Source organism: Stomoxys calcitrans, chromosome 1 (assembly GCF_963082655.1).
Source record: "Stomoxys calcitrans chromosome 1, idStoCalc2.1, whole genome shotgun sequence".
NCBI classification, from domain to species: Eukaryota; Metazoa; Arthropoda; class Insecta; order Diptera; family Muscidae; genus Stomoxys; species Stomoxys calcitrans.
In genome coordinates, this window is record NC_081552.1 from 208,837,341 (window position 1) to 208,981,519 (window position 144,179).

The following is a 144,179-nucleotide window of genomic DNA, read 5'->3' on the forward strand; positions in this document are numbered from 1 at the left end:
TATAGACCGATTTCCAGATTTAAAGTCTTGAGACAATAAATTGGTAATTTTTCATCCGATTTCGATGAAATTTGGCACAGTGTTGTTCCTGTCAACTGTGATCCAGATCGGGCCATATCCCGAAATAGTGTAATGGTCATATAAAAGGAGCCGTTTTATACTCTCCACCAAAGGATGGGGGTATACTAATTTCGTCATTTTGTTTGTAACTCCTCGAAATATTCGTCTCAGACCCCATAAAGTATACAAATTCTTGATCGTGACAAGACATTTTATGTCAATCTAGCCACGTCCGTCCGTCTGTCTGTCGAAAACACGCTAAATTTCGAAGTAGTAAAGCTAGCCGCTTGAAATTTTGCACAAATACTTCTTATAGGTGTAGGTCGGTCGGGATTGTAAATGGACCATATCGGTAAATGTTTTGCTATAGCTGCCATATAAACCGATCTTGGCTCTTGACTTCTTCAGCCACTAGAGGACGCAATTCTTATCCCATTTGGCTGAAATTTTGCGTGAGGCGTTTTTTTACGATTTCCAACAATTGTGCTAAGTATGGTTGAAATCGATGTATAATCTGATATAGCTGCCATATAAACCGATCTTGAATCTTGACTTCTTGAGCCACTAGAGGACGCAATTCTTATCCGATTTGGCTGAAATTTTGCATGAGGTGTTTTGGTATGATTTCCAATAACTGCTCCAAGTACGGGTGAAATCGATGCATAACCTGATATAGCTGTGATATAAACCGATCTGGGGTCTTGACTTCTTGAGCCGTTCGGGCGCGCAAATCTTATCCGATTTTGCTAAAATTCTGAACGACTTGTTTTGTTATGACTTTCAACACCTGTGCAAAGTGTGGTTTAAATCGGTCCTTAACCTAATATAGGTGCCATATAAACCCATCTGGGATCTTGATTTCTTGAGCCTTCAGAGGGCGCAATTATTATCTAATTTGGGTGAAATTTTGTACAACGGCTTCCCCATGTCCTTCACATGGTCTAAATCGGTGTATAACCTAATACAGCTCCTCCTATAAAACGATCTCCCTATTTTACTTGTTGAGCCCCTAAAGGGCGAAAACCTTATTCGATTGGGGTGAAATTTTACACAATTACTTCTACTGTGGTCTCCAACATTTATGCCATTACGGTCCGAATCGGACACATAACTTGATATGGCTGCAATATCATAGCAATTCTCTTCTTTTATCCTTTCCTTTCCTTTGTTTGCATAAAAAGAGACACCGGGAAAAGAACTCGACAAATGCGATCCATGTTGGAGGGTATATAAGATTCGGCCCGGCCGAACTTAGCACGAGTTTACTTGTCCCCTCTAAACCTTTTTGTTAAAACGGATCATATTTGGATATAGCTGCGATATAGACCGATCTCCCGATATAGAGTATTGAGCCCATACAAGGAGCATTTCACCCGGTTTTGATGAAATTTGAAACAGTGAGTTTTGATAGACCTCTACACCTTTGTGTCGAACTTCGGCCAGATCGGACCATATTTGGATAAAGCTGCCATATAGACCGATCTCCCGATTAAGAGTATTGAGCCCACGAAAAGAGCATTTTTCATCCTCTACAAATGCCTGATGTATTTTTTGCCACTCACTTCAACAGATAAAAGGTTGGGGATTTATTTCCAATTTTTTCGCCGTTTTTTTGCATCATTATATAGGTCATTATATAAGTTGGAACTGGACAACTTAAATACCCTTTGTTATTATCTTATATATAAAATTCGATTTGTGTTTGTTTGTCGGCTTGTTTGTTTGTTCCGTATAGACTCAAAACCGGCTAAACCGATTACCTTGAAATTTTCACAGATTGTGTAGGTCGGTCTGAAATGCAACATAGGCTATATTTGTCGGTAGCGGAAGGGGGACGGACCCTCCCCCTTATGCCAAAAACACAACCCAAAATCAAAAGTGGAACGATCGAGACAATATAGGTATAAAATGAAAGGTATTGGAGAGTAGAACACGAATATTTTATTAAAATGTTAGTCTAAGTACCCATCGGGCCGCCCCAACCCCAAAACTCCCCCAAACAGACATATTGGCCGTTTATTTCAATATGGGGCTCAAATGGAAGGTATTAGGGAAAAAAAGAATTTTGATATTCAATTTTGGAACCAAGTGTTTTGGGGTACGCCCCAAAACTGAACTTCATTTCCGTTGGGAATAAAGAACGAATTTGATATCTATTTTCAGTGCAAAGTGCCGGTGGCCGCCCCAGCCCCAAAACACCCTCCAAACGGTTCATATTTACCGACCATGGCAATATGGGGCTCAAATTAAAAGGATTTGGAAGTGCAACAAGAATTTGATATCCATATTTGAGTCGAAATGTCTGAGGTGCCATCTCTCCCCTAAAGAGAACATTACCCTAAGGAGGAGGATTACCACCAAGAACCGAGAAGGGACCGAGAATTCTCACACATCAATGAGTGCTTTCCAATTCAAGTTTAAACACAATGATAAGGGACCTTTTTTATAGCCGAGTACGAAGGGCGTTCCGCAGGGCGACACCTCTTTGGGGACAATTTTTGAAATTACCATACATGGCATTGTACCTCGCAAATGTCGCCAACCTTAAAAGGGCGACACCGCTTTGTCGGATGTTTTCGCCAGGATTCGAACGCGTTCAGCGTCATAGGCTACAATGGCACGAAGCGGAGCGGGCCCGGTTCGGCTAGTTTTATATATATTTCAAAAAATATTGTTCGTATATTTGTTCGACCCTCCCTAATGTATTTACATGCATGTTTCAACCAATAACTTAATCTATAATATTAACACTAAAACTAATGCGTGTGCACGGTTGTGTATCTATATACAATACACATACATATCTTCTATAGCTGAGAGACTTCAAAAAGATTCGATAGCCAATAAAGAATTGTCAGATAGATATGTGATAGCATTTTAATTTTTGGGGTTATTTTTTTTTTTCATAAAAAAATGTGTTTTTCTATAAAAATTATTTTTTTTTTTTGATTTTTGAAAAGTTTTGAATTTTGTTTATTAGATGCATTTTTTGTATATTTACAAAAAATGTCATTATTTTGTTTTGGATTTTTTTTGTTGGTTTCAGTCTTAAATTTAGTTTTTTGATTGGAGAGATCATTATGTGTTTTTGTAGTGTAATTTGGAAGGAGACTTTTCGAAAGACTTTCTGTTTATTGTCAACTAAATGTTAATTGTTAATGTTATACTTGTTTGTGGATAGTGTATGATAAGCAATAATATTTCGAAGCTAAGCATCTACAATTTGGAGTTCAGGTCTTATTAGGGGTAAAGAAATTAAACAAGTAAAAACGTGCTAAATCTTAGGATTTAGTACGGGCCGAATCTTCTGCATAATTTTATTCTACATACTAGAATTCTGTCAAACCAGCAAAAATTAAAGCTTCTAGGAACTGAACAAGGATGATCCAGAGACCGGTCTACATGGAAGCTATATCAGGTAATAGACCGATTTGGACCGTACTTGCCACAGTTGTTGTAAATCAAAAAAAAAACTCCACATGCTAAATTTTAGCCAAATCGAACAAAAATTGAGGCTTGTAAAAGCTCAAGAAGTCAAATCGGGAGATCGGTTTATGTGGGAGCTATATCAGGTTATGGACCGATTTGGACCGTACTTTGCACAGTTGTTGGAAGTCATAACGGAACACTACATGCTAAATTTCAGCCAACTCGGACAAAAATTGCGGCTTGTAAGAGCTCAAGAAGTCAAATCGGGAGATCGGTTTATGTGGGAGCTATATCAGGCTAAAGACCGATTTGGACCGTAGTTGACACAGTTGTTGGAAGTCATAACGGAACACTACTTGCAAAATTTCAGCCAAATCGGACAAAAATTGCGCCTTGTAAGGGCTCAAGAAGTCAAATCGGTCGATCGGTTGATATGGGAGCTATATCAGGCTATAGACCGATTTGGACCGTAGTTGACACAGTTGTTGGAAGTCATAACGGAACACTACTTGCAAAATTTCAGCCTAATCGGACGTAAATTGCGGCTTTCAGGGGCTCAAGAAGTCAAATCGGGAGATCGGTTTATGTGGGAGCTATATCAGGCTATAGACCGATTTGGACCGTAGTTGACACAGTTGTTGAAAGTCATAACGGAACACTACTTGCAAAATTTCAGCCAAATCGGACAAAAATTGTGGCTTGTAAGGGCTCAAGAAGTCAAATCGGGAGATCGGTTTATATAGGAGCTATACCAAGTTATAGACCGATTTGGACTGGACTTAGCGCAGTTGTTGGAGGTCATAACAGAATAATACATGCAAAATTTCAGCCTAATCGGACAAAAAATGCGGCTTTCAGGGGCTGAGGAAGTCAAATCGGGATATGATTTTATATGGAAGCTATATCTAAATCTGAACCGATCTGGTCCATTTGCAATCCCCAACGATCTACATCGATGTTAAGTATTTGTGCAAAATTTCAAGTGGCTAGCTTGAAGCGTTCGACCTCTATCGTGATTTCGACGGACGGACGGACGGACATGGCTAGATCGATTCAGAAAGACGAGACGATCAAGAATATATATACTTAGAGTAATATTTCGAGGTGTTATAAACGGAATGACTAGATTAGTATACCCCATCCTATTCTATGTACTTATCACCTTGGGTAATCTTGGTCAAAAATCCTCAGCGATCAGAGAGTTCTACGCGTAATAAACCACGATCGGCTGCGAAAATAAATCTCAGAATCTCAGAACTCCAGAAGGTCGACCTATCAGAAAAAAGACAATACGTGTTATGATTTCATCTCTCTCACCGTCTAGCCTTTTGAAACGGCGTTCCCAGACGGAATAATTTTCACCACTTTTGCATAAGTCCTTTAAAAATATACTGCCATGGCTGCAGCGAATTTCCAAGGCAAGCCTCGGTGATCCTACCTACCATGAAGCGTGTAGGGAGATCACAGTGATCTTCATCCCAAAACGTTCAAAATAACAAGACGAAGGAATATTGATCTGGGACCCTACAAGGTATATATATTATTGATCGTCTGGACATTCTTAGTCGATTTGACCATGTCCCTCCGTCTGTCTAAAGCATGATAACTTTCAAAGAACTAAAGCTAGGAACTTGAAATTTTGCACAAATACTGCGTATAGGGGTAGGTCAGTTGAGATTGTAAATGAGCCATAACGGCTCATGTTTTGATACAGCTGCCATATAAACCGATCTCATATCTTGACTACCTGAGCGGGGGAGCCGCCTCAGATACCAAGGAATAAATTTGTATGGCAAATTTGTACTCTACTTTTAAATAGTTTTCATTTGATACCCATATTGCCCAAAGCGGTGATAGGGTCCTTATGGGGGGTTTTTTGGGGATGAGGGAGACCCCCCCCCAACACTTTGGGCGAAATTTGTATGCCAAGTACGTACTCTACTCTTAAATATCTTTCATTTGAGTCCCATATTGTCTCAATCGGTAAAAATTTCCGTCCGACTGGGTTTTGGGATGGGACCTTCCTCCCTCCACATAATTTTATATCAATTTTATGTTTTTTGTGTACCATAAGTAACACACAAAATTTCGCTCTAACCGGTGCACCCATCTCCGAGGTCTGGCATTTTTGAAAACAGTGTGAAGGGAAGGGTCCGAGGTTCCATAAAAAATTGCTGATTTTTCCATTAAGGAACCGCTGGGATGTGGACTCCAATAATTTTTTTCCTACACCACTATTGTGGTACGGGGTATTTTTAATTAGGTGAGGTTTATAAGAGGGTGCGGAATCTCATTCGCCTCAACTGGACATACACCTTAGCCAGTAATCAGCTTGTCATGCACTCTTGCTACAAAAAGCACCCCCGAAGAGATATATGCTAGAAAATCCGTGACGCTCAGAAAATCCCCCATTCTACCCCCCCAAGCTGCTTCAAGTCGGGAATCGTATCCGCACTCATGTGCCAGAGTCTATTAGCCGCGAAAGCCGAACTTAAATAGAAAATGTTCCATTATCTCGTCATCTATCCCATATTCCCTACACTCTCACTTGACGAACCTTTTATGTAAAAGGGCGGCCGTAGTCCGTATGTGACTTGTAATGACACTGAAAACAATGCTTACCTCCTTCCTACTTCCTTGCAATAACAGCCTCGTCTTCTCATGAGGATTTTTTTCGTCCTGACGACTGTTTCAATGTTCCGCAGTGCTGCATGCGCCTTCGTCGCACACGCCCTCCACATCAGTGTACGTGTTCGTCCTTTTGTCGTCATGGCAGAGGCAGTGCAATGAAATGAGGGCAGTGCGATTTAAGCTCAATGATAAGGGGCCGCCTTTTCTATAGCCGAGTCCGAAGGGCGTGCCGCAGTGCGACACCTCTTTGGAGAGAAGTTTTTACATGGCATAGTACCTCACAAATGTTGCCAGCATTAGGAGGGGGAAAACCACCGCTGAAAAATGTTTTTTTTTTTTTTTTTTGGTGATGGTCCCGCCAGGATTCGAACCCGGACGTTTATCGTCATAGGCGTACATGCTTACCTCTGCTCTACGGTGGCCTTCTCAGAGTAAATCCTTTAATTTTCCGGGGCGGGTTACTGGCCCAGACCGCAAAGCACATGGGTTATGTGAGATCGCATATGAAGCCTTCGACACTTGCTTTCAGTCGCTCCTAACCTGAAGCCGACGTTGATGTTGGCCGTTGATAATTTAAAGGCACCTATAATTCGTCTTGTCATTTAGGGAGTCACTGGTACTCAGCACCTGAGTGCCGCCATGACGTTGACCATATCCGTTCGTTTGTCTGTTGAAATCAATCAAACTTTTGAAGTAGTAAAGCTACGCTCTTAAAATTTGGCAAAATTACTTTCTATTAGTGTAGGTCGGTTGGGATTGTAAATGGGCCAGATCGGTCCACGTTTTGATATAGCTGCCGTATAAACCAATCTTGAGTCTTGACTTCTTGAGCTTCTAGAGGGCGCAATTCTAATCCGATTTGGCAGAAATTTCGTACTTGGTGTTTTGGTATGACTTCCAATAACTTTGCCAAATATGGTCAGAATCGGTCTAAAACCTGATATAGCTCACATATAAACCAATCTTCTGATTTTTCTTCTTCTCGAGCCTCTAGATGGCGTAATTCTTATCAGATTTGGCTGAATTTTTCCAGTTACTTTTTCTATGACCCCTAACATAAGTGGAAAATGACTTTTATCAAGGCCTCCAACCTCCACGCCGGGTATGGTCCGAATTAGTTCACAACCTGATACAGTTCCAATAACATAGCAAACCACGGCTCAGATTTTTATATCCACCCCCATAGGATGGGGGTATACTAATTTAGTCATTCCGTTTGTAACACCTCGAAATATTGATCTGCGATCCCATAAAGAACATTCTGTATCGTCTCGACATTGATTCAATCTAGCCATGTCCGTCCGTCTATCGAAATCACGATAGCGGTCGAACGCGTAAGATACTTCTAATTAATGTAGGTCGTTGGGGATTGTTAATGGGCCATATCGGTTCAGATTTGGATATAGCTCCCATGTAAACCGATTTCCTGATTTGACTTCTTAAGCCCCCTGAAGGCACAAATCTTGTCCGATTTGGATGAAATTTTGCATATAGTGTTCAGTTATGTTTTTCAACAACTGTGCCAAGTACCGTCCAAATCGGTCGATTACCTGATATAGCTCCCATATAAACCTATCTCCCGATTTGACTTCTTGAGCCCCTGAAAGACGCAGTTTTTCTACCATTTAGCTGAAATTTTGCATGTAGTGTTTTGTTATGATTTCCAACAACTGTGACAAGTACCGTCTAAATCGGTTTATAACCTGATGTAGCTCCCATATAAACCGATCTTCCGATTTGACTTCTTGAGCCCCTGGAAGACGCAGTTTTTCTACCATTTAGCTGAAATTTTGCATGTAGTGTTTTGTTATGATTTCCAACAACTGTGTCAAGTACCGTACAAATCGGTTTATTACCCGATATAGCTTCCATATAAACCGATCTCCCGATTTGACTTCTTGAGCCCCTGAAAGGCACAAATTTCGACCGATTTGTCTGAAACTTTGCACATGGTGTTCCCTAATGACTTCCAATAACTGTGTCAAGTACGGTCCAAGTCGGTCCATAACATGATATAGCTCCCACATAAACCGATTTCCCGATTTAACTTCTTGAGCCCCTGGAATCCACAATTTACGTCCGATTTGTCTGAAACTTTGCACATGGTGTTCTCTAATGACTTCTAATAACTGTGTCAAGTACCGTCCAAATCGGTTTATTACCCGATATAGCTTCCATATAAACCGATCTCCCGATTTGACTTCTTGAGCCACCGGAAGCCGCAATTTTTGTCCGATCTGACTAAAATTTTCCACATAGTTTTTTGTTATGACTCTCAATAACTCCCCCAAATACGGTCCAAATCGGTCTATAACCTGATATAGCACCCTTTTAAACCGATCTCCCGATTTGACTTTTTGAGACCCTGGAAGGCACAAATTTCTCTGATGACTACCAACAACCGTGCTAAGTATCTTCCAATTCGGTTTATAACCTGATATAGCTTCCATATAAACCGATCTCCCGATTAGACTTTAGCCCCTGAAATCTGCAATTTTTGTCCGATTTACCTAAAGTTTTGATGCGGTGTTCTGTTACGACTTTCAACAACTGTGCCAAATACGGTCCAAATCAGTCTATATCCTGAAATAGCTCCCATGTAAACCGGTATCTCGAACATTCTTGTTCGGTTCCTAGAAGCTTTAATTTTGGCTGGTTCGACAGAAGTTTGGTATGTAGAACAAAAATATGCCCTTCATCTTAATTTACTTCGTATAAATAAATTTTAAGCAAAATCCATGGTGGTGGGTTCCCGAGATTCGGCCCGACCGAACTTAGCACGCTTTCACTTGTTTCTGATATTATCGTAAGGTTACGAAACCGGACGTTCAGCGTTATAGGCGGACATTCAACCTCTGTGCTACAATTCTTATCCATTGTCCTTTATTTGTCTTGAATTTAGCAAATACGACCCTTGATGGAGTGTATCTTGGATTCAGCCCAACCGAACATAGCAAATAAAGGCCAAGTGTCAAATGGTCATGTAAGGCGACCGGAACAAATTATAGGTCTATAAGAGTAGATAATGAATCTGATATCGATATTAAGGACAAATAAAAACATACCCCATATCCAGATGATTGGAGACTAAGTAGCACTCCAAATTTCAAAAAGAAATTCAAGAGTTAAGCAAAGCGCACCGGGCTTTTTAGGTAAGAATAAAATCTTTTCCCTGCTTGGTTCCACCTACGCACCGGGCTGGCTAGGTATGAATAAAATCTCTTCCCTGCATAGTTCCTGCTAAAGTTCTGTAAGCCTTTCATTACCACACTGATATTGAAAAAGCATGAAAGACTCTTTTTTTTAATGTCGGTGGCTGAATTTAAATTTTTTTTTAAATGTTTCAATTAAATTAAAAATAGTTAGGTTTGTGAGTTTGTATGAAGTATTGCAACTTTGAAAAATATGTTAAAATTTTTTTAGTGTTTTTTTTGTGATAATTTTTGGCAACAGAAACTGTTTGAATCCATAATAAATCTTATCTGTTTAGTGTGTGCGTAAGAGTAAGTGTGTGTGTGTGTGTGTGTTTGTAACAGTGTAGGTGTGGCTTAGTTTGTGTGCCTAGGAGTAATACATCTTTAAATCTATTGTAGTTTCTTTAAATACACTTAGAACACTTACCTAAAATAACATTTTTCATTGATTCAACGATTTCTCTAAACAGGAATTCTTAACTATAACCCCCTTGGTGGGTGGGTAGTTCACTCGAAAGTTGATGAGTGAATTTAGGTGTGGCTGTAATGGAGGTCGTGGTGTTGCTAGTAGCGGTTGTGGTGATGGGTTTTGAAATGAAAATTGTATGTCACTTAGGTTGTCTACACAACTTTAAGTTGTAAAGTAATTCGATTGTTTCTTTTCGAAAGAAATCTCCTTTATTGCATTTTGTGCCTATCGACCATTGCAAGCTATGAGTTTACACATTTTCCATTGCACCGTCGCAGGGATGGTGTTCGGCTTCCGTTTCCATGGCTTCATTTGTTTCCTCCTCAATTTGTAGCACAGTGTCATCCGGGGTTTTCGCCTCATCCTCATCCTCACCCTCCTGCTTCCCCTCTTCCTCGTCCTCTGCTGACTCCGCTGTCAGGGAATTGCTTTGCTCCAGAATTCTTTCGGGTATTGAGAGTGAACTGTGCTTACGCTCAGCCAGGGCGGTCTCACTATCCGCCTTCAGCAATGTTGAACGACGCTCATTGATGACTTTTTCGGAATCGAAAAAATCATTGTTGTGATGATCCGAACGTATATAGAATATCGAATCATCATGATCTCGGGGTTTTTGTGCCCGCGGGCGATCATGTGTACGTGAGGATAGGCTGCGCTGGAGGTTCTTGAGGCGTTCATGATGGGCAGGCGGCTTGGTAAGTTCCAGCAGAGCCGCATTGCCCATTAGGGGTAAAGAGTCGGGTCGGGGCTTTTTTAGAATTCCAGGCCGGCTGGGTGATTTCATGCCAAAGGCTGTTATAGGTGGGGGTGGATCGACCGGATTAATGGTCGTCGGTGTTGCCGTTAAGGAGGTAATAGATTCGGTTTGTGTCATTTGCAGGCTTTCATCGAAATGTTCGATACCCTCTTCGGGTAAACATGGCTCCAAACTGGACTGACCCGATAGTTGACGTATGGGGGCAGGAGGTTCGGAGCACACAGAAAGTTGACTTCTGGGGGAAAAAAGAAACAAAAGCAAAGAGAAACAGAATATTTAGCATGCAAATCAAATTTTGGTGAAATTGGATTTGGAAGGGGGGAAGGGCCTACCTCAAAAACCCTCCAATTGGATATATCTATCGATTAGGACAATATTGGACTCAACTAAAAAATCATCTTAGATTAAAATTATGATTCAAGTATCATGGCTTCCAGTCCACCCAAATTCAAGGGCTAAGCAATTGAGGATACGTGGGACTCAAATGAAAGTTATTTGAAAACAGATAAATAATCTGATATAAAAATTATGGTTTAATTGCAAGGAGTCCGATCCATCCATTTTTGGAGGCAAGCAACTGGGGGAATACCCTACTTTAAATCTCTCCAAACGAATTTGTGGACCTATTATGACAATGTGGAAAAAAATTAAAGATATTTGGAAGTAGAAAAAGAATCTCATATTAAAATTGAGCTCCAATATACAAGGTGTCCGTCATATCCAAATTCGTGGTCAAATTAAAGGGGGGGAACGTCCTACCCCAAAAACTGCAAACGGGTATGTGGACCGATTACTACAATGTGTGATATTTTGGGATATTATCCTTACGTTGCACTTTTTCTTCTTCGCGGTCCGCCTATTGAGGCATAAGTTAGTATCGGTCGAATTACGCTCCTGTAGAGCCGGTGGACTATACTCGGTTTCAGGTCCCATTTCGAGCCAACGGCCCATCTACATACGCGGCCATCTCGGTACGCTCCTGAATATGGCACTTCTAATGCAGTTTCCTGTCCAAGATCGCACCTTTTTGACCTTGTCAGATATCGAAATTGTTCTATTGAAGAAACGTGGTGCATGAAATTGGCTCACCTACGTCTTCCTCGTGAAAAGGCAGATTTCAGTCTTCTCTGGGTTAACCAGGTCTAGCCCAGTGGTGTGCCATCTCCAAGACCCTTTCGGTCCTTCTGCATGAAGGGATTCATCGGGTCCATCCGGTACATACTACTGGCTGCCATGGGATTGGTGGTCACCCATAGGGGTAACGATAAAATGCCCCACGGTCTTTTAAGGTCTAAGATCCAAGGGATCAACTCCATCCAAATTCTTGCCCTATTAACTTGGGAGATTTCCCACCCCAAAACTCTCCAAACTGGGCTGTGGGCGATTATGACATTATGGGACTTAATCGAAAGATATTCAAGAGTAGAAAAAGAATCTGATACTTAAATGAATGTCCAAGTGTCGAGGTGTCCGTCCCATCTAAATTTGGGTTCACATAACCGGGGAAAACCCCTTACCATAAAACTCTCCAAATAATATGTGATCCGATTATAATAATATGAGACTCGAATACAAGATATTTGGTACTAGAAATAGGTTATGGTATTAGAATTAAGGTCCAATAACCAAGAAGTCCGTCCCGTTTAAATTCGAGGTCATATAAATGGGTGAAACTTTCCACCCAAAAACTCTCCAAACGAATTTGTGGACCGATTGCGACAATGTGGAACTAAAATGAATGATAAATGGGAGTAGAACAAGAATCTGATATTAAAATTAAGATCTGACAACCAAGGAGTCCGCCTTATCCCGAATCGGGATCAAATAACTGGGGAAACACCCTACGCTAAAATTCTCCAAACGAATTTTCGGGCCGATTATGACAATATGGGACACAAGTGAAGGGTGTTTGTGAGTAGAATAAGAGTCTGGTAATAAAATAAAGGTCCAAGATCCAAGGAAAACGCCCCGTCCAAATAACTTGTGGTGACTCCCTACCTGAAATCTCTCCAAACAGAGAAGTGGGGGATTTTGACAATATGGGAATCAAGTGAAGGATATTTGTGAGTGGAATAAAAATATGGTATTTTAATTAAGGTAATTTTAAGGAAATAAGACGACCGCTTTACTCAAATTCGGGGTCAAATAACTTGGGGGAATATCCTACGGCCAAATAGACTGATCTCACGATTTAAGGTTTTGCGCCTATAGAAGGCGCATGTTTTTTCCGATTTTGCCAAAATTTGGGACAGTGAGTTGTGTTAGGCCCTTCGATATACTTCTTCAATTTGGCTCAGGTCGGTCCAGATTTGGATATAGCTGTCATGTAAACCGATCTCTCGATTTCGCCGAGTGATCGGTGAGTGAGTTTTGTTAGGTCCTTCGACATTTTTCTTCAATTTGGCCCATGTCGGTCCAGATTTGGATATAGCTGCCATAAAAACCGATCTCTCGATTTAAGGCTTTGGGCCCATAAAAGGCGCATTTATTGTCCGATGACGTCAAAATTTGGGTCAGCGAGTTAAGTTAAGCCCAACGACATATTTCTGCAATATGGCACAGATCGGTCCAAATTTTGATATAGCTGTCATATAGACCAATCTCATGACGTGAGGTTTTGGGCCCATAAAAGGCGCATTTATTGTCCTTTGACGTCAAAATTTGGGACAGCGAGTTAAGTTAAGCCCCTCAACATATTTCTGCAATATAGCCTAGATCGGTTCAGATTTGAATATAAGTGCCATATAGACCGATCTCTCGATTTAAGGTTTTGGTCCCATAAAAGACGCATTTATTGTCCGATGTTGACGAAATTTGGGACAGTGAGTTGTGTTAGGGCCTTCGACATCCTTCTTCAATTTGGTTTAGTTCGGTTTAGATTTTAATAGAGCTGCCATATAGACCGATCTCTCGATTTAAGGTTTTGGGCCCATAAAAGGCGCATTTATTGTCCGATTTTGCTAAAATTTGGGGCAGTGAGTTGTGTTAGGCCCTTCAATGTACTTCTTCAATTTGGCCCAGATCGGTCCAGATTTGAATATAGCTGCCATATAAACCGATCTCTCGATTTAAGGATTTGGGCCAATAAAAGGCGCATTTATTGTCCGATGACGTCGAAATTTGGGACAGCGAGTTAAGTTAAGCCCCTCAACATATTTCTGCAATATAGCCTAGATCGGTTCAGATTTTAATATAAGTGCCATATAGACCGATCTCTCGATTTAAGGTTTTGGTCCCATAAAAGACGCATTTATTGTCCGATGTTGACGAAATTTGGGACAGTGAGTTTTGTTGGGTTTTAATGAAATTTTGAATGTTTTGATGAAGTCACGAATTAAGGCCCATTTCACTCTAGGACGCATAGTTAAGGAGTTACAGTCATTTTAAGTTTTCTATATGAAATTTAGATTTTTAATGGATTTTCATTGAGTTTTTGAAATTTTTGATGGAGTCACGAATTAAGGCCCATTTCCCTCTAGGACGCATAGTAAAGAGATACGGCCATTTTAAGTTTCCATTTGAAGTTTATTTTTAATGGACTTTCAATGGACTTTTGAGTTTTTTGGTGGAGTCACGAATTAAGGCCCATTTCCCTCTAGGACGCATAGTTAAGGAGTACAACCATTTTCCAAGTGAAATTTCGATTTTCAGCGGGTTTTTATGAAATTTTGAATTTTTTGGTGGAGTCATTCCCTCTAGGGCGCATAGATTCCCATTTCCATCTAGGACGCATAGTTAAGGAGATACAGCCATTTTAAGTTTTGCAAGTGAAATTTAGATTTTAAATCGGTTTTAATGAAATTTTGAATTTTTTGTGGAGTCACGAATTAAGGCCCATTTCCATCTAGGACGCATAGTAAAGGAGATACAAATCGGCCCACATTTGGATATATACACCGATATCTCGATTTATAGTGGGCCCCATAAAATGCGCACTTATAATCCGATTTCACTGAAATTTGACACAGTCAATGTTAGGCTTTTCGACGTCCGTGTCGTATATGGTTCAGATTTGTTTATTTTTAGATATAGCTACTGAAAAGATCAATATTTTGTTATACACAATTGAACAATGACTTTTACTTATTAGTATTTGGTCCAAATGGGAACATATTTCGGTGCTGCCATGGGGCATTGGGTATGCATTTTTCACCGGGTTTTGACGAAAGGTGGTTTACATATATACCCGAGGCGGTGGGTATCCAAAGTTCGGTCGGGCTGAACTTATCGACTTTTTCATTTTTTTTCACTTACCGAAATTCTTTTTCCACTGATGGCGTTGTTGATGGCCCTGAGCTGTAGCGCTTTGGTGAGCGCAAAATGGATTTTGGTATTACTTCGGGACTATGTAAATCTACTTGTATACGTCTAGAATCTATACTGGAAGCTCGACTCACTATGGATGTTCGGCTGGCTATCGAAGCACAACGGACCGTCCAGCGGCCACTGTATGATGAATCAGACATAGTGGAACATCTGCAAGTTAAAGTAAATGGAACAGAAGCAGAAGCAAAGAAACACATACACTTTAGAAACTATATAGTATAAAGATACATATACACAAACACACACACACACACACACTTATATATAAACAATAATATTGCGTGTGTTACAGGAAGTTTTGTTTGCCTTGATTACCTGCGATTACCCAGTGGGCTGGTAGAGGGCTTATCCTCCTCATGCTCAATGGGCTTCTGACGCGCCAGCACATGACGCTTTGCTGTATCCGAACGCTTGGTACGTTCTGCCACACGTTCCCTCTGCTTGTCATTGGCTGCCCGGCAAGTCTCATCGAAGGAGGCCGCATGATGCCAGTGCAATTTGTTATTGGGCGGCTGGAGCAGGGCACACTGCATTGAGGATGTACTTTCCCGCGTGGCTCTTTGAATTAAACTATTACTAATACGTGTTCCACGATTTTTGATCTGACGCCCACTATTGAGGGGCGTCGAGGACGATGTCGTGCAGGTGAAATTGTTGTTGTTGATGGCGGTGGCGGAAGCAGAGGTTTTGGTGGGAGTGGTGGTATTGGAAATGTTGTTGTTGGCATTTGCCGGTCGTTGGTTATGGTGGTGATGATGATGGTTGTGATGATGGTGGTGGTGGTGATGGCGATGCGTTCGATGCCGTTTGTGTTCCAGCCACAGCAGGGGTTTGTGATTCGGCGAAAGTAAATGTGATATATTAGTGGAATAGGCGAGGGGTTGTGAGGCATGATGAGTGGAGAGGTTTGGCACAGAACCAGTGTAGGTGAGACGTCTCAGTTTTGGTGAGAAGCGAGCAGATGCACTAAGTTGTAGCGCAATTGATTGATTGTTTGATTGATTGATTGATTTTGGTTCATATGTCATAATTTAGCAAACAAAATAGATGATTGGTTAGATAGTTTGAAGAGAGATGAGGGAAGTTTCATATTTTTGATTCACTAGTTGTTGTTTGTATAGTCTTAGGAGTAATATCCAGATATTTTTTTAAATAAAGTTTTTTTTTTTAATATTTACATTGAATTCACAATTTTTAAAAGTTTATGTTTGGTTTAAAACAAAGCGGGTTTGAAATTTTTTGTTTTTTTTTTAGTTTTTACAAAAGTTTAAGCAACAAAATCATAACAAGCATGTGATATATAGCCAATTGTTGTTATTGATGCTTACATACCTGAGAGTTTTGGAAAATTTGATTAGTTCCGCTGTTAGAGCCTCCCGATCAAATGGCGCTGGTGTTGTTTGCGGCTGTTCAGTGGCAGGTGAGGATCGAAAAACTCCAAATTGTTGATCCCATCGAGAGCTTTGGTATTGTAAGCCTGCACGGAAAATAGAAATGTATGGAGATTTCGACATAATAGAATTAAGGATGTAAATCAACTTTGAAATTTGACGAATTACCATAGTCCTAAGTTTTCATTTTATTATACCCATCACCGAAGCGCAGAGGTTAGCATGTCCGCCTATGATGCTGAACGCCTGGGTTCGAATCCTGGCGAAGCCATCAGAAAAAATTTTCAGCTGTAGTTTTCCCCTCCTAATGCTGGTAGCATTTGTGAGGTACTATGTCATGTAAAACTTCTCTCCAGAGAGGTGTCGCACGCATCGAAAAATCTTGGAAATTATTGTAGAGTTTTTGAGCGGATAGAGAATATATAAACGAAACTCTTCAAAGCCAATGATAAGTTGTTTTCCAATAAACATTCAAACCCTTATGGGTCCAAAGGCTTATCCATTGGGCTTGAGAGTTGGTCACTTCGAGTATGTCAAATTTTGAATTGCTTGTCAAACAGTCATCTATGGGCCAACTGACTTGATTATCTTTTTAAAACAAAGCTCATTTTTTTTTAAAAATTTGAGGCAATGTATCGTCGGTAGTTTTGAAATTGTATGGGAACGTCGGCCCATATGGCAGCTTTATCCAAATATGGTCCGATCTGGATCACATCTCACTGGAATGGGTAGGGGTCTACGAAAACTCACTGCTAAATTTCATCGAAATCGAAAAAAAGTGCTTATTTCATGGGCTCAATACTCTATATCGGGAGATCGGTCTATAAGGCAGTTATATCGAAATATGGTACCATCTGGACAACATTTGACAGGAATGGGTAAGGTCTTCCAGAACTCACCGTGCCGAATTTCATTGAAATCGGATAATAAAACGATCTTTTATGGCCTTAATACCCTATATGGAGAGATCGGGCGGTTCGTCTATATGGCAGCCATTAGCGTGGAAAGTTTTTCAAAGGTCTGCGGTAATCACGCTATCGTTCGTAAAAATTAAGATATTGAACTGAAACTTGGCACAGTTTCTTTTTTTACCATAGGTAGGCTAATACTAATAAACAAGAACAAAAACTCACCGTCGAGAGTATAATCCAATCGGTCAGTTCAGGCTACTACAGAGCTCAAGAATAAGAAGAGGGCCAGGAGTCTGTAGAGAATCTAGGCTCGAAAAAGGTGTGCACCCATTATCCTGTGTTTATTCCCCGCAATTGGGGGGCAGAGACACAATAGGTGCTAGACCGCTTCCTACTCGTAGTCGCATATCCTGCAGAAGTCGTGTGCCTCTACCAGCACCCAGCGCGACGTCAAATTCCTGATGTTTCAATGAGCAGTCAGGACTCCTATTAGAAGTCCTTAGTCTCAGCCCCACGATGAGCGACGTCCTGTTTCGCAAAATACTCGGCCACAGGGCTTTTGACATCTTATAACCTACAGCACTAGCCCACACATTATTCGCCCAGTCATCGTAGAAGGCGTCCACGCTGCCGAGAATCTTGCACAGTGAAGGTATCACTGATTCCATAGCACGATATGCGGCAATCAGCGAACCAATCGTGGCCAGCTCGTCTGCCGCTACGTTACCCGCCCCACATTGATGGCCTGGGATCCAGCAGATCCTGACAGATTTTCCCATGGTTCGAACAAGCTCTTTGCATCTTCCAACCAGTTTCGACATTACACGGTCCGACGCCAGAGCCTACACCACCGCCTGCCTGTCCATGTATATCGTTACAGTCTGATTGAGCCGCAGCTCCCGCATCAAAATCGCCTCCAGTGCCTTCAGGATCGCGAAGACTTCCTCCTGAAAGACGCTGTACTCATCCAGAAGTCTTTAAGATTTCCCGATTCCAAAGAAGTCAATGAAGACTCGTGCTTCAGTGACCCCATCCAATTTAGACCCATCCATGTATAAAGGAAAGGGCGGGATACCCCAACCCAGAGATTCCCTTTCGGTAAAACGACTTGCAAGATCATCAACAAGGAAGGACTCCGGTATAAGGACGTATATAGTATGGCGCCATGTGCCATCCCCCGCAGAAAAGAAGAATGACCTGATTTAGATGGGCTAAAACGGACTTTGTCTTGATATAGCCCCCCGTATAGACCGATCTACCGATTTAAGATCTAAGGTCCATAAATACCGCATTTATTACCCGATTTCACTGAAACAGTGCGTTGTTTTGGAACTCTCGACATTCGTATCAGATATGGCTCGAACTTGACAATGTTTTCATATAGCCTCCATATAGACCTATCTACCAATTTAGGACCTAACGCCCATTTTTTAGTTTATTTCGCTGAAATTTGGCACAGTGCGTTTTCTTGGAACTCTCGTCATCCGTATCAGATATGGCCCAATTCAGACAATGTTTTGATATAGCCTCCATATAGACCGATCTCCCGATTTAAAGTCTGAGATCAGCATTTATGGCCTGATTTCACTGAAATTTAACACTGTGCGTTATTTTGGAACTCTCGACATACGTATCGGATATGGTTCAGATCAAAGAATATCTTGTTATAGCCCCCCTGTATAGGCCATCGTAGCGCAGAGGTTAGCATGTCCGCCTATGACGCTGAACGCCTGGGTTCAAATCCTGGCGAGACTATCCGAAAAAATTTTCAGCGGTGGTTGTCCCCTCCTAATGCTGGCTAAATTTATGAAGTCGCACTGCGTTACGCCGTTCGGACTCGGCTATAGAAAGGCCTCCTTATCATTGAGCTTAAACTAGAATCGGACAGCACTCATTGATATGTGAGAAGTTTGCTCCTGTTCCTTAGTGGAATGTTCATGGGCAAAATTTGCAATGGACCGATCTATCAATTTAGGACCTAAAACCCATAGAAGCCGCATTTTGCATGCGGTGCGTTATCTTGGAACCCTCAACATCTGAACAAGTTACGGCCCAAAACGGACAATGTCTTGATATAAACCCCATATAGACCGATCTCCCGATTTAAGGTCTAAGACCCACAGGAACCGCATTTATTAGCTGATTTCGCAAAGTGCGTTATCTTGGAACTCTCGTGCGTTTTCCTAAACGCTTGGTCGTCCCTGCGGAGCATGGTTCAGATCGGACCATATTTGGATATAGCTGCCATATATACCGATCTGCCCATTTATAGGCGCTCACCCACAGGTTAGGTTAGGTTGAAAAAAAGAGTGTGGATATTTATCTGCCGCATGCAACTCTGGACATATAACTAAGCCAGTAATCGGCTAGTTTTGCGCTAAAATGCTCCAACGTCTCATCATCTTCCCCACATGCTATCACCTGCCGTGCCGATTTTGCATAGGTGAGCTCGTAGTCCTATGTGTCCTGTATGATACCGAAAGCTATACCGACCTCCTTCTTACTTTTTTTCAGTAATAGCCTATTCTGCACACGATACGGATCACCCCATAGAAATTTCGTCGTCCTAACGACCGTTTCGGTGTTCCACAGTGTTACATGCTCACGCCTTTTACTCGGACTGTGTAGACCCGAATTATTGGCGGCAGTCCTTTGGCCTCCACTGGCACATTGTCTGCTCTTTCATTCCCCTTTACGCCGCTAAGGCACGGCACCCAATCGATACGGATCGTGGCATTCTCAGAGAAGGCTTTAATCTCCTTCTTACACACCAAGACTATTAGAGACTTTACGGTCCTGGTTCTGTCTGCCCCTATGGACGGGTTGCTGTCCGTAGAGATGTTCACAATCAACGTTCTCTCCTTACGTTCTCTCATACCAGTAATCGGCTTGTTAGGAATTTCGTGCTACTTACAAAATCCTTAATTGTTTTCAATACCACTCCCCTATGTTGGTTCATGTCTGGTATTGCGTCACCACCTAAGTGCCGGTATCTGTTAGACGCGAAAGCCGGGCAATGACAAAGGAAATGCTCCAACGTCTCATCGTCTCAGTAATAGCCTCGTCTTCTCACGATCTGGATCCCCCATAGGATTTTAGCCATCCTACCGACCATTTCGCTGTTCCACAATGTTGCATGCGCATTCGTCGCCCACTCCCTTAACTCCGGTTGCGTCGACCCGAAAGGCTTCGGGTTAACCAAGTTTATTGACGTCAGTCCTCTGGCCTTCACCGCCAAATCGTCTGCCCATTCATTTCCCCTTACTCCGTTATGGCCCGGCACCCAAACGATGCGGATTTTGCTATCCTCAGAGAAGGCGTTTATCTCCTTCTTACACTGCAAGACCGTTCGTGACCTTACCGTCCTGGTTGTTATTGCCCTTATGGCAATTTTGTTGTCGGTAAAGATGTTCACACTCGACATCCTCCCGAATTCCATGATCGCCCAGATCTCTGCAGGACCGTATTATGGCAGGCAGCCTAAAACAGATCTTAGTCCATTCGTTATAAATGAAGACTCTCTGGCCAATCTTGACCCTTAATTTGATCCATCCGTGTAACATAAACTTCTACATGACAATACTAGGGTTCCGACAATCCAAGGCTGTGCCGATGGAAGCAGTGCCTCCCCCTCGACTTCAAGGTTTATCTTAGGTATACGGATATAACTGCCATATATAACGATCTCCCCATCTACGATCTTTCACCCATGAATGTCTTATTTATTACCCGATTTTTGGAAGAGTGAGCTGCGGTAGACCCCCCACGTCCATACTGTGTGTGGCCTACATCGAACCATATTGCCCTACAGCTGCTGTAGGTTCATAAATGCTTAATTTTTAGGAGATTTCGAGGTGGAGGGTATTCTAAGTTCGGCCCGGCCAAACTTAATGCCTCCTTACTTCTAAATAGCGACGTAGTTCTACATAAGTGACAGCTTTCGAATATGGGTTCTTCCTAGGTAACACCTCTTGTTGATAAAATTCTTTATATAGATTTACGATTTGACATCTTGAAATCCTAAAAGCCGCATTTGTAATCCGATTTGGCTAAAATTTGGTAAGTAGTGTTCTGTTTAGACTTTCCAAGTGCCAAGTTCAAACCTAATCGGATATAACCGCATGTATAGCTATCACATAAACCGATTTATCGATTAATCTTCTACGGCCCCTAGAAGCTTAAATTTTTGCCAGATTTGGCAATTTTTTAAGTACACATATGACCTTTAACTAAGTTAATTTAGGACAGTTTTTAGCATTATCCATGTTGGTAGGTTCCAAACATACGTGGCGCCCAAACTTTGCAGGGCTTAACTTGTTATACCCAACACCATAGGATATTCATTTAGTCATTCCGTTTGCAACACATCGAAATATCAATTTCCGACCCTACAAGGTATATATATTTCGGATCGTGGTAAAATTCTAAGACGATTTAACGATGTCCGCGTGTCTGTTCGTCTATCCGCCATATAGACCGATCTGCCGATAAAGGGTCTGAGGACCATAAAAGCTTTGGGGCGTACCCCAAAACACCTGGCTCCAAAATTGGATATGAAATTCGTTTTTTGCTCTTAAATATCTTTCATTTGAGTCCCATATTGTCGTTATGAGTTAAATAACCCATTTGACGTATCTTTAGGAGGAAAAGCGCCACCTAATCTACTGCCTAATACTTTTCACTTGAGTCCCATATTGACATGAACTTCATGACATGAAGTTTTTGGGGTTGGGGGGGTGATCCCGCAGGTTACTTGGACCCAAATTTTAATACCATATTCGTATACTACTCTCCAATACCTTTCATTCATATAGGCAATATTGTCCCGATCGGCCCACTTTTGATTTTGGGTTGTGTTTTTGGCATAAGGGGGAGGGTCCGTCCCCCTTCCGATACTGAAAAATTATATAGCTCATGTTTCCTTCCGGACCAACCTACACAATATGCGAAAATTTCGAGAAAATCGGTTCTACCGTTTTTCAGTCTATACGAAACAAATAAACCGAGTCCCATATATCGTGATTGGCTAATGTGCCCATTTTGGGCGTTTTTGTGGGCGTTGGGTTACCCCCCATACTTCGACATGAATTTGTATGCCAGATTCGTTATCTACTCCTGCATACTTGTCATTTAATTCCCATATTGTCCTGATCGGTCCACTTGTGATTTTTGGTGGTGTTTTTGGGGTAACGGTTATCAATAAATTATAAAGACTCTACTTTCTGACCATATTTGTAAACTACTCCCTAATACCTTTTATTTGAGTCCCATATTGTCATGGTCGGCAAATAAACCTATTTAAAGGGGTTTTGGGGCTAGTGCGGCCCCCTAGGTACTTGGACCCAACTTTAATTATGAAATTCGTACTCTACTCTTGAATACCTTTCATTTTAATCCCATATTGTCACGATGGGTCCACTTTTATTTTTGGGTAGTACTTTTGGGGTGAGGGGGAGGGTCCGCCCCCCACCCGATATCAAAAAATTTATGTTTACTTCCAGACCAACCTACACAATCTGTGAAAATTTCAAGGTAATCGGTTCAGCCGTTTTTGAGTCTATACGGAACAAACAAACCGACAAACAAACAAACACAAATTGAATTTTATATATTGGTTGCCCAAACAGTAATTGCGGATTTTTTAAAAGAAAGTAAATGCATTTTTAATAAAACTTTTTTTACACTTTTTTTCTAAAGCAAGCTAAAAGTAACAGCTGATAACTGACAGAAGAAAGAATGCAATTACAGAGTCACAAGCTGTGAAAAAATTTGTCAACGCCGACTATATGAAAAATCCGCAATTATTTTTTGAGCAACCCAATATATAAGATGTGCCGATTAAGGGTCTGAAGCTCATAAAGGCTTTATTTATTTCCCGATTTTGTTGAAATTTGAAATACAAAATTCAACAGTGACTTATATTTATTAGCCCACTCAATATCCGTGTCGAATTTGAGTGCATAAGTTAATAAAATTTTCACCGGATTGTGCCAAAAGGGGGCTTCCATATATACCCGAGGTGGTGGGTATCCAAAGTTCTGCCCGGCCGAACTTAAAGCCTTTTTACTTTTTTTTTTTAACTTAAGCTTTCAATTACTAAAAAATTTTTACTGAAGAAACGAACTGCATAGACATACGTTATCTCTGTTGCAAAAATTCCCATTTTTGTGAATACTCGCCTTAGGATTCATCATAATCCTTGCTTTTTAGATACGTAGTTTTTCAGTCATAATACCGATACCATTTTTGAAGGACATTTTAAGCGCCTCCACAACTCACATACATAAACATTGCAATTATCTCATTGGTATCAGCATTATATTAAAATTTTTAAAAACTTTTTTTTTTCACATTGTTGCAACTGACTTACCTATGGCTCTTCTCTGTGATGCCGAACTGCTTTGATTACTACGTACTGTGATTTTACTGCCATTAACACCGGCTCGAAATCGTGCTGGCACCACCTTTGCCGCTGAATCGCGGGCCTCAAAGGTCATTACACAAGAGGCGACTACGATGAAGCCGCCAAAACCCATAACGATCGGCCCCACATAAGAGAAATTATTAAGATGGAAACCTTTGAGGTCGTTTTTTACACGCACCGTAGCATTGCCTCGCAATTCGGAACCTATGGATAAGTGATCCGCATAGTAGCCTAGAAAAAAAAATACAAATTTTAATCAATAATAAATGTTAGATGGACATCCAATGCTTGCTCTAAATGACAATATAAATTTTAACACATCACCTCTAATTGCTTATCTTAATTAACCAAAACACAACTTTATTGGAAAAAATGCAAATAAATTGTCAAAAAGTGTCTTATCATATGCCAACCAACTAGTATGGTTCCCTTAATGGCATTGACAACTAGGTGGCAACGTTATTTTTTCTCCTTCCCACTCCATTTACCACCTGTTGCTCAGCCAGCCCTCTTCACAGTTTCTTTTTAACACTTCAATCGGTCGCAGTGGCTTTCATATGCCAACCAACTAGTATGGTTCCCTTAATGGCATTGACAACAAGGTGGCAACGTTATTTTTTCTCCTTCCCACTCCATTTACCACCTGTTGCTCAGCCAGCCCTCTTCACAGTTTCTTTTTAACACTTCAATCGGTCACATGCATAATTAACTCCTCGCGAAATGTGTAGTTAAAAAGTAATAAAGATCAGTGAAACCCATTCAAAAAAAGTTAAAGATCAAAAGAAAAGTGAAGTTCGGTTAATTTATTGTTTGATTAATGCGAAAACTTATTCAAAATGTATTAAAATTTGCAAAGTAACAATCGAAAAGCAATGAAATCGAGAAAAAAACAAATAAAGTGTTTCTCTGCGGTTTTCGTGTTAGTGCATCGCCGTGTGTGTATCCATAGCCATTGTTGTTGTTGTATTTTTTGTGCATAGAGGGTGCTAGAGAGAGTGAGTGAGTTGAAAATGTCATGTTCGCAGATTGATTAAGTGTTTTGCTTTGTTGTTTGTCCAAGATGAAGAAGAAATTATAAAGCTCCTCACCAAAGAAAAAGAAAAATAGAGATTACAAGTACTAGCACAAAAGTGTTTTAATGAACTATTAAAAAAGGTAATGAAATCAACTTTTGGATATTATGAACAAAATCCTTTCTATCTTAGGATCACCAATCAACAAATTTGCAGCCCTACATTTTGCAGGTAAGTTTATGCAAACAAAGCCATATTTTTATGTATTTTATGAATAGTTTTTTATAGATTTGCATGAAATTTGTTATGGGTTGTTTGTTTATCCATCTAAACATATATGTATTATTAAATGGCCATGGGGTTTACAAAGGCAATTTTGTGGTACATATTACGGTCATTCGACGGAATGGATTTTAATGAAATTGCCATCAATCGAAAGATTTTTTTCCAGAGAAGTGACAAGAAGAAGCTTGAACATAGCAAATTGTTGTTGTTTTTTTTTCTAGAGCATTCGTTATGGGTGTGAATGCAAAGCCAAAAAAACAATATAAGAAGACGAAGCATAAACGCAGCAAATTGTTGTTGGTTTTTTCTAAAGCATTCATTATAGGTGTGAATGAAAAGCCATATGTGGGAGTATTAGTGGTGCGAGTAGGAGAAACAACTGCAGATGCAGGGTTGCCAGTATTTTTTCGTCCCTTGCCACCAAATTTCTTTCAAATCCTATGTTCCCAAAAAACCCCCAGTTATCCACAACAATATCCACATATCCTCAAACAATTTTAAAGGGCTTTATGAAAAAAAAAAATATATATATATATAATTCATTTCTTAGACAGAAATAGTTTTTGCTGAAGGCCATACGGCTTAAGGATCTGTGCCACTTTAAGGCACAGATATGCAATTTTTGAAGTTATAGAAAATGGACAGCGATATAGGGTACGTTTTTTTTAGCATTATACATTCAATGCAAGTGAGGTGTATGGGAAAGATAACCATTGCCAAGTTGGACTGGATTATCGTTATCATGGAATAGAAGAATCCTTCGATGCCAAGACGTACACATTGACGGTTTGCATTTACATTGAGGGGGCGTTTAATAATGTGCGGACCGACACCTTCATCCAATTCTTAGACCATTAGCGGTTGGACCGGGTCCTTAGAGAATAGATAAACCATATGCTAAGGAACAGGTGGATACATTGCGGGTCCCATGACATAAATATAAGGGAGAAAGTGGCACAGAGCACGCCACAGGGGGGCATTTTATCACCACTCCTTTGGGTGACCACCATAAATGACCTATTACGGATGCTATCTGAGGAGGGATTTGAAACCATCTGCTATGCAGACGATGTTATAATACTTCTTAGGGGTAAGGATCCGAACCAGCTTTGCACAAGGGCCGAAAGGGTCTCGGGCCCCGGGGTCTCAATGTTAACCCAGAGAAGACAGAAATATGCCTGTTCACAAGGAAGACGAAGGTGGAGCAATTTAACGCATCACGATCCTCAATAGAACGATTTCGATGTCTAACAAGGTGAAATACTTGGGTGCGATCTTGGACAGGAAACTGAATTGGAAGTGTCACATTCAGGAGCGTACTGAGAAGGATCACAGATGTTGGGCACTATGTAGACGGGGCCTGAATGCGAGGATAGTCCACTGGCTCAACAGAAGCCCTAAAAGACCAATACTTACTTACGCCTCAGTGGTTGGCTGGACTGCTATGGAGAAAATGTGCAACACAAGGACCATACAACAAGTTTAGAGACAATGTTTTCTTGGCATAGGCGGTGCGATGAGGACAACGCCCACTAGGGCACTGGAGACTATTCTGGATATCCGACCCATTGACATACAGATTAAGTGTGAGACAGCCACTGCGGCTATGAGACTTAAGGCGATGGGAGAATGGGGGCAGCTCATACCATGGCGGTATAATCGAGACGCCGATTGGAAACCTGGAAGGAAGGGAAGAGGTTTCCGATCGGATATCTGAGATGATACTTGCGGTCGAGTGCGAGGCACTGCTGCCAGCGGTACAGTCTTGGACTAACGGAATACTTTTTAGTATTGCCGTCTGGAACATCATGTTACCCGGATGGATCAAAGCTAGGGTAAAGAGCGGCCCTGGGAGTCTACATTGAGAACCCAGGGACTGAGATCGGTTTTAGACTGTCTGGCCATAATACAGTTCTGCAAGCAGAGATCCGGGCGATCACGGAATGCGTGAGATGGTGTGGTACTAACGAGAGGACGTCGAGTGTGAACATCGTTACCGACAGTAAAATGGCCATAAAGGCAATAACAAACAGGACGTTAAGGTCACGAACAGTCTTGCAGTTTAAGAAGGATACACTTTCTCAAAGGATGGCACAATCCGCATTGTTTGGATGATGGATGGATGGATAAATAAGAGAAAATGAAAGGGCAGACGATTTGGCGGTGAAGGCCAGAGGACTGCCGTCAATAAACTAGGTAAACCCGAAGCATTTCGGGTCGACGCAGACCGAGTTAAGGAAGTGGGCGACGAATGCGCATGCAACATTGTGGAACAGCGAAACGGTCGGTAGGGCGGCGAAAATCCTATGGGGGATCCAGATCGTGAGAAGACGAGGCTATTACTAAAAGGAAGCAAGAAGGAGGTCAGTATAGCTATTGGTTTCATAACGGGACACATAGGACTACGAGCTCACTTGTGTAAAATCGTTGCGGCATGTGATAGCATGTGCAGGGCATGCGGGGAAGATGATGAGACGTTGGAGCATTTTCTTTGTCATTGCCTGGCTTTCTTGTCCAACATATACCGGTACTTAGGTATGGACACGATACCAGACATGAACCAACTTAGGGGAGTGGTATGGAAAACAATTAAGAATTTTGTAAGTAGCAAGGAATTCGTAACTTAAATTTCTTTTTCGAGGTAACTTTTTAGTTTTTAGAGCGCACAAAAAGCCGATTACTGGCTTCGGAGTATGTCTACAGTGGCATGGGGCGAATTAATATCTGCACTCTCTTTTCAACCTAACCTATCCTATCTACTGAGCAAATTTGTAAGGGCCATGGTTTTTAAGTGGGCATGATGGCCATATTTCACTCCAGAAGCAGTTTTTGTACATACCACCATAGGATGGGCGTATACTTATCTAGTCCTTCCGTTTGTAACACCTCGAAATATCGATTTAAGACCCCATAAAGTATATATATTCTTAATCGTCTCGACATTCTGACTCTATCTAGCCATGTCCGCCCGTCCGTCGAAATCACGATAGCGGTTGAACGCGTAAAGCTAGCCACATGAAATTTTGCACTTATACTTACTATTGATGTAGGTCATTGGGCCATATCGGTTCAGATTTGGATATAGCTCCCATATAAACCGATTTCCCGATTTGTCTTCTTGAGTCCCTGGAAGCCCCAACAACTGTACTAAGTAAAGTCCAAATCGGTCTTTAACCTGGTATTGCTGCCATATAAACAGATCTGCCGATTTGACCTCTTGAGTCCTTACAAGCTGCAATTTTTATCTGATTTGGCTGAAATTTTGCATGCGGTGTTCTGTTACAACTGTGTCAAGTACGGTCCAAATCAGCCTATAGCTCCCATATAAACCGGTCTCTTGATTATCCTTGTTCGGTTCCTAGAAGCTTTAATTTTTACTGGTTCGACAGGGGTTTGGTAGGTAGAGCAATACTATGCCCTTCAACCAAATTTGGGTACCTACCACCATAGCGCAGAGGTTAGCATGTCCGCCGATGACGCTGAACGCCTGGGTTCGAATACTGGCGAGACCATCAGAAAAAATTTCAGCGGTGGTTTACCCCTCCGTTTGGACTCGGCTATAAAAAGGAGGCCCCTTATTATTGAGCTTAAAACTTAAATTGGACTGCACTCATTGATATGTGAGAAGTTTGCCCCTGTTCCTTAGTGGAATGTTCATGGGCAAAATTTGCAATTTTTACCCTGGTGGTAGGTTCCCAAGATTCGGCCCGGCCCAAATTGGCGAGTTTTTACTTGTTTTTCTATAAATGTCCGACCTCGTTGGAAAATCTTTTTCGATATGACTGGATAGAGCGTTTCGAGGCCTTTTCGCTGACCAGGTTTCGAAGTGTAATATTTTTCGACCATCCAGGAGCGATTTTTTTTATAAATGGCCATATTTGACCTAATTAAGAGATCAATTCGGACTTATACCTTATATGATGGGTAGAGCAACCCAAGACCTACCTATTGACCATATTTGGGACGGCCATCTTTGTCCATATGGCCACGAGTGATCATCTTTAGAAAGTTGTTTTTGCCTATAGAAAATTAGTTCATAATGTCACATGAAGGGGGCCTTTGGTGGTGCTTGTCGCAACTAGTTAAACTCGAGTTTATTTTCACATACATATAAAGACCCATATTCAGATTTGACTTCTTAAGCCCCTATGAGGTTCAAATCATGTTCGACTTTGCAGAAATTTTGTACAATGAACGGGTTTATTTATGTATTCGTTTTAAAAACCGAACGAGCGATTTCTCTGCTGAGCCCTTGTTTATATGTATACTAGCTGGACCGGGCCCGCTCCGCTACGCCTTCTTTTACTTTATATGGAACAAAATTTTCCTTGGAATATTTATTTTCGACAATTAAAGAGCTTTTAGTGAAATATCATGCTAAGAAAATAGTATATCGCTTGACAAACAGATTATCAATATAAGTGGCTTTATCTGAATCCCACATGATCTTTATTTTTACCCTGTGGGGGGTGTTTTGGTGAAGGGGTGATGCCCTAAATACATGGTCCTACATTTGGATATTAAATTCGTATTCAACTCCCAATACCTTTATTTGAGCCCCTTATTGTGATGGTCAGTAAAAAAATAGCTAATTGTGGGGTATTTTGGGAAAGCGGTAGACCCCCAAAATTTGGTCCTGAAAGTGGGTATTAATTCTTGCTTTACCCCCAATTCCTTTCATTTAAGCCCCACATTGACATGGTCGGTATATATACCCGATTTAGGGGTGTTTTGGAGAGTGGGGCGGTCCCCTATTCGCTAAGCCCTGAAAATATATTAGTAACGTATTTGAACCCCATATTGCTATTGGCCTCAACATTGGATATCAAATTCGTTTTCAAATCTCAAATACCATACCCCTTATTGAAAAAGCCAGCAAATATGTCCGGTTTGGGGTATGGGCCCTAAAAACTATGAACATCGAAATTGTCTTGGTGAGCAAAAACGTCCTACTTGGGGGTCCCGAATGTTGATGTCAGATTCATGACCTACTCCCAAATACCCTTCATTTGAGCTCCATTTTTTCCATAGTCGGCCAACATGACCGGTTTGAGGAGTGTTTTGGGGGACGGGGCGGCCACTCACTTGACTTTGAAAATATATATGAGATTTGTGTTCTACTCTAAAATACCTCTTATTTGGACCTTATATTGCGATGGTCAGAAAATACTTCCTATTTGGGTGGTGTTATAGGCGTCGGGTGGACCCATGGACTCTTTTCCCGAACATTGATATCAGATTCGTGCTTTGTTTCCAAAGACCTTTCATTTGAGCCCCATATTTCTATGGTCGTAAATTTGTCTTCTTTTGGGGATGTTCTCCGGGATGGGCGGTCCCTCAAACACTTGGTCTCACATCTCGATATCAGATTCGTATTCTACACTCAAATACCTTTCATTTAAGCCCCATGTTGCCATGGTCAGTAAATAAGTCCTGTTTGGGGAAGGGGTGGACCCCCAGAAACTCTGTCCCAAATTTGGATATCAGATTCATATTTTACTCGCAAATACCTTTCATTTGAGTCTTATATTGCCATGGTCGGTAAATGTGTCCGATTAAGGAGTGTTTTGGGGTTGTGATGGTCCCACAAACACTTGGTCCGACAATTGGATATCAGATACGTTTTCTAATCTTAAGTACCTTTCATTTGAGTCCCATATTGTCGTGATTGGGGTATATATATATTTGGTAGCTTTTAGGGTGGGACGCCCCCCCCCCCCCCCCCCCACTATAAGAGAGCATACAAAATTTCGCTTAAATCGAACCACCCATCTCAGAGATCTGGCGTTTCTGAAAATGACGGTAAGGGGGAGGGTCCGCTCCCCTCTTTGTGGGGTATTTTGGGAGGGGGAGGGTCCGCTCCCCCTACAGATATCAAAAATGTAGTACCGTATTTTCATCACCCGATCATTATGCACCATTAGTGAACATTTCAAGAAAACCGGTTCAGCCGTTTCGGAGTCTATAAGGAACACACAAACAAACAAACACAAATGAATTTTTATATATAAGAAAGAATTCTTAATTTTAGGACGACTTTCTTTACTCATGCAATGTCAGTTCTACATTCTGATATAACTTAGCTATGAAACGGACTTTCATTTTGAATTCTTGAATATATCCTATTGATTTTCCGCCATTGAAATTCGCACATTTCCACGAATTTTATGCCTCTGGTGCTCACCAAGGTCGTTTAATGGCAGTCCATAAAAACTGGCATGTCATATCGAACCATTAACGAACATGAGCATGGTGGGCCTAGTCGAATTTATTGCACTTTTTCTTTTTTGATAGTGGGCTTGTCATCATATGCCGGTTTGCTCAAGCTCTATCCTTTAGCCTGGCGGTTTCTCATTTATTATTCGCCATTTTTCTAGTTTAAATTTTAAGTTTGGCCAAGAAGCAAATTCAACTCCCTTAATGACATTTAAGTTGGTTTTTTTTTAATGCAAATTTACAAAATTACTCTTTCTTTACGACACTCCATTATGCCCTGGAAATACATACTTGCCATTCAAATTACTTACCTAATGTTGCCATTCCCGCACCTAGCAGCAGCAGTGTCACACCCAAAATCAGGGCACGACAAGCATGCCACAGGCACTTCGATGACATCTTGCCACGAACCACCTGCACATTCCATGTGGCACCCGATGCTGGATGTGCACGACGTAAATTGCCCAAGGAATGCTTGCGTCGTTTGCTGGCCGCACTACTGCCGGCATTACGCCGGGAAGGCATTACATCGGCTTTTGCCTGCTTCCTCTAGTACTCTGGGCCCCGCTTCCACTCTCCTTTTGCCAGTGGCCAAAGTACGGTACGAATGGAGATTTAACTGCCGGTGGTTGAATCTGTGGCGAAAGATAAATAAATTAGCATAATTTTTCAATTTTCCTTTCCCGCCGCAATGGAGCAATGAATAACTAAAGTTTGCAGATGTTGATAATGAATTCGTATGGCTCTCAATCTTGTCTCAGTGTGGCAAACAATTGAACTGAATTGAATGAGAATTTAAATTTTTCTTTGAACAATCCAACCGTCTTTTTTTTTTTTTGGTATTTCGAAGTGTGAAATGCAAAAGAAAACTTCTTTTAATGGCTAAAGCAACTTTAGTTGATCAAAAGCGTAACGATTTTTTTTTCAAATTACCCTCAGATTGATTGCAAAGTGGTCTATTTGCAAATTCAATAATCAATGCTGCGAGAAAGAGAGCTGATGAGAAAGAAGATGCGTATATATACCGATTGTCTTGAAATATTTCTTTAACAGGTTGGGCTATAGCTAATTGGAGAGGCTCTGCAGAAGTTGTGGCAATTTGCTGATGAAGACTTGAAGAAAAGTTTAGAAAACTATATGCACACTGTATCGAAAAACCGAATGCTTCCCCTTTAGATACTCTTTTTATACCCGTCACCATAGGGTCGTGGGTATATTCATTTAGTCATTCGGTTTACAACATATCGAAATATCAATTTCTGGTCCTACAAAGGTCAAAAAATTCTAACATGATTTAACGATGTCCGTGTATCTGTCCGTCCGTCTGTTGTAATCACTCCATAGCCTTTAAAAATTGAGATATTGAGCTGAAATTTGGCACAGCTACGTTTTTTTGATGCACGCTGGTTAAGTTCTTGAACGGGCCAAATCGGACCATGTTTGGATATAGCTGCTATGTGGACCGATCTGCCGATAAAGGGTCTGAAGCATAAAAGCTTTATTTTTTTTATCCGATTTCGTTGATATTTGAAACAGTGAGTATTTTTAGGTTTCCCGACATCTGGCTCATATATGGTTCAGATATGACTATATTTAAATATAGCTGTCATATAGACCGATCTCCCGATTAAGGGTCTGAAGCCCATAAAATCTTTATTTTTCAACCGATTTCGCTGAAATTTGTCTTAAGCCTCCCGTCATCCGACTCAAATATGGTTCAGGTCGGACTCTATTTAGATATAGCTGTCATATAGACCGATCTTCCAATTTAGGGTCCTAATCCCATGGTGGGCATCAAAAGTTCATCCAGGTCGAACATAATGCCTTTTTACTTAATCTCTCTAGAAGGCTACCTGACTGTTTTGCAATTTGGTTAAAAATGCTTATAAAGGTAAGCATTGGGTTAAATAACCATTAAAGGGGTTGGTTTGACGTTTCCAGAAAGTATACCTTCTATAGCCCATCTGTTATTATGTTAAGAGTTTTACAACGAATAAAAAATTTATTTTTTTCTATTTATACAATATGACAAATTTACAAAAGCAAACAAACTATGTTCTGTTTTAATTACTCAATACAAAGTAGTATATTAGGTTGTTCATTCTCTTTCTTCAACACCCCCACTAGATTGAACTCCTAATCCCATCAGCTCACAGCAATGTAAGTGTCTTATTCTTGATAAAGGTTTCGTAAGGACATCGGCGACCATATCATTAGTGTTTATGTATTCGATAGCTATTTTTTTATCTTCGACTAATTCCCTCACGAAATGGTGTCTTATATCAATATGTTTTGATCGTGCATGGTATGTGCGTGTGGTTGTCACATTTAATTTTGATAAAAGAAGAATTTCCCAATTCTTTGAACAAGGATCCCAACCATAATGCTTCTTGTGCAGATGCTGATACTGCCATATATTCTGCTTCAGTTGTTGATAATGCGGTGGTTGACTGTTTCTTTGAATTCCAGGAAATACTCCCATTTTGAAACATGAAAACGTATCCTGAAGTAGACTTCCTTTCATCAGGGTCACCTGCCCAATCTGCATCAGAAAATCCTTGTAGATACTCATTATTGTCTTTTGAAAATTGAAGCTTATAATCCACTGTGCCTTTAAGGTATCTCATTACACGTTTAACTGCTTCCCAGTGTGGTTTTCCATGATTATTGTTATATCTTGACAAAACCCGCACTGCGTATGATATATCTGGACGACAGACTTGTGCAGCATATGTCAAACTTCTTACAGCTTCTTGATACGGCACGTTACAAGTTTCACTCTCCTTTGATGAACACATATCCTTCGTTAGTTTTTGATTTACATCCAATGGCGTAGAAACAGAATTGCAATTTTGCATATTAAACTTTTTCAATACATTTTTGATATACAGTTCTTGATGTATCCACAATTTTCCGTTTTCTCTATCTCTTGTGATTCTCATTCCCAGAATATAGTGCGCTTCACCAATATCTTTCATTTTGAAACTTTCTGATAGTCTTTTCTTAATATTCATTTTAGAATCGTTGTTGTTGGTAAAAATCAAAATATCGTCAACATATATTGCAACGTATGTTATTTCAAATTCATTTAATTTGTAGTAGACGCAAGGTTCGGTTTTGGACTGAGTAAGACCAATTTTCTTTAAAGTTTCGTCTAACTTCTTATTCCAAATTCGACTAGCTTGTTTAAGACCATATACGATTTCCGTAGCTTACAAACTTTCCCATCGTTTTCTTTAAGGCCTTCCGGTATTTTCATATAAATTTCTTCGCTCAAGTCGCTTTGAAGGAACGCCGTTATTACATCCATTTGGTCTATGTCAAGATTATGTTGCACTGCCAAACTTAAAAGGAGACGTATTGAGGAATATCTCACCACTGGAGAGAAGGTTTCCTCATAATCTATCCCATACTTTTGAGAATACCCCTTCACGACAAGTCAAGCTTTATATCTCTCAATTTCACCATTCGAATTGCGTTTTATTTTGAAACACCATTTACTATCAATTGCTTTTTTTCCTTTTGGCAAGTCAGTTATTTCCCAAGTTCTATTCTGTAACAAGGCTTGTATTTCGTCATCCATTGCCTTTTTCCATTCTTGTTTATTAATTCCTTCTAGTGCTTGTTGTACGGTCTTGGGTTCCTCATCTTCATCTGATGTATGACATCCATATCCATATCTACTTACCGGCTTTGAAGTTCTTGTAGATTTTCGTAAATTTTTCGACGGTGCGATTTCAACTTCTGATGATATCGGATTTACATTCTCAGATTCATTTGCAGGCCCATGAGGTAATGAACCATTCGCTTCGTCCGAATAGTATTCAGATTCTGAATTATCTTGCTCATTTTGATCTTCTTCAGCTGTTTTATCATTTGAGTCTTGCAAGGTATCGTTTAAATCATCATCATCAGATATTTCCCCCATTGAATCACATCGGCGAAAACTATAAAATGGATAGTCATTTTTAGGCACATCTTCACAGAATTGATTCTCCAAAAATTTAACGTCTCTGCTCAATACGATGTTATTTTTCTCAGGAAACGGTAAGTTTTCTTATGATCACCGTAACCAACAAATATTGCTTCTTTCCCCTTTAAATCCAGCTTCTTCCTTTTTTGTTTAGGGATGTGCATCACGGCTTTGCATCCAAAAACTCTCAGATACTTAAAACAAGGTTTTTTTTTTACCAGACCAAACCTCTTCCGGCGAAACATCGTTGAGTATTTTGGTTGGAATCAGGTTAATTAAATGAACTGCGGTGTTTGCTGCTTCAGCCCAAAACTTTTTTGGCAAACAAGACTGAGCTAAAAGACATCTCGTTTTCTCAACTATGGTACGGTTCATTCTTTCGGATACACCGTTTTGCTGAGGTGAATATGGTACCGTAGTCTGATGATAAATGCCGTTGTCAATCATTATCCGCTTCATTTTTCCATTGCAAAATTCTGTGCCGTTGTCACTTCTTAAGGATTTAATTTTTCTTCCTGTTTGATTTTCAACATAATTTTTGAATTCAACAAACTTATCAGCAACCTCAGATTTTCGTTTCAAAAAATAAATAAATACTTTTCTTGAGAAGTCGTCGATAAATGTAAGAATATATTGCGAACCACCAAATGAAGATGTCTCCATTGGACCACAGAGATCAGTATGTATTAGATCTAGTGTACCACCAACTCTTGTTCCCGTGTCGTTAAAAGGATTTCTTGATATCTTACCATTTAAGCAAAAGATGCAGTTATCATTGCTTTTTTCACAGTTCACACCTAGAACAGCTCCTGAAGCCATTTTTCTCAACGTTTCATTATTTACATGGCCGATTCGCTTATGCCACAAATTGCTTTCTTCAACTTTTCTTTGAGATATCATAGATTTGTTACTTGAAATATTCATACGAAACATTCCATCTACCAAATCTCCAGTAACAATGGTTTTGCCACTATCATTGATAACTTTGCAACCTTTTCCGTTAAATACAACTTTGTATCCGTTTTCAACAATTTTTGAAACTGACAGTAGGTTAATGCACAAATCAGGAACATGAAGAACATCTTTGAACGAAACGTTTTCCCTGGAGTTTCCTACTGCCGAAACCATGCCAACATTTCCAATTCTATCAACACTCATTGTGGTGTTATTTGCAATTATTACTTCTGTTTTCTTTTCTTCATATCGACTACTAAACAATTCCGAACTTGAACACATATGGGCAGTTGCACCCGAATCAAAAAACCAGTCATTGTTATTTAGATTACGTACCGAAAAAGCTCCCATCGCAGAATTTCCGCTCTCGTATTTTTTAAATGCTTTCTTGATTGACTTGCTAGGACATTTGGCAGCAATATGACCATATTGATTGCAATTGTAACATTTTGGTCCTTTGTTATTTTTTCCAACTCTCTTTTTGTTACCTGCAAGCGCCATTTCGGTTCCTTCAATCTTAACATCCTGCAATATCTTTAGTTTTATGGCATCTCCTGTAATCTTAATACCTGAACTTTGGATTCCCATAATCATTGGCTTATACTCGTCGGGCAATCCAGCCAGAAGCATTGATCCAATCCATTCTTCATCCATATGAAGTCCAACAGCTCGCAATTTATGGGCGGAGTTGATTATTTCAATCACATATTCTTCAACGTTTGTGCAATTTTTCAATTTTGTTGAGCAGAATTTTTGAATTAATCCAACTCTCCTTACCAAACCGTTGTCTTCATAAACTGTGGCTAATGCAGTCCAAATTTCCTTCGCACTACTACATTCTCGGATATGGGGATAAACAGATTTGTCAACCAATAAGATTAATTCCGCCTTTGCTTGGATATTCTTATCCTCTTTTTCTTCTGTGTCTTGAAGGGATTTCCACAGACCTTTCATTTGGAAATATGCCTCAACTGCAAACTTCCAGTCTTCAAAGTTTTCACTCCCACGAAGTTTTTCCAATTGCATATTCGTTGCCATCTTGTGCTCAAGACCTCGTTATAAATCACAGAATTACCCTTATTTTTGATCTTAAAACGCGGAAGGGCCCATAACCTGTTATTATGTTAAGAGTTTTACAACGAATAAAAAATTTATTTTTTTCTATTTATACAATATGACAAATTTACAAAAGCAAACAAACTATGTTCTGTCTTAATTACTCAATACAAAGTAGTATATTAGGTTGTTCATTCTCTTTCTTCAACACCATCATAAGGTATTTCATTCTATCACATCATAAGTTATTACAAATCGTTCATATATGTTAGTCTAAACGCTACTACCATAATCTATAACTCACAGAAAAATGGCCCTTTAAAGTTTACCTTATCACCCAATGTTGAAGGCCTCATGCTCGTACATTTATCATTTGCAGGACACTTTCGTATACATGGCCGAGTTATTGCAACTGCACAGGACGATACATGCAATCTTTGTTATTGTCTTTCTGTTGAAAAATTCATTACATGGAACTTTAAGTTGATTCTTTTTTTTTTTTTTTGATGAATTTTTCTCATTCACAACCATCAACAACACGGATACTGCCATCAGCATCACCACTACATCAATGCTTGCCTGCTGCAAGTCAAGGTAAAATTGAATCCGTTTAAATGCCAATTGCATTTTAAAAATTTATTTCTCAAAGTTTTGGAGAAATTTAATTTTATGTCACCCTGAGACAAGGTTACATTTTCTTTGAATGTTCAAACAATTTAAGTTTATTATAAATGATTTATTTTGTCTTTTAATGAAAATATGTATGTTCTTCTGATGATACATATGCTGTATTAAACTTTAAATTGACTTGCTTGAGAAGTTCTATAAGTTATTCATGACATGAATGTGAAACGAATTGAATATGAATATCAAACAGTTGCAACTCATGACCTTAAGTGTCATTAAAGTCAAAGCAATGGATAGACTTTTTTTTTAATATGGCAGCCAATGCAAGAATATGCTTGAAGAATTGTAAAATATATTGATAACAATCTGGATCGGTTAGGTTTGGTTGAAAAAAGGGTGCGAATATTAATCCGCCCCATGCCACTATGGACATCCACCTCAGCCAGTAATCGGCTAGTTGTGCGATCTAAATACTAAAAAAGTAACCTCGAAAAAGAAAATCTGAGCTAGGAATTCCATGCTACCTACAAATTTCTTAATTGTTATCCATGCCAGGCCCCTAAGTAGGTTCATGTCTGATATTGTGTCCCCACCTAAGTGCCGTTAAGTGCCAGCCGGCACCTACGGCACTCTCTGGACCGGTTGCTTTGGACCTTTTGACATGATCTAAATTTCAACATTTTTATATTCGTATTTAACTCTCAAATAACTATCATTAGAATACCATATAGTCCCGTTTAGTAAACATGTCCATTTGGCGCATAATTATGAAGTGGGGGGACTCCCCGGGAATTGACCCTTATTTTATATTGGGTTGCCCAAAAAGTAATTGCGGATTTTTCATATAGTCGGCGTTGACCAATTTTTTCACAGCTTGTGACTCTGTAATTGCATTCTTTCTTCTGTCAGTTATCAGCTGTTATATATTGGGTTGCCCAAAAAGTAATTGCGGATTTTTTAAAAGAAAGTAAATGCATTTTTAATAAAACTTAGAATGAATTTTAATCAGATATACTTTTTTTACACTTTTTTCTAAAGCAAGCTAAAAGTAACAGCTGATAACTGACAGAAGAAAGAATGAAATTACAGAGTCACAAGCTGTGAAAAAATTTGTCAACGCCGACTATATGAAAAATCCGCAATTACTTTTTGGGCAACCCAATAATTTTTGTATTCTACTCTCTAATTCCTTTCTTTTGAGTTCCTTCTTGTCCTGTTCAGTGTAGATGTCCATTTGACGCATAATTTTGAAGTGGGGCGACCCGCTTGGGAATTGATCGAAAACTTTTATGTAGATTTCGTAATCTACTCTTAAGCACCTTTCGTTTGAATCCCATATTGTCCCGATCGGCCTGTACGAGGTCTGATCAAAAAACAAGTAAAAAGGCGTTAAAAAAATGGTCCGATTTGGAGTAAATTCGGCACGAACATTGAGTGGTCTAATAAGCACAAGTCATTGTTCAATTTTGTAGAACAAAATATTGGTATTTTTGGTAGCCATATTCAAATATAGATCGATCTGTACCATATACGACACGGATGTGTCAAATTTCACCGAAATCGGATTATAAATGTGCCTTTTATGGGCCCAAAACCTTAAATCGAGAGATCGGTCTATATGACAGCTATATCCGAATCTGGACCAATCGGGGCCAAATTGAAGAAAGATGTCGAAGGGCCTAACACAACTCATTTCCCCAATTTTGGACGCCATCGGAAAATAAATGCGTCTTTTATGGGCCCAAGACCTTAAGTCCAGAGATTGGTCTACATGGCAGCTATATCCAAATCTGGAACGATCCAGGCTAAATTGAGGATGGATATCGAAGGGCCTAACACAACGCACTGTATCAAATTTCGTCGAAATCGGACAATAAATGCGCCTTTTATGGGCCCAAAACCTTAAATCGAGAGATCGGTCTATATGGCAGCTATATTCAAATCTGGAACGATCTAGGCTAAATTGCAAAAATATGTCGACGGTTCTAACACAACTCACTGTTCGAAAATTTCGGCGAAATCGGACAAAAAATGCACCTTTTATGGGCCCAAAACATTTAATCGAGAGATCGGTTTATATGGCAGCTATATCCAAATCTGGACCGATCTGCGACAAATTGCAGAAGGATGTCGAAGGGGCTAACACAACTCATTTCCCCAAATTTCGGCGCCATCGAAAAAACAAATGTGCCTTTTATGGGCCCAAGACCTTGACTCGAAAGATCGGTCTATATGACAGCTATATCCAAATCTGGAACGATCTGAGCCAAATTGAAGATGGATGTCGAAGAGCCTAACACAACTCATTTCCCCAAATTTCGGCGCCATCGAAAAAACAAATGCGCCTTTTATGGGCCCAAGACCTTGACTCGAGAGATCGGTCTATATGGCAGCTATATCCAAATCTGGAACGATCTGAACCAAATTGAAGAAGAATGTCCAATGGCCTAACACAACTCACTATTCTAAATTTCAGCAAAATCGGATAATAAAAGTGGCTTTTATGGGCATAAGACCCTAAATCGGCGGATCGGTCTATATGGGGGTTTTATGAAGATTTAATCCGATATAGCCCATCTTCGAACTTAACCTGCTTATGGACAAAACAAGGATCTGTGCAAAGTTTCAGCTCGATATCTCTATTTTTGAAGACTGTAGCGTGATTTCAACAGACAGACGGACGAACTTGACTAGATCGTCTTAGATTTTTACGCTGATCAAGAATATCTACACGTGAGTGGCAACACTGCCAGGGCTATTGTAGTTCCAATCGGTTCTATCAGGAATAGTGGTACAGCACTTTTTGTGATAAAGCGGCTCAGGTAGGGTGTAATCCCCACTAACTGGAATATCGGTCATTGTATCAAGTATTACACAGTATCCGTAGTCGCCACATGACCCAAGATAGAGCTCCCTCAACATTATGGTAGTGGACGCTGCAATTTATCTAGCCACAATGTCCAGAGACGTTAGATGTAGCATTAAATTCAGTGCATCAAATGGTGTCATCCTTAGTGCGGCTGTGACGCACAAACAATAAATCCTTTGGAACCGGTTAAGTATTGAGCAGTAGGCGGACTTTTTAAGCGCCGTCCACCAGACCACAACACCATATAGCATTATAGGTCTGACAACTACAGTATATACCCAATGCATGACCCGCGGTCTAAACCCCCAACTTTTGCCCATGGCTCTCTTGCAGGTGCAAGAGTGGCATTTCTTGCCCTTTTCAAAATGTTGGATTTGTATTTCCTGTCCAGCAAAACACCCAGGTATTTTGCGCTTTCTGTTAATGGAACATTCACTCCTCCCAAGGAGACAGGTTCCCCTGTAGGCAACTTGTATCTCCTGCTGAAAAGAACTTCTTCTGTCTTGCACGGATTTATACCTAGGCCACTTTCGGTTGAACGTGGTATATCTCTTTGAGTGCTGAGAAACTTTGCCCTGACCTCAATTGCTACGTAATCAGCATACGCGACAACTTTAAGCCCTTGTTCTACCAGAGACAATACTATATTGTTAATGGCTATATTCCCAAGTAAAAATAGTCATTCAATGAACTTGGCAAATGTAGTCCATGGTGGCGGTTACATAAGATTCGTCCCGATCGAACGTAACATGCTTTCACTTGTTTTAAATTTAAGTTTGCCTAGACTGTTTTAGATTTTATTCTAGGCACGTGTATGCAAATAAAACCTTGAATTGATCCTGCCGACATTAATGAAGCTGTGAAACGTGATGTTATCTAAAGAAGGCGACTCATTTGGCCGCAAAAAGGACCCTTAAGTCCTAAGTACACAAACGCTAAAATTGTAACTCAAACAAAATGCTTTGGCGAAAAACTTGTAGCTACCACAATTTCTTTATGAAATATGTTTTAAGCAAAATGACAGTAGCTTAAAGTACATCTCTCTGTCATTGCCAAGGATGTCAGTTATTTTAATGATAGCAATCTAGCGACAATACCTTGAGCTCAGCTACTTCTTTAAATGTAAATGCGTACATTGGTCTCTGCAAGTTACCTTGACTCGGGTAATCAACTTGAGATAACCTCATAAATGAGAATTTTGCATTTTGTTTTAGTGGAGTATTTTCTATGTTGCTTTTGTTCTTGGTTTATTCCAATTAAGTGTCAGGTGTCCTTTTGGTTTAATATAAATTTTCCTTTATTGTTGTACAACAAAAACCCCAGGAGCAGACGTTTGCCAACACTTAACATTGAAAAATGTTACTGATAAAGCGGAAACGATTTTAAATAAGTATCAATAGTACCAACTTGGGGTCTTATGGGTCTACTTGGGTGAGAGGGCAAGTTATATGAATATTGAATAAAATCTATACGCATGGTCAGAGAGACGGACGGTCATGGGTAGATCGACTTACGATGTTATGCAAGTTACAAATTTTGCCCATGAACATTCCACTAAGGAACAGGGGCAAACTTTTCACATATCAATGAGTGCAGTCCAGTTCAAGCGTAAGCTCAATGATAAGGGGCCTTCTTTTTATAGTCGAGTCCGAACGGCGTGCCGCAGTGCGACACTTCTTTGGAGAGAAGTTTTACATGGCATAGTACCTCACATATATTTTTTCTGATGGTCTCGCCAGGATTCGAACCCAGGCGGACATGCTAACCTCTGCTCTACGGTGGCCTCCGGAACATCGGATATTGTATCAAGGATAACACTATGTCACGGCAGTGGTCGCTGCAATTTGTCTAGCCCCAGTGTCCTCAGTGCGGTTGTGATGCACAAACAAAACATCCTTTGGATCCGATTAAGTATTGAGCAGTAGGTGGACTTTTGAAGCGCCGTCCACCAGACCACAACACCATATAGCATTATAGGTCTGACAACTGCAGTATATACCCAATGCATGACACGCGGTCGAAACCGCAAACTTTTGCCAATGGCTCTCTTGCAGGGGTATAGGGCAAGAGTTGCATTTTTTGCCCTTTCCAAAATGTTGGTTTTGAAGTTCAATTTCCTGTCCAGCAAAACAATCCAGGTATTTTGCGCTTTCTATAAATCGAACATTCTCTCCTCCCAAGGAGACAGGTTTCACTGCAGCCAACTTGTATTTCTTGCTGTCTTGCACGGATTTATAATCAGACCACTTTCGGTAGCCCACTTTGCTGTTGCACCTAGAGCTTCCTGAATTAGATCACTTAGAGTGCTGGTAAACTTTCCCCTAACCGTAACCGTCTGTGTGGGGGGTGGAATCAAGGATAGGTAGAAGTTAAAAAAACGTGTTTGTGGCGAACTATGTGGCTGAAAATTTGGTGACAGATATCTTCAGATCTCTAGCAGCGAAATATGAGGCAAGTTCGTTGAGGTAGACGTTCAACCTAGCGCAGATGTCATCAATGGGTCGAGGGCCTGATGGCATGATCATAAAATCGTCTGCATATGTTACGATCTCTATGACGTCTGGAGTAGGTGAAATGGAGGAAATCACTGTTTCAATCTACGGTGCTTCGACTTCTTATCCGTAAATTCCACAAATGGCTGGAAACCAACCTGGCTGGAGAGACGCGTTGTCGATGTCCTTAAATAGTTTGACATGGCTGACCGTGTCGAATGCCTTCGATAGGCCCAGTGGCACGAGGACCATCCTATCACATGGCCTGAGCTGATTTAAGCCACGGCAAATATGTGCAGTGATGGCATGCAAAGCAGTTTATGTGCTATGCTATGCTACGAAATCCATGCTGAATAGAAATTCTTCAACGCGGCTCGGGAAGAATAGTGCCCCAGGCGTCTTTGGGGGCCAGTGAGAGAAGGCAGATCGGTCTGTACGATTGCCCCTAACTCGGGCCCTATGCAGGCTTCATGGCATTGGCAGAGAAGATTGAAAGCTTCATGTTTTGCACAGTGAATGAGGATGCCCCCACTAGAATTACATGGAAATGCAGCAGCTCACCAGTCATTTCCATTGCATCCCCTGATCTCCTGAATGACGTATCCTGGCTAACCGTCATTTCTTTGGGATGATGATCCTAATAATCGTTACTTGGGTGAGAATGCCATGAAACGTGATGCACATTAAAGTCTTCTAAAATCCAGACTATTGTGGACAGACAGTAGCCAACTCATGTCGGGATTGTAAGCTTTCCACACTGGGAAATTATAACTGGGTCACACTTACCAACGGGCGGCATGTACACGTTGTATAACTCTAACTCTATCTATTGGGTTGCCCAAAAAGTAATTGCGGATTTTTTAAAAAAAGGTAAATGCATTTTTAATAAAACTTAGAATGAACTTTAATCAAATATACTTTTTTTACACTTTTTTCTAAAGCAAGCTAAAAGTAACAGCTGATAACTGACAGAAAAAAGAATGCAATTAAAAATTTGTCAACGCCGACTATATGAAAAATCCGCAATTACTTTTTGGGCAACCCAATAGAATAGTCTCCAGTACCCTAGTGGGCGTGCTCCTCATCGCTTCGCCTATGTCAAGACAACATGTTCTCTGAAGTTGTTGTATGGTGCTAACATTGCACTTTTTCTCCATAGCAGTCTACGGAACTACTGAGGCGTAAGTAAGTATTGGTCTAATCATGCTTCCGTAGACTCAGTGGACTTTCCTCGGTTTCAGGCCCTACTTCGAGCCTACGGCCCGTCTACATAGTGTCCAACATCTTCTCAGTACACCCCTGAATGTTACACTTCCAATAAGTTTCCTATCCAAGATCATTCCTAAGTATTTGACCTTGTCAGATATCGAAATCGTTTTATTGAGAAAAATGGCGCATCAAATTAGCCCACCTTCGTTTTCCTTGTGAACAGGCACATTTCTGTCTTATCTGGGTTAAAATTGAGACCTCTGGGGCTAGCCCAGTCATATGCCATATGCAAGACCATTTCGGACCTTCTGCATAGCTGGTTCGGATCCTTGTGCCATAGAAGAATTTTAACATCGTCTGCGTAGCAGACGGGTTCAAGTCTCTACTCAGTCAGCATCTTTAATGGGTCATTTATGATGGTCACCCATAGGGTTGGCGATAAAATGCCCCCTGCGGCATGCCCTGTGCCACTTTCTCCCTTATATTTATGTGATGGGACCAGCTATTTATCTACCTGTTCCTTAGAATATGGTGAAGCCAGTCTCTAAGGACCCGAGTCACCCGGTTTTGGTCTAGGAATTGGATCAATGTGTTGGTCCGCACCGGGAGTTACATAGTCCTACGACGAGGATGCCGAAGGCGACGACGACAACGCTTGTGGCCCACTGCTGTCTATGTTCGCACAGCACCTTGCAATATATAAGGTTGACTATATTCCATAGTAACGTAAATCCAGAGCAAGATCTGATATGTACTACCAATCCATGCACCGGTTACACTTCACCGTCACCGATCGATGATGGAGGCGGCCCTGGCAAACCGAACAGAACCAGAGTCCGGGGTTCTTTTCAATCTCGGCATGGACCAGGGAGAAGGCGATCCGGAATGTACCTCTCCCATGACGAAAAAGGGACGAACACGTACGCTGAGGCAGCAGCCCTTACCGAGGGAGATTCTATCGGGTCAATGCAGTGCGTACAACCGGCTGCCATGGGATTGGCACAATTCTTCTCCCATTTGGCTGAAATTTTGTATAAGGTGTTTTGCTATGACTTTAAAACAGAGGACACACAAAAAACTTGACAAATGCGATCCATGGCGGAGGGTATAAAAGATTCGGCCCAGCCGAGCTTAGCACCCTTTTACTTGTTTCTTTGGCGGTTCCCTGGCTTTACACCACTCTAAAGCTTTAGAAGAATTTGAAGTCCCAAAATTGCCATTGTTGGTCAAAAGTTTGAAGAAATGCCAGTTCATTTCAGTTTACTTAGTTATCAGAAAAAATGTAACAACAGAATTTGCGATAAGCGATGACATTCTGCCCCCTTAGGCATTGCACCATCATAGGCAAAGAAACAACATTTGAGAGGCGGTGTGTATTCGGGTAAACAAGCTATGAGTACGCCCTCAAAACAAACTATGAGTGGCAGCCACCTGTTGTTGCCCCATTTCCTTCTGGCAAAGGAGTAGATGGCAGTATTGTTATGTATTTAATATGAATAAAACAGTAGCCCAGAAAAACAGATAGACAGACACGGCGAGTGCAAAGCATCCCAGTAACAATTGTAGTGCCAAAGTGATTTTTAAGAGGATTAAATTGGAAAATAATTTATAACGACTGCGCATTGTTGTATGGATGAGTTTACAACTGCACATTCTTTTATTCAATCATGCACTTTCGTACAGGAATGTGGATAAGGGGCATGTGGGTGGTCGTAGTTAATACCCAAGTTATTAAAGGGCTAATATTCTTCGAGGTAAATACTTAGATATGTGGTTGCATAGGGGTTACTGGCTACCAAGTAACGGTTCTGATTGGTCTTAGCTTGACAAAGGCCAGGCGCAACTTGGTTATTCTTTCATCTGAACTGGCGCATTAGCTGATGTACCAGAAAAATACAAAACCGACTTTATAGCCATGGGCCTGTTGAGACGCCTTCCTCATTCCATCGGATGGAATGGGAATGCCTGCTCAACAACACCGAAGATATGCTCAGGTTTGGATTAAGAAAAGGGGAAGTACAGCTAAACCAGTATGCGGTTGTTGTGCCCTATAAATATCAAGTTTTCCAATAAAGACTGGCCAGTTTTTGAGAAAACAGGCTCCCAATAAAACGATTGTAGTCTCTGCTATGTGGCTTGTGGCATGGTACTGTTGTAACCACATGACGTCCTGGCCCATATCATCCAATTCAGGTCAAAAACAACTTAAAATGTGTTAAGTTCGGCCATGCCGAAATAACCCAATGGAGGCTGGTCTGGATCATATATGGTTCAGGTTCCGAGAACTCTTACACAAGTCAAAGTTTCAGCGAAATCGGACAACAGATCCGTTATGTATGGGATTAAGACCCTAAATTAGAAGATCGGTCTATAGGCAGATGTATGTAAATGTTGGTCCAATGACGGGAGGCTTAATACAAGTCACTGTGTCAAGTTTCAGCGAAATCGGATAATAAATGCAGTTTTTATGGGCTTGAGACCCTAAATCAGCAGATCGGTCTATATGGCAGCTATATCTGAATAAAGACCAATCTGAATCATATTTGAGTCGCCTATGGGGAGGCTTAAATCAACTCACTATTTCAAATTTCAAAGGCCAACGTAGTGCGGAGGTTAGCATGACCGCCTATGACGCTGAACGCCTGGGTTCGAATCCTGGCGAGACCATCAGACCTCCTAATGCTGGTCACATTTTTGAGATACCCATGCCATGAAAAAACTTCTCCCCAAAGAGGTGTAGTACTACGGCCCGCCGTTCGGACTCGGCTATAACAAGGAGCCCCCTTATCATTGAGGATTTAAACTACTCAAGGATACGAGGAATGGGAGACGCGAAGCCTGTATTCGTACAAAGAGTAGTCTAAATGTTTTTCTTCTTCCGTCGCTAAGCACTGAAGATTCAGTAGTAGCCAGCCTTGAAATAAACAAATGTCATTACTGGCTGGCTTCCCTATATATGGCACACGATTCGGAGATGCCGCTTTCAAAACTTAAGTCGCTAGTTGTAGTCGCTTCTGTAGGGAAGAAGAGCCTCATTGTAGGAAGTGATGCTAATGCAGATAAACCGGTACTATTGGGTTGCCCAAAAAGTAATTGCTGATTTTTCATATAGTCGGCGTTGACAAATTTTTTCACAGCTTGTGACTCAGTAATTGCATTCTTTCTTCTGTCAGTTATCAGCTGTTACTTTTAGATTGCTTTAGAAAAAAGTGTAAAAAAAGTATATTTGATTAAAATTCATTCTAACTTCTTTTAAAAAATTCTACTACTTTCTACTTTCTTTTAAAAAATCCGCAATTACTTTTTGGGCAACCATAGATATTGCCTTTATATCGCAAGATATAAGCTCAAGACTGGGAAGTGTTGGATGACCACAGTTTCTCTGATCATCGTTATATTTGTTCCAGCCTTGGAACAAATACTGCAGAAGTGGTCCCTCGGCTAAACAGAAGAAAGGCGTATTGGTAAGTGTTGGATGACCACAGCTTTTCTGATCATCGCTATATTTGTTCCAGCCTTGGAAAAAATACTGCAGAAGTGGTCCCTCGGCTAAACAGAAGAAAAGAAGATTGGAAAGGCAAATTTTGGTACAAATTCTGCACGTCTATCCCTTCTAGTCCAGAAAAGGAAGTGAAAACTGCGGAGGCCATAGACATAATGGTCAAGCGGATCACGAAGGCCCTGAATAACTGGCTTGTGTTAGGATGTCCTAGTGCCAAGCCAAGGGGCGAACAGCGTCCGCCATGGTGGATCTCAGGGCTGGTTGGTCCACAGAAGGACTGCAGAAAAGTCTTCAACAAAGCAAAGCCACAAGAGCACCACACGAATGGGACATCTATAAGGCTGAGCTAAGAAAATATAAGGGCGAGCTGAGAAAGGCTCAGAACAAATCCTGAAAAGTATTCAACAGCACTGTTGAGGAAACATCTAAGGCCTTGAGGCTAAGGTAGTTTTTGTCCATGAGACCTCTTACGGTGGGGTAGATTCAGAAGTCAGAGAATGTATGGACAATGTCTTGTGAGGAAACACTACAACTACTCGTGTATACACATATCCCGGGGAATTTTCTAACAGACAATGTGGCGCCAGAAGAAGTTGTCACTGGTATGCATTCGTCGGAATCTGTTAGGGAAATTATGTCTGAGCCGAAAATCCTTTGGGCGATAAGAAGTTTCGACTCCTTTAAGTCGCCAGACACTGATGATGTATCACCAGTTGAATTATAAGCTGTGTCTGATAGACTGGTTTCCTGGCTTAGGGAGATATACTCTGCTTGTATCAGAATGTCGTATATACCTGTGGGATCGAGGAACACTAAGGCCATTTTCATTCCGAAAGCAGGAAAATCCTACCACACGAAGGCGAAAGATTTTCCTCCTATTAGTCTGTCATCCTTTATGCTGAAGACTCCTGAGAGGTTGATAGAAACATATCTTAGGGCAAAGATCCCTAGAGGTCGCCTGTCGCGGCAGCAGCATGCATATTTTTTTTAATTCGGCTATGACAGAACATTTGTTCCACTAACCGAACGTAGAACAGCGTTCCAAGCGCTTCGATCTTCTGCGCTCATTCTAAAATCTCTGAACCAAGTTTCGAGGTGTCTCCCACCACTTAATCTTTCCATCGGGCTTTTGGTCTTGCGTGTTGCGTGTTCCACCGTGTTTTTTTCTTCAAAAGACTTCTTTGCTATAGCTTCTTCATTCATTCTGACAACATGACCTAGCCAACGCAGCCGTTGTATATTGATGCGTGTAACAATGCCATCGTCGTCATAAAGCTCATACAGCTCGTGGTTCATACGTCGCCTATATTCTCCATTAACGCAAACTGGTCCATATATTTTAAGAAGAATCTTTCTCTCAAACACTCCAAGATGAGGCCGTGCATCTGCTTTCACTAGTACCCATGCTTCAGAACCATATAACAACACGGTTAGTATCAGCGTCTTGTATAGTGTAATCTTCGTCTGTCGAGAGGTGGCCTGTTTTCTAAACTGCCTACTTAGTCCATGTGTTTGTCAGCATTATTCTTCGCTTTATCTCAAAACTGCAGCATGCATATAGTAAAGGCAAGTCCACCGAAACAGCCCTTCACGACCTTGTCGGCTACATAGAGGGTTCTCTCGCTGTCAAGGAATATACAATGGCAGCATTTCTTGGCATTGTAGGTGCTTTCAACAATGTAAAAACTACGTCAATCATGAAGGAGTTGGACCTTTATCAGACCTTTAATGCTATATGGTGTTTCGGTCTGGTGGACGGCGCTTCAACAGTCCACCTACTCTTCAATAGTCAACCGGATCCAAATGATGGCTTGTTTGTGCATAACAGCCGCACTGAGGACGACACCATCTATTGCACTGAATTTAATGCTAAATCTTATGCCTCTGGACATTGTGGCTAGATAAACTGTAGCGACCACTGCCGTGAGGTTAAGGGAGCTTTCTCATTGGTCATTTGGCGGCCACGGCCACTGTGTTATCCTTGATACAATATCCAATGTTTCAGGCAGTGTGGATTACACCCTACCTGAGCCGCTTTTTGATAAAAAAAGTACTGTAACACTATTCCTGAAAGAACCGAATGGATCTATGATATCCCTGGTAACAGAAGTTACATAGACTTTTAAACGAATGGTTCCAAACTAGACGACCAGGTGGGCTTTGAGGTGTACCCTAAAGATCTAGAACTGGTCATATCAAAATTGTTACCCGACCACTGCAGTGTGTATCAAGCGGAGATCCTCGCAATTAAGGAAGTGATGGAATGGCGTAAATATCTTCCCAGACAGCTAGGCAGCCATTAAATCCCTGGATAACGTATTTCTGAACACAAGAACCGCCCCCGACAAGCACGCACGAGATGGCTGAACAGTTCAAAATTCACCTGTTCTGGGTGCCGGGCCACAGAGATATCCCAGGGGATTGTAAAGCGGACGAGCTCGCGAGACTAGAAAGTACCCTACACATTCCAGGGATACTGGAATCTGCGGGTATGCCTCTAGCGACATGTAAACCAAGTTTTCAGGACCAGGTCCGAAGGACCACGAATGATAGATGGTCACAAATAGGGGGCTGTGAGCATTCCAAAACTATATGGCCTCATCCAGACTTGAAGAGGTCTACCGCTTTGCTGTCATTGGCTAGAACAGATGCCTCAGTCATTGTGTCCCTCATGACAGGTCACTGTCTAATCGGAAAACATGCTGGCAGACTGAAGGTTGACAGCAACGACTCTTGCAGAAGCTGTGAGGACATCGAAGAAGAAGAAGAGACTATAGAACATCTTCTGTGTGTGTGTCCCGCAGTGAGAAGGAGTTCCACTTTAAGTTCTCGTTTTTTTTAAGAACCTGTTTGATTTAGCGGATGTGAACATTCGCCAGTAATTGGGCTTTTTAAAGCGATCTGGTTGGTTCAACGGTAGGAACTAGAAGGCATCTTCCTTCTTCTGTTCCTGTGGTATCACAATGGACGAAAACGTCTAAGTGAGTCAGATTGCAGACTGCCACGTACACCTAACCAACCTAACTGTCATTGAGCTTTAGCTTGAATCGAATAGAACTCGTTTATATGTGAGAAGTTTGTCCCTGATCCTTAACGGAATGTTCATGAGCATATTTTCATTTGTACATATATTACTATCTACCAACCGATTCAAAAACGGTTGGACCGATTACCTTGCAACTTTCACAGATTGTGTAGGTTGGTTTGGAAGAAACTATAGGCTTTTTTATATCGGAAGGGGGGACGGGCCCTCCCCTTTACACCAAAAATACTACCCAAAAATAAAAGTGGACCGATCAGGACAATTTGGGGTTCAAATGAAAGGTATTCAAGAGTAGAGTACGAATTTCATTATAAAAGTTGGGTCCAAGTACCTTGGGGTCCCCCCAGCCCCAAAACCCCTTAAAATAAGTTTATTTGACGATCAGAACAATATGGGACTCAAATGATATTTATTCAAGAGTAGATTACGAATATGGTCACGAAGTAGGAATAGGCGTTATAATTTCTTGATAACGGAAGGGGGCGGACCCTTCCCCGTTACCCCATAAACACCACCCAAATTCAAAGGTGGATCGATAAGGACAATATGGGTATCAAATGAAAAGTATGCGGGAGTGGATAACAAATCCAGCATACAAATTCATGTCGAAGTTTAGGGGGTCACCCCACCCCCACAAAAACGCCCAAAATGGGCACATTAGCCAATCACGGATAAATGGGACTCGGTTTGTTTGTTCCATATAGACTAAAAAACTGCAGAACAGATTTTCTCGAAATTTTCGCATATTGTGTAGGTTGGTCTGGAAGGAAACATATGCTATATTCGGTATCGGAAGGGGGACGGAGCCTCCTCCTTATCGCAAAAACACAACCCAAAATCAAAAGTGGAACGATCCAGACAATATAGGTATCAAATGAAAGGTATTGGAGAGTAGAATACGAATATGGTATTAAAATTTGAGTCTAAGTACCCATCGGGCCGCCCCAACCCCAAAACTCCTCCAAACAGACATATTGGACATTCATTTCAATATGGGGCTCAAATCAAAGGTAGATTTCGAATCTGGCATACAAAATCAGATTGAAGTATAGGGGGTCACGCCACCCCTTAAAAACGCCATTAGACCCATTATGACTATATGATACTTGGCTGAACAGATTTTTTTAAAATTTTCATAGATTGTGTACATTTGTCTGGAAGGAAACATAGGCTATATAATTTTTAGTTATCAGGTGGAGGCGGACCCTCCGCCTTACCCCAAAAATGCCAACCATATCCGAAAGTGGTCCGATGGGCACAACAAGGCTATCAAATGAAAGGTATTGGAGGTCAGAAAACGAATATGGTATTAAAATTTGGGTTCAAGTACTCAGCAAGCCTCCCCAACCCCAATACTCCTTTAAGCAGATATATTCGAAGTTCATATCAATATGGGATTCAAATGAAAAGTATTAGGCAGTGGATTACCAATAAGGCATAAAACATTAGGTCCAAGTAATGGGAGGTCGTCCACCTCCAAATACCCCCAAATGGTCATATTAGCCGACCATGGCTATATGGGACTCAAATGAAAGGTATTTGGGAGTGGACTACGAATATGACATTAAAATTTGCGTTCAAGTCTAGGTGATGCCTTTCTTCCTAAAGGTACGTCAAATGGGTTATATGACTCATTATGACAATATGGGACTCAAATGAAAGGTATTTGAGAGTAGAAATCGAATTTGATATCTAATTTTGGAGCCAAGTGTTTTGGGGTAAGCCCTGAAGTGCAAACAAACAAAACTTCATTTCCGTTGGGAATAAAGAACGAATTTAATATTTTTTTTTGAGTGCAAAGTGCCGGTGGCTGTCCCAGCCCCAAAACACCTTCCAACCGGTTCATATTTACCGGCCTTGGCAATATGGGGCTCAAATTAAAGGGATTTAGGAGTGCAGCACAAATTTGATATCCATATTTGAGTCGAAATGTATGAGGTGACATCCCTCCCCTAAAAAGCACCAGGAACCGAGCAGGGGCAAACTTTTCACACATCAATGAGCGCTTTCCGATTCAAGTTTAAACTCAATGACAAGGAACCTTTTTTTATATAGCCGAGCCTGTATGGCGTCCCGCAGTGCGACACCTCTTTTTGGAAAATGTTTTAAATGACCATGCATGGCATTGTACCTCGCAAATGTCGCCAACCATCGCTTTGTCCGATGTTCTCGTTAGGATTCTAACGCGTTCAGCGTCATAGGCTACAATGGCATGAATTCGATATCCGCAATCAGGGCAAAGTGTCCCCGCCCTTAAAAGATATTAGAGAGTTAAAGAAGATGCAGCGGAACGAGCCGGGTTCAGCTAGTGTATTTTGCAGCCGGACCGGGTCCGCTATGTTAATAAAGCCTTCATGTAAACCAACCCCCAGGATTGGCTTCAAGAAGATCCATTATAGTGGGCATAACAAAGTGTCAACCAGCCAAATTTGCCACCATATTTATCCAAAGGTTGTTAGTTTTTCAACATTTACATATGCCGCTTAAGTTTTCTGCTCGTTTTGAGATTTTATTAAGATCTTCTTGCAATGATTGCTTGTTGCTAAAACTAATTGTACCAAATGACAATTATGTGAAATCTACTCTATACTTTATCTAGCCCACGCTCCATTGGCTAAATCAGACCAAAAAATCAGTGGCACGTGTACTCGCCTAGCTTCGTCATCCTCTTCAATGCTCAATGGACCAAAAATAATTTTCACTTCCACCTACGATTATTGGAAGGGAAGTAACTTTCTTTTTCCCATATTCTGTTGGCTTTATCGCATTGAAGCATCATTGACACGTGTATTCTTTAGATGCATCATCCTCTACAGCCTTCAAAGCACCAAATGAGTTTCACAAAATAGATAATTATTATAGCTGAAATTTTAGCTGCATTCTGGAGAATTTTGATTAATTATGCTGGTATTTTCTCACATTTTCTCTCTCCGATTTTCACTCGTTCGAATCTGGTATTGGGAAAACTTGGCAGGATAAAAGTGTTGTATGTAACATTGTCCAAGTGTATTACAAAAGCCTTGTATACCATGTTTGAGGAATCGAGTAGACTCAGTTGATTGATTAGACAATATTGCAAAGTCCTTGTTTTTTTTGCAAAGGCAAAGAAAAAGGATTCAATTAAATAAGGTGAACTCGAATGGTGTTACATTTTCCTATACTCTTAAACAGGTATTCACAAAACTTAATGGGTTTGTTTGACAGATTTCCTTTACCGAACTGTCAAATAGGCCATTTGAGGGCTTCTTTATGTTTTGAGCATATGAAAGGTTACCTAGGTAAATTTATTCAACATTAGATTGAAAATCTCATCTCTGATATCTTTGATATCTTAAGATCTGAGGATTTAATTGAACAAATTTATTCAACATTAGATTGAAAATCTCAAAATGTTAAAATGGAACTTTGTTGGAACATTGACCATCAATGCAATAACAACTCGGACATTAAGGCCACAAACGGTCGTGGAGTGTAAGAAAGAGATTAACGCCTTCTCTGGTACGAACCGCATTGTTTGGAAGCCGAGCAATAGCGGAATAAGGGGAATGAAAGAGCAGACGATTTGACAGGGAGTTAAGGGCGTGGGCGACAAACCCGCTTGAAACACTGTGTAAGAGCGAAACGTTCGGTAGGACGACGAAAAACGTGTGGGGTGATCCAGGACGTGAGAAAATGAGGCTATTACTGAAAAGAAGTAGGAAGGAGATCACTATAGTGTTCGACATCATAACGAGGTATGGGACATGGCTAAATTGATTTAAAACGTCATGGCGATCCAGAATATACATTCCTTATGGGGTCTTAGAAGAATATTTGGGGGTGTTACAAATGGAATGACGGAATTAGTACACCGCCACCCTATGGTGAAGGGTATACAAATATTAGGCCACAGGGGCGCTCTGGGCTTTGCATTTTGATAACTCAAGTTGTTTTTCGAATTTTTAATAAAAAGATTGCCAATTTTGAAGTGCATATTGCACATGGTGTTATGAAATAAGACCCCAAGCGGACAATGAAATAAGATCCCAAACTTTAATACTTGAAGCAAAAACAATGATAATTAGTGCTTTATTTGGATTTATTCGGCTTTATTTCATTTTAAAAACTAGGGCCTAATTTCGTATGAAATAAGACCCCAAAATTGAAAATGACCCAAGCCCCAAACCTTATTTTTGGGGCTTTATTTCGTTTTACAAACGTTTAAAATAAAACATTTTTCACCTTGTTGGGGCCTTTTTTCATTTTTACATTTAGGCTGTATTTCATTATGAATTAAATTCCCATTTTTGGGGTTTAATTTAAATTTCCGTTTGGGGATTTATTGCATTGGGGTCTTTTTTCATACCTCCATTGCACAAAGGTGCATAGCATTGTCATTGTAAATTTTGTATGTCCGTGAAGATAAAGTTAACTTTAACTAGCAGAGACACAAACCCATTCAATTAGCAGCACACTGTTACGAGATTAGTAGAGCTATGCTAACAATTAAACAGAAAAAAAAATCAAGAAAAATAATGAAAAAATTCAGAAGAAACGACAACAAGAGCACTAAAAGGACCACAAACATTGCGAATTATCTCCAAAGCGAAAAGTACGAAAACTATGAGGGTTGCTGGGTACCCACAGTGAAGGAAGCTCTTGATCTAAGTCAGAAAGCAAAATATCCAAAAATTCGACAGTATTTGAGATGACAGCGCGAACTATTTTTCGAAATGCCGAGGTGGACAACTTTATGGGCCTGCCAAGAGACGCTCGGACCACATGGGTCCTTGAAATTTTGCACATGATCTCGATTACACCGCAACTTGATTGAGGTATCTCCAAAACATGCATTCTGAACGCATCAACCGCTTTTTCAGGTGTCGAAAAACGTTGACCTCTCATATTGGGTTGCCCAAAAAGTAATTGCGGATTTTTTAAAAGAAAGTAAATGCATTTTTAATAAAACTTAGAATGAACTTTAATCAAATATACTTTTTTACACTTTTTTTCTAAAGCAAGCTAAAAGTAGCAGCTGATAACTGACAGAAGAAAGAATGCAATTACAGAGTCACAAGCCGTGAAAAAATTTGTCAACGCTGACTATATGAAAAATCTGCAATTACTTTTTGGGCAACCCAATATTATGGTTCACGTACGGTGCCAAGTCAGGACTATCGGGAGGATGACTCATCAAATCAATGTTTTGAGTGCTCAAAAATGCAGTTGTTTGAGTCGATGTGTGAGAGCTCGCATTGTCGTGGTGAAGAGTGATCCGTCTTCGGCGGTTGGTTTTCCTGATTTCTTGAAAGACAAGTGGCAAACATATGGTTGTGTACTACTCAGAATTGACTGTTCTGCGTTGTTCTAATGGTACGATTACGACATGTCCGAAATAACAGGCATTCATTTGCTTGGAAGTGCTTCGAGCTCGAGCAACTTTTGTTGGATTTCGCTCACCTTGAAACACTTATAAAGTGACTGCTGTTTACTTTTGGGCTCATACGCGTAAATCCACGATAAGACACCTGTCACGATGTCATAGACGTGTTTCGAAGCACCGCGTTCATATTTTTGGGGCATTTCTTTTTAACCAATCGAAAGGAGCCTTTTTTTACCGATCGACAAATAGTGTGGGATCCAACTTGAACAAATTTTTTAAACGGTCTAATGTTGATGCAATATTGAATGTATGCTGGCGCACTAATACCTACGGTTGTCTCAATTTCACGATAGGTCACATGACTATCCAACAATATCAGTTGGCGCACAGCATCAATGGTTTTTGGAACAACAACTGATTTTGGATAACCTTCAGGAAATTCGTCTTGGAGTGAACTACGACCTCGTTTGAATTCACCATACCATTGATAAACACTAGTCCTTGATGGAGCTTCATCGCTTAAAATTGAATTAAGTTCATTGATGCACTGTTGTTGAGTTAATCCATGTTGAAAGTTGTAAAAAATATTCGCACGAAAATGTTCATGATTTATTTCCAGTCTTTGGGCGAGATGAATCTTTTCTGTTACTGTAAACAACACAAATAGCGCTCGTATGCCAAAACGTTCCGAGTACGTACAACCTTAGAAATGTCAAACTTTACGATAGAGCTGTCAGTTGGCAGATTGCAATACAATGGTTGTGCAATCTCGAAATATAAAGGGCAACCCTCGTATAAAGTGGTTCTTCGGCTTGACTTCTTGAGCCCTTACAAGCCGTAATTATTATCCGAATCGGCTGAAATTTTGAACGTCAGGTTCTGTTACGATTCTCAACACTTGCACGAAGTGGGATTCAGATCGGCCAATAACCTGATATAGCTTCCATATAAACCGATCTTCCTATTTGTCATCCTGAGACCCTGGAGGGCGTAATTATACCCTGCACCACTACTGTGGCACAGTAACGTAGTACATTTGTTTGTAACACCCGAAAGGAAGAGAGATAGACCCTTTCCTTTTGGGACTCAGGATCACTTTCTGATTCGATTAAGCTATGTCCGTCTGTCCATGTTAATTTGTGTACAAACTACAGTTCGCAATTGTCATCCGATCGTCTTAAGATTTGGTCCAGGCATGTTTTACGGCCTAGAGACGAAGCCTATTGAAATTTGAAAAAAATCGGTTCAGATTTGCATATAGCTCCAATATATTTCTCGCCCGTTTTGCAGTAACTGCAATAAAATTGTCATTTGTTAACTGATTTTCTCGAAATTTTGCATTAGGGATTTTCTTATGACTCTCGACATTACTGGTGGATTTCATAGAAATCGATTCAAATTTGGATGTAGCTCCCATATATATGGTTGTCCGATTTGCAATAATGCAATAAAATGGTAATTTGTAAACCGATTCTCTTGAAATTTGGTAGAAAGTATTTTCTCTTGATTCTCGATATTACTGCTGAACTGCTGAAATCGGTCCAGATTAAGATATAGCTCTCATATATACATATATTTCTAGACGACTTCCATAATATCCATAAAGTTTGATAGAAATCGGTACAGATTTAGATATAGCTCCCATAGCTATATGTTCGTCTGATTTTGAGAAATATTGCATTTAAGTGCTCATTTGTTAACCGATTCTCTCGAAATTTGGCATTAGGGATTTTCTTATGACTCTCGACGTTACTGGTGAATTTCATAGAAATCAGTTTAGATTTAGCTGCCACATATGCATATCGCCCGATTTTCATTTCTAGAGACACTGCAAGCGCAATTATTTAACAAACGTGCCAAAATTGTGCACAACGCTTTCCTCGATGAGTACCACGGTTACGGTTCAAATCGGTCTATAATTTTACATACACTCAGAAAAATTTGTTAGCAAAAATCAACAAAAAAGTCTGCTGTAGCAACAAATAATCTGCTGAAATTATGACAGCAGTAACTTTTTGCTAAAACGGCAAAATCCCAGATCATCTTTCCTATGATCCTTACGTTCACGTTCGCGTTTTTGTCTCGTCAAAATGATATGGACAAAAGATCCCAACAAATATTACCATTAAAGGGCCTAGAAGACTTTTTCTGACATCCAAGATGAATACGGCAGCGTATAATTGGGTTCTAGATAGGGACCTTTTATACCCTTCACCATAGGAAGGGGGTATACTAATTTCATCATTCTATTTGTAGCACCTCGAAATATGCGTCTACGACCCCATAGACGTCATGACATTATAAGTCGAACTAGCCATGTCCGTCCGTCTGTCTGTTCGTCTGTCTGTCGAAATCACGCTAACTTTCGTAGGAGTAAAGCTAGGCGCTTTATTAGTGCAGGTCGGTTGGGATTGTTAATGGGCCAAATCGGTCCATGTTTAGATATAGCTGCAATATAAACCGATCTTGGGTGTTGACTTCTTGAGCCTCTAGAGGGCGGAATTATCGTCCGATTTAACTGAAATTTCGAATGTGATGTTTTGATGTTATTTTCAACATTTGTATAAAGTACGGTTCAAATCGGTTCATAACCTGATATAGCTGCCATAACCGATGTTGGATCTTGATTTCTTGAGCTTTTAGAGGGAGCAGTTCTTTTCCAATTTGTCTGCAATTTTGCACGAGTTGTTTTGTTCCTTCCAACAACTATGATAAGTATGGCGCTAATTGTTACATAACCAGATATAGTTGCCGTATAAACCAATCTGGGGTCTTGACTTCTTGAGCCTCTAGAGGGCGCAATTCTTATCCGATGTGGCAGGCATTTTGCACCATGGCTTCTCCCATGACCTTCAATATACCTGCCCAATATGGTCTGAATCGATCTATAGCTTGATACAGCTCCCATGTAAACCGATCTTCCGATTTTGCTTCTTGAGCCCCTACAATGCGCAATTCTTTTCCGAATGGACAAAAAAATTTGGGTTGCCCAAAAAGTAATTGCGGATTTTTTAAAAGAAAGTAAATGCATTTTTAATAAAACTTAGAATGAACTTTAATCAAATATATAATTGCCATTTTGTTCGATAACCTTTTGCCATCTTCCTGGCAAATTTCGTATTCCACGCTCATAGAACTTCTGGCCTTTATCTGCAAAAAACTGAACCAAGTGCGATTTTATAGCCTCATCATTGCCGAAAGTTTTACCATTTAAGGAGTTCTGCAAAGATCGAAATAAATGATAGTCTGATGGTGCAAGGTCAGGGCTATATGGTGGATGCATCAAAATGCATTCCCAGCCAAGCTCACTCAGTTTGTGGCGAGTGACCAAAGATGTGTGCGGTCTAGCGTTGTCCTGGTGGAATATGACACCTTTACGATTGACCAATTCTGGTCGCTTCTCCTTGATGGCTGTATTCAATTTGTCCAATTGTTGACAGTAAACATCCGAATTAATCGTTTGGTTCCTTGGAAGCAGCTCAAAATATACAATACAATATAAATATACACCCTTCCAATCCCACCAAACAGACAGCATAACCTTCTTTTGGTGGATATCAGCCTTTGAAGTGGTTTGAGCTGGTTCACCATGCTTGGACCATGATCGTTTTCGACTAACGTTGTTGTAAACAATCCATTTTTCATCTCCAGTTATGATTCGTTTTGAAAACGGATCGAATTCATTGCGTTTAAGGAGCATATCACAAGCGTTGATTCGGTTTGTTAAATGAATTTCTTTCAATACATGTGGTGCCCATATTAAAATTGACGCCAAACAAACAAATGTAAACAAAATTTCGCGCACTTTTTTTCTAAAGCAAGCTTAAAGTAACAGCTGATAACTGACAGAAGAAAGAATGCAATTACAGAGTCACAAGCCTTTGAAAAATTTTGTCAACGCCGACTATATGAAAAATCCGCAATTACTTTTTGGGCAACCCATAGAATCATGAAATTTTGCACGAATGTTGGTTTTGGGTCATTGGCACGGGATAAGGCTGGATTTGGGGATATTCGTACGATTAGGTACTAATAATTACAAAATGGTACATATTCGCCCAGCGCGAACGGCGAGGTCTAGAAATTTGGTTTAGGCTCAAATTAAAGAGAGTCTTGAAAAAATCAGGTTTGATAAAAAATTTTGCAAAATCGTACCAGAAGTGGGAAAATAGTACGTTTAGTACCGCCCTTGGTACTATTTGAACTAAAATACCCTTTCGAACTTAAATACCCTTTGCCAACCTTAATTTTACTTTTAGGTACTAAAAAAAGTACCAAAAAGGTACGAAATGGGGTAACTTTGTACCAGGCGGATGGATAAAATTTTGAAACATGATTCAAAAGACATCTGGTGCAAAAGATGAGGGTAAAAAGAAAAAATGTAACATAGTATTGGTAAAGGGAAAAAACGAAAACGCAATTGGTACCATTTGGTACTTTCTTCACAAATGACCCTAGAGGTCTAAAATTTGGCATGCAGGTACAACTAGGAAATATATACATATATATGGCATGTGATCAAATGATCTATTAAAAATTCCTTAATTATGGTACCAAAATTGGTACCATTTGGTACTTTATTTACAGATTGAGCTAGAGCTCTGAAATTTGACATGTGAGTACAACCAGGAATAATATGATGGGTAACTATGAGCTTTTTACAATTTGTAGATTTTGGTACCAAAATTGGTACCATTTTGTACTTTCTGTATAGATGGAGCTAGAGGTCTGAAATTTGGCATGTAGTTAAAACTTAGAAATATCTGAAGGACGACCAAACGCTTTCTTCACAATTCGAACATTTTGGTACCTATATTAGTACGATTTTGGTATTTTCTTTATAGATGGAGCTAGAGGTACGAAATTTGGCATGTAGTTATAAATAAGAAATAAATGATGAATGACTAAATGATTTATTGAAAATTCATACATTTTGATTCCAAAATTGGTACCATTTTGTACTTTCTATTCTGACGCAGTTTGAGGTCTGAAATTTGGTATGTACGTTGTTCAACTTGGAAATATATATAATGGATGGCTAAATGATCTATTCACCATTCGCACCATTTGGTACTTTCTTTAGAGATGCAGCTAGAGGTCTGAAATTTGGCATGTTGGGTGACTAAATGGTCCATTCAAAATTCGAACATTTTGGTTTCGCCTACAGCGAACGATAGCTGATAGAATTAAGTAATTTGACAAGCATTTTCCCAGTCTTGACAAAAATACGACATGTGAGAGAAAACGTACTAATTGTTGTGTAATTGGTGCCTTGGAGGACTAGAATACATTTGGCATTCGTATGTTTAGGTACTTTCTTAACAGATTGAACTAAAGCTCTCAAAATTGCGATACAAGTACACCTTGGCTATAAATTTTGGATGACCAGAAGATTATTCAAAATCTTACATTTAGGTATTAAAATGTACAAAATGGTACATTCTTTACGAATTGAGCAAAAGCACTCGAAATTAAGATACGGTTACACCTTGACAGTAAATATTGGGCGGTAAGAAGATTTGTTTTTATACCCTACACCTACACTACTGTGGTACAGGGTATTATAGCTTAGTGCATTTGTTTGTAACACCCAAAGGGAAGAGATAGATAGATAGATAGATCCATTGATGAGTATACCGATCCACTTAGATAGATCGAGATAAAGAGAGATAGATAGATAGACTCATTTATGAGTATACCGATCGTCTCAGAATCACTTTCTAATTGGATTTAGCTATGTTCATCTGTCTGTCTGTCCGTCAGCCCATATTATTTTGTGTACAAACTGCAGCTCGGAATTTCCATCCGATCGTCTTCAAATTTGGTACAGGCATTTTCTTCAGCCTAGAGACGAAATCTGTTGAAGTTGGAAAAAAATCGGTTCAGATTTTGATATGTTCGTCCGATTTGCAGTAATAATGTAATAAAATGGTCATATAAAACAGCACGTAATGTTTGCTAATATCATCAAACTTTATTGTCTGGGTGTAGCTGCCATATGAACCGATTTTCCGATTTGACATCTTGAGCTCCTAGAAATCACTCAGACGGCGTTGACATTGGTGTTCTGTTACGACTTCCAATAATCGTGTTATGTCTGCTTCAAATCGGCTTAAAACCTGATGTATTGGGTTGCCCAAAAAGTAATTGCGGATTTTTCATATAGTCGGCGTTGACAAATTTTTTCACAGCTTGTGACTCTGTAATTGCATTCTTTCTTCTGTCAGTTATCAGCTGTTACTTTTAGCTTGCTTTAGAAAACAAAGTGTAAAAAAAGTATATTTGATTAAAGTTCATTCTAAGTTTTATTAAAAATGCATTTATTTTCTTTGAAAAAATCCGCAATTACTTTTTGGGCAACCCAATAGCTTCCATATAAACCAATCTCCCAATTATTATTCTAAAAAACCTTTCATGTTTGCCTGATTCTGCAGAAATTTTCCCTTGATACTATGTTCATTTTTGTATATTTTTATTAGAAACCATGGTTCGACTCGGCCAAACTTATCACGTTTTTACTTTTTTCACTCTAGCATAGAAGAGTTTGTTAAAATCCTTAATGAACCTTGGCTGTAACCATGACAAGTGTTTGTTTGTTTGTGTCGACTTCAAGTAAAAGCACAAAATTGTAATGAATCTTCCTCCATGTCTGTTGTGTGTGTGTGTGTGTGTATGGTTAGCTGTTTCCGGATCATTGTTCAAATGTTTGTTTTACGTTTTTTTGTGTGTTGGTATTTCGACACTGTTTGTGGCGTTTCTTGAGCTTCTGTGCAAATATCAAAACCAAAAATCCTGACACACAAAATGCTTGACGTGCTCGCATTTCTTCTTTGTTGCCATTCGCATTTCTAATGGTTTCGGTTAAGTAGTGGTTTAGTATTGATTTGTGTTTTTTTTTTTATTTTTTAATATATTCGGATATTTCTTAGAATATCATCAATCATAGTATCAACAGCTTGAGTAAAATATTAGCTAAAGATATTGATTTCAACAAATTTATTACAAAAAATGACTTTTGGTAAAAGCTGTATGTAATTAATATCTTTGCGAGAGAAAAAAGGAAGTAAAAGCGTGCTAAATTCGGCCAGACCGAATCTTATATACCCTCCACCAAGGATCGTCAAATTCTTTGCATGGTATCTCTTTATAAAGGACTAGCTGACCCGGGACGGCTCCGTGCCTTTATCTGAATCCCATATGATCTTTATTGGTCTACGAATTTAAGTTTGGATGTAAGGTGTACTCTATTTTTAAAATATTGGGTTGCCCAAAAAGTAATTGCGGATTTTTCATATAGTCGGCGTTGACAAATTTTTTTACAGCTTGTGACTTTGTAATTGCATTCTTTCTTCTGTCAGTTATCAGCTGTTACTTTTAGCTTGCTTTAGAAAAAAAGTGTAAAAAAAGTATATTTGATTAAAGTTCATTCTAAGTTTTATTAAAAATGCATTGACTTGCTTTTAAAAAATTTTTGGGCAACCCAATACTTTATTTCAGTCCGATATTCTCATGTTTTCTCTAATTTAGCGGTGTTTCCGGGGGTGAAGTGGTCCCCCAGATACTTGGCCCGGAAAAAATATCTGCATCGTGCTCTTCCTTCGAATACCATTTATTTAAACCCCATATTGCCATTGGTTTAGGGCAATATGGCGCCAAACACATGATGACCCACATTTGATAACCCAAAATAGGTTATCAAATTCGTTTTCTAATCTCAAATACCTCTCATTTGAGCCACATATTGGCATGGTCGAAAAATTTTTACCCTTTGGGGCGTGTTTTGGGTTAGGGGTGATGCCATAAAAACATGGACCTACATTTGTATATCAAATTCGTATTCAACTCCCAAATACCTTGTTTTGAGCCCCATATTGCGATGGTCAGTAGAAAATTGCGGTTTGTGGTAATTTGGGAAAGAGGGTAGACGACCCCCAGAAAATTGGTCCCGAAAGTGGGTATCAATTCTTGCTCTACACCCCAATACCTTTCATTTAAGCTCCACATTGATATGGTCGGTAAATATGCCCGATTTAGGGGTGTTTTGCGATCCCCCAATCACTAAGCCCGGAAAATATATCAGCAACGTGCTCTATTCTCATATATCTTTATATCATTTATTAGAACCCCATATTGCCATTGGCCTCCAAATTGGATATCAAATTAGTTTTCTAATCTCATCTAAACTCCTCATTGCAAAAGTCAGCAAAAATGTCGGGTTTGGGGTATCGGCACTTAAAACTATAAATATTTAGTTCCACTCTCTTTAAGACCCAAATTGTCTTGGTAAGTAAATGCGTCCTATTTAGGGGTTGTTATGGTGGTGGGACGTCCTCTAGACAGTTGGTCCCTAATGTTGATATCAGATACCTGGTCTACTCCCAAATACCTTTAATTGGAGCTCCATATTTCCAAAGTCGGAAAAGATGACCGGCTTGTGGGGTGTTTTGGGGGATGGATGGCCACTCAATGAGTTGGCCTTGAAAATATATATCAGATTCATGTTCCACTCTAAAAACCCACTTATTTGAGCCTTATATAGCAATAGTCAGAAAATACTTACTACTTGGGTGGTGTTGTGGCCCCATAGACACTTTTCCTGAATATTGATATCAGATTCGTGCTTTACTCTCAAAGACCTTTCATTTGAGCCCCATATTGCTATGATCGTAAATTTGTCCCCTGGGGGATATGTTTTTGGGGAGAGGCGGCCCCCAAACACTTGGTCCCATATTTAGATATCAGCTTCGAATTCTACACTCAAATACCTTTTATTTAAGCCCCATATTGCCATGGTCAGTAAATAAGTCCTATTTGGGGGGTGTTTTGGGGAAGGGGTGGACCCCCAGAAACGTGGTCCCACATTTGGATAGTAGATTCGTATTCTACTCGCAAATACCTTTCATTTGAGTCCCATATTGCCTTGGTCGGTAAATATGTCCGATTTAGGGGTTTAGGGGGTAGGGATGGTCCCCCTAGCACTTGGTCCGACAATTGGATATCAGAAACGTTTTCCTATCCTAAATACCTTTCATTTGAGTCCCATATTGTCGTGATTGTTCTAAATATATGTTTGGTGGGTTTTAGGGTAAGGCAGCCCCCCTAGGTACCCCATCTGAAATTTGGATACCAAATTTTTATTTTTAGATTACTTTAAGAGAGCACACAAAATTTTGCTTAAATCGCACCACCCATCTTCGAGATCTGGCGTTTCTAAAAATTAGGGTAAGGAGGAGGGTCCGCCCCCCCCCTTCAGATATCAAAATATGTAGTACCCTATTTGCACCACGGGGTCATTATGCACCATCTGTGACAATTTCAAATCGGTTCAGCCGTTTCTGAGTCTGTAAGGAACACACAAACAAACCTACAAACAAACAAAAATTGATTTTTATACCCACCACCGAAGGATGGGGGTATATTCATTTTGTCATTCCGTTTGCAACACATCGAAATATCCATTTCCGACCCTATAAAGTATATATATTCTTGATCAGCGTAAAAATCTAAGACCATCTAGACATGTCCGTCCGTCTGTCCGTCTGTCTGTTGAAATCACGCTACAGTCTTTAAAAATACAGATATTGAGCTGAAATTTTGCACAGGTTCTTTTTTTGTCCATAAGCAGGTTAAGTTCGAAGATGGGCTATATCGGACTATATCTTGATATAGACCGATCCACCGATTTAGGGTCTTAGACCCATAAAAGCCACATTTATTATCCGATTTTGCTGAAAATTGGGACAGTGAGTTGTGTTGGGCCCTTCGACATCCTTTGTCAATTTGGCTCAGATCGGTCCAGATTTGGATATAGCTGCCATATAGACCGATCCTCCGATTTAGGGTCTAAGGCCCATAAAAGCCACATTTATTATCCGATTTCGCTGAAATTTGGGACAGTGAGTTGTCTTAGGCCCTTTGACATGTTTCTTTAATTTGGTTCAGATCGGTTCAGATTTGGATATATCTGCCATATAGACCGATCCTCCGGTTTAGGGTCTTAGGCCCACAAAAGCCACATTTATTATCCGATTTTGATGAAATTCGGGGCAGTGAATTGTGTAAGGCCCATCGACATCCTTCGTTAATTTGGCTCAGATCGGTCCAGATTTGGATATAGCTGCCATATAGATCGATCCTCCGATTTATGGTGTAAGGCCCATAATAGCCACATTCATTATCCGATTTTGCTGAAATTTGGGACAGTTAGATGTGTTAGGCCCTTTGACATATTTCTTCAATTTGGTCCAGATCGGTTCAAATTTGGATATAGTTGCCATATAGACCGATTTCTTGATTTATGGTTTTGGGCCAATAAAATGCTCATTTATTGCCCGATGTCCCCGAAATTTGGAACAGTGAGTTAAGTTAAGCCCCTTGACATACTTCTGCAATATCGCACAGATCGGTCCAGATTTGGATATAGCTGCCATATAGACCGATATCTAGGATTTAGGTTTTGGGGCCATAAAAGACGCATTTATTGTCCGATGTCGGTGAAATTTGAGACAGTGAGTTTGGTTAGGCTCTTCGACGTCCTTCTTCAATTTTGCCCAGATCGGTCCAGATTTGAATATAGCTGCCATATAGACCGATCTCTGGATTTAAGGTTTAGGGCCCGGTTATGGTCCGACTCAGACCATACTTGGTTTAGATGTTGGAGACCAAAGTAAAAGTCATGTGCAAAATTTCAACTAAATCTGAAAAGAATTTGGACCTATAGCGGCTCAAAAAGTAAAATCAGATGATCGGTTTATATGGGACCCATATCAGGCTAGCGGCCGATTCAGACCATATTAGGCACGTATGTTGAAGCATGTTGAGCAAAATTTCAGCCAAATTGGGTGGTAATTGCGCCTTCTAGAGGCTCAAGAAGTATAATCGGGACATCGGTTTATATGGCAGCAATATGAGGTTATGAATCGATTTGCACCTTATATGGCACAGTTGTTGAAAGTCATCACAAAACACCTTATACGAAATCTCAACCACATACGGTTAACAATTGCGCCCTCAAGAAGTCAAGATACAAGATGGGCTTATATGGCAGCAATATGAGGTTATGAACCGATTTGGACCATATTGGGCACAATTGTTAAAAGTCATAACAAAACACCTCATGCAAAATGTCAGCCAAATCGGATAATAATTGCGCCCTCTAGAGGCTCAAGAAGTCAAGATCCAGGATCGGTCCAAGATCGGTCAAAGATCGATGGACCGTTTTGACCCATTTGCAATCCCAACCTACCTACACCTAAGCTGCTACCTTTATTCCTTCGAAAGGAAGCATGCTTACGACCGACAGACAGACGGACCGACATGGCTGAAACGACTTGGAATGTCAAGACGATCAAGAATATATCCCAAATCAATATTTCGATATGTTACAAAGGGAACGACGAAATAAGCATACCACCATGCTGTGGTGGAATGTTTACGAAATTTTTAAGAAAAGCCATCTGTTTAGTTGCCTGTCTATTTGGTATTGTGATTTATATGAAGGTTACACTTTTATACCGAATTTTCGGATACCTCATTTGTTGCTCATGGGGGTATGTGTCTATGAATTTCTTTGCAATAATTTACTGCTTCTACTCTACGCTATTGGGGCTGTAAAAGCCACAATTTATAGATGACCTTTTCCTCCTAGTCAGATGACATTTTGTTACAGCTTCATTTCATTTCAGTCTTGGGACAAATGTTGAAATAAAAGAAGTAAAAACCACCACCATGGAAAAATGTATAGAAACTAGCACAGGTTATAAAACCAAATGGCTGATACGGTTTAAGAGATCAACTTGGGAGAGCATTTAAGGAGGAACTAAGGGGGGACTTTTTAAGAGCTATAGGAAAGTTTTTCGAAGAATGCATGAAATCTTTATTTGAATCGATAATTTAATTTTTGAAGATTGTTTCATGCAAATGTTGACCGATTCCTGGTCAGTCGTCTGGCTCTGATGATATATCACCAGTTGAATTACAACCTGTGTCTAATAGACTGGTTCCCTGGCTTGGGGATATATACTCTGCTTGTATCAGAATGTCATATATACCTGTGGGATGGAGGGACACGAAGGTCATTTTTATTCCGAAGGCAGGAAAACCCTGTCATCCTTTATGCTGAAAACTCTTGAGAGGTTGATAGAAACATATCTTAGGGCAAAGATCCCTGGAGATCACCTGTCGCGGCAGCAGCATGCATATAGTAAAGGCAAATCCACTGAAAAAGCCCTTCACGACCTGGTCGGCTACATAGAGGTGTCTCTCGCTGTCAAGGAATATACAATGGTAGCAGTTTGACATTGAAAGTGTTTTTAATAATGTAAAACCGACTTGCAGATATCTTAGGTATAAAAACATTTTCAAAAAATTGTTGAGTTCGTATTCTTTGTATATCAACCTGACCATTCGATCTCATAAAATTGGATTTTAGTTATATATTGCCGCTATAAACACCCATACGGGACAACAATGAGTACCACACAGGATGAAACTTTGAGCTCCGACTTGTGTAGTGTACATCGTTATCACGGGAAGCTTGGCTGAAAGCTACCGGGCGCGTCCACAGGTTGCAGATGGTGGAAAGCGGTCGCGGACAGTCTGCGAGGAGAGTCTCAGTGAGGAGTCAGGTGACACTGGCTCTTAATTAAATACTGAGTGCCAATGATACTCGAGATGACAAGGCGAGTTATTGGCGCCTTCAAATAACCAATGGCCAACATCAGCGTCTGTTCCCAGGTTAGGGGCGGCTGGAGGCGAGCGTCGGATCTTGAAGCAAGCGGCTCGCCACAACGAGGGATACATGTGCAATCCCACGAAACCCATGCGGTTGACGCGCTGGGCCAGTAACCCGCCCCCGGAAAACTTTGAGAACTACTATGAGAAACAAAGGAATAGTAAAAACGGACCCCCCAAAGTTGACGACCCACGCAGACGAAAAAGGACCATGATTTGCGGATCTGCACCGAGAATGTCCGGACTCTCTAAAGAGAAGGTGCAGTATACGCGCTGGCGGATGTATTAAAGAAGCACAAGGCAGATATTACGAACTTCCCAACGTTGACGACCCATGCAAACGATGAAAGGGTCATGATTTGCGGATCTGCACTTGAAATGTCCGCACTCTTTATAGAGAAGATTGCAGGCAGATTTTACCGCGTTACAGGAAGTGCGATGGACTGGGAGTGGCGTCACTACAACACCAAACGGTGACGAACTTTACTATAGCTGCCATAACACGAGTCATGAATTTTGCTGTGGATTTGTGGTTAGTCGGAGAGGCTATTCACAATCCGCATAAAAGCCAAATTCTTCTATATCAGCTTTATTTGTGTCCATGCCCTGACGGAAGACAAAGACGAGCAGACCAAGGATATTTTCTACGAGCGCCTAGAGAGAGAGAGACAGACATGGGACAGCGGCCATCCATGATATGTAAATCGTTCTGGAAAATTTTAATGCGAAGATAAGGAAGGAAGACATTTTGGGTCCAACAGTCGGAAAGTTTAGCCTCGACGAGATAACGTCCAGTAATGGGTTGAGGCTGATGGATTTCGCGGCGGCAAAAAGCATGGTAGTTAGTAGCACCAGATTTCAACATAAAAATATGGCTGTCAGCCGATCAAAACACGAGGAACCAAATTGATGGCGTTGTGATAAATGGAAGGCATTCATCCATCGTATTAGATGTACGATCGATCCGTGGAGCGAATATGCAAATGCAAATTTTGCCCATGAACATTCCACTAAGGAACAGGGGCAAACTTCTCACATATCAATGAGTGCAGTCCGATTCAAATTTAAGCTCAGTGCAACACCGCAGTGCGACACCTCTTTGGAGAGAAGTTTTACATGGCATAGTACCTCACAAATGTTGCCAGCATTAGGAGGGAAAAACCACCGCTGAAAATTTCTTTCTGATGGTCTCGCCAGGATTCGAACCCAGGCGTTCGGCGTCATAGGCGGACATGCTAACCTCTGCGCTACGGTGGCATCCTGGAGCGAATATAGATTCGGATTATTACCTTCTTGCAGCAGAGGTTCGCACCCGTTTGAACATGGCGAGGAAAGTACGATCTAACACTGCACGGAAGCTGGACATTGAAAAGCTGCAAACACAACAGATGGCAGCGGCATATTCCACTCGACTCACCCAACTGCTTGATGAAAGTACTTCTAGTTCCGATGATATAATGGCGCAGTGACAAACTATTGCCCACCCCATGGAAAATGCCGCGAAATCCGTACTTGGGTACCGGAAGCCTCCTCCAAGAAACCCATAGTACGACCAAGAGTGTCGAGATGCTACTGAAGACAAGAATGCGGCATATAGAGCAACCCTGCAATCAGTAGCAACGCGCCAGGTGAAGGAGAGGTATCGGGAGAAAAGTAGAAAGGAGAAAAATTTTTTCCGCAGAAAGAAAAAGAAAATGGAAAGACGTGAGTGTGAGCAAATGGAGATGTACAGCAGTCAGAATGAAGTTGGGAAATTCTATTAAAGAATTAAACATCAAACCGATGGCTTTGGTGCAGGCACATCCTCCTGCAGAGACAAAGAAGAAAATCTGGTAACTGACACAGATAACATGCTGAGGATAGAGCATTTTACCCAACTGCTAGTGTACGACGTTGGCGGCGAAAAGGATACCACAGAACCAATCCCTGATGATGGTATAGAATGTTTACCTCCTAGTTAGAATGCGGTCCAATTAGCAGTGACCCGACTTAAGAACAACAAGGCAGCAGGAGCCGACGGGTTACCCGCTGAACTATTTAAGACCGGAGTCGCACGCTGAAAAGGTGTATGCATTAGGTTGTCTGCGCAATCAGGCTAGAAGAACGCATTCCCGGTGATTGGAACCTCAGCATACTATGTCCCGTACACAAGAAAGGAGACAAGACGGAATGTGCGAACTACAGAGGAATCAGTCTCCTCCCCATCGCATACAAGATACTCTCGAGCGTACTGTGTGAAGGATTAAAACCAAAAGTCAATGAGACACTTGGGCTCTATCAATGCGGCTTTAGACCTGGTAAATCCTCTCTAGACCTGATATTCACAATGCGCCAAATCCTGGAGAAGACCCGAGAAGGACAAATCAACACCTACCATCTCTTTGTTGACTACTAAGCCGCCTTCGATACTCCTTTACGTTCAAAGGTATTTCAAGCCATGTCTAAGTTTGGTATCCCTGAACAGTTAACAAGACTCTGCAGGATGACACTTGCTCTCCGACCATTTAATACCAAACTAGGACAAGGAGACAGCCTATCGTGTGATCTTTTTAATAACCTGCTGGAGAAGATTATACAAGATGCAGATGTGAATAGATACGGCACACTAATCCCAAGTGAGCATAGGCTACTCGCCTATGCCGACGCCATCGATATCATAGGTCGGTCACCTGAAGTACTAACTGCTGCCTTTGAAAGAATTGAAAGAGAGTCTGTGAATATGGCTCTGGCAGTAAATGGAGATAAGACGAAATGGATGGTTTTATCTCCCAAAAAAGCCTTGCACAACCGAGCAGATAAAGAAAATGGAGAGTTTTGGGAACCACAACTTTAAGAGTCTGGCTATGACAGAATAAGAAAGAAAGCAGTTTAGAAACAAGGCCACCTCTAGACAGATGAAGATTACACTATCCAAGACACTGATACTACCCGTGTTGTTATGTGGTTCTGAAGCATGGGTACTTGTGACAGCAGATGAGGCAGTGCTTGTGTTTGAGAGAGAGATTCTTCGTAAAATATATGGGCCAGTTTGCGTTAATGGAGAATATAGGCGACATATGAACCACGAGCTGTATGAGCTGTATGACGACAACGGCTGCGTTGGCTAGGTCATGTTATCAGAATGGATGAAGAAGCTCCAGCAAAGAAGGCAAACACGGTGGTACACGCAAACCGGGAAGACCAAAAGCCCCATGGAAAGTTTAATTGGTGGGAGACACCCCGAAACTTGGTGTCAGATATTTTAGAATGAGCGCAGAAGATTGAGGCGCTTGGAACGCTATTCTACGTTCGGCTAGTGGAACAAATATTCTGTCATAGCCTATTAAAGTAGGTAAGGTAATATACACTGATCTCCAGACTTAAAGTCTTGAGGCAATATATTGGTAATTTTTCATCCAATTTCGATGAATATTGGCACAGTGAGCTCTGGTAGACCCCTATTCATTTCTGCGAAGTACGGTTCAGATCGGACTATAGTTGGATATAGCTGCCCTATAGGCCGATCACCCGATCTCCCGATATAGGGTATTGAATTGGCCATAAAAGATCCATTTATTTCCCGATTTCGATGAAATTTGGCGCAGTGTGTTCTGGTAGACCCCTTCCTATACCAGTCAAATGTGGTACAGATAGGACCATATTTGGATATAGCTGTCATATACACCGATCTCCCGATATTGTGTAATGAGCCTATAAAGAGGGGAATTTTTCATCCTATTTCGATGAAATTTGGCACAGCGAGTACCCGGTACCCCTCTTAACCTTGTTGTTGATTATCATCCAGATCGGACCATATTTGGATATAGCTGCCATATAGACCGATCTCTAGAAATAGAGTATTGAGCCCATAAAATGAGCATTTTTCATCCGATGTTGATGAAATTTGGCACAGCGAGTACCCGGTACCCCTCTTAACCTTGTTGTTAATTATCATCCAGATCGGACCATATTTGGATATAGCTGCCATATAGACCGATCTCTAGAAATAGAGTATTGAGCCCATAAAACGAGCATGTTTCATTCGATTTTTAATAAATTTGGCACAGCGAGTACCCGGTACCCCTTTTAACCTTGTTGTTGATTATCATCCAGATCGGACCATATTTGGATATAGCTACCATATAGACCGATCTCTCGAAATAGAGTATTGGGCCCATAAAGCGAGCATTTTTTAACCGATTTTGATGAAATTTGGCACAGCGAGTACCCGGTACCCCCCTTAACCTTGTTGTTAATTATCATCCAGATCGGACCATATTTGGATATAGCTGCCATATAGACCGATCTCTCGAAATAGAGTATTGAGCCCATAAAAGGAGCATTTTTCATCCGATGTTGATGAAATTTGGCACAGCGAGTACCCGGTACCCCTCTTACCTTTGTGTTGAATATCGTCCAGATCGGACCATATTTGGATATAGCTGCCATATAGACCGATCTCTATAAATAGAGTATTGAGCCCATAAAACGAGCATTTTTCAACCGATTTTGATGAAATTTGGCACAGCGAGTACCCGGTACCCCTCTTAACCTTGTTGTTGATTATCATCCAGATCGGACCATATTTGGATATAGCTACCATATAGACCGATCTCTCGAAATAGAGTATTGGGCCCATAAAGCGAGCATTTTTCATCCGATTTTTAAGAAATTTGGCACAGCGAGTACCCGGTACCCCTCTTAACCTTGTTGTTGAATATCATCCAGATCGGAACATATTTGGATATAGCTGCCATATAGATCGAACTCCCGAAATAGAGTATTGAGCCCATAAAAGGAGAATTTTTCATCCGATTTTGATGAAATTTGAAACGTTCTTACCGAACTCACCTTCATTAAATATGAATAATCGAATCGACATTCAAATGATACATACATTTGCAACTTTGCTTTCATTTAAATCACTTTGCGATACATAGCATCCTGTAGTGGTGTATTTTAAGTAATTGCTTAATTCAATTATTGGATTGCATCGAATAATTGGAATCATATCTCGTGAATCATAAATAGTATAGAAATCCAAAAACCTTCATGAATCGTTTATGTGAACTTTATACGGGGTTTGAACCTATGTTCAACAGAGTTTTATACCAAAAACAAAATACATTTCAATTTTTATGGCAGATCTTACTTTAAAATTTTTGTCGGAATGATAATTTTTTCGTTGAACTTGTTGCCAGACTTTAAGAAGATGAAACTTCGCATGAGAGTATGATGCTGGCTCTTCTATTGTACTAAGGACCTTTTATTTTGTCTGTTCAATTAAGCTCTTTGAATTGTAAATTTCAATTTAAACTGCGTTTGTGATACACTCTTCTAAAGCCATACATACACTTCGTTGCACGACACTGGATGTCACTTTTACTTGTTTGTTGTAGGTGGGAGGCAAATGAACAAACTGTGGTTTGTTTACAGGGTGGGCTGTGGAAAGGATGATTGGTATGGTTATATCAATGGAATGGAGGTTTTATTTTATTTACAAAAATATTTCCTGAGCATTTTTCTGCATATTTGGGTATATGCTCGCAAACAACTACACACACACACGCACACATACACTTGGGAACTCACATCCTTGTACACCTAAATCAGACACACTCATATATTTGTTGGTATACCACTTTTAATGATGGTATATTAAGGATTTTACTTTATTTTCTAGCTAAGTGTATGTCATGTTAGTCGTTTAAGCATCACGATAAAGTAATTTACAGATACATTTACTGTTACTTTCGTTTTTTTTTGTTGATTTTTTTGTTATTCTTAAATGATGTCTGCTTTTTGTCGGAGACAATTTATTTGGCCACACAGCAACACACTAGAAAACAACATTAACGCACACGTTCCATCTGGATGATAAGTAGTAGACATGCCAGTAGACAGACAGACAGATAGATAGGCAGACGAATAGACGGACGTATGATAAGTTCATTTAAAGTGAACCATAGGAAGCCACTTTGTACAAAAAATCAAAAAAAAAAAAAACATCAACAAAATGTTGCCTTACACAATTTGATTTCACTGCGAGCGTTCGTTCATTTAACTTGTCCGTACACCAAGAGCTAAAACGCGTATCTGGTTTTTATGTGGCCTGTATACGCCAGATACAGGCACACACTCAGCATCCTGCATCCTTTTTCATAAGCAACAGGCTTTTGTCATTAACTGTTATACAAGAGCAAAAAAACACAAACACCACAATGCTGAAAGAGAGAAATGTGGGAGAGAGCTAATAACATTTTATAACGGTAAAATAACGGTAAACGGTTAACATAAGGAAAAAATAATATTATTTCATAAAGTGTGTCGACTAAAAGTTTCTAAGGCTATTTATTGTTAAAATACTCAAAAGCAGGCTCCAGATGGCGTCAATGTAATTGACACATGCACATGTCAACGATAGGCTATTGAAGTTTGTCACCATCTATCGAAGGTTTTCTATTAGAACACTACCAACTATGCCATCTTGCGAGGATTATGTTAGAGAGTCAAATCACTCATTTGGCAAAGCTTTCGGATATTTTCTTCTTATTAGATTTTGCAACCCCCAAGCTTAGAATATTTAACACACAATATTTGGCATGTGGAACATATTTGAGCTTATATCCACATCATTTCGGAGTTTGTGTATTTAGTTTTATTCTCACCACCATAGAATGGGGGGCACACTAACCTAGTCATGCCGTTTGTAACACCTCGAAATATTGAAACTGCGACTCCATAAAGTATGTATTGGGTTGCCCAATAAGTAATTGCGGATTTTTTAAAAGAAAGTAAATGCATTTTTAATAAAACTTAGAATGAACTTTAATCAAATATATTTTTTTACACTTTTTTTCTAAAGCAAGCTAAAAGTCACAGCTGATAACTGACAGAAGAAAGAATGCAATTACAGAGTCACGAGCTGTGAAAAAATTTGTCAACGCCGACTATATGAAAAATCCGCAATTACTTTTTGAGCAACCCAATATATTTTGGATCGTCTTGAAATTTGAACTCCATCTAGCCATGTTAGTCCGTCCGTCCGCCCATGTACCGAAATAAGGATAGCATTCGAACGAATTAAGATATCCCCTTGATATCATTCAAATTTGTGTTCAAGTGGCAGATGCACAGAAAAACAACAACTTTGGTCGAAAAAACGACGACGAAAATTGTTAATTTTCCAACAACAATTTATTTTGAATCTCAACGACCCAAAGACAATTTACATAAGCAACAACAACAATATATCCATAAGCACAATTCTTATCCGATTCGGATGAAAATGTGCATGAGATGTTTTATTATGACTTCCAACAACAGTATGGTTGAAATCAGTTTATAACCTGATATAGTCGTCATATAAACCTTTCTGGGGTCTTGAGTGTCTAGAGGGCGCAATTCCTTTCCGATTTGGCTGAAATTTTGCACAACGTGTTTCGATGTGATTTCCAACAAGTGTCCCAAGTATGGTTCAAATCGGTCCATAACCTGATATAGCTGCCATATAAACCGATTTTGAATTTTGACTTCTTGAGGCACTAGAGGGCGTACTTCTTATCTGATTTGGCTGAAATTTTCCATAACGTGTTTTGTTATGATTTCTAGCAACTGTGCTAAATATGGTTCAAATTGGTCCACAACCTGATATGGCTGCCATATAAACCGATCTGGGACCTTGAATTCTTAAGCCTCCAGAGGGCGTAATTATTATCTAATTCGGCTGAAATTTTGTATAACGACTTCTCCCATGACCTTCAACATACTTGTCAAATATGGTCCGAATCGGTCTATAGCCTGATACAGCTCCCACATAAATCGATCTCTCTATTTTAGTTCTTGAGCCCTCAAACCCCTAAAATGCGCAATTCTTACTCGAATTGGCTAAAAATTTAACACAATGGTCTTCAGTCTTCAATTCAGTTATGTTCCGAATAGGACTATAACTTGAGATAGCTCCAATATTAAATCAATTATTTTCTTTTATCCTTTGTTTGCCTAAAAGGAGATATCGGGAAAGGATCTCGACAAATGCGGGGGATATATAAGATTCGGCCCGGCCAAACTTTGCACGCTTTTACTTGTTACAACTATCTCAACTAAAGAATTTGTTAACAGTTAACAAAATTTCAATAATTCTGTCTCTCAAGTCTCTCGCAGAGACTTACTTAAGTATTTCGACATATAATGTGTTCGATTTAATGCTAAAAATACGTTGAGAATTTAAAGTTGATTTTTTTTTTTCTACGAGTTAGTTTTTTCTGTGTGGGGTGTGGCGCACAACCCTTACCTAGAAGCCCTTCGCCAAACAGCTGCATACACCAATCATGACAATATGGGGTTAAATTTAAGCTAAAAGGTTGTGGGCTGCGAATCTTATGTCTTTATCCTGCTCATATCTCTAGCGGACCACCTCACCCCAAAACAGTCGATCAATCATAATGACCTTACAGGACACTGTGTGATTTAATTATTGTGTGGGGACATAAATAATTGTAGGCCGCTATAGCCTCAAAATTATGACGTTCAGCGCGATGACAGGAGTTGCAAACCTTAACGTTAAGGTCGCAACCATTTTGAGACAAGACCAAACGACGTCCTGCTGGGCAACACTTTATGGTTCAAAGTTTTACATGGATTAAAAGTAAGAACTATCGCTACTGCACCAAATATATAGAGTGGGAACTTAGTTCTTTACCATAGAAAATCGTTTAATATGACAATTTGATTTGACCACCACCACCACCACCACATAATGATTCTCTCCAAGCGAGTAGCAAATTGCACATTTTACCCATGTATATTCCACTAAGGAACAGGGGCAAACTTCCCACATATCAATAAGTGCAGTCCGACTCAAGTTTAAGCTCAATGATAAGGGGCCTCATTTTTATAACGGAGTCCGAACGGCGTGCCGCAGTGCGACACCTCTTTGGACAGAAGTTTTACATGGCATAGTACCTCACAAATGTCGGCAGCATTAGGAGAGGAAAACCTACACTGAACATTTTTTTCTACTGATCTCGCCAGGATTCGAACCCAGGCGTTCGCCGTCATAGGAGGACATGCTAACCTCTGCGCTACAGTGGCCTCCTGGCCTGTCTTCAATTGGATTTAGTTGATCCAATTAAAAACAGCCAGTAGATGGCGCTAATTTGGAGAAGCCAAGATTCCCTGATCATGTTGGCAGAGGGCAGAGTGGTCAAAATTATCTTTGTTATGACAACCTATCGGTCCTTTGAATAAAGAACAAGTAAAAGCGTACCAAGTTCGGCCAGGCCGAATCTTGAAAACCCACCATCAAGGATTATGCAAAAAATTTATACAAAATAAATTTAGTTCAAGGCCATAGTTTTATTCTACACACCAAACTTGTGTCAAGCCAGCAAAAATTGAAGCTTCTAGGAACCGAACTAGAATGATCGAGAGACAGCATTGCATGGCAGCTATATCAGGTCATAAACTAATTTGCACCGTACTTGGCACAGTTGTTGAAAGTCGTAACAGAACACCGCATCCAAAATTTCTGCCAAATCGGACAAACATTGAGACTTGTAAAGACTCAAGAAGTCAATAAGTCAAATCGGTTTATCTGGGAACTATATCCGGTTATAGACCGATTTAAATCGTACTTGGCACAAATGTTGAAAGTCGTAACAGAAGACTGCATGCAAAATTTCTGTTAAATTGGACAAAGATTGCGGCTTGTAAGGTCTCAAGAAGTCAAATCGGGGAACGGGTTTATATGAGAGCTATATCAGGTTATGGACTGATTTGGACCGTATTTGGCATAGTTGTTGAAAGTCGTAACAGAACACCACCTGCAAAATTTCAGACAAATCGGACAAAGATTGCGGCTTGTAAGAGCTCAAGAAGGCATATTGGAAGATCGGTTTATATGGAAGCTATATCAGGTTATTGACCGATTCGAACCGTACTTGGCACAGTTGTTGAAAGTCGATACAGAACACCGCATGCAAAATTTCAGCCAAATCGGACAAAAATTGAAGCTTATAAAGGCATACCAGAACAGTACGTGCAAAATTTCAACCAAATTGGACAAAAATTGCGGCTTCCAGGGGCTCAAGAAGTTTTAGCGGGAAATCGGTTTATATGGAAGCTATATTAGGTTCTTGACTGATTTGAACCGTACTTGGCACAGTTGTTAATAGTCTATGTGCAAAATTTCAGTCTAATCGGACAAATTTGTATCTTGCGGTAGCTCTAAAAGTTAAATCGGGAGATCAGTTTACATGGGACCTGCTTCAGGTTATAGACCGATTTGGACCATACTTAGCACAGTTGGTAGTAGTCATATTAGAACACTATGTACAAAATTTCAGCCAAATCGGACAAAAGTTGGGGCTTCCAGGGGCTCAAGAAGTTAAAGCTTGAGATCGGTTTATATAGGCGCTACTAGCTGTACAGGGGCCGCTCCGCTGAGTCTTCTTTCACTCTCCTATTTTATCTGAGCCCTATACTGACACGGCCAAAAAATAAGTTCTGTTTTGGGGTGCTGGTAAGCCTTTCAGATATTTTGCCCAAATGTGGATATCATTTTCATGCTCTTTTTTCATTTTCCTTTCATTTGAGCCTTATATTGATGTGGTCGGCAAATATATGCGTCATGGGTATGTTTTTGGGGGTGTGGTGGACTCCCATATGTCAGATTCGTGATATAGTCTCAAATACTTTTCATTTGAGCCCTATATTGTCATTATTGGTTTATATTTCCATTTGGCGGTTTTGGAGGTGGCGCGGCCCCCCTAGATATTTTATCTAAAATAAGGATACCAAGATTCCTGTTTTTGAGTTATTATAAACAAACTTAATTTCGCTTAAAAGGCCCCACCCATCTCCGAGATCTAACATTTTTGAAAAAAATCGTAAAGATAGGGTCCGTTTATTAAAGTTTTGATGTTAGATCTACTTCTTTCTCTTGGTTTTGGTGGTGGATAAGAGTTGCCAAACCCTTTGCCCCGAAAGTGGATATTAAATTCATACTCTACCCAAAAGCCGCATTTGAGCTACATGTCGTCATATATATATTTATATATGTGGTTTAGGGAGAGTTTATGCGGTGAGGCGTCCCTGAAACATAAAACATATTTGAGCCCCTTTTTTCCCATAATCCAGAAATATGTCCAGTTTGAGGGGTATCTAATGTGGGGCGGGCACTCATGCACTTGGCCCAGAAAAATATCAGCATCGTGCTTTACTCTTAAATTTTTTTTATTTAAGCCCCAATTGCCATTGGTATAGGGGGAGTTTATAAGGTGAGATGACCTCCAAACACTTGGACTCAAAATTGGATATCAAATTAGTATCCTTTCAAATACCTATGATATATTGCCATAGTGGGCAAACATGGTCGGTTTAAAAGAAGTTTGTTTGTCAAGCATTTTGAAGGTGCCTATCAAGTTATTCAGGGCAACGGGTCTCGTTCAGGTCCACATTAATTAGTTTTTTGTTTGTTTTGGTTTGGTTTGGTTTGGCTTGGGATACCACATTTTTAAAGATCCTCAGGTCCTCCTGTGTTCATCCCAATTTGAGGGTAAAAAGTGTACTCTACTACCAAAGAACTTTTGCTGCTGTCCTATTCTATCCTGATCGACCTTCATATATTATTTTTGATTACTTTTTTTTTTTTTGGGTAGGATAGGGTGTGGGGTATTGCCCTCTGACACATTCTTTCATTTGAGAGAAATATATTTTCGGTCGCCCTACATGACAGTTTGGTGTTGTTTTTAATGGGCGGAGAGGGTCACTGCCCCCGACGGTAAGACCTAAAAGACAATTTATTTGAGTCCCTTACTGTCGCGATATACATGTCCTGCTGAATTGCTGGACGTGACCCGGAATCTTGAATCCTTATATCAACATTAGATTCGAACTCTACTGACATAGACCTTTCTTGTAGTTGACATATTATCCCGATCGAACTACACGTCCTATTGAAGGATATTTAGTGGGTGGGCCGATCCCAGACTCTGTCCTAATTGTGCATGCCAGATTCATAGTCAAGTCCAAAAGACCTTTCATTTGATAGGCCCCTCAGACACCAAGGAATACATTTTTATGGCAGATTTGTACTCTTCTTTTAAATAGCTTTAATTTGAAATCCATATTGCCAAAAGCGGTGAAAGAGTCCTGTTGCGGGTTTTTTTGGGGTGGGGGGGACCCTCGAACACTTTGGGCGAAATTTGTATACCACATTTGTACTCTACTCTAAAATACCTTTCATTTGATACCCATATTGACCCAATCGGTAAACATGTCCGTCCGGGTGTGTTTTGGGATGGGGCGTCCCCCCAGGTTATTTGACCCAAAAATATTTCGTGTTTTTGGGGTACCATAAGGTGGCACACAAAATTTCGCTTAAATCGGTACACCCGTCTCCCAGATCTGGCGTTTTTGAAAATTGAGGTATGGGGGAGGGTCCGCCCCCTTACTACTTTTAAATAGCTTTAATTTGAAATCCATATTGCCAAAAGCGGTGAAAGAGTCCTGTTGCGGGTTTTTTTGGGGTGGGGGGTCCGCCCCCTTTCTACTTTTAAATAGCTTTTATTTGAAATCCATATTGCCAAAAGCGGTGAAAGAGTCCTATTGCGGGTTTTTTGGGGGTGGGGGGACCCTCGAACACTTTGGGCGAAATTTGTATACCACATTTGTACTCTACTCTAAAATACCTTTCATTTGATACCCATATTGACCCAATCGGTAAACATGTCCGTCCGGGTGTGTTTTGTGATGGGGCGTCCCCCCAGGTTATTAGACCCAAAAATATTTCGTGTTTTTGGGGTACCATAAGGTGGCACACAAAATTTCGCCGTCTCCCAGATCTGGCGTCTCCCAGATCTGGCGTTTTTGAAAATTGAGGTATGGGGAAGGGTCCGCCCCCCTTTTGGATATCAAAAAATATAGTACCCTATTTTCACCAGGGGCCCAAACTCTACCATCTGTGAAAATCGGTTCAGCCGTTTTTTATATAATAGGAGAAAAGATATCTAAATCTGAGCTGATATGACCCATTTGCTATCCCCAACGTCCTACATCAGTATCAAGTATCTGTGCAAGATTTCAAGCGGCTAGCTATATGCATTCGACTGCTAATGTGATTCGATAGACGGACATATGGACAAACGCACATGGCTAGATCGACTCAGAACGTCGAGACGATCAAGAATATATATGCTTGATGGGGTCTTAGACGAAAATTTCGAGGTGTTATAAACGGTATGACTAGATTAATATACCCCCATCCTATGGTGGTGGGTAATCGTCATTTGTCCATTGACCAACGACAATCTTTAGAACAGTTTGTAAAGAATGGATAATGAAAATGTTGATTGCGGCGACATCTTTTGTTCGTCTCAAACTAGCGTAGTATGCACCACTGGCAAAATTTTCGTTACCATAAGAAATACAATGACATATCTTTAGCGAAATTTTCGTTACCTATGCCGTTGCCGAAAATTTCGCTTACAGGTACGCAGTTCAAATGAAATTTTCTTTGCGTAACTGGGTGACATAATAGGCATTGGTGAATTTTTTTCTTTCAACTACGAATGAAAATATATGTTTTTGCAGCTCCATGCAACGTGAAATAAAGATATTTGCAAATAAAAACGATAAACAACAGCACATATATACTTTAATAGTCAAAAACGATTAAAATTCGTCGCCATCTTGTATTCTGCACAACTATTCTTCAGTGGTGACATAAATGTTGTGGCAGCAACCGAAAATTTCCCTAGAGTTGCATACCCAGCTCTGCGGAGAAATTGGTCTTATGAAGTGACATCTGGAAGTTAATTGTTTATAACAAAATTTAGAACAGTTTGTTAGGAAACTGTTATACAAGGATAATGAAACTGTTATACAAGGGTTAGGAAACTGTTATACAAGGATAATGAAAATGTCGAAAGTAGCGACATCTGCTGTTACCTTAGAAGCATATTTTGAATTGAACTCTTTATAAGGGGATGTTTTTTCGCGTAGTTTTATCCCTTTCATAGCAATTGCGCACTTTGGATAAAATATGTTCAGTATAAAGGAAAATAGGGGTTTGTTGCTGATTCACATTGGCTTTGGGAAGAGCGACACCATATGCTGGAAAGTTTAACATAGGATAAATATACAGTGGAGCCTTCCACCAAAATAGATGCATTAACATTGCAGTTCTTATATATAAAAAAGCGTGCTAAGTTCGGCCGGGCCGAATCTTTTATACCCTCCACAATGGATTGCATTTGTCGAGTTCTTTTCCCGGCATCTCTTCTTAGGCAAAAAAGGATATAAGAAAATATTGCGTCTGCTATTAGAGCGGTATCAAAATATGGTCCGGTTTGGACCACAATTAAATTATATGTTGGAGAGCTGTGTAAAATGTCAGCCAATTCGAATAAGAATTGCGCCCTTTGGGGGCTCAAGAAGTAAAATAGAGAGATCGATTTATATGGGAGCTGTATCGGGCTATAGACCGATTCAGACCATAATAAACACGTATGACCATCAACATGAGAGGATCCGTCGTACAAAATTTCAGGCAAATCGGATAAAAATTGCGACCTCTAGAGGCTCAAGAAATCAAGATCCCAGATCGGTTTATATGGCAGCTATATCAGGTTATGAACCGACCTGTACTTTATTTGACATAGTTGTTGAAAGTAACAATAAAAAACGTTCCCTTCTGTAAAGAAAGTACGAAATATTAAGTACCAAGAATAACAATACATCGGAAAAATCACAAAGTTGTCCAATATATATTGTCAAGGTATAAATGAATCGCAATATTGAGCGCTTTAGCTCAATTTTAAAAAAAGTAAAATTTTGGATGTTCTAGTATCTATGTTGAATTTTTTGGTATCGAAATGTACGAATTTTAAATGGATCATTTAGGCACAAATTATTTATTTTACCCTTGTACCTCTATGCCAAATTTCTGACCTCTAGCTCCATCAGCGAAGAAAGTACCAAGTGGTACCAGTTTTGGTACCAAAATGTATGAATTTTTTAAAGATCTTTTAGTCGCCTAATATATATTTCTTAGTTGTACCTACATGCTAAATTTCAGACCTCTAGCTTCGTCCATGAAGAATGTACCAAATGGTACCAATTTTGGTACCAAAATATGCGAATGGTGAATAGATAATTTAGCCACCCATTGTTTATTTCTTAGTTGTGTCCACATGCCAAATTTCAGACTTCAAGAATCATCTGAACAGAAGGTACAAAACGGTACCAATTTCGGTACTAACATGTACGAATTTTGAAAAGATCATCTCATCATATATTTCTTAGTTGTACCTACATGCCTAATTTCAGACCTCAAGATTCATCTAAACGGGAAGTACGAAATGGTACCACTTTTAGTACCAAAATGTATCAATTAATAAAAGATCTCATTTGGCCACTTATAATATATCTCTTAGTTGTACCTACATGCTAAATTTCAGACCTCTAGCTTCGTCCATGAAGAATGTACCAAATGGTACCAATTTCGGTACCAAATTGTGCGAATGGTGAATAGATCATTTAGCCATCCATTATTTATTTCTTAGTTGTGTCCACATCTCAAATTTTAGACTTCAAGATTCATCTGAACAGAAGGTACAAAACGGTACCAGTTTCGGTACTAACATGTACGAATTTTAAAAAGACCATCTAGTGACCCATCATATATTTCTTAGTTGTACCTACATGCCTAATTTCAGACCTCTAGATCCGTCTAAACAGAAAGTACAAAATGGTACCAATTTTGGTACCAACATTTACGAATTTTTAATAGCTCGTTTAGTCATCTATAATTTATTTCTTATTTGTACTTACATCCCAAATTTTGGATCGCTAGCTCCATCTACAAAGAAAGTACCAAATAGTACCAATTTTGGTACCAAAAATGCTAGAATCGTGAAAAATTTAGTTGGACATCATATACTTCTAAGTTTTACCTACATCCGAAATTTCAGTCCTCTAGCTCTATCTGCACAGAAATTACCAAATGGTACCGATATTGGTACCAATATGTACGAATTGTAAAAAGATCATAGTCACCCATCCTTGTTTTCCTAGTTGTACCTGCATGCCAAATTTGAGACCTCTAGCTCCATCTGTAAAGGAGATCTAAAATGCTACCAATTTTGGTACTAAAATGTACGAATTTTGAACATATCATTTAATCGCCCATCAGCTATTTCCTAGTTGTACCTTCATGCCAAATTGCAGACCCCTGGCTCCATATGTAATGAAAGTAATAAATGGTACCAATTGCGGTACTAAATATACTTTTCCTCCCGTTACTAGTACTATTTTTCCATTTTCTCTTTTCACCCTCATCCTTTTGCACCAGATGTCTTTTGAGTCAAATTTCAAAATGCTCCCTCTAACCATCCGCCCTGTACAAAGTTAAGCCATTTCGTACCTTTTTGGTACTTTTTTTTAGTACCTAAATGTATAAATTTCCAAAAACTCTTATAGTCACACAATTATGGGTGCCAAAGTGTACCTAAGTTCCAAAATTTAAAGCTCTAGTTCAATTTACAAATAAAGCACCAAATGGTACCAATTGCGGTACTAAACGTACTATTTCTCCCACTTTCGGTACGATTTTCCATAATTTTTTCGCCATATCTTTTTTTGAGACACTCAAATTAAGCCCAATAACATAATTCTAGCCCTTTCCATTCGCGATGGGCAAATATGTACAATTTTGTACTATTTAGTACCAAAATGTACGAATATCACCAAATCCAGCCTTATCCCGTGCTTATAGCCCAAGACCAACATTCGTGCAAAATTTCATGTTTCTAGTTTTAGCCGTTTGGGCTGGGCGATGATCAGTCAGTCAGTCAGTCAGCAATCAGCCAGCCACACTACTCTTTTTTATTTTATACTAGCTGGACAGGGCCCGCTCTGCTGCTCCGTCTTGTTTGGGGGTGCTGGTACGGCCTTTCAGATATTTCGCACCAATGTGGATATTATATTTGGGCTCTCCTCCCAAATACCTTTCATTGGAGACGTATGTTGCTATGGTTGGTAAATATGTCCGATATGAGGGTGGGGGTATCAGATTCGTGCTCTGGTCTGAAATACCATTCACTTAAGTCCCATACTGCCATTATTGGTTTATATTCCATTTGGCTGGTGGCTTTGGAGGTGGGGCGGCCCCATATATATCCCACCCATCTCCGAGATCTGGTGTTTTTGGAAATAGGGTAAGGGGAGAATCCGCCCATTAAAGTTTGGATGTTAGATCTACTTCATTCTCTTGGATTTGGTAGTGGATTGGAGTAGCCAAACTCTTTGCCCCAAAAATGGATCTCAGATTCATACTCCACTCCAGAAAATCAAATTGGAGCTATATATTGCTATAGTCGGTATATATGTGTGGTTTAGGGGGAGTTTATGAGGTAAAACACTTGGCCCTGAAACAGATACAGATTTGAGCCCCTTTTTGCCATAATCCACAAATATTTCCAGTTTGAGGTGAATGCACGGTGGGGCGACCACCCAAATACTTACAAACAAACAACAAATTTTGCACATGAACATTCCACTAAGGAAAAGGGGCAAACTTCTCACATATCAATGGGTGCAGTCAGATTCAAGTTTTAAGCTCAATGATAAGGGGCCGAGTCCGAACGGAGGGCATCTTAAAGATCCGCAGGTCCTCCTGTGTCCATCCCAATTTAAGGGTAAAAAATGTACTCTACTACCAAAGACCTTTTATTTCTGTCCTATTCTATCCTGATTGGCCTTCATATTATTCATATATTATTCTTAATTCCTAATTTTTTGGGTAGGATAGGGGTAGGGGGATTGCCCTCTGTCACGTCCTTTCAGACAGTAATATATATGTAAAGTCATCCTATATGACAGTTTGGCGATGCATTTATTGGGAGGAGAGGGTCGGCCCCTCCGACGCTAAGAACCAAACGACATTTTATTTGAGTCTTTTACTGTCACGATCTACTTCCTTTAGACCTTTCTTTTAATTGTCATATTATCCAGATCAAACTGCACGTCCTATTAAAGGGTATTTAGTGGGTGGGCCGGTCCCAGACTCTGTACTAATTGTGTATGCCAGATTCGTAGTCAAGTCCAAAAGACCTTTCATTCGATAACCATTTTGTGACGTTGGACATTTATGCCCGTTTTGAGGGTTTTTTTTTGGATTGGGGAGGCCCCCTAGACACCTTGGACCAAATTCTTTGGACAGATGTGTACTCAGCTTCCAAATATCTTTCATTTGATACCCATGTTGTCCCAATCAGTAAAAATGTCCTGTATAGGGGTTTTGGGGGATGGGGAGGCGCCTCAGACACCAAGGAATAAAATTTTATATCAGCATTGGACTTTACCTTTAAATAGCTTTCCTTTGATACACATATTTTCCCAATCGGAAAATTTGTCCTGCTGGGGGGTTTTGGGTGGAGGAGAGGGCCCTCAGACACCAAAAAATAATTTTTTGTCTCAGATTTGAATTTTACTTTTAAATACCTTTTATTTGATACCCATATTACTCAAAGCGGTTAAAGTTTCCTATTGGGTGGTGTTTTTGGAGGTTGGGGGTCCTCCGACACTTAAGGTAACATTTTAAAGCCAAGTTCGTACTCTACTCTTAAATACCTTTCAATTGATACCCATATTGCCCAATGCGGCGAAAATGTCCGTTTGGGGCTTTTTTGGGGGTGGGGACCCCCCCGAAACTTAAGAGTGAAATTTATATACCAAATTCGTACTCTACACTGAAATACCTTTCATTTGATACCCATATTGTCGCAATCAGTGCGCATGTCCGTTCGGGTGGGTATTGGGATGGGGCGTCCCTCCCGATTATTTGATCCCAAAATTTGTTTACCAATTTCGTGTTTTTGGGGTACCATAAGGTGGCATAACAAGATTTCGCTTAAATCAATGCACGCATCTCCGAGATCTAGCGTTTTTTTTTAATTGTTGTATGGGGGAGGGACAGCGCCCCTTCGGATATCAAAAAATATAGTACCCTGTCTGTGAATATTTCATGAAAATCTAACTAACAAATGATGAATGATGGCAGCTATATCCAAATATGTTCCCATCTGGACCACATTTTACATACATGGGTAGGGTGTGTTCGGGTTATAAATGGATCTTTTATGGCCTCAATACCCTATATCATGAGATCGGGTGGTCGGTCTATAAGACAGCTATATCCAAATATAGTCCGATCTGCGCCACACTTCACAGAAATGGGTAGGGGTCTACCAAAACTCACTGTTCATCGAAATCGGATGAAAAATTACCAATATATTGTCTCAAGACTTTAAGTCTGGAGATCGGTCTACATAGCGGTTAAATATGACTAAAATCCGATTTCATGAGATTAGCAGATTGTGTTTATATACAAAGGTTACGATATCATCAAAAATTTTTTGGAATATTTTTTTTATACGCAAGATGTCTGCAAAATTATCAATACCCAGCTTTGCCGGGTAAATAACTTTTGCCCATCGCCCATCTCTACAAATGGGCCATATCAGTACAGATTCAGATATAGCTCCCATATAAACCGGTCGCCCGATTTGTCTTCTTGAGCCCTTAGAAGCCCCAATTTTTGTCCCATTTGGCTGAAATTTTATATAAAGTGTTTTGTTATGACTTTGAACAAATGTTCAAAGTACGGTCCGAATTGGTCTATAATCTGATATAGCTCCCATATAAACCGTTCTCCCTTTTTAGCCTCTGGAAGCCGCAATTTTTGCTCGATTTGGCTAAATTTTGCACGTAGTATTCTGAAAAAACTTCCAACCACTGTGCCAGGTACAGTCCAAATCGATCTATAACCTGGTATAGCTCCCATATAAACCGATTTCCCGATTTGACTTCTTGAGCCTCTGGAAGCCTCAATTTTTGTCCGATCTGGCTGATATTTTGTATGTTTTTTTTTTTCGTTATGACTTCCAACAACTGTGCCAAGTACGGTCCAAATCGATCTATAACCTGATATAGCTCCCATATAAACTGATTTCCCGATTTGACTTCTTGAGTCCTTACTATCCTCAATTTTTGTCCGATTTGGCTGAAATTTTGCATGCAGTGTTCTCTTATAACTTTCAACTTTGCCAAATATGGTCCACATCAGTCTATAGCCTGATACAGCTCCCATGTAAACCAGTCTCTCGATCATCCTTTGATTTTTGCTGGTTTGATTTTTAAAAACACCAGGAACCTAGCAGGGCAAACTTCTCACACATCAATGAGTGCTTTCCGATTCAAGTTTAAACTCAATGATAAGGGTCCTTTTTTTATAGCTGAGTGCGAACGGCGTCCCGACACCTCTTTGGGGAAAGTTTTTTAAATGACCATGCATGGCATTGTACTTCGCAACTGTCGTCAGCATTAAGGGGGGATAAACACTGCTTTGTCCAATGTTCTCGATTGGATTCGAACGCGTTCAGCGTCATAGGCTACAATGGCAAGAATTCGATATCCGCATATAGAGCGAAGTGTCCCCACCCTAAACAGATATTAGAGAGTAAAAGAAGGCGCAGCGGAGCGGGCCCGGTTCGGCTAGATTTGTGTAAATTTTTAGCAGAATTAGCATGGTGATGGGTTGTCTTTTACTTGTTGTCTTTAATAACAAGACGCTAAGTATTTATTAATCTAACATTTAAAATTAAACATCCGTAATATGATGGAAAATATTTGTCTCCAAAGGGAATGTTTCCTTTGAAAGTTGGAAAATAGATTATCTTTAAATTAAATTGGCAAACTTTGGCTTTAATCCTTAAAATTAGGACAAACATTTTTTCTGTATATTGAACAGGAACTATGAAGTGCTCTGAGGCAGAGTTTTGAGATTGACAATCGACCTTAACTTACCAATACCGGCTCTTAGGCAACAGTGGTTCAAGTGCTTACTTACTTTAACTGGCTATGACAGAACATTTGTTCCACTAGCTGAACATAGAATTTCCGTTCCAAGCGCCTCGATCTTCTGCGCTCATTCTAAAATCTCTGACACCAAGTTTCGAGGTGTTTCCCACCACTTGATCTTTCCTTCGGGCTTTTGGTCTTCCCGATTTGCGTGTACCACCGTGTTTGCCTTCAAAAGACTTCTTTGCTGAGGCTTCTTCATCTATTCTGACAATATGACCTAGCCAAGGCAGCCGTTGTATATTGATAGGTGTAACTAGGCTATCGTCGTCATACAGCTCTTGGTTCATACGATGCCTATATCCTTCATTAACGCAAAATGGTCCATATATTTTACGAAGTATCTCTCTCTCAAATACTCCAAGCACTGCCTCATCTGCTGTCAGAAGTACCCATGCCTTAGAACCATATAACAACACGGGTAGCATCAGTGTCTTGCATAGTGTAATCTTCGTCTGTCGAGAGGTGGCCTTGTTTCTAAACCGGTTACTTAGTCCAAAGTAGCATCTGTTTGCCAGTATTATTCTTCGCTTTATTTCAAAACTGGTGTCATTCGTTTCGGTCACGGCGGTGCCGAGGTAGACAAAGTTGCTGACTATCTCAAAGTCGTGGTTCCCAAGTTTCTCCATTTTCTTGATCTGCTCGGTTGTGCAAGGTTTTTTAGGAGTTGAAACCATCCATTTCATCTTATCTCCATTGATTGCCAGAGCCATATTCACTGACTCTTTTTTGATTCTTCCAAAGGCTGCAGTTACTATTTCCGGTGACCGACCTATGATATCGATATCGTCGGCATGGGCGAGTAGCCTGTGCTCTCTTATTAGTGTGCCATATCTATTCACATCTGCATCTCGTATAATCTTTTCCAGCAGGATATTAAAGAGTTCACACGATAGGCTGTCTCCTTGTCTGAAACCTCGTTTGGTATTGAATGGTCCGTAGAGATTCTTTCAAATGAGCGGCTTTGTAGTCAACAATGAAATGGTAGGTGTTGATTTATCCTTTGCGGGTCTTCTCCAGGATTTGGCGCAGTGTGAATATATGGTCCAGGGTGGATTAACCAGGTCTAACGCCTTAATTAATAGGGCCCAATTATCTCACTGACTTCAGGTTTTAGTCTTTTACCCAGTACGCTCGAGAGTATCTTGTATGCCATGGAGAGGAGACTTATTCCTCTGTAGTTGCCACATTCCGTCTTGTCTCCTTTCTTGTGTACGGGACATAGTATGCTGAGGTTCCAATCATCGTGTAAGCGTTCTTCTAGCCAGATTGCGCAGATAAGCTGATGCATACGCCTTATCAGCGTGTCGCCTCCGGCCTTAAATAGTTCAGCGGGTAACCCGTCGGCTCCTGCTGCCTTGTTGTTCTTTAGTCAGGTCACTGCTATTTGGACCTCATTCTGACTAGGAGATAAACATTCTATACCATCATCAGGGATTGGTTCTGCGGTATCCTCTTCGCCGTTAACATTGGACACTAGCAGTTGGGTAGAATGTTCTTTCCATATCCTCAGCATGTTATCTGTGTCAGTTACCAGATTTCCTTCTTTGTCTCTGAAGGAGAATGTGCCTGCCCCTAAGCCATCGGTTTGATGTTTAATTCTTTGGTAGTATTTCCGGACTTCATTCTAACTCCTGTACATCTCGAATCGCTCACACTCACGTCTTTCCATTTGCTTTTTCTTTCTGCGGAATAGAGGTTTCTCCTCTCTCCTGTTCTCCCGATACCTCTCCTTCAACTGGAGAGGTATCGGCATATAGAGCAGGGTTGCTCTATATGCCGCATTCTTGGCCGCATTCTTCAGTAGCATCGTGACCCTCTTGGTCGTACCAAGGGTTTGGGTTTCTTGGAGGAAACTTCCGGTACCCAAGTACGGATTTCGCGGCCTTTTGCCATGGAGTGGGCAATGGTTTGCCACTGCACCATTATATCATCGGAACAAGGAGTGCTTCAAGTGCTCTAATCATAAATCTCGTTTATGTTCGTTCCCCATCCCCCATTGACTTTTACCACCAAACAGGGTAATGTTGTAACACCCTCTCACAAAGGCCCCAAAATCAATTGAGGTAAGAATGGTTGATGGTAACATGCATCATCTGTGGTGTATTGGGCGAAATATTTCCCCTTTGAAGGGGAAATAGTTGAATTTTATATTCGTTCCCCATCCCCCATTGACTTTTACCACCAAACAGGGTAATGTTGTAACACCCTCTCACAAAGGCCCCAAAATCAATTGAGGTAAGAATGGTTGATGGTAACATGCATCCCCTGTGGTGTATTGGGCGAAATATTTCCCCTTTGAAGGGGAAATAGTTGAATTTTATATTCGTTCCCCATCCCCCATTGACTTTTACCACCAAACAGGGTAATGTTGTAACACCCTATCACAAAGGTCTCAAAACCAATTGAGTTAAAAATGGTTGATGGTAACATGCATCCCCTGTGGTGTATTGGGCGAAACATTTCCCCTTTGAAGGGGAAATAGTTGAATTTTTGTTGAATTTTTCTCAATCAGCACGTGTTTGGTGAAGGTAGTATTGAGAGAGACAAATTTTGCGCCAGCAAAGAGCAACGAAGAGCGTAGGCTTACAAATTGCTGTGGTGATTTCAGCTCGTTACCAACACGAGGTAGTGCTCTCAATTTTGATTTAAATCAATTCACCACCTTGCAATAAAGAAAATCCATTACATATTAGACAAAAGCTTTCAGTCGCAATTCGGTTGTTGGCCAAGTCCTTCCGAAGGAGACATGGTATTGCGGAGGCTTGTTAGAGATATTCTCATCCATACAAAAAACCGAAACTACAATTATCGTAAATAATTGAGGGATTTATTGGACTTATGAAATTTGTAATAAAAACTCACATTTCTATGCGAGCGTGTGTGTGTGTGTATGCACGTATGGGAGAGTGCCAGCGCCAAGCCAAAAACTCAGCGATTCGATGATGGCCATGGTGATTATGACGATGTAGCTGTCGCCTGTAATGATGATTACCGTTACAAGGACTTTTACACCATATGGGTGTGTTCACCGTTCGTTCATGGGGTATGGATATCATTTGTGATGGACGCAACGATGCGGAAAGACCACATTAGTCTGCTTCATTAACTGAAACCGATGTTGTGTGATGTACAAGCCATGTTATGGTTTGTTTCGCATAATGGCTCGTTTTTTGTGATCCTTTGCTTTTTTTTGCAGTCTTTAAATTATTAAATTGTTATCGTCTGAGTGGAGGCAAAGTCAAAGTGTTTTTTTTTTTTTTTTTTTAAAAAAAAGGAGCATAAAAATGTCATTGTTGATATCCTCTGGGTATGATGTAACATAGAAACCAACAACAATAATTGGACCAATATTGGCTTTGTTATGTATAAATTTCATTTTCATTTTATAAAGAAGTTTAGCTAAGAAATTGTTTGGTTTTTGGTGGTGGAGGAGAATAATGTGGGACAAAAAGGAATAAAATATAAAAGAATATTAAATTATGTTATGTTAGGCCTGCAGGACCTCCGCTCCACGGCAAAGTGGGCAAGGCAAACAAGAAAAAGCGTGCTAAGTTCGGCCGGGCTGCATCTTATATACCTTCCACCAGGGACATAGCCAGGAAGGGAGGGCACGGTGCTCGATATTGGCCCCATATATATGTCCGTCCGATTTGGACTAAAATTGCAATTATATCGTCATTTATGGACCGATTCTCACGAACTTTTACACGATCCATTCTCTTATAAGTCTGGACATTACTGGTGAATTTCATGGAAATCGGTTCAGGTTTGGACATAGCTTGCATATATATGTTCGCCCGATTTGGACTTAAATTGCAATTATTGGGTTGCCCAAAAAGTAATTGCGGATTTTTTAAAAGAAAGTAAATGCATTTTTAATAAAACCTAGAATGAACTTTAATCAAATATACTTTTTTACACTTTTTTCTAAAGCAAGCTAAAAGTAACAGCTGATAACTGACAGAAGAAAGAATGCAATTACCAAGTCACAAGCTGTGAAAAAATTTGTCAACGCCGACTATATGAAAAATCCGCAATTACTTTTTGGGCAACCCAATATATCGTCATTTATAAACCGATTCTAACGAAATTTTGCACGAGGGGTTCTCTTATAGGTCTGGACATTGGTGACTGGTGAATTTCATGGAAATCGGTTCAGATTTAGATATAGCTCCCATATATATGTTCGTCCGATTTGGACTACAAATGCAATTATATCTTCATTTGTTGACCGATTCTCACGAAAATTGGCACGAGAGATTCTCTTATACGTCTCGATATTATTGGTGGATTGGATTATATCATAGAAATCGGTTCAGATTTAAATATCGCTCACATATATATGTTCGTCCGATTTTGACTAGTATTGCCATAATTTGGTCATTTGGCAACCGATTCACACGAAAATTGACACAAAGAATTTCCTTATGACTCGTGGTATTGCTATTGAATTTAATAGAAATCGCTTCAGATTTAGATAAAGCCCTCATATATGTTTTCGTCCGATTTTAAATAATTCTCATCAATTTGGTAATTTGTTAACAGATCTTCACAAAATTTGACACGAGAGTTTTTCTTCTTTTATGCCTGCTCAATGCATTTTGCGTCATTCATTTATTGTATTTTTCTAGATGCGTAATTTGGGGATGTTGGAAACCAAGCAACGGTTCTGATTGGTTTCAACTTGGCAAAATCCAAACTTACCTTGGTCTTCCTTCAGCTCAAATGAATGTAGACTAACCTCCCCGCGGTATCACCTGGGTAGCTACCTTTAGAAAATCCGTTAAAGGTAGTAAGCTACCACCTGTTGAACGATAAAAAGAGGCTCAAGAAGTCAAGATCCCAGTTCGGTTTATATGGCAGCTATATCAAAACATGGACCGATTTGAATCATACTTAGCACAGTTATTGGAAGTCATAACAAAAACAGTTCATGCAAAATTTCAGCCAAATCGGATGATAACTGCGCGCTCTATTGGCTCTAGAAGTCAAGATCCAAGATCGGTTTATATGGCAGCTATATCAAAACATGGACCGATTTAAATCATACCTAACACAGTTGTTGGAAGTGATACCAAAACACTACGTACAAAATTTCAGTCAAATCGGACGAGAATTGTGCCCTCCAGAGGCTCAAGAAGTCAAGACCCAAGATCGGTTTATATGACAGCTATACTAAATTATGAACCGATTTGAGTCATACTTAAAACAGTTGTTGGAAGTGATAGTGATCGGACGAGAATTGTGCCCTCTAGAGGCTCAAGAAGTCAAGACCCAAGATTGGTTTATATGGCAGCTAAATCAAACCAATCGACCTACACTAGTAAAAAGTATTTGTGCAAAATTTCAAGCGGATAGCTTTACTCCTTCGAAAGTTAGCGTGCTTACGACAGACAGACGGACGGACGGACGGACATGGCAAGATCGACTTAAAATGACATGACTATCAAGAATATATAGACTTTATGCGGTCTCAGACGTATATTTTAAGGTGTTACATACAGAATAACGAAATTAGTATACCCTCATCCTATGGTGGAGGGTATACAAACGCAAAAGACTAAAATCGGATCCCCCAATGTCGACGACCCGCCTAAAAGTTTTAAGGATCATGATTCGCATATCTGCGCCTGGAATGTCCGCATTCTTTACAGTTCTCCATGTATTAACGTCGAGATCCGCAAGGACCCTTTACACCTGATCGGCGATTTTTTTTTTTGCAATAGAAAAGTAATCCCACATATCATTACACACACCAACCACGAGCCATCGGCCATATTAGGTGTGAAGGGTTCAAGGGGCGTAGTTGGTATGTTGTATTACTGTCTTCTAGCTGTTCCTTTCCCAATGCATGTGTTTTTGTAATGCAGATTTTTTGTCTACACAATTACACTACTCCCGTGGCATACACATGATTCTGTGCATCTTTTGGAAGTTGTATTGATGGCTTCGAACGCTAGACAACGGTCTAAATCCCATTTTCATTTTCAAGTTTGTTTGCCTGTTAAGACGAAAATTATTTCAATTTTCGATTGTTTCTCTTTCGACAACGGTTCGAATCCCGGCCGGGCTCTGCTGAATTTTCATTTTCAAGTTTTATTTTTTTTGCCTGCAAGGACGAATATCATTTAAATTTTCGATTGTTTCTCTTTCGAGGCGAGCCCAATGATCACAGATTTTTTTGTATTATTTTTTTTTTGTGTGTGTTTGTTGAATGACTTCCATTTATCACAACATGATCTATGGGGTTTCTGGTGTTTTGATCGGGCTACAGCCATGTGGCCGTGTGAATCCTTTGATGTTGGAATCAGGTGCTGCTAACTACCATGTTCTTTGCAGCGGCGAAGTCGATTGATTGAATTTCGGCTAATCCTCTATCGGAAATTTCTTTGTGTAGGCAAAATTTTCCGACTGTTGGGCCACTTTCGCATTAAAATCTCCCAGAACGATTTTAATATCATGGGCGGGACAGCGGTCGTATTTTCTCTCTAGGCGCTCGTAAAAAAAACCCTTCACTTTCGTCAGAGCATGGGCCCAAATTTACCTGATGAACTTGGCTTTTATGCGGATCGTGGCTAGCCTCTCCTCCACCGGAGTAAAGATGGACACAAGGCATTTCAGTTTTTGACTAACCACAAATCCACAGCCAAATTTATGCCTTGTTTCATGGTAGATAAAATATGGGGCCTCACCTCTCGCTGTTGTTGTGGAGCTCTTCCCAAATCACCTCACTTCCTGTATGGCGGTAATATCTGCCCTGTATTTCTCCAATACAAATTACGAAACTCATGGTTGGTGTGTTTAATGATATGTGGCATTCCTTTTCCATTGCAAAAAAAATCGCCGATCAGCTGTAAAGGGTCCTTGCGGATCTCGACGTTAATAAATCTCCGGGCCCGGGCGGTATATCAATACTTGTCCTAAAGGGTCCTTGCGGATCTCGACGTTAATAAATCTCCGGGCCCGGGCGCTATATCAACCCTTGTCCTTTGTAAGTGTTTTTCGACGCTTGCTCGTTCACTACGCAACCTTTTCAACCTTGCTTACCATGCTGGAGTTTTCCCAGCGCGTTGGAAGTTCAGCCCATCCCCAAAAAGGTGGGGCGAACAAGCCTGCGAATTACCGGCCAATTGCGATATGCGTCGCGCTCTTTAAAGTTATGGAGAGTATGGTTAACCATCATCTTGTCAGATACTTAGAGTCCAATGGCCTTTTTAGCGATAGACAGTATGAATTCCGCAGAAATCGCTCTACGGGAGAGCTAATGGCATTTTTGTCCGAACGATGGAGTCGCTCTATCCACCAGCTTGGTGAGTGTAAGGTCGTGGCTCTAGATATCTCCCAGGCATATGATAGGGTCTGGCACGGTGCACTTGTCGCTTTTGGAGTCGGTAATAACTTTGTTCGATTTATATCGAGCTTTCTCAGAGATCGCACTATACGAGTTGTTTGCGGATGGGTTCTCATCCGATGAGTATACATTGACCGCAGGTGTGCCACAAGGCTGTGTCCTTTCCCCTTCCCTTATTCTTATTTTCATTGACGATCTATAGGGTCAATCCAGTCTACTCATTTGCCGATGACAGTAGTCTGTGTCATTCATATTCATAGGCCCAGTCCTCAAGAAATTGTGGACAAGAGGCGCTTTATGGATGACACGCTCTCCCAGGAATTGTTGGCCATTTCCGAGTGGGATAGAACGAACAGCGTAGACTTTAACGCACAGAAGACGCAGTGCTGTTTCTTTTCTCACAAGCGATTCACTGACCCACTACAATCGTCGATATCTATCGACGGTATAGATGTTGAGCAGTCAGATGCTCTTAATGTTCTGGGCATGAAGATACAATGTGATGTCCGTTGGTAAAAACACGTATTCGAAGTGTCGAAAGAAGCATTCAAGAGTTTGGGCTTTCTTAAGCGGTGCAAGAAATATTTCACCTCTTCTGATCTTTGCAACATCAGGCCGAGGATGGAATATAACTCTCATATATGGGCAGGAGCTGCAAAATTATCCTTGGAGCTACTTGACCGGGTTCAACGGAGAGCGATGGTGTTGTTTGGGTACACTAGGGTATCCAACTCACTGCTTCTCTTGAACATCGTCGCAATGTTGGTAGCCTTGTATTGCTCTATCGTTATCGCTCTATGTCGTGTGTTCTAGGGATATTCGTCTTCTTTTCCCTGACGTTAGGGTGTTCATCTGGAATACAAGACTTGCCGTTTGTAATTGATTGGGTAGTCGACCGAACCATGCTTTACCGAGAAAATTCATTTTTCGCCCGAACCATTTGTATGTGGAATTGACTTCCGGCTAATGTTTTTACCACGGACATTGACGTTCATAAATTTAAGACTGGAACGACTTTAAAACTGGAACGATTGAATGAAAATGCTGCCAAAGTAGGTCTGAGGCTAAACATAGCAAAGACCAAAATGATGAGGATAGGAACATCAAATATGACATCGATCACTATGAACGACCATATCACTGAAGACATTGACAACTTTTCCTCTTTTGGCAGCAAAATCACAAAGGGCGCAGGATCAGAGGCAGACATAGGCTAGAAGCGCCTTTCCTAAACTCAACAAAATTTGGAGATGCAGTGACATCTCACAAAAGTCAGAATCTTCAACAGTAGTGTGACATCTATTTTAATTATATCGTTGTACAACTTGTAGCTTGATACAAGCGACTACCCGTAAGTTTTCCAAAGTTTTCATAAATCGCTGCCTACAACAAATATTGGGTTGCCCAAAAAGTAATTGCGGATTTTGACAAATTTTTTCACAGCTTGTGACTCTGTAATTGCATTCTTTCTTCTGTCAGTTATCAGCTGTTACTTTTAGCTTGCTTTAGAAAAAAAGTGTAAAAAAAGTATATTTGATTAAAGTTCATTCAAAGTTTTATTAAAAATGCATTTACTTTCTTTTAAAAAATCCGCAATTACTTTTTGGGCAAACCAATACTTCGAGTTTTCTGGCCAAATCGTATTTCAAATGAAAAATTTGCCTATAAAGAGATATGGGGCGAAACAATGCGACAATTACGATCCATGGTGGAGGGTTTTTAAGATTCGGCCCGGCCAAACATAGCCGTCAACTGATGCGATTATTTCAATGGTTTTAAATCGAATCAAGTTCAGTATCCATATAATATGGAAATTGTCTCAGCTGCTCTACTTTATCTGTCGTTGTATTGCTTCCCAGAGGCTAAACGTTTTTCTTTTCCTACGCCAATAGATAACCTTGTGCTAAAAAGCATGAACAACTTGATCACAAAGGCTTTTGACCTTGTGATAAAAACATTAGCACGTTTCTCGCCTCCTCTCACTCTATTCATAGAGATATGAATGTGGTGTGGTGCCTCCTTCTATGTCATGATGGCTAAAAGTTAAAAAGTGAAGTGTCATTGCTTAAAGCCAGTGGTTTTTTGCTTCAGTGACAATGCACCACAGCAAATGTCCCCCCAACCAACCCCTGCCCAACCTTTAAATGGTGACGATAACATAATCAATCCTGCAAAGATTATAGGTCAACCGTACCTTTCCTAGCTTACCTTTGTTTTAGATAGACCCAAAACAAAACCAGCTGGATTTGCCAAGAGAAATGACCATGAACCATTTGTGGTATTAGAACTATTTTTGTAAAACTTTCATCTCGAACCATCTTTCCCTCCCCCCCCCCCCCCCAGTAACATTTGTGATAGGGGTGGAGGGTTATTTTTGCTTTTGTTGTTGTTTATACGCTTTTAATGAATTGTTGACAGGCCACTGTACTGCTGTTGCTGTTTTTGTTCTTCTTTTAGCATGGTGTGGTTCCCCAAAGAGTTGTACGTCCTTTTTGTGTGTGGGTGTGTGTGTGTGTGTGTTTGCTGTTGTTGTTATTGTTCCTTTTGCTGGCATCCTCATTCGCCTTTTTTATTAGCATCCTCTTCAGTTGTATACCCTACCACACAATTGCGGAATGACAAATTATAAATTAGTGCATTTGCTTGTCAGCCACAGTAAGCTAAGAAACTTGAGCCAATGGCGAGCATATCATATGGAATCATGAAATCATTCGCAGTAATTTATACAATCAATTATTCGTGTAGAAATCATCTGAAGATATATTGGGTTGCCCAAAAAGTAATTGCGGATTTTTTAAAAGAAAGTAAATGCATTTTTAATAAAACTTAGAATGAACTTTAATCAAATATATAATTGCCAATTTGTTCGATAACCTTTTGCCATCTTCCTGGCAAATTTCGTATTCCACGCTCATTATCTGCAAAAAACTGAACCAAGTGCGATTTTATAGCCTCATCATTGCCGAAAGTTTTACCATTTAAGGAGTTCTGCAAAGATCGAAATAAATGGTAGTCTGATGGTGCAAGGTCAGGGCTATATGGTGGATGCATCAAAATGCATTCCCAGCCAAGCTCACTCAGTTTTTGGCGAGTGACCAAAGATGTGTGCGGTCTAGCGTTGTCCTGGTGAAATATGTCACCTTTACGATTGACCAATTCTGGTCGCTTCTCCTTGATGGCTGTATTCAATTTGTCCAATTGTTGACAGTAAACATCCGAATTAATCGTTTGGTTCCTTGGAAGCAGCTCAAAATCTACCACACCCTTCCAATCCCACCAAACAGACAGCATAACCTTCTTTTGGTGGATATCAGCCTTTGAAGTGGTTTGAGCTGGTTCACCATGCTTGGACCATGATCGTTTTCGACTAACGTTGTTGTAAACAATCCATTTTTCATCTCCAGTTATGATTCGTCGGATCGAACGGATCGAATTCATTGCGTTTAAGGTGCATATCACAAGCGTTGATTCGGTTTGTTAAATGAATTTCTTTCAATACATGTGGGACCCAAATATCAAGCTTTGTCACCAGTCCAAGACTTTTTATGTGATAATGAATGGTTGATTGTGGTATATTTAACTTCTCTCCTATCTCACGCTCAGTAACATGACGATCCAATTCGATTAATGCTTTGATTTGGTCATCATCAACTTCATTCGGCCGACCTGAGCGTGGCTCATCTTTAAGTGAAAAATCTCCAGAACGGAATTTGCGAAACCAATTTTGACACTGTCTTCCTTTTAAGGCTTTATCACCATACACATCTCGTAACTTTTTAGCAACCTTCGCGCACTTTTTTTCTAAAGCAAGCTAAAAGTAACAGCTGATAACTGACAGAAGAAAGAATGCAATTACAGAGTCACAAGCCTTTGAAAAATTTTGTCAACGCCGACTATATGAAAAATCCGCAATTACTTTTTGGGCAACCTATGAGTAGTCTTCTTTCAGTAGATTCCTTGCGTACCTTCTCTAAGTGTTTGCCTATGGCATTCATTATTCCCATGATACTGCTTTTGCATCGTGCTGAATGTAGAGTTTCTATAAGGGCAGTGAAAGTTACTTGAATCCTATATGGCCTTTATTGGTCTATGAGATCGTGCGGAGGGTTTTGGGTCATTTAAGTTTGGGTGTTAGACTTTAGACTTTAGTTAGAGCCCGATATTCCCAGGGGCAGATTGAGTCCCATACTGTCATTGTCGGTATATATGTACTAGTTGGCCCGATGTGCTTCGCTACACCCTGCCTTTCTGAAATTGGATTTTTCTTTGAGCATTTTGGAGATGGCGATCAAGTTATTCAGGGCTGTGGCCCCATTTCAGATCCAAACCAGTTTGTTTGTTTATTGTATTGGTTATCTACTTTCAAAAACGTATTACAAAGCTAACACATGGGTTATAGCATCATCAAAGATCCTTTTTGTTCAACCCATATTTGAGGGCAAAAAATGTACTCTGCCACAAGGACTTTTCATTGGTGTCTAACTCATGTGTTTTCTTTTTTTATTTTGCTTTGCCTTTTTCCTTGGTGGCCCTCAGCCATTTGTTCTTTCATTTGAGTACAAGCATGTCCGCCTATGATGCTGAACGCCTGGGTTCGAATCCTGGCGAGACCATGAGAAAAATTTTCAGTGGTGCTTTCCCCCTCCAACATTTGTGAGGTACTATGCCATGTAAAACTTCTCTTCAAAAGAGGTGTGGCACTGCGGCATGCCGTTCAGACTCGGCTATAAAAAAGAGGTCCCTTATCATTTAGCTTAAACTTGAATCGGACTGAGAAGTTTGCCCCTGTTCCTTAGTGGAATGTTCATGGGTAAAATTTGCATTTGCATTTGAGTACAGTATAGTCCAGGTGTGTCAACAGGTGGTCGGCCTCGCCGACTCTTGGACCCAAATAATAATAACAAATGATAACTTTACTGTCAAAGACCTTTTATTTCTTTACTGTCGCGATCTACATGGCTATAACTCCGATATTTGGATCCCTATATTAATATCAGATTCATACTCTACTGTTCTGGACCATCCCTTTAAATTCCATATTGTTCCGATCGACCTACATACATGTGGTATTGAAGGATATTTAGTGAGTATACGGTCCCCAGACTCATTGTTCTTAATTTGTATACCATATTCATGATCTACTCTCTAGGACCAATTATTTGATACATACCCGTTTTGGGGGGTTTTGGGATTTCGTAGGTCTCCTAGACACCTTTGACCAAATTCTTACACCAGATTCATACACTACTTCCAATTACGTTTTATTTGATACCCAAAATGAACCCCTTCGGTTAATATGTAATTTTTGGGCTGTTTTTTAGGGGATGCAGCGGCCCCTCGCCGCTTGGAGTCAAGTTTTTATATCATATTGTACTCTACTCTTAAATACCTTTCCTTTAAAACCGATTTTGTCCCAATCGGTGACACGTCCGTTCGGATGGGGCGTCCCCCCCGATTGTTTGACCCCAAAATTGTATACCATTTTCGTGTTTTTGGGGTAACATAAAGTGGCATACAAAATTTCGCTTAAATCTCCAAGATCTGGCTTTTTGAAAACGCGGTTCACTTTTGGTTTAGAGCGTTACTTTTGCAGTGGTTTTGGACCTGGCGCGGCTTCCTTAGTACTTGGTCCCAAAATTTTGCTTAAATCTCCGAGATCTGGCTTTTTGAAAATGGGGTACACTTTTGGTTTTGAGCGCTAACTTTGCAGCGGTTTTGGACCTGGGGCGGCCTCCTTAGTACTTGGACCCAATTTTTTATACCACTTTCGTATTTAGCTCCTAAATACCTTTCATTCGAGTCCCATATTGTTGTATTGTATTGGGGGTTTGGGCTTGGGACGGCTCCCTAGGTACTTGGACCCAATCTTAAATATCATATTCATACTCTACTCCCAAATACCTTTCATTGGAGTCCCATATTGTCTCAATCGGTCCACTTTAATTCTCAGTGGTATTTTTAGGCGGTTTTGGGCTTGGGACGGCTCCCTAGGTACTTGGACCCAATCTTAAATATCATATTCATACTCTACTCCCAAATACCTTTCATTTGAGTTCCATATTGTCCCAATCGGTCCACGTTGGGTTTTAAGCGCTATTTTTGGAGTCGTTTTGGACCTGGGGCGTCCTCCTTGGTACTTAGACCCAATTTTCAATACCATGAATCCAATTTTTAATACTATATTCGTATTCTACTCCCAACAACCTTTCATTTTTTGATTTTGAGCGCTACTTTTGGGGTGGTTTTGGACCTAGGCGGCCACCTAGGTACCTGGACCGAAATTTTAATATCATATTCATACTCTATTCCCGAAAACCTTTCATTGAAGTCCTATATTGTCCCAATCAGTTCGCTTTTTATTTCGGGCGGTACTCTTGGGCAACGCCCTAGCTACTTGAATCCAATTTTTAATATCATATTCATACTCTTCTATAAAAAACCTTTCATTGGAGTACCATATTGTCCCGATAGGTCCACTTTGATTTTTGGCGGTACTTTTGGGGCGGGTTTGGGCTTGGGACGGCTCCCTAGGTACTTGGACCCAATCTTAAATACCATATTCATACTCTACTCCCAAATACCTTTCATTTGAGTTCCATATTGTCCCGATCGGTCCACTTTTGATTTTGAGCGCTACTTTTGGGGCGGTTTTGGACCTGGGGCGGCCTCTTAGGTATTTGGACCCAATTCTTATACCCTCCACCATAGGATGGGGGTACACTAATTTCGTTATTCTGTTTGTAACTTCTCGAAATATTCGTCTAAGACCCCATAAAGTATATATATTCTTGATCGTCATGACATTTTAAGCCGTCCGTCTGTCTGTCCGTTCGTCTGTCTGTTCGTCTGTCTGTTCGTCCGTCTGTCCGTCCGTCCGCTGTCCGTCCGTCCGTCTTTCTGTTCGTCGGTCTGTCCGTCCGTCCGTCTGTCTACCCTTCTGTCTGTCCGTCCGTCCGTCTGTCCGTCCGTCCGTCTGTCCGTCCGTCCGTCTGTCCGTCCGTCTGTCCGTTCGTCTGTCCGTCCGTCTGTCAAAAGCATGCTAATTTTCGTAGGAGTAAAGCTAGTCGCTTGAAATTTTGGACAAATACTTCTTATAAGTGTAGATCGATTGGGATTGGAAATGGGCCATGTTTTGATATAGCTGCCATATAAACCGATCTTGGGTCTTGACTTCTTGAGCTACTAGAGGGCACAATTCTTATCCGATTTGGCTGAAATTTCGCATGTGGTGTTTTATTGTAACTTCCAACAACTGTGCCGAGTATGATGGAAATCGGTCCATAACCTGATGTAGCTGTCATATAAACCTATCTGGGTTCTTGACTTTTTGAGCGTCTAGATGGCGCAACTCCTATATGATTTGGATGATATTTTGCCCGACGTGCTAAGTTAGGACTTTCAACAATTGTGCTAAGTATGGTTTAAATCGGTTCATAACCTGATAAAGCAGCCATATAAATCGTGAATCTTGACTTCTTGAGCCCTTAGAGGGCGCGATTCTTACTCCCTATAGGGTATCGAAAATTCGCCTTAGCAATTGTTCCAAACTCATTCGTAATTGTTGTTGCAGCATTTAACATTCCTTGTTCTTGTCGTCTCTGCTTCAAAATAGCGAATTTGAGTGTCTGTCTGTTTGTAGGTAGGTCTGTCTGTCTGCCACATACTTCCACTCTGACATACAATTGTTGCAACATTATGTGTGTTATATATCGTCGTCCGTTTTTCCTTTTACTTTGCTTTGTTAATGCTGTTGCGGCTTCTGGTGTTCCCCAATCGTTCCCTTCATTGTTGTTATCCGTGGCAAGAACTCGGTGATTCGCTGCCTCACATCCATCTGAGCGTACTACAACAATAGTGAGTCACATTCATGTTAAGTGGAGGACTTGTACCTTTGTTCACATTCCATCTGTGGGGGAGTTGGTGTGTGTGTGTGTGTGTGTGCGAGAGTTTGTGTGGTAATGCAATTGTATCACACACCAACAAATGACTGTGGCTGTAGCTTCAGCCCTTGAAGGACCTGCAACCACGAAGCAGCATCCAAATTTGAATTGGTGGTGTTGCGGTGGCATTCATTAAATTAACACAAATAACGTAGCTGTTGCTGCTGCTGTTGTAGTTGTCGCTTTTTTTCTGTGTAAAATACGAACTACACCAACGATGACAATAACAACAAAAAAGAAACAAATAAAGAAGCATATTTTTTATTGTCCCACAATGGCAAGCGCGTATATATGTGTGCTCTGCCATACTCTCACACACATACGTACAAGTTTGAATAAACATATACACTTACATGCATAAACTCTCTGGCTTGGGAGCACTCTACAAAAACTACATAAATTCTGCAACAGCATGGGGTAGAAACATCAAAATGTGGTAGGTGTTTGATCATGAAAACTTGAAAACTTTGCAATTTTTTTGGCCATGGCAAATTTGTCCATTAAGGGACAGCAGAGATACTTCTCTCATATCAATGAGTGCTGTACGATTCAAATCTAAGCTCTATAAGATGAACCACGTTTTTATTTAAGAACTAGCTGAACAGGTCTCGCTCTGCTGCGCCTTCTTTCACTCTCTTATTTTATCTGAGCTTATACTGGCACAGTTACAAAAAAGTGCTGTTTGGGAGTGCTGGTATGGCCTGGTCGGTAAATATATCCGGTATGGGGGTAGATCTACATCATTTTCTTGGTTTTGGTGGTGGATTGGAGTAGCCAAACCCTTTGCCCCGAAAGTGGATATAAGATTCATACTCTCCTATAGTCGGTATATATGTGTGGTTTAGGGGGAGTTTAGGTGAGGCGTCCCTAGAACACTTGGTCATTAAACAGAGGACAGATTTGAGTCCCGTATTGTCACAATCCACAAATAAGTCCACTGTAAGGGATATCTAGGGTGGAGCGGCCACCCACGCACTTAGCCCTGCAAAATTATCAGCATCGTGCTCTACTCTCAAATTTCTTTAATTTGAGCCCCAATAGCTATTGGTTTAGGGGGAGTTTATGGGGTGAGACTACCCCCAAACACTTGTCCTCGAAATTGGATATCAAATTCGTTTTCAACTATCAAATTTATTGGCAAACATGGCCGGTTTGAAGGGAGTTTAGGGGGCGGACCCTGAAATAATATCAGCATCAAGCTAGAGCACGATTGTGTTTGGCCCTATAAAGTCAAGCATTTTGAAGGTGCAAAACTGCAAATTTTGCCCATGAACATTCCACTAAGGAACTGTGGCAAACTTCTCACACATCAATGAGTGCAGTCCGATTCAAGTTTTAAACTCAATGATAAGGTGCCTCCTTTTTATAACGGAGTCCGAACGGCGAGCCGCAGTGCGACACTTCTTTGGAGAGAAATTTTACATGGTATAGTACCTCACAAATGTTGCCAGCATTAGGAGGAGAAAACCACCGCTGAAAATTTTTTCTGATGGTCTCGCCAGGATTCGAACCCAGGCATTCAGCGTCATAGGCGGACATGCTAACCTCTGCGCTACGGTGGCCTCAAGATATTCAAGGCAACGGGTCTCGTTCAGATCCACACTAATTATTTTTTTTTTGGTTTTGGTTTTTTACATTTAAAATCATAGGTTTTTTACATTTAAAATCATAGACCCAAAAGACAATTTATTTCAGTTCGTTATTATAGCGATATACATGTCCTGCTGAACGGCAGGTCGGCTGGACGTGACCCTAATTCTTGAATCCTTATAACAACATTACATGCGAACTCTTCTGACATAGACATTTCTTTATTTTGTGGGTGCGCCGGTCCCAGTCTCTATACCAAATATGTATACCATATTCGTAGTCAACTCCCAAAGACCTTTCAGGTGATACCCATTTTGTGACGTTTGACATTCATTCCCTATTAAGGGGCTATTGAGTTTGGAGAGGCCCCGTAGACACCTTGGAGCAAATTAATATTACAGATAAGTACTTAATTTCCAAACATCTTTCATTTTATATCCATATTGAGCCAATTGGTAAATAAGCCCTGTTGGAGGGGGTTTTGGGGGATGGGGAGGCGCCTCAGATACCCACTTTTAAATACCTTTCATTTTATACCCATATTGCCCAAAGCGGAGAAAGAGTCCTGTTGGGGGGTTTTTTGGGGGTGGGCGAACACTGGGCGAAATTTGTATACCAAGTTCGTACTCTACTCTTAAATACCTTTCGTTTGATACCCGCATTGTCCCAATCGGTAAACATGTCCTTGCGGGGGGGTTTTGGGGGTTGGCAAGCCCCCTCTGACAGCAAAAAAAAATTTTTTTATGTCCGATTTGTACTCTACTTTTAAACACCTTTCATTTGATACCCATATTGCCCAAAGCGGTGAAAGAGTCCTGTTGGGGGGTTTTGAGGGTGCGGGACCCTCCTGAACACTTTGGACGAAATTTGTATAACAAATTCGTACTCTACTCTTTAATACCTTTCATTTGATACCCATATTGTTATAATGGGCAAACATGTTCGTACGGGTGGGTTTTGGGATGGGGCGTCCCCCCGGTTATTTGACCCAAAAATGTTATACCAATTTCATGGTTTTGGATTTCCATAAGATAGTATAACAAATTTTGTTTAAATCGGTGCATTCATCTCCGAGATCTAACGTTTTTGCAAATTGAGGTATGGGGGAGGGTCCGCCGCCCTTCGGATTTCAAAAAATGTAGTACCCTATTTTCGCCGTGGACCCAAACTCTACCATCTGTGAAAATTGGTTCAGCCATTTTTGAGTCTATACGAAACAGACAAACAAACAAACAAAGCGCAACAATTTCATTTTTATACCCTACACCACCACTGTGGTACAGGGTATTATAAGTTTGTGTATTTGTTTGTAACGCTAAGAAGGAGAAGAGCTAGACCCATTGATAAGTATTAGCGATCGACTCAGAATCACTTTCTGATTCGATTAAGCCATGTCCGTCCGTCCGTCTGTGAGTCCATGTATTCTTGTAATCATAGTGAAGGTGTATTTTTTGTCCAATCACCACGAAAATTTGGGGCCCAAGGACGGACGCTGATAGAAATTTGGTAGAGATCGGTTCAGATTTATATATAGCTCCCATATATATGTATCGCCCGATTTGCACTTAAATCATCGTAGTTACTACAATTTTAAACCGATCTGCAGAAAATTTGGCACGGAATGTTTTCTTATTGATCTTAGCATATCTGCAAAATTTTATAAAAATCGGTTCAGATTTAGATATAGCTCCCATATATATGTATCGCCCGATTTGCACTTAAATGACCGTAGTAGTACCAATTTTCAACCGATCTGCACAAAATTTGGCACGGACTGTTTTGTTACTGATTTTAACATATCTGCAAAATTTCATCAAAATCGGTTCAGATTTAGATATAGCTCCCATATATATGTATCGCCCAATTTGCACTTAAATGGCCGTAGTAGCGATGAGAGACTAGCTGAACTAGCTGAACCACTATACATTCAATGCGTGTCATGCATTGGATGTATACTGCAGTTGTCCGACCTATAGTGCTATATGGTGTTGTGGTCTGGTGGACGGCGCTTCAAAAGTCCACCAACTGTTCAATAGTTAACCGGATTCAGAGGATGCCTGGTTTGTGCATCACAGCCGCACTGAGGATGACACCATCTGATGCACTAATTTAATGCTACATCCAATGCCACTGGACATTGTGGCTAGACAAATTGCAGCAACCACTGCTGTGAGGCTATGGGAGCTTTCTCTTTGATCACGTAGCGGCTATGGACATTGTGTTATCCTTGATACAATATCCAATGTTCCAGGCAGTGTAGATTACACCCTACCTGAGCCGTTTTTTGACAAAAATTACTGTACCACTATTCCTGATAGAGCCGATTGGTACTACGATATCCCTGGTAACAGAAGTTACATAGACTTCTATACGGATGGTTCCAAACTAAACGACCAGTAGGGTTTTGGGGTGTATTCTAAAGATCTAGAACTGGTCATATCGAAGAGGTTACCCGACCACTGCAGTGTGTATCAAGCAGAGATCCTTGCGATTAAGGAAGTGGTGGAAAGGGCTAAGATATAATGTCATTACGACGATTGGCAAAAATAACTTCTCAGACAACCAGGCAGCCATTAAATCCCTGGAGAACGTATTTTTGAACACAAAAATAGCCCTCGACTGTCGCAGATCTCTCAACGAGATGGCTGAACAGTTCAAAATTCACCTGTTCTGGGTGCAGGCCCATAGAGATATCCCAGGGCATTGTAAAGCGGACGAGGTTGCGAGACTAGGAACTACCCTACACATTCCAGGGACACTGGAATCTGTGGGTATGCCTCTAGTGATATGTAAGCCGAGTTTTCGGGACCAGGCCCGAAGGGCAACGAATAATAGATAGTCACAAAGAGGGGCTGTGAACATTCCAAAACTAGTTGGCCTCATCTAGACTTGAAGAAGTCTACCGCTTTGCTGTCTTTGGCTAGAACAGACGTCTCAGTCGTTGTGTCCGTCATGACAGTTCACTGTCTTTTTGGAAAACATGCTGACAGACCGAAGGTTGCAACGACTTTTACAGAAGCTGTGAGCGTATCGATGAAGAAGAGACTAGAGAACACCTTTTGGTGTGTGTGTCCCGTACTAGCAGTCAGAAGGAGTTCCACTTTATGTTCTCATTTCTTTGAGAAGCTGTCTGATTTGGCGGATGTGAACATTCGCCAGTTATTGGGCTTTCTAAAGTGATCTGGATGGTTCAATGGTAGGAACTAGAAGGCATCTTCCTTCTTCTGTTCCGGTGGTATCACAATGAACGAAAACTCACTTAAACTTAACCTAACGAAACCTAACGGTAGCCATTAACCGCATCTTGATATGACGCTTGATCTAGAGGTTCTCTCTTGAAGCGCTGAACCTCACGCTCTAGATCATGTAAAGGGTGATTTTTTTGAGGTTAGGATTTTCATGCATTAGTATTTGACAGATCACGTGGGATTTCAGACATGGTGTCAAAGAGAAAGATGCTCAGTATGCTTTGACATTTCATCATGAATAGACTTACTAACGAGCAACGCTTGCAAATCATTGAATTTTATTACCAAAATCAGTGTTCGGTTCGAAATGTGTTTCGCGCTTTACGTCCGATATATGGTCTACATAATCGACCAAGTGAGCAAACAATTAATGCGATTGTGACCAAGTTTCGCACTCAGTTTACTTTATTGGACATTAAACCAACCACACGAATGCGTACAGTGCGTACAGAAGAGAATATTGCGTCTGTTTCTGAGAGTGTTGCTGAAGACCGTGAAATGTCGATTCGTCGCCGTTCGCAGCAATTGGGTTTGTGTTATTCGACCACATGGAAGATTTTACGCAAAGATCTTGGTGTAAAACCGTATAAAATACAGCTCGTGCAAGAACTGAAGCCGAACGATCTGCCACAACGTCGAATTTTCAGTGAATGGGCCCTAGAAAAGTTGGCAGAAAATCCGCTTTTTTATCGACAAATTTTGTTCAGCGATGAGGCTCATTTCTGGTTGAATGGCTACGTAAATAAGCAAAATTGCCGCATTTGGAGTGAAGAGCAACCAGAAGCCGTTCAAGAACTGCCCATGCATCCCGAAAAATGCACTGTTTGGTGTGGTTTGTACGCTGGTGGAATCATTGGACCGTATTTTTTCAAAGATGCTGTTGGACGCAACGTTACGGTGAATGGCGATCGCTATCGTTCGATGCTAACAAACTTTTTGTTGCCAAAAATGGAAGAACTGAACTTGGTTGACATGTGGTTTCAACAAGATGGCGCTACATGCCACACAGCTCGCGATTCTATGGCCATTTTGAGGGAAAACTTCGGAGAACAATTCATCTCAAGAAATGGACCGGTAAGTTGGCCACCAAGATCATGCGATTTGACGCCTTTAGACTATTTTTTGTGGGGCTACGTCAAGTCTAAAGTCTACAGAAATAAGCCAGCAACTATTCCAGCTTTGGAAGACAACATTTCCGAAGAAATTCGGGCTATTCCGGCCGAAATGCTCGAAAAAGTTGCCCAAAATTGGACTTTCCGAATGGACCACCTAAGACGCAGCCGCGGTCAACATTTAAATGAAATTATCTTCAAAAAGTAAATGTCATGGACCAATCTAACGTTTCAAATAAAGAACCGATGAGATTTTGCAAATTTTATGCGTTTTTTTTAAAAAAAAAGTTATCAAGCTCTTAACAAATCACTCTTTAGATCTACCTTAAGGCTTCTGGACGGTGAATATCTATCATCGGATGGTTTCTGCGATAGCAGCCCAGAATCTATAGCTTAGACAGCATGTAGTTATGTCTTCGCACTGGTAGGATCTTTGTCTCCTGATGGAGGTGGTCCAGGAGACATCCCGTTCTAGTTCGGAGGGCGGCATTCTGACAGATCTGAATATTATTCCACTGCGTGTCACAAAGTTGACGAGACCACACTGGCGCTGCATAACTTACCACAGACCGGCCAATTGCTTTGTACGTGGTCAACAAGGTTTCTTTCCCCAAGTGCTGCCAGCTAGTGATTTGAGGACCTTGTTTCTACTTTTGACTTGATCGCAAATTGCTGTGGCATGTGGGGAGCATGTGTAAGAGCTGTCAAATGTGACGCCAAGTATTTTGGGACACTCGATAGTCGGAATCATTTCTCCATCGACCAGCTCAGTATTCACTTCACGCGTACTTGTAGTGAACAATGTGGCTGATGATTTGGTGTCAGATATCTTCAGATTTGGAGGCCACCCTAGCGCAGAGGTTATCATGTCCGCCTATGACGCTGAACGCCTGGGTTCGAATTCTGGCGAGACCATCACAAAAATTTTTCAGCGGTGGTTTTCCCCTCCTAATGTTGGCAACATTTTTGAGGTACTATGCCCTGTAAAAACTTCTCCTCCGAAGAGGTGTCGCACTGGGGCACGCCGCTCGGACTCGGTTTTCCCTCCTAATGCTGGCAACATTTTTGAGGTACTATGCCCTGTAAAAACTTCTCCTCCGAAGAGGTGTCGCACTACGGCACGCCGCTCGGACTCGGCTATAAAAAGGAGGTCCTCATCATTGAGCTTAAACTTGAATCGGACTGCCCTCATTGATATGTGAGAAGTTTGCCCATCTTTCTTAGTGGATTGTTCATGGGCAAAATTTGCATTTGCATCTTATCCTATGGCAGATGTCAACAATGGGGGGGGGGGGGGGGGGGGGGGGCCTGATGCCATGATCGTACAACCGCCCCCATATGATACGATCTCTATGACATCTGCAGGGGGTGAAGTGGAGAATAGGTAGAGGTGTAGGTGTAGAGTATTATAAAGTCGGTACCGCCCGATGTTTGCCTTTCTTCACTGGTCTCCTTTATTTTTATTTCATGGTTTATGTCGTGTTCCTTAGCAAATGGTACCCCTCTTCCTTAGTGTAATGTTTATGGGCAAAATTTGCATTTGCATCTTATCCTATGGCAGATGTCAACAATGGGTGGGGGGCCTGACCGTACCGTACAATTGCCCCCATATGATCTCTATGACATCTGGAGGGGCTGGAATGGAGCATAGGAAGAGGTTAAACAGTGCCGGAGATATCACCCCACCTTGGGGAACTCCCTGTTTCACTCTGCGGTGCTTCGACTTCTTATCCCTAACTACCACAATTGACTGGCGACCACACAGATAATTCGCGACCCAGCGTTTCAGGCTTCGCTGTAGGAACGTGTTGGTGATGTCCTCAAATAGTTTGTCATGGCTGACCATGTCGAATGCCTTCGATAGGTCCAGTGCCACGAGGATCGTCCTATCACTTGGCCTGGGCTGATTGAAGCCAAGGCAAATGTGTGCGGTGATGGCATGCAAAGCAGTTGTTGTGCTAAGCAGTCTTCGAAATCCATGTTGAAGCTGGGCGAATGGAAATTCTCCTTTGAGGAAATTCTCCTCCTACGCCTCAAGCGTCTAGGCTACTGGTGTGAGAAGGGAGATCGGTCTGTACCTCCCCCCCCCCCCCCAAACTCGAGTCCTTTCCAGGCTTTAGTATCAGGATCACCCTACCCATTTTCCAGACATAGGGAACTATACGAGTGTTCAAAGACAGGTTGAGGATAGAAGTAAGGGACTCTACCCGGTTTGTAACCTGATATTGCTTCCATGGAAACCGATCTCCCGATTGGACTCCATTGAGCCCCTAAGGGGCGCCGTTTTTGCGTGATATGGCTGGATTTCTCCTATGACCTTCAACATTCGTGCCAAATATTATCTGAATCGGTCCAGTACCTGGTATAGCTCCCATACTAACTGATATCAAGATTTTTTTTAAGCTCTTATGGGGCGCAATCCTTATTCGATTTGGCTGAAATTTCGCGCAATGACTTCTACTATGGTCTCAAATGACTCGGTTCGTAACCTGATATTGCTTCCATGTAAACCGATCTCCCGATTGTACTCGATTGAGCCCCTAAGGCACGCAGTTTTTGCGTGATATGGCTGAATTTCTCCTATGACCTTCAACATTCGTGCCAAATATTTTCGGAATCAGTCCAGTATCTGGTATAGCTCCCATACTAACCGATATCAAGATTTTGTTAAGCTCTTATGAGACGCAATCCTTATCCGATTTGGCTGAAATTTCGCGCAATGACTTCTACCATGGTCTCAAAGCGACCATACCAAGTACGGCCCGAATATGGCCTTGAATAGTTCCAATAGTGTAGCATTATCTTATCCATTATCCTTTGTTTGCCTTCCAATAGTGTAGCAATTCTCATCCATTATCCTTTGTTTGCCTATACAGTGATATCGGTCATAGAACTTGACAAATACGAGCCATGGTGGAAGGTATACAAGATTCTGCTTGGCCGAACTTTGCGTAGTTTTAGTTGTTATTCTTAGTAACTCAACAGCATCGCTAAGCTATCTCTCAAACAAACAGATTACTCTAGAGCTGACCTTTTATCTATTACACCCAATACAACTTAGTACTACTCTGCTAGCATTGGCTATAAAGCAAACAAATCCCTCACTCTCCATCATGCAAAAATTGCCTTAGAATGGACATTTGAAATTCATAATCTATGCCACTGAAGCTCTATGTCCCAACCGGGTACTGTAGAACTACAGTAACAACATTGCACTACCCTCGACTCGACAAGTAATTGTAATATGCCTCCGGCATCTGAAAGGCCAAAAAAAAAAGAACTCAAAAAAATGGAAAATAAGAACTGTGTCAAATGGTAATAAAAAGTAAAAGCAAAAGACACAAAAAGAGACGAGAAGAGAACAAATTTATGAAATGAAAAAACTTCATGTCAACACCCCGAAATACTCAAACCCTTCGACATCTATGGTGTTCTAGCCACAGACAATGTAAGTCACATTGTCCTGTGTTTGTGTTTTGCTGCTCTGCATTTGTGTTGTGTGTGTGTGGGGTGCTATGGTGTGGTCTGTATGGGGAAGTTGGATGTGTGAGATTGCCTTAAATGCGAATATCCTGATGTGAATGTGCGAATATATATGCTTGGGATAACAATGTAGGATTGTAACAGTATAATAAATGAATTTATTTCAACAAATAGTAAATGTTTGTGTTTTTGTTGGTGTTGTTGCTGCAGAAAACCACGAGAATGCTGCGCCCATACACGTGTGCAGCATCTCAAATCTAAGGATATTTTTCCAATGAACTGGAATGTTTCAACGGAAAAGATTGAAGAAAATGTAATCAAACTAAGCTGTTGTAAATCAACCAAGGCTACTATTCTAAGAAGTTTCGCATTAACCAATTGAATGAAACAGAACATCATTATCATGGCTATAGATAGGATGGGGGCACATTGATTTCTGAAGTATTCACCGCTTTAAGAGTACTGATATTATTAATTTAAGTTGTAATAAAGGGACTTAGTTGTTTTTCCATGCCTGTAGACTCTTTTACATTTTGGCTGGAATTATTTTTTGTATCTTAATTCCAAATCGACAATGAAGCCTAATTGTCTTTATCCAAAATTTACTATGCGGCACTGCCCCAGTTGATTTATACATTACTTTCACACATAGTTAGTCAATCGACTAATCATAGCTAACTCCTACAGTACTCTTTATCTCATACCAGTTACTTAGCACAGTAAAAATACTAATTATTCCAACATTGCTGCTTAACTCGTTTGAACAAAGATTTTGCAGTTTCCTTTTTCTACCAATATTCAAAGACATCACATATCGAGAAGGATCAGTGAAATTATTTAAAAGTCTGTACTTTACTTTAATTGGCTATGACAAAACATTTATTCCACTAGCCGAACGTAGAATAGCGTTCCGAGCGCCTCGATCTTCTGCACTCATTCTAAAATCTCTGACACCAAGTTTCGAGGTGTCTCCCACAACTTGATCTTTTCATCCGGCTTTTGGTCTTCTCGGTTTGCGTGTACCACCGTGTTTGCCTTCAAAAGACTTCTTTGCTGGAGCTTCTTCATCCATTCTGACAACATGACCTAGCCAACGCAGCCGTTGGCTATGCTATCATCGTCATGCAGCTCGTGGTTCATACGTCGCCTATATTCTCCATTAACGCTTACTGGTACATATATTTTACGAAGAATCATTCTCTCAAATACTCCAAGCACTGTCTCATCTGCTTTCACAAGTACCCATGCTTCAGAACCGTATAACAACACGGGTAGTATCAGTGTCTTGTATAGTGTAATCTTCGTCTGTCGAGAGGTGGCCTTGTTTCTAAACTGCTTACTTAGTCCAAAGTAGCATCTGTTTGCCAGTTTTATTGTTCGCTTTATCTCAAAACTGGTGTCATTCGTTTCGGTTACGGCGGCGCCGAGGTACATAAAGTTACTGACTATCTCAAAGTTGTGGTTCCCAACTTTCTCCATTTTCTTTATCTGCTCGGTTGTGCAATGCGTTTTTGGGAGTTGAAACCATCCATTTCGTCTTATCTCCATTTACAGCCAGAGCCATTTTCACTGACTCTCTTTCGATTTTTTCAAATGCAGCAGTTACTACTTCCGGTGACCGACCTATGATATCGATATCGTCGGCATGGGCGAGTAGCATGTATTCTCTTGTGATTAGTGTGCCATATCTATTCACATTTGCATCTCCTATAATCTTCTCCAGCAGGATATTAAAGAGATCACACGATAGGCTATCTTCACTCTCCCTTCACTTCCATACCCATTTTCACTGACTCTCTTTCGATTCTTTCAAATGCAGCAGTTACTACTTCCGGTGACCGACCTATGATATCGATGTCGTCGGCATAGGCGAGTAGCATGTGTTCTCTTGTGATTAGTGTGCCATATCTGTTCACATCTGCATCTTGTATGATCTTCTCCAGCAGGTTATTAAAGAGATCACATGTTAGACTGTCTTTTTGGCGGAAACCTCGTTTGGTATTAAATGGTTCGGAGAGATTCTTTCCTATTTTTACTGAGGAATGCGTATCAGCAAGTGTCATCCTGCAGAGTCTTATTAATTTTGCAGGGAAACCAAACTCAGACATGGCTTGATATACCTTTGAACCTAAAGGAATATCGAAGGCGGCTTTGTAGTCAATAAAGAGATGCTAGGTGTTGATTTGTCTTTCTCGGGTCTTTTCCAGGATTTGGCGCAGTGTGAATGTCTGGTCTAGGGTGGATTTAGCAGGTCTAAAGCCGCCGCATTGATAGGGCTCAAATATCTCATTGACTTTAGATTTTAATCTTTCACCCAGTACGCTTGAGAGTATCTTGTATGCGATGGGGAGGAGACTTATTCCTCTGTATTTGGCACATTCCGTCTTGTCTCCTTTCTTGTGTACGGGACATAGTATGCTGAGGTTCCAATCATCGGGTATGCCGTCTTCTAGCCAGATTGCGCAGATAAGCTGATGCATACGCCTTATCAGCGTGTCGCCTCCGGTTTTAAATAGTTCAGCGGGTAACCCGTCGGTACCTGCTGCCTTGTTGTTCGTTAGTCGGGTCACTGCTACTTGGACCTCATTCTGACTAGGAGGTAAACATTGTATACCATCATCAGGGATTGGTTCTGCTGTATCCTCTTCGCCGCCAACGTCGGACACTAGCAGTTGGGTAAAATGTTCTTTCCCTATCCTCAGCATGTTATCTGTTTCAGTTACCAGATTTCCTTCTTCGTCTCTGCAGGAGGATGTGCCTGCACCAAAGCCATCGGTTTGATGTTTAATTCTTTGGTGGAATATCCGGACTTCATTCTGACTCCTGTACATCTCAATTCGCTCACACTCACGTCTTTCCATTCCCTTTTTCTTTCTGCGGAATAGACGTTTCTCCCCTCTCCTTTTCTCCCGATACCTCTCCTTCATCTGACGCGTTGCTACTGATTGCAGGGTTGCTCTATATGCCGCATTCTTGTCTTCAGTAGCATCTCGACACTCTTGGTCGTACCATGGGTTTCTTGGAGGAGGCTTCCGGTACCCAAGTACGGATTTCGCTGCATTTTCCATGGAGTGGGCAATAGTTTGCCACTGCGCCATTATATCATCGGAACAAGAAGTGCTTTCATCAAGCAGTTGGGTCAGTCGAGTGGAGAATGCCGCTGCCATTTGTTGTGTTTGCAGCTTTTCAATGTCCTGCTTCCTTGCAGTGACAGATCGTACTTTCCACGCCATGTTCAATCGGGTGCGAACCTTTGCTGCAACAAGATAATGATCTGAATCTCTTTTCGCTCCACGGATGGATCGTACATCTAACACGCTGGATGAATGCCTTCCATTTATCACAACGTGATCAATTTGGTTCCTCGTTCTTTAATAGGGTGACAGATGTGGCCTTGTGAATATTGTTATATTGAGATCTGCTGCTACTAACTACCATGTTTTTTGCCGCGGCGAAATCTATCAGCCTCAACCCATTACTGGACGTTATCTTGTCGAGGCTAAACTTGCCGACTGTTGGACCAAAAATGTCTTCCTTCCCTATCTTCGCATTAAAATCTCCCAGAACGATTTTACTACCATGGGCGGGGCAGTGGTCATATTCTCATTCTAGGCGCTCATAGAAAATATCCTTGGTCTGCTCGTCTTTGTCTTTCTTCGGGGCATGGGCACAAATAAGGCTGATGTTGAAGAATTTGGCTTCTATGCGGATTGTGTCTAGCTTCTCATCCAACGGAGTAAAGCTGGAGACAAGGTGTTTTAGTCTCCGCCTAATCACAAATCCACAGCCAAATTCATGCCTCGTGTTATGGCAGCTATAGTATAGTTCGTCACCGTTTGGTGTTGTAGTGACGCCATTCCCAGTCCATCGGACTTTCTGTAAGGCGGTAATATCTGCCTAGTACTTCTCTTATATATCATCCAGCGCGTATACTGCACCTTCTCTATAAAGAGTGCGGATATTCAAGGTGCAGGTGGGGCGCTGGGTACTTGGACCCAAATCTTAATACCATATTCGTGTTTTGGTCTACAATACCTATCATTCGATAGCCTTATTGTGCCCATCGGACCACTTTCGCATATGGTTGGCATTTTTGGGCTAAGGGGGAGGGTCCGTCTTCACCCAATATCTACAAATTATATAGCCTATGTTTCCTTCCAGACAAACGTACACTAACTATTAAATATTTTAATAAAATGGGTTCAGCCATGTATGATATAGTCATAATGGGTCTAATGGCGTTTTTGAGGTGTGGCTTGACCCCCTATACTTTGATCTGATTTTGTATGCCAGATTCGAAATCTACTCCTGAATACCTTTCATTTGAGCCCCATATAGAAATGAACGTTCAATATGCATGTTTGGGGAAGGTTAGGGGTTCGGGAGTGCTGATGGATACTTAGACTCATATTTTAATACCATATTCGTATTCTACTCTCCAATACCTTTCATTTAATACCTTTATTGTCCCGATCGGTCCACTTTTGATTTTGGATTGTGTTAATGGCATAAGGGAGAGGGTCCGTCCCCCTATACATTTGATACCTATATTGTCCCGATCGGTCCACGTTTGATTTTAGATTTAGATAGTGTTTTTAGCATTAAGGGGAGGGTCCGTCCCCCTCCCGATACCGAAAAATTATATAGGTTATGTTTCCTTCCAGATCTCCCGTTTTTCAGTCTCTACGCAACAAACAAACCGAGTCCCATATATCCATGATTGGCTAATGTGCCCATTTTGGGCCCTTTTGTGCTGGTGGGATGACCCCCTATACTTCGAATTTGTATGCCAGATTCGTAATCTACTCCCGAATACCTTTCATTTAAGCCCCATATTGATATGGACGACCAATTTGTTTCTTTTTAGACATTTTGGGGTTAGGGCGACTTCCTGGGTACTTTGACCCAATATTTAATACCATATTCGTATTATACTCCTGAATAACTTTCATTTGATATCCATATTGGCTTTATCGGTGAACTTGTGATTTTGGGTAGTACTTTTGTGGTAAGGGGGAGGGTCCGCCCCCTTCCGTTATCAATAAATTAAAAAGCCTATTCCCACTTCCTGACCATATTCGTAATCTACTCCCTAATACCTTTCATTTGAGTCCCATATTGTCATGGTCGTCAAATAAACCTATTTTAGAGGGTTTTGGGGCTGGGGCGGCTCCCCAGGACCCAACTTTTGTTATGAAATTCGTACTCTACTTTTGAATACCTTTCATTTCAGTCCTATATTGTCCCGATCGTTCCACTTTTATTTTTGGGTAGTGCTTTTGGGGTAAGGGGGAGGGTCCGCCCCAATACCGATATCCAAAAATTAAAAACCCATGTTTCCTTCCAGACAAACCTACACAATCTGTGAAAATGTCAAGACAATCGGTTCAGGCGTTTTTGAGTCTATACGAAACGAACCGACATACAAACACAAATTGATTTTTATATGTAAGATTTGCCTCTTTTATAAGATAGAAAAACCAAAGCTTGTTACAATATCCGCTCACTTGTGACAATGGCCAAAAATAACGGAATATTTGTAGAGTTTTGTCAGTCGCATACACAAATCATTATCGGCGGAAGTTTTCTTAATTGAAGTCAAGTTTGTCATTGTCATTCAAGCGAGTTAAGTAGCATTGACCCTATGGAACTATCCCATACAAATAAATATGCAAATAAGCTAATCAAATTCAAACTGTGTCAATAAAGCCATCCGGATAAATGGGAAACTTTATTTATTTATATTTAATCTTTGGCCTTTTAAGGGATCCCCAGGACATGGTTAGGGGCGGGCAGAATTGTCAGAAAAGACATTTGCAGGGACTTTTTTTTTTAAAAAGGCAGACCTACACAGAGACATATAAATACATCAATAATAATAAAAATAACAATACGGCATAAAGGATTTTTTGTCTTTGTAATAACAAGCTTACTGCAGGGATTAAACTCACAAATCCCAAAACGAAAAATCCCAAAGCCGGAACAAATATTCAAATGTTAACAACGAACCAAAAAACAATAACATTCAAAGAAAGCAAAAACGACAACGAAAAGCAAAAATGATATAACCCACAGCAAAAGCAAAAACTGGAGAAGAAAAACCATTGAAAATGGATATGGTGAAGGATAAGGGATAAAGAAAAAAAGAAAACGACACTGAAAAGAAAAACATGACTTCCCAAAATATGCTTTATTAAAAACATAAACAAAAGTAACTACAAACACTCACCCATATAAGCCAAACAAACTGAAGCCAACCGGAAACGGATACAGAATACAGCAAATATAACCTTATTCCAAAAAAAAAAAAAATGACACACTTCAACAGTAGCTACAGCAGCAGTCCCGGCAAAGGCAACCGAAAGCAAACACTCAGCCCTACAACGAATAGTCACCAACAATACCACAAATATTCCATTTCATTCCATGGGCCTCACAAAAACAAATGCGTCCTCATTCTTTCTCATGCCCTGCCATGCCATACCCTTCCCTTTGTCATTTCTGGGTACGACGGATGCACTTAAACTAAAGATAATAATTTATTTTGGAACCAACTACTTTTGTTCAACTGGACAAAAGAGAAAGGGAAAAAAGTTGTGTGTGTGTGTGTGTGTGTGTTTTTCTTTGTGTGTGGCCTCCCCATCCCCATCAAAACTTAGGAAACGACTTAAATTCATAACCATAACCGTATGCATTCTATATTTTCTATTATAGTTTACAATGCATATACACGGGTGTATAAGAATGGGTGCGAGAAGGCGTATTGAAAGATTAGTAGCTTTCAAATAAGCCGGTTTGGATCAAAGCAATGGCACTAAGTGCCTATTGGGCTTAACAAATTTGCCGAAAATCTGAACCGATTTCCTGCAGTCGCAGTAGGATGGACAGACATAGAAAAGGGCACATGGACAGACAAACAGACATTCATCCAGTCAAATGGAATGCCCGTCGAGCGACAAATTGAGAGGAAGACAGACATTAAGAGAATCAGAGATAAGTTTCCATTGATTTTTAGTTAAACATCTCACAACACCTTTAAATGCTTGGGGTTCCCGAAAGAGGCTTAGAAGCCCAAAATTTGTAAATTTGTGTCAATCTATTTCGCTTGGGACTTTTCCAGGATTTGGCGTGTGAATATCTGCTCTAAGAATGATTGTGCAGTTGTAAATCCCCATTGATGGGCTCCAATTTATGACAATAGACTCTAATCTCTCACAAATAAGCCCTTAAGAATTTTGTATGTGAGGGGTAGGAGATTTAATCATCTTTTATTGACACCAAAATCGTTTCTGCCTTCTTGTTTACAGGGCATGTTAAGGTATTAAATAATGGGTATGCGAGCTCATGCAGATGATTAACAGCGTGGAGCGTCTGGTTTTAAATACTTCAGCTGTTGACCCATCGATTCCTAAATCTGCCATTTTCCGCTGGTAAACCATCGGCTCCTGCTGCCATGATGTTCTTTAGTCGGGTTACTGCTACATGGACCTCATTCTGTTAAGGCCGTATACATTTTAATACCGTCATCAGGGATTGATTGCTAAATCTGCCATTTTCCGCTGGTAAACCATCGGCTCCTGCTGCTATGATGTTCTTTAATCGGGTTACTGCTACATGGACCACTTTCTGTTAAGGCCGTACACATTTTAATATTGTCATCAGGGATTGATTGCTAAATTTGCCTTTTTCCGCTGATAAACCATCGGCTCCTACTGCCATGCTGTACTTTAGTCTAGTTACTGCAACATGGACCTAATTCTGTTAAGGCCGTATACATTTTAATACCGTCATCAGGGATTGATTGCTAAATTTGCCTTTTTCCGCTGGTAATCCATCGGACTTGCAGACTTAGCAATCCATTGATTGCTAAGTCTGCCTTTTTCCGCTGGTAAACCATCGGCTCCTGCTGCCATGCTGTACTTTTGTCTGGTTACTGCTACATGGACCTCATTCTGTTAAGGCCGTATACATGTTTATACCATCATCAGGGATTGATTGCTAAGTCTGCCTTTTTCCGCTGGTAAACCATCGGCTCCTGCTGCCATGATGTTCTTTAATCTGGTTACTGCTACATGGACCTCATTCTGTTAAGGCCGTATACATTTTACTACCGTCATCAGGGATTGATTGCTAAATTTGCCTTTTTCCGCTGGTAAACCATCGGCTCCTGCTGCCACGTTATTCTTTAGTCGGGATACTGCTACATAGACCTCATTCTGTTAAGGCCGTATACATTTGAATACCGTCATCAGGTATTGATTGTGAGGTGTCCTTATTGCCGCCACTTTGTCTTAATAGGTTAGGTTTAAGTGGCAGTTTGTGATCAGACTCACTTAGACGTTTTCGTCCATTGTGATACCACAGGAACAGAAGAAGGAAGATGCCTTCTAGTTCCTACCGTTGAACCATTCAGATCGCTTCAAAAAGCCCAATAACTTGCGAATTTTCACATCCGCTAAATCAGACAGGTTCTCAACGAAATAAGAACCTAAGGTGGAACTCTCTCTGACTGCCAGTTTATTCAAAATTCATAAATTTTGGTACCAAAATTGGTACTATTTTGTACATTCAGTTCAGTTGGAGCTTGAGGTTTGAAATTTGGCATGTGGGTACAACAAAGAAATGGGTGGCTAAGTGATCTATTAATCATTCGCACATTTTGTTACCAAAATTAGTAACATTTGTGCTTTCTTCATAGGTACAACCAAGAAATACATTATGGGTGGCGAAATGATCTTTTCACCATTCGCACATTTTGGTACCGAAATTGGTACCATTTTGTACTTTCAGTTCAAATGGAGCTTGAGGTCTGTAAATTGGCATGTAGCTACAACAAAAGAAATATATGAGCGGTGGCTAAATGATCCTTTCACCATCGACACATTTTGGTCCCAAAATTGGTACCATTTGGGGCATTCTTCATGGATGGAGCTAGAGGTCTGAATTTTGCCACATAAGTGCAACTAAGAAATATATGAGCGGTGGCTAAATGATCTGTTAAAAATTCATGTATTTTGGTATCATTTGGCACTTTTTTTTAACATATGGAGCTAGAGGTCTGAAATTTTGCATATATAAAGGGTGATTTTTTTGAGGTTAGGATTTTCATGCATTAGTATTTGACAGATCACGTGGGATTTCAGACATGGTGTCAAAGAGAAAGATGCTCAGTATGCTTTGACATTTCATCATGAATAGACTTACTAACGAGCAACGCTTGCAAATCATTGAATTTTATTACCAAAATCAGTGTTCGGTTCGAAATGTGTTTCGCGCTTTACGTCCGATATATGGTCTACATAATCGACCAAGTGAGCAAACAATTAATGCGATTGTGACCAAGTTTCGCACTCAGTTTACTTTATTGGACATTAAACCAACCACACGAATGCGTACAGTGCGTACAGAAGAGAATATTGCGTCTGTTTCTGAGAGTGTTGCTGAAGACCGTGAAATGTCGATTCGTCGCCGTTCGCAGCAATTGGGTTTGTGTTATTCGACCACATGGAAGATTTTACGCAAAGATCTTGGTGTAAAACCGTATAAAATACAGCTCGTGCAAGAACTGAAGCCGAACGATCTGCCACAACGTCGAATTTTCAGTGAATGGGCCCTAGAAAAGTTGGCAGAAAATCCGCTTTTTTATCGACAAATTTTGTTCAGCGATGAGGCTCATTTCTGGTTGAATGGCTACGTAAATAAGCAAAATTGCCGCATTTGGAGTGAAGAGCAACCAGAAGCCGTTCAAGAACTGCCCATGCATCCCGAAAAATGCACTGTTTGGTGTGGTTTGTACGCTGGTGGAATCATTGGACCGTATTTTTTCAAAGATGCTGTTGGACGCAACGTTACGGTGAATGGCGATCGCTATCGTTCGATGCTAACAAACTTTTTGTTGCCAAAAATGGAAGAACTGAACTTGGTTGACATGTGGTTTCAACAAGATGGCGCTACATGCCACACAGCTCGCGATTCTATGGCCATTTTGAGGGAAAACTTCGGAGAACAATTCATCTCAAGAAATGGACCGGTAAGTTGGCCACCAAGATCATGCGATTTGACGCCTTTAGACTATTTTTTGTGGGGCTACGTCAAGTCTAAAGTCTACAGAAATAAGCCAGCAACTATTCCAGCTTTGGAAGACAACATTTCCGAAGAAATTCGGGCTATTCCGGCCGAAATGCTCGAAAAAGTTGCCCAAAATTGGACTTTCCGAATGGACCACCTAAGACGCAGCCGCGGTCAACATTTAAATGAAATTATCTTCAAAAAGTAAATGTCATGGACCAATCTAATGTTTCAAATAAAGAACCGATGAGATTTTGCAAATTTTATGCGTTTTTTTTTAAAAAAAAGTTATCAAGCTCTTAACGAATCACTCTTTATAACACTAGGAAAAATACAATGGGTGACAAAACAACTTATTCACAACTAGTACATTTTGGTACGATTTGGTACTTTCTTTGCAGATGAAGCTAGAGGTCTTAAATTTGGCATGCAGTTACAAGAAGAAAATATATAATGGGTGACTAAATGATCCATTGAAAAATTCGTACATTTTGGTACCAAAAGGTGAAAAATAGTACGAAATAGCTTGCCTTCACCTCCAGCGAATGGGGACTGCTAAAATTAAGCAATTTAACAGACATTATTGCAGTCTTGCAAAAATACGACATGTGGAAGAAAATGTACTAGAAGATATTTTTTATTTGCATATTTAGGTTCCCAAACGTACGAAATCGTACTTTCTTAACGGAGTGAGCTAAAGCTCTCAAAATCGGGATACAAGTACACCTTGACTATAAATTTTGGGAAGATTATTCAAAATCGTACATTTAGGTACTAAAACATACAAAATGCTACTTTCATTACGAATTGAGCTAAAGCGCTCAAAATTGGGATTTATTTATACCTGGACAATATATATTTGTGCGACTTAATGCTTTTTCCCAGGTTTTATCATTCTTGGTACTATTTGGTACTTTCTTTACAAAAGGGGTTAGATCTCTGAAAATTTTGTACGCATTTAATACAAAACTTCATAATCTTATAGGGTGAGGGACGACATAGGTTTTTGGAAGCCCTACACTACAAAGTGGATATCAAAGGCGGGTGTAGCGAAGCGGACCACCGCTTGCCTTTGGAGTCAGAATCTAAGTCGAGCAAAAATTTCTCCTGGTGTGAGCCACTCTTATGTATTTTCTCTGCCTTTTTCTTTAGTGTATGTTTTAACATGTGTAAGCTTTTAACAAGTCTTTTTTACTTTTTGTAGGATTTATTATTTTTTTTCTAGGCTGGCTTGCATCTCACTCTCAATGTTTTATGGCAATGGTCGAAGGATATGCAATGCAATTAAATGAAATGCATTTATAAGGGAGCTTACTTTTTTTGGAGTAGCAATATTCTTGTTAATATACACTCTTAAATCAATCGTTGGAAATCGTTTAAGCAAATAAAGAGTTTTGTTTAAGAAAATTCCATCAGAGAAAAGTGGAAACTTCAGGCACAATAAAGGACGCTACATGATGCAATGAAGAATTTTACTAGCGTTTGAAAATGAAAAGAATCTTTGAAAATTTTCCGATCAATATCTTCATTTTTGAAGGCTGTGGCGGCGGACAGCCATACAGACAGATAGACGCACAGACTGATAGATGGATAGGCAGACAGACAGACTGAAGAACAGACAAACAGACGTAGAGACTTACGAACAACGATCAATCGTCTTGGAGTTTTATGACGAGAATATGTGTGGCAAGGGAAATGAGAGAGAGAGAAATGAGGCAACTGTAGTGTAGAGGTTAGTACATAGGCCTATGACGCTGAACGCCTGGGCTCGAATCATGCCGAGAACATCAGAAAACATTTGCAGCGGTGGTTATCCTCTCCTAATGCTGGTGACATTTGTGAGATACTATGCCATGTTAAAACTTCTCCCTAAAGAGTTGTCGCACTGCGGCACGTAGTTCAGAGCAGAGAACTCCAAGCGGTGGTATTTTTCTAATTTGCGGTATACTCATGAGAATGCGGTGTAAGTATTTATCGTCACCGCACTTGATGCGGTGTTGTGTTCAGCACACTGATATGAGTGGCGATCGTATGAATACTCGTACATGCTTCGTTTCCATTTTTATGCTTCGTGTAACCTCGCTTTTGACATCATCTTTGTCAGGCAGACATTAGTCAGACAGATGGACTGCCAGACAGACAAACTGAAGAACAGACATGGCGGTGTTATGATTAAATGTTCAATGTTAAATATTCACATTGGATCAAATCATCATTCTTGATCGTCTCGACATTCTAACTCGATCTAGCAATGCCCGTCCATCTGTCTGTCGAAATCACGATAGCGGTGGAACGCGTAAAGCTAGCCGCTTGAAATTTTGCACAGATATTTCATATTAATGTAGGTCGTTGAGGATTGCAAATGGACCATTTCGGTCTAGATTTGGATATAAAGGGTGATTTTTTTGAGGTTAGGATTTTCATGCATTAGTATTTGACAGATCACGTGGGATTTCAGACATGGTGTCAAAGAGAAAGATGCTCAGTATGCTTTGACATTTCATCATGAATAGACTTACTAACGAGCAACGCTTGCAAATCATTGAATTTTATTACCAAAATCAGTGTTCGGTTCGAAATGTGTTCAAAGAGCAACCAGAAGCCGTTCAAGAACTGCCCATGCATCCCGAAAAATGCACTGTTTGGTGTGGTTTGTACGCTGGTGGAATCATTGGACCGTATTTTTTCAAAGATGCTGTTGGACGCAACGTTACGGTGAATGAACACATTTCGAACCGAACACTGATTTTGGTAATAAAATTCAATGATTTGCAAGCGTTGCTCGTTAGTAAGTCTATTCATGATGAAATGTCAAAGCATACTGAGCATCTTTCTCTTTGACACCATGTCTGAAATCCCACGTGATCTGTCAAATACTAATGCATGAAAATCCTAACCTCAAAAAAATCACCCTTTAGCTTCCATATAAACCGATCTCTCGATTTGACTTCTTGAGACTCTGGAAGCCGCAATTTTTGTCCGATTTAAATGAGATTTTGCATGTAGAGTTCTGTTATGACTTCCAACAATTGTGCCGTGTACAGACCAAATCGGTCTGTAACCTGATATAGCTCTCACATAAACCGATCATCAGATTTGATTTTTTGAGCCCTTAAAAGCCGCAATGTTTGTCCGATTTCGCGGAAATATTGCATGTAGTGTTCTGTTTTGGCTTCCAACAACTGTGCCGAGTACGGTCCAAATCAGTCTATAGCCTGATATAGCTCCCATATAAACCGATCTCCCGATTTCACTTCTTGGGTCCTTACAAGCCGTAATTGTTGTCCGATTTGGCTGAAATTTTGCACATAGTGTTGTGTCATGACTTCCAACAACTGTGCTAAGTACGGTCCAAATCAGTCTATAGCCTGATATAGCTCCCATATAAACCGATCTCCCGATTTGCCTTCTTGAGCCCCTGGAAGCCGCAATTTTTGACCAAATCGGTCAACAATCTGATATAGCTCCCATGTAAACCGGTCTCTCGATCATCTTTGTTTGGTTTCTTGAGCTTTAATTTTTGCTGGTTTGGCAGAATTTTGGTATGTAGAATAAAATAATGGCCTTCAACTAAATTTATTTTGTATACATTTTTAGCAGAATCAATGGTGGAGGGGTTTTCAAGATTCGGCTCGGCCGAACTTAGCACGCTTTTACTTGTTTTTTAAACTTTATTATGTTAAAAATAAAATTGCGGTGTTTGCGTTTTTTTTGGCCAATACTCATCATGCCCCTTATGTACAAATAACTCATAATAAAGTATTTGCGGTGGTAGTTTTAACTCAAACGTCGATCCTTTGCTTCCACCGCAAAATCGTTTGTGCTTTTGACAATCATTTTTGCGGTGCACCGCATATGCAGTAGACCGTTTTAAATCTCTGGTTCAGACTTGTCTTTAAAACGATACGGAAGAACTATGAGCACCACACAGGCTGGAACTTTGAGAAACGACTTATATGGTGTCCACCGTTATCACGGGAAGCTTAACTGAAAGCTAGCTACCGGGCGCGTCCACAGGTTTCGGATAGTGGAAAGCTTCGTTTTTATGCGGCAATAGCTGCAAACACTACCGCGGGCAGTCGACGATTTTCGAGCGAAGAGTCTCTGTGAGGAGTCAAGTGGCACTGGGTCTTAATTAAATACTGAGTGGTAATGATACTCGAGATGACAAGGCGAGTTATTGGCGCCTTCAAATAGCCAATGGCCAACAACAGCGTCTGTTTCCTGGTTAGGGGCGGCTGGGCAAGGGGCGAGCGTCGGATCTTGAAACAAGCGGCTCGCCACAACGAGGGATGCATGTGCAATCCCACAAAACCCATGCGGTTGGGGCGCTGGGCCAGTAACCAAGTAAAAACTTGGTAGTTTGCAGCAACATAAAAATATTCACAAAGCCATATGGCTGTCATCCGATCAAAAAACGTGGAAGCAAATTGATCACGTTTTGATAGATGGAAGGCATTGATCCAGTGGGATCCATATGGGAGCTGTATCTAAATCTAGACCGATATGGTCCATTTGTAATCACCAACAACCTACATCAATATTAAGTACCTATGCAAAATTTCAAGCGGCTAGCTTTACGCGTTCGACCGCTATCGTGATTTCGACAGACAGACGGACGGACGGACGGACATGGCTAGGTCGACTCAGAAAGTCGAGACAATCAAGAATATATATACTTTACTAGCCGAACCGGGCCCGCTCCGCAGCGCCCTTTTTAACTCTCTATTATCTTTTTAGGGTGGTGACACTTCGCCCTGAATGTTGATATCGAATTCCTGCCACTGTAGCCTATGTTCGCCGATGACGCTGAACGCCTGCATCCAAATCCTGGTGAGAACATCTGAAAAAATTTAAAGCGCTGGTTATCCCCTCTTTATGCTGGCGACATTTTCGATGTACCATGCCATGCATGGCCATGTATAAAATTCTTGCGAAAGAGGTGTCGCACTGCGGCATGCCGCTATAAAAAAAGGTCCCATATCATTGAGTTTAAACCTGAATCGGAAAGCACTCATTGATGTGTGAGGAGTTTGCCCCTGCTCGGTTCCTGGGCAAATTTTTACTCTTCAAAATTGGATGTCAAATTCGTCTTCTACTCTCAAATACCTTTCATTTGAGTCCCATATTGCCATAATGAGTCAATAACCTATTCGACATATGTTTAGGAGGAAAAGCGCCACCTAGACTTGAACTCAAATTGTAATGTCATATTTTCAATCTACTCCCAAATATCTTTCATTTAAATCCCATTTTATCGCAATCGGTTCACTTTTATTTTTGGGTCCGCCCCCCTAGCCATTGTTGGCTGATACGCCCATTTGGGGATATTTTGGGGGTGGGGCAACCTCCTATTACTTGCACCTTATTTTGTATGCCATATTTGTAATCTACTGCCGAATACTTTTGATTTGAGTCCCATATTGATTGGAACGTTGAATATATCTGTTTAAAGGAGTTTTGGGATTGGGGCGGCCCGTTGGGTATTTGGACCCTAAATTTAGTATGATATTCATTTTCAAGTCCCCAATACCCTTCATTTGATAACCATATTGTGCCTTTTTGTCCTTTTTGTCCATTGTCCCGATCGGTTTACTTTTATTTTTGGGTATTACTTTGTGGGTAAAGGGGAGGGTCCGCTCCCCTTTCGATATAAAAAATTATACAGCCTATGTTTTGTTCCAGACCAACCTACACAATCTGTGAAAATCTCAAGATCATCGGTTCAACCGTTTTTGAGTCTACACAGAACAAACAAACACAAATTGATTATTATATATAAGATAGGGTCTTAGGTCAATATTTCGGAATGGCCGTTTATAGCACCTCGATCCTATGGTGGTGAGTATAAAACACAATAAGTAAATAAACCCAGCGGTTCCTTAAAGACTATCCAGCACTGCGGCCAACACTACATACCAAGACTCATACGAAAACCGGACATGAAAGTGAAACGGTACAACCCTAATGAGCTCGCCCCGACAACTACAACTATAAGTACAGACTTGACCACAGGCTTATCAAGTGCCTGTGAATAAATGAATATACCCAAAGTCCGAAGAAAACTCATAAACGACATTCGCATTGAAATTTCAAACGCTTCTACCTTTGAACTCCTCTCTGTCACTAAATGCCTAAGATTCCTTTGTTGTTCCCTAGGCGTTCGACGCCGCAGATGGTCATATCCATCTACCGCCTCTAAACTGCAGAGTCTGACCATCGAAGTTGGAAGAGTTAGAATAAATTTGTGTCCGGTTTGCTTACTTAACTCCCAACCGGACTTCGACAGCGGTTTCATATGCCATATGTCATTAAGAAGAGATAAACTTAAGTGTATAACACTGAAGCGCCGTATTCAGTCTTCATGAATTTGTCATATGACAATAAGCTCTTAAATTTGTCCAGGCTTTTAAATAACAAGTTTTCCACCACACTCATACAGTACAAGTAACAGCATAGAGTAACAACAATGATGAAGAGAAAGAAAACACATAAAAAGTGATTGCATTATAGGAAAATGTACTGACATGCACTTTGTTTCCAGCTACTCTCATTCTAATCGAGATTTTCTAGCCTTCATTTTTCGTTCCTTGAAGCCAAAAGGGTTTTAACGTTTCCAAATCACATACTCGTACATACACTGAAAAAAATTGTGCCCTGAGTTTAAGGATTCGAGCCAAAGATTAGCAAACTTAATTCAAAGATGATAAATTTTCCAACATTTTAAGACAAGATTCCCTTTCATATTTCAACAACATCGGATAAGAAGTGCGCCCTCTAGAGGCTCAAGAAGTAAAATCGGGAGATCGGTTTATATGGGAGCTAAATCAGGTTTAAGACCGATTCAAACCATACTTGTTACATCCACTAAATGCCATAGAAGAGGTAGTGGTACAAAATTTCAGCCAAATCCGATAAGAATTGCGCCCTCTAGAGGCTCAAAAAATCATATCGGGAGAACGGTTTATATGGGAGATATATCTGGTTTCGGGCTGATTTGAACCATATTTGAAATGTAAGTTGGAGGTCATTGTGCAAATTTCAGCAAAATCGGATAAGAAGTGCGCCCTCTAGAGGCTCAAGAAGTAAAATCGTGACATCGGTTTATATGGGAGTGATATCAGGTTAAAGAACGATTTAAACCATACTTGGTACAAGCACTAAATGCCATAGAAGATATGTAGTAGTACAAAATTTCAGCCAAATCCGATAAGAATTGCGCCCTCTGGAGGCTAAAAAAGTCCTATCGGAAGAACGGTTTATATGGGAGCCATGTCAGGTTTTGGGCCGATTTGAACCATACTTTGCATGTAAGTTGGAGGTTATTGTGCAAAATTTCAGCAAAATCGGATATGAAGTGCGCCCTCTATAAGCTCAAGAAGTAAAATCTGGAGATGATTTATATGGGGGACAGATATGACTCATTTACAATCCCAAACGTCCTGCACTAATATTGAGTGTTTGTGCAAAATTTCAAGCTTTTAGCTTTAGTTTTACTCCTTCGAAAGTTTATGTGTTTTGCACAGGCAGACAGACGAAAGGACATGGCCAGATCGACTTAAAATGTCATGACGGTCAAGAATATATATACCTATGGGGTCTTAGATCAATATTTCGAGGTGTTACAAACGGAATATCGCAGTTAGTTAGTCTTATGGTGGAGGGTATAAAAATTGCTTCTTTTTTTTGTAACGTTTTGGTTCTTTGGCTCATTTTCATTGCTAAAATCCTACGAATAAGGAAAAATCTTAAATTTTGGTCCAACTTTTGTTTTGTGTTCATATGAATGGGTGTGCGTGCGTTTGAATGTAGTGAATTAAAGAGTGAGAGGCACAAAAAAGGTTGAAACATGACAACAAAACAATCTGAGCATTCATAGATGCATGCACGAGTATGCTTCTAAAGATTCATTATCGAAGAAATGGCCTTGCTGTAGAATTTGGGGAGCTTTGTTTGCGGGTGTTAACTTAATGTTCACTTTTTATATTGGTTTCTGTCATGCCCCAGTTACTCACTGCACAATGGGTTGACCTGCTAACCAAAGGGCAATATTTTTATAACTAGAGACCGGATTTTATGCAAATGTGCATTTTGAACGGATGTAGGTATTGATGTCCCGATTTCATACAAATAATTTTTGAACTTAAATAAGTATTTTGGGTAGTTTTATGCAAATATAGACCGATCTAAACCATATACGACACGGATGTGGAAAAGTTTAACATAAGTCACTGTGTCAAATTTCTGCGAAATCGAATTATAAATGCGCCTTTAATGGGGCCAAGTCTTAAATCGAGAGATCGGTCTATGTGGCAGCTATTTCCAAATCTAGAAGGATCTGGACCAAATTGAAGTAGGATGTCGACGGGCCTAACCCAACACTGTCCCAAATTTCGGCGAGATCCGACAATAAATGCGACTATTATGGGCCCAAAACCTTAAATCGAGAGATTGGTCTATATGGCAGCTATATCCAAATCTAAACCGATCTGGGCCAAACTGAAGGCCTAACACAATTCACTGTCACATATTTCGGCGACATCGGACAATAAATGCGCCTTTCAAATCAAGTGATCGGTCTATATGACAGCTATATCCGAATCTAAAGCGATCTGGGCCAAATTGAATGAGGATATCGAAGGGCCTAACACAAATCACCGCCCCAAATTTTAGCGACATCGGATAATAAATGCGCCTTTTATGGGCCCAAACCTCTAAACCGAGAGATCGGTCTATATGGCAGCTATATCCAAATCTGGACCGATCAAGTTAAATAAGAATATCGAGGGGCAACAATTTCGGCGACATCGAACATATAGACCGATCTCTCTTAATCGATAGATCGGTCACCCACAAACACTAAGCCCTGAAAAAATATCAGCAACGTGCTTTTTTTTCATATATTGTATTTTAAACTCATATTGCCCTTGGCCTCAAAATTGAATATCAAATTCGTTTTCTAATCTCAATTACCATTCACTAAAACCCATTATTGAAAAAGCCAGCACATATGTTCGGTTTGGGATATGGGCCCTAAAAACTATCACTATCGGGCTCCACTGTCTTGAAGACCCAAATTATCTTGGTGAGCAAATACGTCCTACTTGGGGGTTGTTATGGTGGTGGGACGTCTCCTAGACAGTTGGTCCTGAATGTTGATGTCAGATTCCTTCTTCTACTTCCTTCATTTGAGCTCTATTTTTCCATAGTCGGGGAATGGGGCACCCACTCAGTGACATGGATTTGAATATATATATCAGATTCGTGTTCTATTCTAAAAAACCTCTTATTTAAGCCTCGTCAGCAAATAATTTCTATTTGGGTGGTGTTATGTGGGTTGGGGTGGCCCCATACACACTTTTCCCATACATTAATATCAGATTCGTGCTTTACTTCCAAAGATCTTTCATTTGAGTCCCATATTGCTATGGTCGTAAATTTATCTTTTTTGGGGTATGTTCTAGGGAATGGACGGCCCCCAAACACTTGGTCCCACATCTGGATACCGGATTCGTATTCTACACTCAAATACCTTGTATTTAAGCCCCATATCGCCCTGGTCAGGAAACAAGTCCTGTTTAGGGGCTGTTTTGGGGAAGAGATGGACCCCCAGAAACTTTGTCCCAGATTTGGATATCAGATTCGTATATTACTCGCAAATACCTTTCATTAGAGTCCCATATTGCCATGGTCGGTAATTATGTCCGATTTAGGGGTGTTTTGGGGGTTGGGGTGGTCCCCCAAACACTTGGTCCCACAATTGGATATCAGATACGTTTTCTAATCTTAAATACCTTTCATTTGAGTCCCATATTGTCGTGATTGGTGAATATATATATATATTTGGTAGGTTTCGGGGTGGGGCGCCCCCCCGCTCTAGATACCCCATCCAAAATTTACAAATGCAAATTTTGCCCATGAACATTCCACTAAGGAACAGGGGTAAACTTCTCACATATCGATGAGTGCAGTCCGATTCTAGTTTATGCTCAATGATAAGGGGCCTCCTTTTTATAGCCAAGTCCGAACGGCGTGCCGCAATGCGACACCTCTTTGGAGAGAAGCTTTACATGCCATAGTACCTCACAAATGTTGCCAGCATTAGGAGGGGAAAACCACCGCTGAAATTTTTTTTCTAATGGTCTCGCCAGGATTCGAACCCAGATGTTCAGCGTCATAGTCGGACATGCAAACCTCGGCGCTACGGTGGCCCTTCAAAATTTGGATACCAAATTTTGTTTTGTAGGTTGCTATAAGAGAGCACACAAAATTTCGCTTGAATCGCACCTCCCATCTCCGAGATCTAGCGTTTCTGAAAATTAGGGTAAGGGGGAGGGTCCGCCCCCTCTTCAGATATCAGTAGTAGTAGTACTCTATTTTCACCACGGGATCATCATATATAAGGAACACACAAACAAACACAAATTGATTTTTATATTGGGTTGCCCAAAAAGTAATTGCGGATTTTTCATATAGTCGGCGTTGACAAATTTTTTCACAGCTTGTGACCTGTAATTGCATTCTTTCTTCTGTCAGTTATCAGCTGTTACCTTTAGTTTGCTTTAGAAAAAAAGTGTAAAAAATGTATATTTGATTAAAGTTCATTCTAAGTTTTATTAAAAATGCATTTACTTCCTTTTAAAAAATCCGCAATTACTTTTTGGGCAACCCAATATATCGCCTTTGGAACCCATCCCCGGTTTGCATTATTGAGGCCCTAGTAGCCGTAATCTGTTTTAGTTTGTTTTTCCTTGTATTGTCTACGAAAGTTTATGCAAATAGCATTTTTACACAAGTTGCCATGGAATTTGAATTGCAATTAAATCATTCATAAGAATCAAATCAAAAATCAATTTTCATCCCAAATTTTAGCAAATTGTCCATAAAATTTTAGTTTCAAACTAAGTTCAATGCAATTTTATATTCAACTTAAATTTCTGCGAAATTTTCAATGTCCACTTTTTCCATGTTTCGTCAGAAATTTCTTTGAAAATCACAAAATAAAAACACTTCTTACGCTCTGTTGACTAAACCTTACACTGTGTGCTCAGCAAATGGTGATGGGGGGGGGGGGGGGGGGGGGAGAAGTGGCTAAATGCCCTGAAAGATGAACGTAAAATGTAAGGCCTACTAACAAACCAAGTTATCGTATTGGAGAACATATTTAGGAGTAGTAGAAAAAGTGAGTCCTGTAAATTTGCTTTCTTGTATGCGTATGGCAGTGTATGTGGAAGCTATGCTGCTGTGTGCTTCATTAATATGTCCATTGGGAATGGTAAAGGATCCATGAGATTAGTCGCACAAGTGCTGCTAATTACGAATGCTTTCGTCCTTTGTGGAAGTGTGCCACTCTTTCTTGGCCTGAGCTCACATTTTGAATACATGCACCAAGATCACCGAAGTAAGCTAAATAATGATTGTCTCTTACGAAACTCCAACGCCTTTTGTTTTGAGGCTTTGATCAAATAGTGGCTGGTATCCTTATGGGATTTGTTACATACAATGGTTTAATTAAAAGGTGTATTTGCTTTGGATATTAGCCCAAAAAGAACGGAATGAAAATATTGCACCTTCAAAATGTGTAGGCGTTAAAGGGGGATTTGTGGAAAATATGGAAATTTTACTCTATAATGTCAAAAACTCTGCATCTATTCTTTCTTTCATTATAAATCAACTTCGACGTTAAATACCAACTGTTGAGGGGTTTCGTTTATTGCATCAGGTCGTATGGCTAATAGTACAGATTTGAATTTGAACCTTTGAAATCTTATCTATTAATATACCGACTACGGCAATATGTTGCTCTAATGTTACTTTCGGGATTGGGGTATGAATCTGATATCTACTTTTGGGGCAAAGAGTTTGGCTACTCCAATCCACCACCAAATCCAAGAGAATGAAGTAGATCTAACATCCAAACTTTAATGGGCGGACCCTCCCCTTGCCCTATTTCCGACAACGCCAGATCTCGAAGATGGGTGGGATATCTAGGCGGCCGCCCCACCTTCAAAGCCACCAGCCAAATGGAATATAAACCAATAATGACAATATAGGACTCAAATGAAAGGTATTTGAGACCAGAGCACTAATCTGATATATGGGGATCCGTCTCACTCTCAAAAAGACCCCAGCATACCGGAAATATTTACCGACCATGGCAATATACGGCTCCAATGAAAGGTATTTGGGAGAAGAGCAGCAAATCAATATCCACATTGGTGCGAAATATCTGAAAGGCCGTACCAGCACCCCCAAACAGCACTTATTTCCTGACATGATTGTATAGGGCTCAAATAAAATTAGAGAGGGAACAAAGGCACAGCGCAGCGGGCCCTGTCCAGCTAGTCTATAATATAAAAATTAAATTGTTGTGGTAAAAAAATAGTATACCACAAATTTTTGGATATCCAAAGGGGGGCGGACCCTCCCACATATCACAATCAAAAAAAAAAAACGCCACATCTTGAAGAAGGGTGCACCGATTTAAGCGAAAGTTTGTATGCCACCTTATGGAACCCCAAAACCATGAAATTGGTAAAAAAAATTTTCGGGGTCAAATAACCTGGGGGGACGCCCCATCCCAAAACCCATCCTAACGGACATGTGTAACGATTGGGACAATATGGATATGAAATGAAAGGTATTTAAGAGTAGAGTACGAACTTGTGATACAGATTTCGCCCAAGGTGTTCAGGAGGGTGCCCCACCCTCAAAAACCCCCCCACCAGGACTCTTTCACTGCTTTGGGCAATATGGGTATCAAATGAAAGGCGTTTAAAAGTAGAGTACAAATCGGACATAAACATTTATTTCTTGTTGTCTTAGGGGCCACGCTTCCGTTTGTTTGTTTGTGTGTTCCTTATCGACTCGGAAACGGCTGAACCGATTTTCTTGAAATTTTCACAGATGGTGCATAATGACCCCGTGGTGAAAATAGGGTACTACATGTTTTGATACCTGAAGGGGGGGCGGACCCTCCCCCTAACCCCAAAAGTATTACCCACCAATAAAAGTTGACCGATCGGGACAAAATGGCATTCAAATGAAAGGTATTTAAGAGTAGAATTCGAATTTCATAACAAAAGTTGGGTCCAAGTACCTGGGGACCGCCCCAGCTCCAAAACCCCCTAAATAGGTTTATTTGACGATTATGACAATATGGGACTCAAATGAAAGGTATTCGGGAGTAGATTACAAATATGGTCAGGAAGTAGGAATAGGCTTTATAATTTATTGATAACGGAAGGGGGCATACCCTCCCCCTTACCACAAAAATACTACCCAAAAATAAAAGTGCACCGATCGGGACAATATGGGATTCAAATGAAAGGTATTCAAGAGTAGAGTACAAATTTCATAATAAAAGTTAGGTCCAAGTACCTGTGGGGCCGCCCCATCCCCAAAAGCCCTTAAAATAGGTTTATTTGACGATCATGACAATATGGGACTCAAATGAAAGATATTCGGGATTAGATTACGAATGTGGTCAGGAAGTAGGAATAGACTTTATAATTTATTGATAACGGAAGGGGGCGAACCCTCCACCGTTACCTTAAAAACACCACCCAAAATCAAAAGTAGACCGATAAGGACAATATGGGTATCAAATGAAAAGTATGCGGGAGTAGATAAGGAATGTAGCATACAAATTCATGTCGAAGTATAGGGGGTCACCCCAATCCCTACAAAAAAGCCCAAATTGGGAACATTAGCCAATTACGGATATATGGGACTCAGTTTGTTGGTTCCGTATAGATTGTAAAACGGCAGAACAGATTTTCTCGAAATTTTCGCATATTGTGTAGGTTGGTCTGGAAGGAAACATAGGTTTTATAACTTTTCGGTATCGGAAGGGGGACGGATCGTCCCCCTAATGCCAAAAACACAACCCAAAATCAAAAGTGGACCGATCGGGACAATATAGGTATCAAATGAAAGGTATTGGAGTGTAGAATACGAATATGGTATTAAAATATGGGTTCAAGTACCCATCGGGCCGCCCCCACCCCAAAACTCCCCCAAACAGACATATTGGGCGTTCATTTCAATATGGGGCTCAAATGAAAGGTAGTAGTAGTAGTATTTATTTTCATAATTCTTTATGTATACAATGTGTGGTAAGATTTTGTACAATATATAAATAAATACTTAATATTAATCTCTAAGACATGACATATTGTCGTTAGTCTGCATATGGGGTTTTGCTATTGTTATACATATATATACAGATAATATTCAGTTTAATAGTTGAATTCATTTATCAGATTTAGCCTGTATCTCATAGCCATTTTGGTGTATTTTGCAAGCCGTGTCCATTCTACAACTGCGCCATCAAGAAGACTTATTACTTCGTTTTCTGTTAATATTTCCTTGTTAAAATATATTTTCCTAATTTCTTTTAACACCGGGCACCGGCCTATGAAGTGTTCCACGTTTTCTATTTCCATTGTGTTGCAGAGCGAACATATTTCGGATCCATTGTTCCTGTATATATTACCATTTAGAATCGTTGTTTCTGTTCTGATCTGTAGTATGCATCTTATGTCTTCGATCTTATATGATGTTTTTAAATAGTTTGCTCCTTGCATAGGATCTAAATTTCTGTATATCCTACTTGTGCTCTGCTTTCTCGACATATATATATTATAATTCTTTACTCTTAGTGCTTGTAGCAGTTTAGTTCCGTTTTCTTTCCAAGTTGTTTTGTTCAGATTGTTTATTGACCACTCAATATCATGTTCCGCTCCCATTTCATTTAGGCGTTTTACCCAGGATAATTTGTTCTGCAGTATTTTCTTTGAAAGAAGAAATGGTAGACGAGATTCGTCGTACTCAAATAGAGTTTTAAACACATATCTTATGTTTAAATCTAGTGTAAATATATGTCCATTTTCGATGGAAGTTTCTAGCATTATGGCGTATGTTGGTATGCAATCTGGGAGATTAAGCATTCTCTTGATGAAATATGTCTGCAGCTTGTCAACTTCCTCAAAGTGTTTGTAACCCCATACTTGCGCAGCGTATGATTGTATTGATCTGCTAACGGCTAGAAAGAGTTTCCACTTAGATTGAAGTGGTACATCCTGTTTTTTTAGAAAGTCGTTCCATGTGCTATTTATACTAGTTTTTGCTGCTTGATTCCTTTTTTCAACATGCTTGCTAAAGCTCATGGATGGTGTTAATGTTACTCCTAGATAACAATATTCCGATGTTATCGTCACAGGATTCGATTTAAATGTCCAGTTTTCATTTCTGGCTATTCTCCCACCTTTTCTAAATACCATAATTTTTGATTTATTTAAATTTACTTCGACTGTCCATAGTTTACAATACTCTTCCAAGTTGTAGATCATTTGTTGTAGCACATTTGGTTCATCGGCTAGTATTACGATGTCATCGGCATATAGAAGTAATCTTACATTTAATCCATTTAGGTTAACTCCGCCTTCTAGAGTGTCATGCAGGTCATTTAGGTACAGAGCAAATAATAGCGGTGAGAGTAGGCATCCTTGTTTGACACCTGACGAAGTATTGAAGTATTCCGACAATTCATTTCCGGTCCACACTGCTGATGTTGTGTCTTTATAAACGTTTTCGATAAATCTTACAGCTTTCGTTGACATGCCTATCGATTGCAGTTTGAATATGAAATGAAAGGTATTCGGGAATAGATTTCGAATCTGGCAAACAAAATCAGATCGAAGTATAGGGGGTCACGCCAACCCTCAAAAACGCCATTAGACCCATTATGACTATATGATACTTGGCTGAACCGATTTTCTTAAAATTTTCAAAGATTGTAAAAGTGTGTCTGGAAAGAAACATAGTCTATATATGTTTTAGATATCGGGTGGAGGTGGGCCCTCCCCCTTACCCCAAAAATGCCAACCATATCCGAAAGTGGTCCGATGGTCCCAATAAGAGTATCAAATGAAAGGTATTGGAGACCAGAACACGAATATGGTATTCAAATTTGGGTCGAAGCAAAATGGGTCTTGCCGTCGAGGGGAGCGACCCTCTGCTCTCAATAAAAACATGTAGGGCGACCCAGAATATATTGTACTCAAATGAAAGGATGTGCCAGAGTGCCATCCCCCACCTCCTATCCTACCCAAAAAAAGGAGTTGAAAATAATATATGAAGGTCGATCATGATACGATAGGACAGCAACAAAAGGTCTTTGGTAGTAGAGTACACTTTTTACCCTCAATTTGGATGGACACAGGCGGACCTGCGGATCTTTAAAAATGTGATATCCCAAGTGGTAGCTTTGAAATATTACTTTGAATGTAGATAACTAAAACAACCAAAAAATTAGTTAGTGTGGATCTGAGTGAGACCCGTTGCCCTGAATAGCTTGATAGCCACCTTCGCAGTGCTTGACATTATAGGGCCAAACAAAATCATGCTATAGCACGATGTTGATATTTTTTCAGGGCTAAGTTCGTGGGTGGCCGCCCCACCCTAAAAACCCCTCAAGCTAGACATATTTGTGGGTTATGGCAATAAGAGGCTCAAATCTGGTATCTGTTTTATGGCCAAGTGTTTCATGGGTGTTTCTCACCCATAAACTCCCCCTAAACCATACACATATACCGATTATAGCAATATGTAGCTCAAATGCGGTTTTTATGAGTAGATAATGAATCTAATATCCACTTTCGGGGCAAAGGGTTTGGCAACTCTAGTCCACCACCAAAACCAAGAGAATGAAGTAGATCTAACATCCAAACTTTAATGGGCGGACCCTGTCCATGGTTAAATTCCACCATTAAAACATCCTTTGCCTACAAAGACAGAGCATATTCGAGGTGGAAGAGGTACAAAACCCCAGAACTATACGAGGAATTTCGTTCTGCACTACACTCGAAGAGGACATGGACAAGGTTATTCACGATATAGGTGTTGGAAGGTCAAAGACATCTGGGAATTATACGAACTTAACGAGACCCTCGTTAATATACCAACTGTTCAAGTTGATCCATCTTTCTATGGCACTCATGGTGTACAACTAGGTGAGGGAATTATCGAATTCAGATGCGTTACTCATGAATAGGTATTGACGAGTTTTGCACATCGGATCTGACGGTATTGACCCAAGGTTCATACGGATACTTCTCTCTCGCCTACTGCCAATTTTTACCTATATTTTAACACAATCTTGACTTCTTGTATATATGCCACTTCTTGGAATCATGCTTGAATTATTCACTTTCACAAGACCAAAACTGCCTGAAAGAGCGTTCCGAAGACTAGAAGAGGTCTATCGCTTTGCTGTCGCTGGCTAGAAAATACGTCTTGGACATAGTGCCCGTCATGACAGAACACTGTCTGATCGGAAAACATGCTGACAGGCTGCAGGTAACAACAACTTTTGCCGAAGCTGTGAGGATGTCGAAAAAGAAAAGACTTCAGAACACCTGCTGTGTGTGTCTCCCCAACTGGCAGTCAGAAGGAGTTCCACTTTAGTTTCTCATTTCTTTGGGAACTTGTCTCATATAGCGGGTGTGATCATTCGAAAGTTGTTAGGCTTTTTAAAGCGATGTGATGTGGGTCAACGGTAGGAACTAGAAGGCATCTTCCTTCTCCGGTTCTTGTGGTACCACAACGGACGAAAACGTCTAAGTGAGGCGGATGGTAGACTGCCATTTAAACCTAACCACAACTATCCGCTTTAGGATTTTAAGTCGTCCCAGCCCCGGCTGTCCGTCCATCCGTATGTAAAGCTTGCTAACTTTCGATTAAGTAAAGCTAGCCGCGCAAATGTTTCTTATTGAGATATGTCTCTAGCTCTCAAGAAACTAATTTCCTGATTTGACTTCTTGAGCTACAATAAAGCGTAAGTCTTATCCAATAAAGCCTATGGCTCCCAACACCCATGTAAACTTCGGCCCCAATCGGTCTCTAACCTGATAAAGTTTTCATATAAACTAATCTCCCCAACTTGACTTTTCGAGAATCTAGAGGGTTAATATTACCATCTAGGGGCTAGGCAAGATGTATATATATATATATTGTTAACTAGTCTCATTCCCAGTATAAACCTTTTCCAATTTATTCTCTTGGCTGGGCTACAGCATACATCAAACTCTTGCGTTGGCGACAAACGCTGTTTGGTGCCATAAGTTATGATTACATTGTTACAGCAAACAGAGAAAAAAAAGCGAATGTCTGCCTCCCAGTCTCACAGCGGATTTGCTGTAACAAAACTATTATCGTAACAATTCAAAGCTGTAGGCATTAAACTGACCCATGGCCTTTAGAGCATGTCAACACTTTGCCAATGTCACTGTTATTGTACAATTTTTGTTGCAGAACGCAACTTTGTTGTTACGCCTGCTGCTTCTTTGGCCTTGTGTTGTGATGCCCTGCAGCAAAAGATGTTGGTTATACTAAACGCGTTATGGAATTTGTAACAAATCGTTTCATTAGCCTGAAACCGTTTGGAGTATTCATACCCCATTTACTTCCGTCGTAGTGGGCTTCTGCGTAGATGTTTGTTTCACGCAAAATAAGAAGGACTTTTCCAAGGTCAGTTAAAAGTGCCTAGGGTCTTTTGACCTTCTGTACTCCTTACTTAGTTGTATGCATTTCATGGAGGTTCTTTCGCAATTCCTTCGTATGACCTTTGAATGCCTCACACCAAGGGATTTCTGCTGATAGCCTCCCTTCGCCAAGGGGGGTCAAATCGTGGTTGGTGTGGTGTATCTTCTGTGGCCTTCAGTTTTCCATTGCACACAATTTTTGATCATTAAACTCATCCCGAAAAAGAACTTAACTCTTACTTATAGAAGTTTCTTCAAGATTCGGCCTTATGTGTTTCTTCTACAGTTTCACCTTCACCGACTTTACATCATATGCGGACATAGTAACCCCTGTGTCACGGTGTCTCTTAAAATTAGTTGACTTTATCAATTGATACGTTTTCTTGCTGGTTGCTGGTTGCTTCCTTACCTTAAACCTCTGAGGGTTAGGAGCAAAAGTGAAAGGATTCTGAAATTAAGTTAGGCGCCCTGGTAGTCGAGTTGGTAGCATACTCGCCTTACCATTGCAGAGTTCATGGGTTCGATTCCACCATACGCCCTGGTCTGTCGCTACTGTGGTACCACAGTGGACTTCAAATGGTCTAAGTGAGTCTGTAAGGCACCGCCACTCTCACCTAACCTAACCCAGTTAAAGTTGAAAAAAGGCTCCCATTTTTTAGTGAGTATGGTGGGGTATCAATCATCGAGTATACGTTGTTCTAGATTTAAAATAGTCATCTTAGGAATCTCAATATTTTTCCAAAACACCTTATTTTAGATTTGTGAAGTAAGGCCTTGCCTTGCCGGAAAACCGAGCCATTCTCTACTCAAGGACTGCAGGCTAATAAGCCTCTCATCCTTCATTTGAAAAACTTTGAAGAGGCTAATTGACATATGTATTAGGGACCGTCTCGACCTATGCAACTCTCTGCTATGCAACTCTCGGTCGGTTGAAAGTGTTGATGATAACCTTCATGATGTGGTTATCTACATAGGGTGAACTTTTTGTGTGGACGACTTTACTTGGGCGACCT

General features: G+C 40.5%; 1 protein-coding gene across 3 annotated transcripts; it reads right to left on the reverse strand.

Annotated features, from left to right (window-relative positions):
• Positions 1-9,893: 9,893 nt before the first annotated feature.
• Positions 9,894-74,997, reverse strand: LOC106094612 (TSC22 domain family protein 1). 3 transcript variants are annotated; one of them, XM_059361093.1, is made up of 7 exons: positions 74,933-74,997; positions 31,418-31,741; positions 23,539-23,823; positions 16,199-16,343; positions 15,182-15,424; positions 14,795-15,016; positions 9,894-10,775 (listed from the first exon to the last, which is right to left on the reverse strand). In XM_059361093.1, exons 2-7 carry the CDS (start codon positions 31,629-31,631, stop codon positions 10,034-10,036), a joined length of 1,851 nt encoding a protein of 616 aa, XP_059217076.1. In that variant the 5' UTR covers positions 31,632-31,741; positions 74,933-74,997; the 3' UTR covers positions 9,894-10,033. The 3 variants fall into 3 exon arrangements, with proteins under 3 accessions (XP_059217076.1, XP_059217075.1, XP_059217074.1); XM_059361092.1 differs by having other exon boundaries at positions 15,182-15,478; XM_059361091.1 differs by having other exon boundaries at positions 15,182-15,832.
• Positions 74,998-144,179: the final 69,182 nt, after the last annotated feature.

Excerpts from the sequence above, each read along its gene's own strand:
- LOC106094612 (XM_059361091.1), bottom strand. The coding sequence starts at position 31,631 with ATGCCTTCCCGGCGTAATGCCGGCAGTAGTGCGGCCAGCAAACGACGC. Across the intron at positions 15,017-15,181 it reads AGCCCACTGGGTAATCGCAG|ATGTTCCACTATGTCTGATT; the intron begins GTAATCAAGGCA and ends TTTAACTTGCAG. Across the intron at positions 10,776-14,794 it reads TCAGTGGAAAAAGAATTTCG|AAGTCAACTTTCTGTGTGCT; the intron begins GTAAGTGAAAAA and ends TTTTTCCCCCAG.